The sequence below is a fragment of the Oncorhynchus clarkii genome, chromosome 18 (assembly GCF_045791955.1).
Source record: "Oncorhynchus clarkii lewisi isolate Uvic-CL-2024 chromosome 18, UVic_Ocla_1.0, whole genome shotgun sequence".
Taxonomy (NCBI): domain Eukaryota; kingdom Metazoa; phylum Chordata; class Actinopteri; order Salmoniformes; family Salmonidae; genus Oncorhynchus; species Oncorhynchus clarkii.
Window position 1 is genome coordinate 60,435,397 of NC_092164.1, and position 142,776 is coordinate 60,578,172.

Sequence of the window (142,776 nt, forward strand, 5' to 3'; positions counted from 1 at the left end):
CTGCATCTAATGTGAATAAATCAAGATAATGGTGCAGTACAAATATTTAAAAACACTTAAAATTATAAAAAGGTACTACCATTATATCAATAGGTAAAATAAAAAAAAATTCTGGGGGGGGGGGGTTATTTTAACAAAAATATTGTTTTTTCCCAGAAACAGTAATGTACTGGATCTATGCCCTGTGTTACAACAATTATTTTGAATACTTCCACTTTTATTCATTAAAGAAACTTGGTGATCCCCATGCTTAAAACTTGACCCGGTAATGATGAATCTTTTAGGGAGTTTTATTTAAGGCCCGCCAATAAGACCACAGATAATTCAACCCTGGAAGTCATTTCCAAGAGCTGAACAAACCATTGCAGTAATTTAAATCGAACTTCTGTTTCGATTAATCTAAAGCAAAATTCTTTCACTAGGAAGTTTAAGCCTTGAAATGAATGAAGCTCAATAGCTCAGAGAATAGTGAAAAACCATCATTTGGATTCAACCGGGTTGATTTGTCATTATCTGCACATGAACACGACAAAATAAAAATTTAAACATACTAGTACATCCCTTTATAAAAAGTTTCTTCAGGATAATTTGGGCTTGTCTGGTGATGCTGTGTCAGAGGTGAGTGAGATGGTAGGTTCCTCTTCAGGGTCCTGGCTGAAATACAAGTCCCCCTCCAGCAGAGTGGGGAGGTCCGCCCCCCCGTTCTCATTGGTCAAAGGGTCAGTTAGTAGCATTGGCTGGTTGGTGTACTGGACAAGCTGCTTCCCTGTTTTAATCAACATATGAAAACACATGAGATCATTATTTTTTTGCATAGGAAAATAAGCATAATTAAATATAATGGCTGAGCATTGTATAATATAAATCAAGGTAAATTGGAAGCACAGTGTAGTTTATGTTATTGACTACTGGAGTTAACGTAATCCCTTGACAGTGATACGCTTGCTGGAGTTAGTGTTGATAAATGTACTCCTCTCAATCAACTCTAGTTAACTCCATAAGAGTAACCAGAGACAGGGAGAGATATCCATGGGGTGAGTATCCACAGCCCCTTTACACATCTTTGGAGAATACAGCAAGAAGTTTAAGCCGCACATTTTCAGAGTTGATTCAACCGTGTGAATTTTGGCAGTATGTAGTATGTGCGGAGTATGTTGCTTTTTGGGCGACCTGACCAAATTCAGATAGAAATGTGAGTTATACATCAGTCACTCATTTAAAGCAACTCGGAGAAGCGGCAGCTCCATTCTACACGCCCCGTTTGCCTGCTTCCCATTCTTAAGTTTCATTTTTCACAGCTGAAGGGTTTTTCCTCGGCTTCGAACAGCTGATAACCAAAAATATGGTATTATCGAAAACATATTTCACACTGGTTTAAATGATACAATGATTCTCTGCACTGCTTGTTCTGTCACAAACTTATTATCGAAAACATATTTCACACTGGTTTAAATGATACAATGATTCTCTGCACTGCTTGTTCTGTCACAAACTTATTATCGAAAACATATTTCACACTGGTTTAAATGATACAATGATTCTCTGCACTGCTTGTTCTGTCACAAACTTATTATCGAAAACATATTTCACAGTGGTTTAAATTATACAATGATTCTCTGCACTGCTTGTTCTGTCACAAACTTATTATCGAAAACATATTTCACAGTGGTTTAAATGATACAATGATTCTCTGCACTGCTTGTTCTGTCACAAACTTATTATCGAAAACATATTTCACACTGGTTTAAATGATACAATGATTCTCTGCACTGCTTGTTCTGTCACAAACTTATTATCGAAAACATATTTCACACTGGTTTAAATGATACAATGATTCTCTGCACTGCTTGTTCTGTCACAAACTTAAATTAGGCGAACAGTTGAGAATATTTAGCAACCAGGAAATGTTGGAGCAAATTCCCAGCATGCTCTTTTGCAGGAAGATTTTTTTGTTTGTTTTTGTTCATTGATCGTTGTTAACCTTATGGTATACAAAGATAAATACACATTTTTCTAAACTAACCCCATTTTTAAGTGGTTAGAATTATTGCAGCCGTTAGTATACCTGTTCTAGGTAGTCATTTAAAATGACACCTTTCAGTCTGGCAATCACTGACAGCCGGTTGTGGTGGATGTAAAGTTACGATTGTTGGATGTCTTTCTGGCTGGATTCCATAAGGAATTAGATGTCACAGTAATTGGTGGTAACCTGATCATTCATTCATTCAAATAGCAGTGGGAAATATGCTAATTAGGCTTTACTCCCTACAGTGTTAAAAAAGGTAATCTACTAAAGTGGAAATGTACTCCAATTGAGTTGATTATTCAAAACACAGAAAAATCTAAAATGACATGAGTTTATTAAAAACACAAAACTGAAACCAGAGTAGTTTTGACTCTAAAATGGGGGTGGGATCAAATGGTGTTGAATTTGACTCCATGATGGTAGCAGCAGCGGCGGTACTATCAGCGGCAGTAGAAGCGGCGGTACTATCAGCGGCAGCGTCGGTACTATCAGCGGCAGCGTCGGTACTATCAGCGGCAGCGGCGGTACTATCAGCGGCAGCGGCGGTACTATCAGCGGCAGCGGCGGTACTATCAGCGGCAGTAGAAGTGTCAGCGGCGGTACTATCAGCGGCAGTAGAAGTGTCAGCGGCGGTACTATCAGCGGCAGTAGAAGTGTCAGCGGCGGTACTATCAGCGGCAGTAGAAGTGTCAGCGGCGGTACTATCAGCGGCAGTAGAAGTGTCAGCGGCGGTACTATCAGCGGCAGTAGAAGTGTCAGCGGCGGTACTATCAGCGGCAGTAGAAGTGTCAGCGGCGGTAGAAGTGTCAGCGGCGGTACTATCAGCGGCAGTAGAAGTGTCAGCGGCGGTACTATCAGCGGCAGTAGAAGTGGCAGCGGCGGTACTATCAGCGGCAGTAGAAGTGGCAGCGGCGGTACTATCAGCGGCAGTAGAAGTGGCAGCGGCGGTACTATCAGCGGCAGTAGAAGTGGCAGCGGCGGTACTATCAGCAGCAGTAGAAGTGGCAGCGGCGGTACTATCAGCTGCAGTAGAAGTGGCAGCGGCGGTACTATCAGCAGCAGTAGAAGTGGCAGCGGCGGTACTATCAGCAGCAGTAGAAGTGGCAGCGGCGGTACTATCAGCAGCAGTAGAAGTGGCAGCGGCGGTACTATCAGCAGCAGTAGAAGTGGCAGCGGCGGTACTATCAGCAGCAGTAGAAGTGGCAGCGGCGGTACTAGCAGCAGCAGTAGAAGTGGCGGTACTATCAGCAGCAGTAGAAGTGGCAGCGGCGGTACTATCAGCAGCAGTAGAAGTGGCAGCGGTGGTACTATCAGCAGCAGTAGAAGTGGCAGCGGTGGTACTATCAGCAGCAGTAGAAGTGGCAGCGGCGGTACTATCAGCAGCAGTAGAAGTGGCAGCGGCGGTACTATCAGCAGCAGTAGAAGTGTCAGCGGCGGTACTATCAGCAGCAGTAGAAGTGGCAGCGGCGGTACTATCAGCAGCAGTAGAAGTGGCAGCGGCGGTACTAGCAGCAGCAGTAGAAGTGGCAGCGGCGGTACTAGCAGCAGCAGTAGAAGTGGCAGCGGCGGTACTAGCAGCAGCAGTAGAAGTGGCAGCGGTGGTACTATCAGCAGCAGTAGAAGTGGCAGCGGCGGTACTAGCAGCAGCAGTGGCAGCGGCGGTACTAGCAGCAGCAGTAGAAGTGGCAGCGGCGGTACTAGCAGCAGCAGTGGCAGCGGCGGTACTAGCAGCAGCAGTAGAAGTGGCAGCGGCGGTACTAGCAGCAGCAGTAGAAGTGGCAGCGGCGGTACTAGCAGCAGCAGTAGAAGTGGCAGCGGCGGTACTAGCAGCAGCAGTAGAAGTGGCAGCGGCGGTACTAGCAGCAGCAGTAGAAGTGGCAGCGGCGGTACTAGCAGCAGCAGTGGCAGCGGCGGTACTAGCAGCAGCAGTGGCAGCGGCGGTACTATCAGCACACGGTCACTCCCATAAAACATCACATAAAAATGAAATGGATATTCAGCATGATATACAGTATATTAGGAGTTCTTACCGGTGTAGTTGTCACTTCTCTCAGCCCCTTTAGGTGGATCCGATGAAAGCAAGTCCTGGATCTAGAACAACGGGGGCCACAGTGAGACTAACTTATTTCATGAACAAAACAAAAGCAGTAAACAGCTAAAGACACAATCATCTTACCCTGCCAAGGCAGAGGGTCTATATCCATACCTCTTCCACCCCCTCAGGTCAATCACAACCAAAACCTCCCACCACCTGAACAGGTTCTTCCCTTGTATAGTGGCCCTTACCAACCCGGCCACAGTGATCTTCTCATTCATGGACTACAGTTCACTATTCATCCACTGACTATGCATCCTGAGTAGCGCAGTGGTCTAAGGCACTGCATCTCAGTGCTAGAGGTGTCACTACAGACCCTGGTTCGATCCCGGGCTGTATCACATCTGGTTGTGATCAGGAGTCCCATAGGGCGGCGCACAATTGGCCCAGGGTTTGGCTGGGGTAACCAGTCATTGTAAATAAGAATTTGTTCTCAACTGACTTGTCTAGATAAATAAAAAGGTAAATAAAAAAATTCTAAAAAAAGTCTAAAGCATTCCACAGGGATGCTGGCTCATGTTGACTCCAATGCTTCTCATAGTTGTGTCAAGATGGCTGGAAGTCTTTTGGGTGGTGGACCATTCTTGATACACACAGGAAACTGTTGAGCGTGAAAAACCCAGCAGCATTGCAATTCTAAACACAAATCAGTGCGCCTGGCACCTACTACCATACCCCGTTCAAAGGCACGTAATTTGTCTTGCCCATTCACCCTCTGAATGGCACACATACACAATCCATGTCTCAGTTGTCTCAAGGCTAAAAAATCCATCTTCAACCTGTCTCCTCCCCTTCATCTACACTGATTGAAGTGACATCAATAAGGGATCATAGCTTTCACCTGGTCAGTCTGTCATGGAAAGAGCAGGTGGTCATAATGTTTTGTACACTGTGTATACATCTGTATGCGCAACTCATAATGCAGCTTATAGTGTTGTCTGTAGATTTTAGCCTGATGTTCATTGTGTACATAAAGTGGATTGTGTAAATTATGTCTGTATATCGTCTCTGTATATTCTGTTCATTGTCGCAGCACCATTTCACAGAGTCAAATTCCTGTACATGCAAATTTATTTGGCGAATAAAGGTGATTTTGATTCCGTCTAACTTACACTGTCAAGGCTCTCCAGGTCGAATTCAGAGCCAGGCAGGGAAGAACTGAAGAACTGAAAGACAAGTAGTGGTAGAAAACATTATTATCCCATGGGGTTCAGATGAAGCAGATTAACAAAAACAAGACACCGGAGGAATTAGAAAATAGACATGAACCATAACTAACTCTTGTTGGTTTCATCTGGTCATTGTCCTCACTCACACCAGGTTGACCACCTAGCATCATCCTTCACAAAGCCACCATCCCTTTAAAACACACCTAGAATTGCCCAGCAGCGACAAATCTCTAATCTGACCGGTTAGTGTTCCACATAGGAAACGCCCCAGCATACTGTTGTTGGGACAGAATATAGTAGATGTCAATCTGGTCCCACAAACAGATCCGGGATCAGGCTAATAAAAAGGCTAAACTTACTTCAAAGAAGGGTGAGGACTCAAAATTGATGGACTGTGCATTCAGGATAGTCTGGAGGTTTTCCAGGCCATTGTCGATGCTGTCCAAATGGTCACTGAGCTCACTCCTACACCAAAAAAAGAAAACAACATGGTTCATATTCATCTTTGAACATCTCCCTGACTAAGCACACGCATTAAAGCAAATTAGCTGCTTAAAACGAATGGTAATTAAATCAACCAACAACTCGTTTCACTTGAGCTGCAGAAGCCATTGGAAAAGCAATGAGTGGGACACACAATCACTGAGTTGTGAACCTGAAGCCCAGAAAGTGGAATGGTTTGCCTATAGTTCCCTGGGCCTGTCACGGCAGGGTAGCCTAGTGGTTAGAGCGTTGGACTAGTACCCGAAGGTTGCAAGTTCGAATCCCCGAGCTGACAAATCTGTCGTTCTGCCCCTGAACAGGCAGTTAACCCACTGTTCCTAGGCCGTCATTGTAAATAAGAATTTGTTCTTAACTGACTTGCCTAGTTAAATAAAGTTAAAATAAAATAAAAAATTAAAACCACTCACAGAATGATTGCCGTTTGACCAAAATGGAGGGTAAACTTTGCGGATGAGCCGTATGCAGTTAGATTAACATTTGGACAAACCATGCTAAAATCAGCCATTTTTTCAAGCCCATGTGTTCAAAACACTGTTAATAATCAACAATGACACAAGTTGGTGCCAAATACTGAGGAGCACAATCCGCTTGTAGACTCCAGGGATATGGTAAACTATTAGAAATGATACAAGCCTCAATAATGATTCAATATATATTTGCTCAATAGATACACAAATCACTTTGTTTATTTCTCTTACTACAGACCACACAGGCTTGACAGTTTGTTTTCTGGGCTTGTTGCTGGTGGCAATGCCAGGTACAGCAGCGTCAATCAAACATTCTGGGAGATGACAACAACAGTGTTTGTGGGCCAACTGAAATGCTAACCCTGGGATAGGTCTGAGGTGTAGAGACGAGGAGGGGCAGGGGAAGAGGCGGGAGACCTCTGACTTCTGTGTAGAACTGAAAAGATAAAAGAACAACAGCTGGAAAGAGGAGAGCAGACTACTACACACGGCACCCCATAGGTTGACTAAAGCCCAGGGGTGGGGATTACATAGGCTACGCGGCTTCTCATTGGCTGAAAATTAGAATAATGGGCATTGGGGGCACAGGAACAGAATTCGTAGCTGGTTTAAAAAGGAATCCTGTAATAAAAAATAAAAATGTACGGACAGTCTAGGATACATGTATTTTGTCAGAGTACGATTTCAATAAAACAAACACTTTCATTTCAGCACTGACATCGAAACTGTACAAGTCATTGACAGACAACACCCCCCCCCCCCCCCAAAAAAAAAAGAAGTAAAAAAAGGAGGATGTTTGAGTGAGAGATGAACAGCATCGCTAATATATCGTAAACCCATCTACATAAAGATAGAGTAGATTAAGATATACAGTATGCATTAGTTTGATTAAACATTGAGCAGCTTATTATGTACCGTTAGTAGCAACAGCCAGGATCCTACAACTAAAAAGCCAAGATGAAATGCAACAAATAAACAGAACTATGTCTAAAATGCCAAATAATCCATGTTTGGTTTGAAAGAATTAGCTAAGTCTTTGAAGTGTATACTTAGCAACACTCGGGACAAGCCAGTGGGTTTGTTTATGTAGAGCTTGTTGAACGACGGTGCTTATTAAACTAGCATAAAGTGCTAACAGCTGCCCTATTTATCAGTGGAGAGCTGCTTTGCGTCGCTAGCACATCCTCCTGATGCAATGTGATACACACAGAGATGGTGGCGCATGGGGAGAAACCTAGGGCATTAGGCTGGCTGCAGACGTCGACTGGCATAGGACAACAGAATATAAAAGATAATGAAAGGCTAGTGTGATGCAAGTGGATCGTAAGCGATGGACACACCCCGCGACGACCAACGGTTAAAAGCGTTGGGTGGAATTCCTATCACTTGCTGTTGCCGCAGTGTGTTGAGCAAATTTGAAATACAAGAGGTGAACAAAAAAAAACTTTTTAGGGTAGAGAACTAGGCTCGTTGTGGTAATCTGTTGCTAGGTGTTCGGTGGGAGGGGCTGAGGGACAGACTGGCAGTGGAACCTGGACACGGTGACATAATCTGGGGATTACTCACTTGTCTAGACAGGCGAGGCTGAGACACTTCTGCTCTGTAGGGGTCGTGGGGGTGGGGGCCGCATTAGGCTCGTTGCTCTCCTGCAGGATGGAGTTGATGAAGTTGATGGGGGACAGAGGCGTGTCAACCTGGACTCCTGCCCCCCCGATCACAACCTCAGCAGGACACACCTCTTCCAACACGTGACTGGACGGCTCCTCCTTTATGTGGACCAATGGGCTCGTGCTGAAGACAGGAAGAGAAATTGACATTTTTTAAATTAGTGTATATTTGGTATAGGGTCAGGAGTTGTTCCTGAATTTTAACAGTCACTAACCTTTCCTCCATCCACTCATTGGTGACCTCCACATGGCTGGCCTGAGCCAGGTCAGTGACATCTGAGATAATGGGGCCGTTGTTAAGTGACGACTCCGCCGTGAAGAGACCTGTACTGGTGAATGGGGAGCCCGAGGGCTGGGAGTAGGACACACGTTCACAAGAATACTAAATCTGCCCTGACATCCTAACAAGATCAGTTATGTAACACAGGCTTAAATAACATTACACCTTAGTGGTGCTCCAGCAACCACACCTCTCGGAATGCATTACCTCTGGCTGGTTAACAGCCTGAAAAAAAAGTGACTTACAGTAGCTACATTCTCATGTCTGAGATATGAGTTGTTCATCTTTCCTGGGGAGCGTCACACCTCTTGGTAACTTCACTAGCCTACATCAAAACATGCCTTGCAAATCCCTCAAATTGTAAAGTACAGCTGTATCAATAGCATAATTTGGCCTAAATATATTACTGTGAATTCAAATCAGGCCCCCCCCCCCCCTCCAAACTCACAATACAAGAAGAGTGCTTTCTATCTGATATTACTACAGTATTTCAAGAGTGCAGGCCTGTTCCATTTCTACCACTGGAAGGTGCCAATCTAGGCTAGGTTCCAGGAGAAGGTGAACTCACAGAGATAGAGGACGAGGCCTGAAGGTGTTCCAGAGAGTACTGCCTGCTGTACTTGGGCATGGAGTGGGCGGAGCTGCTGTCGTTCAGCATCAGGGGACTGTAGTACCATAGAGAGACCAGACAAGAGTCAGACATAAAAAAAACAGACCACTATTTGAGTGAATGAGAGGTTGCTATTCTAAATGACTTGCATCTTTCTCTTCATCCCCAGGACTCTGTTGGACTGCACCAGGGTCACTAGGAACTGGATGAGCTTGGGGAGACATTAGCACAGTAAGCAGTTGAACAGGGTGATATGGACAAAAAAAACATTTCACAATACATTTACTGGATTATCACAATAATGACAAATAGAATGTTAGGTTTATAACATGAATGTGAACTGAGTAGGCTACTTGTGTATATTACTGTACCCATAGTACTACCACCACCTTTGAATATGGTTGTTAAAACCTCTTTAGGCTAGGGGGCAGTATTTTGATGTTTGGATGAAAAACGTGCCCAAAGTAAACTGCCTATTTCTCCGACCCAGAAGCTAGAATATGCATATAATTGGCATATTAGGACAGAAAACTCTAAAGTTGACAAAACTGTCAAAATATTGTCTCTGAGTATAACAGAACTGATATGGCAGGCGAAAACCTGAGAAATCCATCCAGGAACTACACTTTTCCATTGCAAGCCTATCCTCCATTTAAAGGGATATCAACCAGATTCCTTTCCCTATGGCTTCCACAAGGTGTGAACAGTCTTTAGACAGTTTCAGGCCTTTATTCTGAAAAATGAGCGAGAATGATCACATCGCGTCAGTGGATAGTCAGATGTCCTCAGATTTGTGCATGCGTGCGCACCTGGAGCGAGGCCTTTTCTTTCTCTTCTATTGAAAAGGCTACCGTCCGGTTGAAATATTATAAATTATTTATTGTAAAAACAACCTGAGGATTGATTATAAAAAAAAATGGACATGTTTCTATGAACTTTACGGATAGTATTTGGAATTTTCGTCTGCCCGTCATGACCGCACAAGCCTGTGGATTACTGAACAAAACACGCTAACCAAATGGAGGTTTTTGGATATAAAGAGAATCTTTATCGAATAAAACAAACATTTATTGTGCAACTGGGAGTCTCGTGAGTGCAAACATACGAAGATCAAAAGGTAAGTGATTAATTTTATTGCTTTTCTGACCAATCTACTTTGCTGCTAGCTGTTTGTAATGTTTTGTCTGCTGAGAGCTGTCCTCACATAATCACATGGTTTGCTATCACCGTAAAGCCTTTTTGAAATCTGACACGCCGGCTGGATTAACAACAAGTTAAACTGTGTTTTGGTATATTGTACTTGTGATTTCCTGAACATTAAATATTTTTAGTATTTTTTTTATTTTTACATTTCTATTATTCAAGCTGTCACTTTCCATTACTACATGCCTTTAGAAACACAAGACCGGCTGCTCGCTTTTTAGTCAGACAGCCAGCAAGCTGTTCCTTTGTGTCTGACCACAGAATCTGTTTGATTATCTGTGTTTGAATTAGTTCATCGATGGTGCTAATCTCAAGACGAAGTCGCTTCTCTGTGACAGACTTGGTTGACTTGACAGCATCAACTAGGGAGAGTAGTAAGTTGCCAGTGACAAACTACAGTTGAGAACAGATGTTTCAAAAAGACGGCATAGCCAATTCCATCCGCAAGAACAAGGGTTTTTCCAGCAAGTGTGCTTCGGACAACCCTTCTGTTCCGTTTTGACTGCTAACAGATAGGTGAGAAACTTCCTCCTTCACCCATTAACACGATTATATGTCCACCTTGTGTGCCTCCATCTGTAAGGTTCCCTAGGGAAGCATCACTAAAGACAACTCGTTTCAGAGTCATCTTTTCCAACATGCTGAAACTTCAGTCACTTGTTGTGATTTCAGTTTACGAACAACTTTGTTTGCCCCATGGATGGTTTGTACAGTGGCGTGTTGTGTTGGCTGCCAAGTTGCAGTCAAACAATACATGAGATCTACTCTGTCTAGCAACCCATAGAATTTGACCTCAATTGATCAGCTTCAATTCCACAGAGAGGGGAATTCCTTTGTACGGCTCTTGAATTATCCATGTGGATGGGTTGAAGATTCTTGACAGAGCTTTCCTGTTGCATCAGTATAGTTTAGTCAACTGTAATAAACTCTATGCCAACATAAAAACTATGATGATCCTCACAGCCGACCTAGAAAACAGCTTTGAGGTGTGGAATCACAGTTGTAGCAAAGGTCTGTTGAGCCACCCCAGATGAAGTCATCAACATGATCTGCAAATACTTCAGTCACATTGCAGTCTTGATCAAGCCAATAGAAGACTGCAGGATCCACCTGTGGCATTTTCCCACCTGTACTCAGCCTTGTTGCCTTGACTTTGTTGTACCAGTAGAGTGATTCATCTGCCAGGCCCCACACACACACTTTTTTCGTTTCCACAGTGTTCCTCCGCACTTAGCTTCAGGCGGAAGTTAATGTGAATTTCCCTTGAATTTCCCTTGAATTTCCCATGTCAGTGAGTCTTTTGGGAGTCCATTAGCAGCCAGCGCCTCAAAACCTCTAGCCACTAGACATGGTTTTGGCACAATTCCAGTCAAGGATTCTTTAAGGGTACAAGCCCACCTTGTTGAGACACATTTTTGGCCAATGTCTGACTTCCACAAACACTAAATTTTTCCTCCAATTACTGAGTCTATCTAGTTTAGTGGAGTCAAATGACACGTCCTTGGTTTCAAGTATATCATTTTGAATGTCATTCTACTTTTCTCGACCTTCCATTGGTTTAATTCTGAGATGGTCTACAAGTGACAGGTCAGCTGACCCCGTTGTATCAGAAAGTGTAGCTGGTTCAGAGTACTGCAAGCTGTACCAGTTCCGGTGTTTTCCTTTGGATTTTCCTGCTCGTCCAATGACTGAATACCACTTTCTCTGTCCATGTATTTTACAGTTTGTCCAGTTTTTAGAGTGGAACAACCATGTAACTGTTGAACGTTTTCCTAATTTGAATCCTCAACAATATTACCTGTTTCATGGTTGAAGGTCTCTGCTCCATTTCCTGTGTCAGTTTCCATATAATTGGATGCGACATCTGATAGGTTTGTGTCTGATAATGTGTCGTTGTCATTTTCAGTAGGAGGCGGAATCTCAGCAACAGCAATCGTGAGTGATGCACCAGGACACTGGTGCCTCACAAATATCACCACACCACCTTGGTGACTCTGGGTCCTTTCCACTCTTGACAGTCAACTCGTTTGTTGTACACTTTGTTTCCAGTCTCGTACTTCTTATCTGTGGATCGAAGCAGTTGACGCGGAGCCCTGTGAATTCTCTGAACACACTGCTTCAGTGAATGCTTTTGTCACTGCATGTAGTTCTGAAAAGGTGCTGTCCCATCCATGCACTCACACTGGTCCCTTCTAGTGGTGGTAGCTTGTCAACCAGTACAGAGGGAAGATTAGGGTTCTGCCCGAACACTAGTTGGTATGGGCTGTAACTATGAACATTGAGTTTATGGCCATCAAAGCCCAATGTAGGACGGTTTTCCAGTCACACCCATTGTCTTGCTTCACTTTAAGCATGATCTCTGTGAGTGTTTGATTATGTCTCTCCACAAGTCCATTGCTCCATGGACTATATGTGGCAGTTGTCTTTACTTCCATGTTGAATTTCTCAGCCATTTCTCTTATTTCATTATTATTGAATTCTCCATGGTCACTGTACAATTTCTGGGGTGGGCCATGCACACATATCCAGGAATGAATGAAGTGCTTGAAGATTTCACTGGGTTTCTTTTTATTCACAATGCTTCCAGCGCTGAAGCATGTGAAGTGGTTTATTCACAATGCTCCCAGCGCTGAAGCGTGTGAAGTGGTTGATTATGTGAAGGTTCCACACACTTGGTCCCAACTCATGTAGATCTACAGCCACTGGTTCATTGTATTTGGAAGCCAGTGGCAAACCAACAGCTGGTCTGGGCTTAGGTTTGCTGTATTTCTGGCATGTCTCAAAACGGTTAACTATCTGCCATAGAATGGAAGTACTCTCATCATCATTATTCCCAAAACTGCTGAGTAACTTCTGAAGTCTGTCAACTGTAGCATGTCCAAACTGTTTGTGAAGTTAACAATACTTTGTTTTTCTTCTGTGGCCATATGCTCCGTGTCCCTCAGAATCTCCGTGTCCCTCAGAATCTCCATGTGCGCCGTGTCCCTCAGAATCTCCATGTGCTCCGTGTCCCTCAGAATCTCCATGTGCTCCGTGTTCCTCAGAATCTCCATGTGCTCCGTGTTCCTCAGAATCTCCATGTGCCCCGTCAGAATCTTATTCTTACACGGACTCCCCCATCTCCAAATATGAAAGCTCTGTTGTGTCAATTATATTTTGTACTTCATATTGAGTTCACTGACATAACTATCAAGACATTTTGCACCACACACTGTGTACATACAGTATCAATAACAGCAGATCATAAGGATTCAACTATAAAGATCACAGTATCAGAAACAGATTCATTTGAAAAACAGTGTAATGTTACACTGCTCCGTTACTGCTCCATCTGTGTTCACATTTCCTGTTAGTTTAACCTGTTCATTTTTACAAGGACAGTCTTTAACCCAATGGTAAGTGCTTTGACAAATACCACATTTTGATCTCCTTCCATACCTGTCCAGTGGATTTGTGGTGGGCAATGGCTCGCTCGTCTGGTTGTCTTGCGAACGTTTTAATGTCTTTTCTCTGCTGCTCAGAGTAATATGCCGCGTCACTCGCATTCCATCAGTTATTGGCGTGACAAGTCTTCTCAACAAAAATCATTTTTAGTGCTGACTTGAATGACGCAAGTCAGCACAGTACAAGCAGTCAAAGACAACTGTTTCTCGCTCCCATCCAGACAGGCAGAATATAGCAACTTGAAAGCTAACACGGCATCCGGGAGAACCATGTCGTACTTGCGCATCCTATTGCTCAAGTACAAAATAAATGACGTAGTCCATTCGAAATCCATTATGTAGTCTGTCATTGCAAACACAGAATCCAGTGCCTTGATCAAAGTTATCACACCGTCATCCTTGTTCAAATCCTCCACCGATATTTCCAGCGCTGTATGTCTTACTCTTCCCTCAAGTGATAATACCACTGCAAGTGCTTGCTTTCTCTCATCCAGATTAGTAACCTGTGTCCAGATTCCAAGTAAATTTTTCTAACTTTCATACGACCTCTTCTCATCGAAGCGAGGAGGCACATTGTAGTTATTAGCCATCCTCTGCTACCAATGTTAACTCAAAATGACACAACAACTAGGTTCCAGTTTAATAATGTTTACTTCACCATAGTACATAGTTGCCATCACACTCAGGCCAGGTCCATCTAGTCAGACTACTGGGCAGGCGTACTAATATCAGAGTGATAGCACCATAATAACAGAACTATAGGGATACTTAAAACATGAACTTAACAGTTGTTACTATCACATTTCTCTAGTACAGGCTACTTATCGTGATTTCCGATGTCAATAAAACGGACTCGATAATTGGTTGGTATGGTCTGTGTTGATAATGTTCAGTTTATGGTCCCAGCTCTAGTTAACAGGAAAATATTTGTTGATTTACACTGAACAAAAATATAAAAAACACAACAAGTGTTGGTCCCATGTTTTATGAGAAGAAATAAATAAATCCTTATTCCCATAGTGAACGTCATTCCAAGAGTTATCACATGAACTACTATGTTAAACATAGAAGAGTCTACTTGTTCTGGGTGGTCAGAGAAGAGGCAGGTAACGCAGGTTTACCTTGTTGACGACTTTCTGTTGCTGGACGTGTTTCTGTCGGAGGCTGGCCACCTCTCTCCACAGAGTTTCATTCTCACTGGAAAGACAAAGGGGATACTCGTTTACAGATAAATAAACCACACATAACAAATCCATTGAACTTTAAATGGAATACAGGGACAGTACATTTCCCTTCCATTCCCAATCCCATGACCTCCTCTAAGGGTATGTCAGGGATGCTTGCTGTAATGACAGCAGTCCTTGACATTGTGATGTTGTTTCCTACGTCAAAGTTGAATAGCCTAATAACCTGTTGCAAAGCATATTTGAAATAAATCAGAAAGTAAAAATCTCAGAACAACAAGTCATCCCTAACGGACCTAACGGACCTCTCCACAGTACATGTAGCCAAGATTTTTTTTGGGGGGGGGCTTAGGCTCTCATCTTTAAGACCCACCCATACTGTGGAACACCTATCAAGGCACAGCAGATTTTTTACTGCGCTGGTAAAGATTTGAGGAATAGTTGAGGCAGTTTATTTTGTTAAGTTAATGGCTATTGAAAGATCTTAGCGCGATGTGTTTATTCAGCTTTTTTAGTACAGTCTATAAAGACCCTGCCCCTCCACCTGGCTCTTAAAGCCTGGCCCCTCAGACTCTGGTTCAGATACTTTGTAGGTGTGCTCATGGGCCTGATTCATCCATACACATGTATCACATTAAATTACATGCCCTGGACTCGGACAACACCTAGCCCAGTCCCACATCTATTTGTGCTGTCCTGCAATCTCCTATGGTCTCAGTCCCACTGGAGTTATCAGAGTAAGCAGTTCTAGAACCAGGCCAGAACCAGGCTAGACAATACCTTGGTGAAATATGTCAGATCGAGTCTTCTGGCTCCATCATAAAATATTTAAGAATCAAAATCTTTATTTGCAAAGTACATCAACATGTACCAAGAATTTGACCTGGTGAAATGGTGCTGCCACAATAAAGAGAATACACATTTTTAGATATTTCAGAGTTTGTTTAGCATTTTAGTCTTATGTCTTTATTAAGGCTACTCTCAGATTCTGCAAATGAAACTATTCTAGACCCCCCCCCCAAAATAAAAATATAAAACAAACATTAGGCCTAGCTTCGAGGACAAAATGAAAAATAAATTTGCTGATAATCAAAGCTTAGGCCTTACATCCTGGCATTGTTACAGAGTAACGCATGTTAACCTTAAGAACCTCCAGCACACTGATGTGATATTAAAACCGCGACCAAACCAGGGTTGAAGGACATGAGTACTGGGGTGCCATCGGAGTGCTACAGGGCCCCCATACTTCCAGTGTGGGAAAGAGAGGTCCTTTATCAGTGGTCTCTGTTGCCTTGTAAACCCACTCTGCCCTGTAAAAGCCCACCATCGGTGCTGACCTCCCTGTGGGGCAGACGAACAGGGATTTATAGGGTCAGGTGTGGATTCCTCACCATAGGGCCCAACCCAGAACACCATTCTAACCAATACTGAGGGATTATTTGACATGTGAACGGGATCAGATAATTGGAAACATACCTATTACTTTTTGGCGCGTCAGATTTGTTCAAGGGTCAGAGGGGAGGTGGAATGTGGTAATAGAGAACAATACAGTTTTTTTTCTCCCTAAGAAAGCGTGAGAGCCACCCACCTCGGGTGATGGACAGCCATCATTCTTGAGTAACATATCTTAATCAAATAGGCAAATTGGATAAAACAGATGATATAATACAAGGTAAATAATCCCATCTATTCTAAGACATGGTGAGAGACTGTCATGCTGTGCCGATGGACACGATGAATGAGGTCACAATAAAATCTGCTGTGTGTATTGCATCATGGTACCATGCAGAAAAAGTCTGGTTTATTAACCTGTTTGGGACAGGCGAGAAAGCCCTCGGTGGCAATGAAGAGTTCAAGGGTGAGGTCCAGCTGGAGAACCCAAGCGCGCCTGTGTGCGCGTGTAGGAAGGATTGTAATAATGATGTAGGTTCTGACATGCACCCGGACGGGCTACAGGCAGCTGGTGAACAGCACACCCACATCATCCCAGCTGCATGAGAAGAACCTCATGCTTTTAGAATGGCAACGTGGTGTCCTGAAAGATGAGCCACCATTATATTGTCCCAGAGTGGGGCACACTGACACAACCCAATGGGTTATCCCACATAACTGCTACAAAATGGGAACTCTCCACTTTGAAACCACATCTGATGAAGACATTATAACCAATAACTAACCAGGCTGAGTTATGTCAGTCTCCACATCATTACTGCTACAAAACATGGAACTCAGTCTGATCAAGTCCTCCAGAAAAAGACCACACAAAACAAACCCTGGACCTAATTCAAACCAAACCTGGACACACACTTGATCACAACATGGAAACAGACCAGGTCCAACTCTCAATTGAATGTTTTTTGTTTTATAGATTAAATAAGTAATTTAGCATTTTTAAAAATATTGGTTTTAGGTTCTACCACCATAAGAATGTATATCAATAGACATACTCTATTAATAATTGTTTAAAGCTGGTGAAAAATGTTTTGAAAGCTATAATTTATGATAGCTCTGTAGATTTAAACAGCACACGGACATAGTCAGGTGCCAGCATTAGTGGATTCGGCTATTACAGCAGAAAATCGAGGACATAGCCATGCAATCTCTATAGACAAACATTGGCAGTAGAATGGCCTTACTGAAGAGCTCAATTACTTTGTGACGTAGAAGTCCGTCCCTGGCCGCGGGCAGCATTTGGTTCTTTAATGCACGCACACATTCATCACTCCTCCCTGCTCCGTTATCAGATAAGGTCACAATGTGGGTCGACACACAAGTTAACTTCTCTGTCTTAGTACATACATTTCACACTTACGTCAGTGTTCATATTTAATATAAGCAATATGTATTATACTTATCGATGTTGTGGATGAGCGCTTTGTTTGTTTGTTCTGTTCCTCTCTATCTCCATCTCTGTAGCTTCCGTGTATGCTGGATAAGGACCCGAGCAGAGGGAATTGGGCTGACTTTGTAGTGCCTGTCCCAAATGCCTCATTAATGTAAATGGGCATATTGAAAGACACTGTCAGTAGTAATGTAATTTTATAACTGTTATGTTGTGATAGTTTCATAAACATGTTGCAATGTATATACTTTAGTATGTTTAGTTAATAGAAAATGTAGGTTTGACGAGTTAATTGCTTAATTAATTGGTGTTAATTGTTCTGAGGGGAGGGGCTAGCCCTACAAAAGGAGCCGCTCTTTCAGTTCATGGAGAGGCCATTTTGGATTGAGCTGTGAAGGGGGCAGCATTGTGTTTAGCTGTCCCATAAGGTATACATTTGATGGCAGTACTGTTGTTTTTGTTTCAGAATCACTATGTAAATAAACACCCTGAAGCACAGAAGAACATTTGCGGCTCCGCCATCTTTTTATTTTGACAGAGGTTAGGTTTTCCAGTATAGCTTTCTGGCCTACTCTACGTGACAGACTTTCAATGTGGCATTATGAGATGCAAGTCAGTTCATCAAATTTCTGCCCTGGTTAACTAAGTGCTGTTATTGTCAAGTGGAACCGTTTAGGAGCAACAACAGCTCAGCCGTGAAGCGGTAGGCCACACAAGCTCACAGAACCGGACCGCCGAGTGCTGAAATGCTTAGCGCATAAAATTGTCTGTCCTCGGTTGCAACACTCACCACCGAGTTCCAATCTGCATCTGGAAGCAACGTCAGCACAAACACTGTTCTGCAACTCCACATTAATGCCCATGATTTTGTAATGAGATGTTGGACGAGCAGGTGTCCACATACTTTTTGTAACGTAGTGTGTATATACAGTACTTCAGCCTATGACAGGCCTTTCGGAATCCTGCCTCATGCAGCCTAATCATCAGCTTTAAATAAACTGGCTTACACCGCCTTAATGCAGCATGGTAGGCTACTGCAGCACTATAGGGACACACAGTATGCATACTTGCTAATATATCAACACAGCAGCAAGGGGGTGGGGGGGATGGGAGAATATCTAATTGTGTGGAACTTAAAGGGTAAGCTGGTGAAGAGCGTTTTTGCATCATTCAAGGGGCAGTCAATTCTGAAACTGTTTTTGAATCTTGCATCTATGTGGAGTTGTGGACTTGGGGGTTTGTACGTTGTACTATGGTTTGTTAGACATTCTGTTTGATTTAGTTCCCTTCAATGTATTAGTTAAGCTGAGTCGACCATCTAACATGCATGAGATTGAATCAGAATATACCTCTCAACGTTTCACTTACTGCTTCATGGCAATGATTTGGGAGTCTATGGTCTCCTGCTTGCCTTTAATGTTCTGCACGTTGGTCAGGATTTTCGAGACATCGTCTGAGCTCATCTTGAGGTCTTCATGTTTAACATTGGACACCTGAAAGGGAGAGAGAACATGACGAAATGGTTAAAGCAAAGAAAACTGCTAAAGCAAAAGAAAAGTATTAAAGTGAGGAGGGAAAGAGATAAAAACGAGCCTTCAGTGTAGGCCTTGGCCCCGACTGCAACCCTGAGGGATAGACAATGGAAACACAATGAAAAGAGTATGATTTGGTTATCAGTTTTTAGCCTGAACTGATCAGTTGGCCCGAGGCAGACTATATCAAGGTGCAGATGGAAGCGGCTGTAAATAAACAGACTGAGTAGAGTAGAAAGTGGCTGTGTCAGGCAACATCAGATTACCATCTCCCTGGCCTGCCTTCTCTAATCCTCCCATCCTCAGCTGTCTGGCTCCACAGAGGCCCCTAGATCAGCTCAATCTGGCCTGGGAGGAGAGCAGAAGAGCAGGCCAAGAACTTGGAGCACATGCTGTCTGACATGCTGTCTGTCTGAAGAGCCTGACTATACATTTTATATATTGGTAATACTGTCTAGGCTATGTCAAGCCCAGTATGAAGAAAGGTTTGATAGGTGATTCAAGACACATGTCACATGATGCCATCTCATCGTTTTGCACTTACATTGGTAACTTTCCGTTTTATATTTTCAAGTAGAGGCTCCTGTCCGCGGATGAAGTAGGGATGCTGGAATTCCATGTCATCCTTCTCAGGCTTCACCAGACCGCCCTGCTCAATGTGGACTACTTTGCGGAAGCCGTCTGTAGAAAGTTATAACAACAACTTACAGTTGACTATGGCACTACTATTCAATTTCTAGATACGTGGCAATTACCGTGTCTGTATTTACTGTTTCTAAAATGTGCCTGGTTTCTAGGTCATTGCATGCAATTATATCTTCCTCTTCCAATTCTTCTCAGTTTTAATAAATAACGTAAGTGGATTATATAACCAATTATAAATTAGGTGGTTCGTGCCTTGAATGCTAATTGGCTGAAAGCCGTGATATATCAGACCGTATACCACGGGTATGACAAAACATGTATTTTTATTGCTCTAATTACATTGATAACCAGTTTATAATAGCAATAAGGTGCAAGGGGGTGTGGTATAGGGCAAATATATCACTGCTAAATGCTGTATCCAGGCACTCCGCGTTGCGTCATGTATAAGAACAGCCCTTAGTTGTGGTATATTGGCCATATACCACACCCCCCGAGCCTTATTGCTTAAAGACACAAACAAAAATCACAAGGCTTTCACAGTATAAGAAATACATTTTAACATCTACCTCAACTTCAAAGATATAGCATATATTAAAAAAGGTCCTCCGTTGAGTCTAATTAAAGCAGGGACCAGCGGGCCGGATACCGCCCGAGAAGTGGTCTAATACGGCCGATGGGAAGTTTGAGTAAAAACAGACTCAATATACACTGCTCCAAAAAATAAAGAGAACACTTATACAACACAATGTAACTCCAAGTCAATCACACTTCTGTGAAATCAAACTGTCCACTTAGGAAGCAACACTGATTGACAATAAATTTCACATGCTGTTGTGCAAATGGAATAGACAACAGGTGGAAATTATAGGCAATTAGCAAGACACCCCCAATAAAGGAGTGGTTCTGCAGGTGGGGACCACAGACCACTTCTCAGTTCCTATGCTTCCTGGCTGATGTTTTGGTCACTTTTGAATGCTGGCGGTGCGTTCTCTCTAGTGGTAGCATGAGACGGAGTCTACAACCCACACAAGTGGCTCAGGTAGTGCAGCTCATCCAGGATGGCACATCAATGCGAGCTGTACCTAGAAGGTTTGCTGTGTCTGTCAGCGTAGTGTCCAGAGCATGGAGGCGCTACCAGGAGACAGGCCAGTACATCAGGTAACGTGGAGGAGGCCGTAGGAGGGCAACAACCCAGCAGCAGGACCGCTACCTCCGCCTTTGTGCAAGAAGGAGCAGGAGGAGCACTGCCAGAGCCCTGCAAAATGACCTCCAGCAGGCCACAAATGTGCATGTGTCTGCTCAAATGGTCAGAAACAGACTCCATGAGGGTGGTATGAGGGCCCGACGTCCACAGGTGGGGGTTGTGCTTACAGCCCAACACCGTGCAGGACGTTTTTCATTTGCCAGAGAACACCAAGATTGGCAAATTCGCCACTGGCGCCCTGTGCTCTTCACAGATGAAAGCAGGTTCACACTGAGCACATGTGACAGTCTGGAGACGCCGTGGAGAACGTTCTGCTGCCTGCAACATCCTCCAGCATGACCGGTTTGGCGGTGGGTCAGTCATGTTGTGGGGTGGCATTTCTTTGGGGGGCCGCACAGCCCTCCATGTGCTCGCCAGAGGTAGCCTGACTGCCATTAGGTACCGTGATGAGATCCTCAGACCACTTGTGAGACCATATGCTGGTGTGGTTGGCCCTGGGTTCCTCCTAATGCAAGACAATGCTAGACCTCATGTGGCTAGAGTGTGTCAGCAGTTCCTGCAAGAGGAAGGCATTGATGCTATGGACTGGACCGCCCGTTCCCCAGACCTGAATCCAATTGAGCACATCTGGGACATCATGTCTCGCTCCATCCACCAACGCCACGTTGCACCACAGACTATCCAGGAGTTGGCGGATGCTTTAGTCCAGGTCTGGGAGGAGATCCCTCAGGAGACCATCCGCCACCTCATCAGGAGCATGCCCAGGCGTTATAGGGAGGTCATACAGGCACGTGGAGGCCACACACACACTACTGAGCCTCATTTTGACTTGTTTTAAGGACATTACATCAAAGTTGGATCAGCCTGTAGTGTGGTTTTCCACTTTAATTTTGAGTGTGACTCCAAATCCAGACCTCCATGGGTTGATAAATTTGATTTCCATTGATAATTTGTGTGATTTTGTTGTCAGCACATTCAACTATGTAAAGAAAAAATAATTTAAGAAAATAATTTAAGAAGAATATTTCATTCATTCAGATCTAGGATGTGTTATTTTAGTGTTCCCTTTATTTTTTTGAGCAGTGTACATCAAAATTACTTAAACCAAATGGAAACTGTGGAGTAAGGATAATGGACCTATAGTCATATAGTTTTTAAATCACTACAGTTAGGGAGCACCGGAAATTAAAACAATTACGGATAGAGGACTTTTCCCCTCTAACTTTGACTGCAAGGAAACATAACCAATTTTTGGTGCGGCCCTCGTTGAAGACCGAATGCAGCCCCTGGGGCAAAATTAGTTTGACACTGCTGGTTTAAAGGCTCATCATAATATAAGCAAATAATTAGGTAGAATCTACCAAAACACCCAGAACCAATCAGTGTAGATGCTGGAGGCAAATGTAAATGTATACGTGTGGATTTACATGAGTGAAATCTCTCTTCAACATAAGATTTGCTACTTTTCGGTTTACACTATACTTACTTTAGCCTTGTGTGGGATGTGGCAATTACTACGTCATGTGTCATACCGTAAATACCATAGTATATAGACAAACAAAATAAGGACAGCAATTCAAACTATACAGGAGCCTCTCATATAAACGATATTGCATATAACATGATTATGACGGCACATTTTAATTCCATGGCATTGCCATGCCTAACATGTTAAATACATGAATGACAACTCACACATATTGAGCTGGCGTACAAAGCTGGTCATGTTATTGTGTTTGAAATACTTGGGAAGCACGTCCTTGGAGAATTGGCCCTGATCAAACACATGGAAGCTGTTGCCATTCTGTAAAGGAAGAGAAAGAACAATAAATTATTTTGGCATAAAGACCTTTATCTACTGTATCCCTTTAAATAAATAGTGCACAACCCGTTTACCTTGGCTATGCCTATAATTATAACCACGGCTCATTTGTAAAAGAGACATTGGTCTCAACATGACTCCCTGGCAAAATAAAAATGGACTAAAGTAAGAATCAAGTTAAGCTGCTTTGGATGGCCTACGACAAAGCTAAACTAATTCACTACTTTGGGTCTGATAAAGGCTCTACTTACACTGATTATGGAAGGTAGAGAATGGTGTGAAGTCTAAGGCAATGGACAAGTTGGATCATGACGCAAGAATTTACTGATTATGTAGGTTAAAGAGAAAACAATGACGCCGGCCGCTAATGGCAATGCATCCTAAAAACTTCATCAAATCAGTTAAGAAAATGTCCTAATTAGTAGATTTGCTTGTACATAATCTCAATATTCTGGGGTTAGTTCACATACACAAAACCTCCTACAACTTCACCATTGTGAAGCAATTCCTGTGCAATGACGGCTGAAATGATCCAGTGTCAAAGCGCAATAGAAGTGTTTTGTCTGAATGTTTGTCAGTTATTTTGCTATTTATTCACTTCCGGGGAAATGGATGCACAGATAGAAGTCCGCTGTTTGGACCAGAGTCCATAAACAGAGGATGCCCTTGGATAGACAGCGTATCAACACACACAGGATTGTCTCCTACCCAGTAGTAAGAGAAAACATAATTATGACTGTCTATGCTTTCACCCTCAGGGTCAACGAGTGCAAAAGGTAGAGGCCAGATAATTCCTTATTAGTCAGCAACATCATTTGACATTTAATAAAATAAGAATAATAAATTGGCAGGTAGCCTAGCTGTTTGAGCGTTGGGCCATTAACCAACAAGGTAAAACAACATTTGTCGATGTGCCCTTGAGCAAGGCACTTAATCCTAATTTGTTCCACAAAACACATTTCACAGCACCTATCCGGTGTATGACATACCCTCCTTTGACACATCACATATGCTGCTTCAACGGTTTATTGTCTATCGTGTTGCCAAGTCACTTAATCCCTACCTACAGTGCCTTCGGAAAGTATTCAGACCCCTTGACTTTCCCCCCCATTTTTTTACGGTACAGCCTTATTCTAAAATTGATTAAATTGATTTGTTTCCTCAATCTATACACAACAGCCCATAATGACAAGGCAAAAATAGGTTTAGAAATGTTTGCAAATGTATTCTAAATAAAGAAACAGAAATAGTGTATTTACAAAAGTATTCAGACCCTTTGCTATGAGACTCAAAATTGAGCTCAGGTGCATCCTGTTTCTACAACTTGATTGGAGTTCACCTGTGTTAAATTCAATTGATTGGACATGATTTGGAAAGGCAAACACCTGTCTATATAAAGGTCCCACAGTTGACAGTGAATGTCAGAGCAAAAGCCAAGCCACGAAGTCAACGGAATTGTCCGTAAAGCGCAGACAGGATTGTCAAATCACAGACCTGGGGATGGGTAAACAAAAATGTCTGCACCATTGAAGATCCCCAAGAACACAGTGGCCGCCATCATTCTTAAAATGGCAGAAGTTTGGAACCACCAAGACTCTCTTCCTAGAGCTGGCTGCCTGGGCCAAACTGAGCAATCAGGAGAGAAAAACCTTGGTTTTTGGTCACCTCCCTGACCAAACGGTCACTCTGACAGAGCTCCTCTATGGAGATGGTTGTCCTTCTGGAAGGTTCTCCCATCTCTGCAGTACTCCACCAATCACTCTCAGACCATGAGAAACAAGACTCGAGTGTCTGATGAAACCAAGATTGAACTCTTTGGCCTGAATGCCAAGTGTCACATCTGGAAAAAACCTGGCACCATCTCTATGGTGAAGCATGGTGGTGGCAGAATCATGCTGTGGGGATGTTTTTCAGCGGCAGGGAGTGGGAGACTTGTCAGGATCAAGGGAAAGAGGAGCTGAGCAAAATACAGAGAGATCCTTGATGAAAACATGCTCCTGAGTGCTCAGAACCTCTGGGGCGAAGGTTCACCTTCCAACAGGACACTGACCCTAAGCACACAACCAAGACAACACAGGAGTGGATTCGGGACAAGACTGAATGTCCTCGAGTTGCCCAGCCAGCACACCGACTCGAACCCAATCAAAAATCTCTGGAGAGACCTGAAAATAGTTGTGCAGCAACCCATCCAACCTGGCAGAGCTTGAGATGATTGGCAGAGAATGGTACAAGCTCCCCAAATAGACGTGTCAAGCTTGTAGCATCATACCCAAGAAGACTCAAGGCTGTAATCACTGCCAAAGGTGCTTCAACAAAGTCCTGAGTAAAGGGTCTGAATACTTATGTAAATTTGATATTTCCATTTATTTTTTTAAACTGGCAAATTTCAAACCTTTCCTTTTTCTTCTTTGTTGTGTGTTGATGGGGGATGGGTTGAACAATTTAAGGGGTCTGAATTCTTTCCAAATGCATTGTACATACATGTCTACCTCAATTACCTCGTACGCCTGCACATCGACACGATACTGGTACCAAGTTATCGTTACTCATTGTGTATTTATTCCTCGTGTTATTCATATTTTTTCTATTCATTGTTGGGAAGAGCCGGAAAGTATTTAACTGTTAGTCTACAGCTGTGGTTTATGAAGCATGTGACAAAAAATGGATTTGTGAATATAAATTATAAGATTTGTTTTTAGACATAATGACCCGGCGTTAGCTGTACAACTTAGAGTAACATCAATTTATTGGCTAATGAGAATTCCAACATTGCGGCTAGCAAAGGGAAAAGGCTGTCAAATTGTTTACACAGCCACACACCCCTTTTCACACACCCCCTTTTCTCATTACAATGCTGTAGCTAACGTTAGCGAGTTTCAATTTGTTTTTTTTTGCATGGCTTTTTGGACACACAGACAGCTACATACTGTCTACACTCACAGTTAACCAAATTAAGTAGTTAGCTGCAGACAGGTGGCTTGCTAACATAGCTAGAAAATGATCATTGACACCCAGGAACAGCTGACGCGTGGACTAACAAAACCTTCCGCCACGAAGCTCCCCGGCCCTTGGCCTAGTTTTTTTTCGCTGATTAATTGCAGCAAATAAATGTATCACCTTCACGTTTGACCAAATTAGCTAAATTGTCTAGTTAGTCAGCTGGATAGCTAACCTAGCTACATGGTTAGGAAGTTAGCTAACGCTAGATAATCTAGTTAACGTTAGTTCACTGTATGTTTTATCATATAACTAAAGTTATATATATATATATATATATATATATATATATATATATATATATATATATATATAAAAAAAGTGATGCCCCGCTAACATCACATATGAAATGTGAAACCATCTTGATTGACAAACTATCTATAAAGCGAACCAAGTCTATGTTAATTTACTTAGATGTCCAGCAGCTAGCTAGCAGGTTAGATAACTAGTTTGCTAGCTACTAATGCTAACTCACTGGGCTCCAGCAGATCAGAGGATCGGTGTCCGGATCCTCAATAAGAGTCCAAAGTTTCGTAAGAAATGCAGGTACGTTACTGCCACTGACCACGACCCCACCAGACCCACCACCGTGGAACTCCATATCAACGAAAAATACTAACTTCAAAAGTTGATCAACTTCAAAAAATAGCACAAGGGAAAGAAGTCCAGTGCTCTTGACAGTTCGATATTTGCTGTAACAATTCTATAATTCCGTTTGGCAATGACGCAGTATTCGCCTAAATGATTTTTTTTTCTAAAACGAGTATATATATGACTTATAATTGAGAAACTATTATGAACGGAAATTTCCATCAACAAGACACAGCTACAAAGTGCGTAGAAAAAGGCCATTGCACAGGCGCATGGTGGTCGCCATTTTGTGACGTCATCAAGGGAAAGAACAATATTAATATATCCACAAGTCACAACTAAAATGTCATGAATTAAATGCCAAAATATTATATAGTTAACTTATAGTATTTATAAAAGAATATAACACAAGATGCAACGATAAAATATAAAATACACCAAAACTATTTTAAAAATGTTTTACTTTGACCTAAATTAACAATTTGCAACGTATTTAGGCTGAATCACTTTAGGTATCAAATTATGTTGTTATGTACAAAAAAAATCATATAATCTATATTTTTATAATCGTTCTAGGAAACCGCAGTTTTAAAACAGACGTTCAACTTTCAACTTTGACCTCTTACCGGAGTCCCACATGTTCGGCTGTTGACGTTAAAGAAGCATGCGTACGGTGAATCTTGAATCACAGAAAAACGGCACCATGAGTAAAGCTAAGGAAAAGAGTGCGAAGAAAAGAGTTGTTGAAGAGGACGATGACCAGGTACGAAAGTATTTTGAAATGTATATGCGGTAAAAGGGTAACGTTAGCTAAAACATGTCATTCGGAGCTAACCAGCTAGCTAGGCTAACACGTTGGCTATGCAAGAAAATATGTATGTGCAGACTAAAACACTGCCGTTGTTTTTCTAACTAACTTTTATGTGTTAATCACAGCCCCCTGATGTATTTGGTAATAAAATAAGTACGGATGTTTTTGTATAAATAGTAACTAGCTAATTGTCTGTCTCACCTTGATCAGCTAGCAAGCATCCCTGTGCTATTGCCAATGTATCACTTCGGTCAGGTAACTAGCTAACGTTCGAAGATTCTATATTAATTTTGTGTCCGTTAAAGTGCTTACTCATTAATGTTTCGCCCATCAAATCTGTATGTGTTTGTTTTTCTCTCATATTTCAGCTTCCCATATTTGACAAAGATGTCACTGAGAAGAAGGCTGGGGAGGAGGACGATGCAGACCTCTCAGATAGCGAGGAGAGTGTGTTCTCTGGACTGGAAGACTCTGGGAGTGACAGCCACGATGAAGAAGAGGATGCTGAAGAAGGGGATGATGAAGAAGATGATGATGATGCTGTAATTCTTGATGAGATTCTGACGAAGAGTAGAGGTGTTGAAACAGCTACTGAACCGCCTGCAACAGATAAGAATACACCTACGGTGAATATGGGAGTCTTATTTCTTTTACAGAAGCAATATAGTAGGGTCCAGAGTTTTTCCTGCCCACGTGACCTCGCCAGGAAAAACATGAGGCTAGTTAAAGGCAGTTTGATTGAGTGCAAACGTTTTGACCTAAAGGTCTTGACTTTATCAGACCTTGCACTCAATAAACTGTGATAGCATTCAACAGTGTGCAGGAATCTATTTAATTTTGTGACTTTACTTTTTGTACCTTGGCTGCTCAGGACTCAACAAGGTGACATATTTGTGTGCTTGCAAAATACATCTACACTGAACAAAAATATAAACGCAACAAGTGTTGGTCCCATGTTTCATGAGCTGAAATAAAAGATCCCAGAAATTTTACATATGCATAAAAAGCTTCTCTTAAATATTGTGCTCAAATTTGTCTACATCTCAGTGAGCATTTCTCCGTTGCCAAGATAATCCATCCACCTGACTGGTGTGGCATATCAAGAAGCTGATTAAACAGTGTGATCATTACACAGGTCAAAAGGCCACTCTAAAATGTGCTGTTTTGTCACACAACAATGCCGCAGGTGTCTCAAGTTTTGAGGGAATGTGCATTTGGCATGCTGACTGCAGGAATGTCCACCAGGGCTTTTGCTTGTGAATTTAATGTTAATTTCTCTACCATAAGCCACCTCCAATGTCGTTTTAGAGAATTTGGCAGTATATCCACAGACCATGTGTAATCACGCCAGCCCAGGACCTCCAAATCAGTCTTCTTCACCTGCGGGATTGTCTGAGACCAGCCACCCGGACAGCTGATCAAACTGTGGGTTTGTACAACCGAAGAGTTTCTGCACAAACTGTCAGAAACCATCTCAGGGAAGCTCATCTGCGTGCTTGTCGTCCTCACCAGGGTTGTAACCGACTTCAGTGGGCAAATGCTCACCGTCGATGGCCGCTGGCACGCTGGAGTAGTGGGCTGGTTTCAACTGTACCGGGCAGATGGCAGACAGTGTGTGTATGGTGGGTGAGCGAGTGGTTTGCTGAGGTCGACGTTGTGAACAGTGCGCCATGGTGGGGTTATTGTATGGGCAGGCATAAACTACGGACAACAAACACAGTTGCATTTTTATCAATGGATATTTGAATGCACAGAAATACCGTGATGAGATCCTGAGGCCCATTATTGTGCCATTTATCCGCCACCAACACATGTTTCAGCATGATAATGCACGGCCCCGTGTTGCAAGAATCTGTACACAATTCCTAGAAGCTGAAAATGTCCCACTTCTTCCATGGCCTGCATTCTGACTAGGCATGTTTGGTATGCTCTGGATCGACGTGTACGACAGCATGTTCCAGTTCCCGCCAATATCCAGCAGTTTCGCACAGCCATTGAGGAGCAGTGGGACACCATTCCACAGACAACAATCAACATCTTGGTCAACTCTGTGAAGGAGATGTCGTGCTGCATGAGGCAAATGGTGGTCACACCAGATACTGACTGGTTTTCTTATATTTGACCCTACCTTTTTATTTATTTAAGGTATCTCTGACCAACCAATGCATATCTGTATTCCCAGTAATGAAATCCATAGATTAGGGGCTAAGGAATTTATTTAAATCGACTGATTTCCTTACATGAACTAACCTGGTAAAATCTTTGAAATTGTTCTATGTTGTGTTTTTATTTTTGTTCAGTGTATACATTCTTTATTACAGCAGTAAATGGCTATTCATTAATTGCAGTGTTGGTGGATGGGTGAAGTGAGTTGTGTGATTACAAGCTGGGTAATATCAGACTGCTGGTTTGCAAATTTGTTTTCTCTCCGCGTGCTCAGTGCACAATGGACATTCTGGCCGAAATGGTGGATTTCGGAGTGTTTTGATTTCTCCAATGTAAGGAAGAAGCACTACAGTATGCTACTTCCTTATATCAGCTTTTCGTAAAGTATGGGTCGTGGACATGTCAGAGTAAAATTGTAATATTGTTTTCTTGGAAATCCGTCGGGGTCTTAACTCACTGTTGAGAGTTAAAACAGTAGAATACACAAGGTGCAATATAGTAATGTGGTTCTTTATCAGCAGTTTTTCTTCTGTCAGTCGTTGATAGTCACTCAATTAGCCATATCAGCCAAACATTTTAGATTGGTAAGTTAGGCTTGCCAGCTATCTAAACTTGCCAGTTGTCTAAACTATCTAATACTGACCTGGTCCATGTCCAGGGGCCCTGACTTCCAGGGGGCCCCCCATTTGATTTTGTTAGTCACTCTCACTCAGATATCATATTAACATGGCAGAAGTTATAGAATTGCAGGAAAATAGCTTGAAAACCAGAAAGATTTCTCTCCACCCCATGGCAAGATGTGTAGGATTGCAGGAAATGTACTGTAAAATTGAGATGTTCTCCACCCTAATACTTGAGTTATCAAGGAATGGTAGCCATTTCGTGTGACATTTTCCACCCAGGCATACATATCTTTGTCTGATAAATGTGTGTGGATATCATATCAATGCTAGAAATACATTCAGAACATTTTGACCCACAGTCAACCACCCTTGGGTTACTACAGAAACATAATATCCAGTGACATGTACCCTCAGGGGGGGGGACGTGTCACTTCATTTTGAGCTGACAGACGATCTGCTGCAGAAGTAGAGCTCGTCATATGCTCTACTGACATCCCTGAGAATTTTTATTTGCCAGGTATAACGATATGGAAAATCTAAATGACCTTATATTTGTTAATAGATATTTTTAAAGTGTTATTTATAACACATTATGCTAGATGGATGGGGGCAATCTGTCTTAAAGCTAAAACATTTACCTTCGTCTTGAGTTCCACTCTTCGAGGTAAATTTGGGTGACACCAATGTTTTTTTATTTTCAGTTAAAAATGTCGGCAGGAACACGCAGGACAATTCAGGGAGTGGTTTCGATCATATTTCAGAGACTTCTGAGTATAGTGACACTGACGTTGCACCCTTGCAGGCTCTCTCTGAATGGGGGCGAGAAGAGTGGAGGACTGGGGTCAAAGGCCATCGGAGCAATAAAGGCTTGCAGCTGAGAAGCATGGTGATGAAACACCATATCTGGACAGAAATGGCACAGTGTGGAGGACAAAGGTGTGCAGCAGCAGAGGACTGTCTACATCAACCAGATATTACAAAGCAGTTGAAGAATTTGTTTCTGACCTTAGAGATGATTGACACGATTGCGCTTGAAACAAACGGAAGCTAAATAAAGAATACATGAACTGAATAAGTGCCATCCCTGAGAAAAAAATCGACATCTACATTTTATTTAACTAGGCAAGTCCGTTAAGAACATTGTTATTTACAATGACAGCCTATTAGTCTTTTGATTATAGCAGGATTGTTCGTAAATGAGACTCAAACTTCCCTCTGGTCAGAAGCTGACGGCAGACCAGTGTTTACTGCAACTATGTCCTGGAAAGATTCCAACACATTATGAAATACATGAGGTTTGACGACAGAGCAACGAGGCATGAACAAATTGCAGCAGACAAGCTTGCCCCTTTCATGGATATCTAGAGCATGTTTGTAGCCCAGCTACCAAATATATCTTATTCCTTGCACAGATCTGTGTGGATAAGCAGCTCTTTATTTTCGGAGGTTGATATAGTTTCCGACAAAGCATCCAATTGAAGCCTGACAAATGTGATAAAGATCTGGTGGAACTGCGACGGAGATCAGCTTCCCCAGGCCTGAGCTACCCTCAAAGTAGAGGCATACCTCGGCAAACCACATGGAAAGACACACATTTGCTCTAAGTAAGTTTTCAAGGGCTTGTGGCTCCTTGGCGCAAAAGTGAAATATCACCACAGAGAACTATACATCTGTACCATTATCTGAAAAGCTTAACTTCTTGATGCACCCATCCCGTTAGCGGGATCATTTTCGTCAACCACCGCTGAATTGCAGAGCGCCAAATTAAATTACAAAAAATATGTAATTTTCATGAAATCACAAGTGCAATATAGCAAAACACAGCTTAGCTTGTTGTTAATGTCAGATTTCAAAAAAGCTTTTCGGCGAAAGCATACCAAGCGTTTATGTAAGGACATCTCTCTCAGTAGACAAAATATTACAAACAGCTAGCAGCCAAGTAGATTGGTCACGAAAGTCAGAAAAGCAATAAATTAAATCGCTTACCTTTGATCTTCAGCTGTTTGCACTCACAAGACTCCCAGTTACACAATACATGTTCCTTTTGTTCCATAAAGATTATTTTTATATCCATTTGGTTGGCGCGTTATGTTCAGAAATCCACAGTCACGACATCGCAGACAAATTCCAAATAGTATCCGTAATGTTCGTAGAAACATTTCAAATGTTTTTTTTATAATCAATCCTCAGGTTGTTTTTACAATATATAATCGATAATATATCAACCGGGAACTTGGCTTCTTTAATAGTGCATACAAAACGCTGCTGGCACCCAGCCATACAATGACGCAATGTGATCTTTCTTGCTCATTTTTCAAAATAAAAGCTTGAAACTATGTCTAAAGACTGTTCACACCATGGGGAAGCCATAGGAAATGGAATCTGGTTGATATCCCTTTAAATCAAATCAAATGTATTTATATAGCCCTTCGTACATCAGCTGATATCTCAAAGTGCTGTACAGAAACCCAGCCTAAAACCCCAAAAAGCAAGCAATGCAGGTGTAGAAGCACGGTGGCTAGGAAAAACTCCCTAGAAAGGTCAAAACCTAGGAAGAAACCTAGAGAGGAACCAGGCTATGAGGGGTGGCCAGTCCTCATCTGGCTGTACCGGGTGGAGTTTATAACAGAACATGAACCAAGATGTTCAAATGTTCATAAATGACCAGCATGGTCAAATAATAATAATAATCACAGTAGTTGTCGAGGATGCAACAGGTCAGCACATCAGGAGTAAATGTCAGTTGGCTCTTCATAGCCGATCATTAAAAGTATCTATACCACTCCTGCTCTCTCTAGAGAGTTGAAAACAGCAGGTCTGGGACAGGTAGCACGTCCGGTGAACAGGTCAGGGTTCCATAGCCGCAGGCAGAACAGTTGAAACTGGAGCAGCAGCACGGCCAGGTGGACTGGGGACAGCAAGGAGTCATCATGCCAGGTAGTCCTGAGGCATGGTCCTAGGGCTCAGGTCCTCCTCAGAGAGAGAGGGAGAGAGCATACTTAAATTCACCCAGGACACCGGATAAGACAGGAGACGTACTCAAGATATAACAAACTCGACACACAAACTACTGCAGCATAAATACTGGAGGCTGAGACAGGAGGGGTCAGGAGACACTGTGGCCCCATCCGATGATACCCCCGGACAGGGCCAAACAAGAAGGATATAACCCCACCCACTTTGCCAAAGCACACCACTAGAGGGATATCTTCAACCACCAACTTACCATCCTGAGACAAGGCCGAGTATAGCCCACATAGATCTCTGCCGTGGTACAACCCAAGGGGGGGGCACAACCCAGACAGGAAGATCACGTCAGTGACTCAACCCACTCAAGTGACGCACCCCTCCTAGGGACGGCATGGAAGAGCACCAGTAAGCCAGTGACTCAGCCCCTGTAATAGGGTTAGAGGCAGAGAATCCCAGTGGAGAGGGGGGAACCGGCCAGGCAGAGACAGCAAGGACGGTTCGTTGCTCCAGAGTCTTTCCGTTCAACTTCACACTCCTGGGCCAGACTACACTCAATCATATGACCCACTGAAGAGATGAGTCTTCAGTAAAGACTTAAAGGTTGTGACCGAGTTTGCGTCTCTCACATGGGTAGGCAGACCATTCCATAAAAATGGAGCTCTATAGGAGAAAGCCCTGCCTCCAGCTGTTTGCTTAGTAATTCTAGGGACAATTAGGAGGCCTGCATCTTGTGACCGTAGCGTACGTGTAGGCATGTATGGCAGGACCAAATCAGAACGATAGGTAATGTAATGCTTTGTAGGTTAGCAGTAAACCTTAAAATCAGCCCTTGCCTTGACAGGAAGCCAGTGTAGGGAGGCTAGCACTGGAGCAATATGATCAAATTGTTTGGTTCTAGTCAGGATTCTAGCAGCCGTATTTAGCACTAACTAAAGTTTATTTAGTGCTTTATCCGGGTAGCCGGAAAGTAGAGCATTGCAGTAGTCTAACCTAGAAGTAACAAAAGCATGGATTAATTTTTCTGCATCGTTTTTGGACAGAAAGTTTCTGATATTTGCAATGTTACGTAGATGGAAAAAAGCTGTCCTTGAAACAGTCGTGATATGTTCGTCAAAAGAGAGATCAGGGTCCAGAGTAACGCCGAGGTCCTTCAGTTTTATTTGAGACGACTGTACAACCATTAAGATTAATTGTCAGATTCAACAGAAGATCTCTTTGTTTCTTGGGACCTACAACAAGCATCTCTGTTTTGTCCGAGTTTAAAAGTAGAAAGTTTGCAGCCATCCACTTCCTTATGTCTGAAACACAGGCTTCTAGCGAGGGCAATTTTGGGGCTTCACCATGTTTCATTGAAATGTACAGCTGTGTGTCATCCTCATAGTAGTGAAAGTTAACATTATGTTTCCGAATGACATCACCAAGAGGTAAAATATATAGTGAAAACAATAGTGGTCCTAAAACGGAACCTTGAGGAACACCGAAATTTACAGTTGATTTGTCAGAGGACAAACCATTCACAGAGACAAACATATCTTTCCGACAGATAAGATCTAAACCAGGCCAGAACTTGTCCGTGTAGACCAATTTGGGTTTCCAATCTCTCCAAAAGAATGTGGTGATCAATGGTATCAAAAGCAGCACTAAGGTCTAGGAGCACGAGGACAGATGCAGAGCCTCGGTCCGATGCCATTAAAAGGTCATTTACCACCTTCACAAGTGCAGTCTCAGTGCTATGATGGGGTCTAAAACCAGACTGAAGCATTTCGTATACATTGTTTGTCTTCAGGAAGGCAGTGAGTTGCTGCGCAAGCAGGTGTCCACATACTTTTGGTCATGTAATGTGTATGTGTACAGATCTACCGTGGGGCAAAACAGTATTTAGTCAGCCACCAATTGTGCAAGTTCTCCCACTTAAAAAGATGAGAGGCCTGTAATTTTAATCAGGTACACTTCAACTATGACAGACAAAATGAGAGAAAGAAAATCACATTGTAGTATTTTTTAATGAATTTTTTTAATGACTTTTTTTGCAAATTATGGTGGAAAATAAGTATTTGGTCAACTACAAACAAGCAAGATTTCTGGCTCTCACAGACTTGTAACTTCTTCTCTAAGAGGCTCCTCTGTCCTCCACTCGTTACCTGTATTAATGGCACCTGTTTGAACTTGTTCAGTATAAAAGACACCTGTCCACAACCTCAAACAGTCACATTCCAAACTCCACTATGGCCAAGACCAAAGAGCTGTCAAAGGACACCAGAAACAAAATTGTAGACCTGCACCAGGCTGGGAAGACTGAATCTGCAATAGGTAAGCAGCTTGGTTTGAAGAAATCAACTGTGGGAGCAATTATTAGGAAATGGAAGACATACAAGACCACTGATAATATCCCTCAATCTGGGGCTCAACGCAAGATCTCACCCCGTGGGGTCAAAATGATCACAAGAATGGTGTGCAAAAATCCCAGAACCACACGGGGGGACCTAGTGAATGACCTGCAGAGAGCTGGGACCAAAGTAACAAAGCCTACCATCAGTAACACACTACGCCGCCAGGGACTCAAATCCTGCAGTGCCAGACGTGTCCCCCTGCTTAAGCCAGTACATGTCCAGGCCCGTCTGAAGTTTGCTAGAGAGCATTTGGATGATCCAAAAGAAGATTGGGAGAATGTCATATGGTCAGATGAAACCAAAATATAACTTTTTGGTAAAAACTCAACTCGTCGTGTTTGGAGGACAAAGAATGCTGAGTTGCATCCTACTGTGAAGCATGCGGGTGGAAACATCATGCTTTGGGGCTGTTTTTCTGCAAAGGGACCAGGATGACTGATCCGTGTAAAGGAAAGAATGAATGGGGCCATGTTTGTGAGATTTTGAGTGAAAACCTCCTTCCATCAGCAAGGGCATTGAAGATGAAACGTGGCTGGGTCTTTCAGCATGACAATGATCCCAAACACACCGCCTGGGCAACGGAGTGACTTCGTAAGAAGCATTTCAAGGTCCTGGAGTGGCCTAGCCAGTCTCCAGATCTGAACCCCATAGAAAATCTTTGGAGGGAGTTGAAAATCCGTGTTGCCCAGCAACAGCCCCAAAACATCACTGCTCTAGGGAAGGTCTGCATGGAGGAATGGGCCAAAATACCAGCAACAGTGTGTGAAAACCTTGTGAAGACTTACAGAAAACATTTGACCTCTGTCATTGCCAACAAAGGGTATGTAACAAAGTATTGAGAAACTTTTCTTATTGACCAAATACTTATTTTCCACCATACTTAGCAAATAAATTCATTAAAAATCCTACAATGTAATTTTCTGGATTTTTTTTTTTCTTATTTTGTCTGTCATAGTTGAAGTGTACCTATGATGGAAATTACAGGCCTCTCTCTCTCTTTTTGCCACACACACACACACACACATACATACATACATACATACATACATACATACATACATACATACATACATACATACAGTGGGGCAAAAAGAGAGAGAGAGGTGAGGATCTTCAGAATTTATACATTCCTGTTAAAAAAATGTAATCAACTTTATTTTACCAAAATGTGATTAATGTATTTTACTTTGGTTATTTGAAGTAGAAGCCATTTTCTTGTCTTAATAAAGAACTTGTGCTCTTGCAATAAATTCAAATTATTTTTTTCAAAGCTTTTCATGATCATCAACTCACACATTTGTCTACAACTCTAGATTAGTCTAGATAATAATATTCATCATCCTGTTATGCGCTGGATGAAAGATCTGTTTGTGTGGATTTAATAGATATTACTCTTTACTACCCCGTAGTGGAAGTTATCTTTATTACATTCTTTGGAATCAGGAACAGGCAAGTGTCTATTGGTCTCTATTCTCTTGCCAGTCTACAGTAAAGCCTGCCATAGTACCATCAACCCTCCTTCTGACTCCCATCTTCAAATGCAGAAAGTCCTCTGTCAGAAGTGGTTTGCAAATTGAGATGTAGCCACTCCAACTATGAGAGGGGAAATGGATAGGATTAATAGGTAGGTGGCAGGTGTCTGGTACTTCCTGGGATAGTTGCTATATTTATCAGCCAATGTTAAGCTCATTGTTCTGTCTGGTGGTGAGTTCAAAAATCTCCAACTGTCATGCAAACGGCTGGGAATGACATTGTATTACGTCAGCTTATCCTCTCCAACACCTTCATTGTATTACGGCAGCTTATCCTCCCCAACACCTTCATTGTATTACGTCAGCTTATCCTCTCCAACACCTTCATTGTATTACGTCAGCTTATTCCCTCCAACACCTTCATTGTATTACGGCAGCTTATCCTCTCCAACACCTTCATTGTATTACGGCGGCTTATCCTCCCCAACACCATTGTATTACGTCAGCTTATTCCCTCCAACACCTTCATTGTATTACGGCAGCTTATCCTCCCCAACACCTTCATTGTATTACGGCAGCTTATCCTCCCAACACTTTCATTGTATTACGGCAGCTTATCCTCCCCAACACCTTCATTGTATTACGTCAGCTTATCCTCTCCAACACCTTCATTGTATTACGTCAGCTTATTCCCTCCAACACCTTCATTGTATTACGGCAGCTTATCCTCTCCAACACCTTCATTGTATTACGGCAGCTTATCCTCCCCAACACCTTCATTGTATTACGGCAGCTTATCCTCCCCAACACCTTCATTGTATTACGTCAGCTTATCCTCTCCAACACCTTCATTGTATTACGTCAGCTTATCCTCTCCAACACCTTCATTGTATTACGGCAGCTTATCCTCCCCAACACCTTCATTGTATTACGGCAGCTTATCCTCCCCAACACCTTCATTGTATTACGGCAGCTTATCCTCCCCAACACCTTCATTGTATTACGGCAGCTTATCCTCTCCAACACCTTCATTGTATTACGGCAGTTTATCCTCCCCAACACCTTCATTGTATTACGGCAGCTTATCCTCCCAACACTTTCATTGTATTACGGCAGCTTATCCTCCCCAACACCTTCATTGTATTACGGCAGCTTATCCTCCCCAACACCTTCATTGTATTACGTCAGCTTATCCTCTCCAACACCTTCATTGTATTACGTCAGCTTATTCCCTCCAACACCTTCATTGTATTACGGCAGCTTATCCTCTCCAACACCTTCATTGTATTACGGCGGCTTATCCTCCCCAACACCATTGTATTACGTCAGCTTATTCCCTCCAACACCTTCATTGTATTACGGCAGCTTATCCTCCCCAACACCTTCATTGTATTACGGCAGCTTATCCTCCCAACACTTTCATTGTATTACGGCAGCTTATCCTCCCCAACACCTTCATTGTATTACGTCAGCTTATCCTCTCCAACACCTTCATTGTATTACGTCAGCTTATTCCCTCCAACACCTTCATTGTATTACGGCAGCTTATCCTCTCCAACACCTTCATTGTATTACGGCAGCTTATCCTCCCCAACACCTTCATTGTATTACGGCAGCTTATCCTCCCCAACACCTTCATTGTATTACGTCAGCTTATCCTCTCCAACACCTTCATTGTATTACGTCAGCTTATCCTCTCCAACACCTTCATTGTATTACGGCAGCTTATCCTCCCCAACACCTTCATTGTATTACGGCAGCTTATCCTCCCCAACACCTTCATTGTATTACGGCAGCTTATCCTCCCCAACACCTTCATTGTATTACGGCAGCTTATCCTCTCCAACACCTTCATTGTATTACGGCAGTTTATCCTCCCCAACACCTTCATTGTATTACGGCAGCTTATCCTCCCCAACACCTTCATTGTATTACGGCAGCTTATCCTCCCCAACACCTTCATTGTATTACGGCAGCTTATCCTCCCAACACTTTCATTGTATTACGGCAGCTTATCCTCCCCAACACCTTCATTGTATTACGGCAGCTTATCCTCCCCAACACCTTCATTGTATTACGGCAGCTTATCCTCCCCAACACCTTCATTGTATTACGGCAGCTTATCCTCCCCAACACCTTCATTGTATTACGGCAGCTTATCCTCCCCAACACCTTCATTGTATTACGGCAGCTTATCCTCCCCAACACCTTCATTGTATTACGGCAGCTTATCCTCCCCAACACCTTCATTGTATTACGGCAGCTTATCCTCCCCAACACCTTCATTGTATTACGGCAGCTTATCCTCCCCAACACCTTCATTGTATTACGGCAGCTTATCCTCCCCAACACCTTCATTGTATTACGTCAGCTTATTCCCTCCAACACCTTCATTGTATTACGGCAGCTTATCCTCCCAACACTTTCATTGTATTACGGCAGCTTATCCCCTCCAACACCTTCATTGTCTCTTCATTGTAGAATTGAGACGGGTCACAAAGTTACGTTTATTGTCCCCCCGCAATGAAATCCGGGAGGGGACTGGATCCGTCTCCGTTCATTCTTCAGTCTCCGACAGCACTGGCCTGGTTTTGCCAACTTGGGTGAATGATGCATCTTTCCATAGAGATCAATTACACTGATTGGCGAGCTGGTGGCGCTATAACAAGAGTTTGTATTTTCAAACTTTGAAAGGTCATGTCCCTCACCCCATTTGACCTAAGTCATGAAATTCGGGACATAGGTCCCCCTCCTCACAAGGAACAAATTTGCCTCCGGGACTCAAAGTCTGCTATGATGGATTTTCCACCATTTTAGAAGTTTGTGAGAAACACAACGCTGCTCTACTGGCACCGACTGACCGATCTGCACCAAACTTGATGTGGAATTTTGGTTCAAAGTTGTCAGACTCGTACCTAAAACAACATGGCTACTGTTGATCAATAAGTATTCACGTAGGTGTGGTCTGGCAAATCAATCACACGAAGATATTCGTATTTGAACAATTTTGTTGCAAACGCTGTCGAGACTTAACATATGCCAGAGCATTCATATCAACCACATGGTGGCGCTATAATGGGTGGATGTTTATATATCTTGCTCCGTTTGCCTCAGTGCTGAAATTTTGCACACATGCTCAGAGATATGAGTCTAACCCGCGGCGATATCTGACACCACTGGCTCAATTTTGACAACTTGGGTGAATGGTACATCTTGCAAAAGAGAGCCACCATTTTACAAAATAACAATGATTGGTACGAGGGGCCTTGCATCATTCATCAGGGACAACATGTTTACTGTTGTCTTTTTTATTTCATTACTGCCATGTGGATTTTAGCACCACACGCATCACTCAAATCAAACACTGGTCTTGGCTGTTTTTAAGTGTGCAGTCCTTCAAGTAAGTTTGGCAATGCCAAGAGATGCAAACAAAGGACAAAGTTTAAGCAAAAAAAGAATTGTATTATGTTATTGCAGAGGCAATTTTGCGAATTTGAAACCTTGAAATCATCATGTGCTGTTGTCTGGTAGCGGGAGGCACATCTGTTCGCCACTGCAGCTTTCTAATCCATCCAGACTCATTGTTTTTTCTCTTTTCTCCTCCCTGTTCTTGTGAATAAAGAATCTGGGCCTTCAACACACCAGGCAGAAGTTAATGTGGCTGCTGGAGGCTTTATGGTCCCTGGGAGAGTCCCCTGGTGCAACGGCCGGCTGCGGCCAGCTCACTTCGATCGGGCCAGCCAGCTCTGCCGTTGGCCGGCCAGCCGATCCGCTCTCTCGGCGTGTGAGTGGGTGGGAGATGCCGATTAGAGTGGGGGAGGAAAGGGTAGACTTTGACTGGGGGGGGCTCATCTTACAGTAACCAGGAAGGCTTTGCTCCTAATGCACCCACGCAGGAGCTCTGGTCTTCAGACGTGTCTGGGCCACTTCCACCGTGGGTTACACATGTCTCCTCCATCCACCAGCCGTTAAAGTTTTGGAGAGGTGGAGGGATGTGAGGACAGGGGTCAAAATGATGGTGGACATGGGGGAATGGTATCCCAGACAACAAGACAAAGTGCATCCCCTTTGTTTACTTGATTTTAGTCCCTTAAAACACTTAACTCCCACCCCCGCTAATACAACTCCCACCCCCGCTAATACAACTCCCACCCCGCTAAGTTTTTAAACTTTTCCCTGGGCCCTGTGTGAGGGTTGTGTAGCAGAGTTCACCCCAGGATGACCCCTCTCTCTAGATGGAGGTGCTGTAGCAGGCCAAACCAGGGACCGGGAGCCTAAGGCTTATCGTTTGGGTTTTGCTCCCAATTAAGTGGAAGTGTGAATGCAACGTGAAGTCCTTCTGATGGATCCATTCAGGCTTCACCCTGTAACTCAAAGGATGCAGCATGGTATTGGGGAACCTGGGGCCTGCTTGCGTCCGCTTTGGAGCATTAAAAACAAGTTGTTGGCCAATGTGTGGAGAGTGTGTGTGTTTGAACCACTGTGTGTTGGCTTACACGTGGGTGTGTGCGGCCCGCGTGTGTGAATGTGCTCGGAACCAAAAGGCCTGCAGGCGGTTCAAGCCAGAAATGATTAATTTCACAGATTTTGTACATTACCAGCTATAACCCTGGTAATGGATGTATATTTGGCTCTATACGCCAATATATTTTGAGTATCAAGACGTTCATTTGAATGTCCCTACTAAGAGCATTAATTATGGGGAAAAATAATGGCCTTAGCAAATGGCTTCTCCTAAATGACTCTGTGCAGTGCCTTCTAGTCCTCAGCCTCTCTCTCTCTCTCCTGACTGACTCTGTGCAGTGTCTTCTAGTCCTCAGCCTCTCTCTCTCCTGACTGACTCTATACAGTGCCTTCCCAGCCTCTCTCTCCTGACTGAGTCTGTGCAGTGCCTTCCAGTCCTCAGCCTCTCTCTCTCTCTCCTGACTGACTCTGTGCAGTGTCTTACAGTCCTCAGCCTCTCTCTCTCCTGACTGACTCTGTGCAGTGTCTTCCAGCCCTCAGCCCCTCGCTCTCTCTCTCTCGACTGACTCTGTACAGTGCCTTCCCAGCCTCAGCCCCTCTCTCTCTCGACTGACTCTGTACAGTGCCTTCCCAGCCTCAGCCCCTCTCTCTCCTGACTGACTCTGTGCAGTGTCTTCCAGTCCTCAGCCTCTCTCTCTCTCTCTCTCTCCTGACTGACTCTGTGCAGTAACTTCCCAGCCTCTCCCTCTCCTGACTGACTCTGTGCAGTGCCTTCCCGTCCTCAGCCTCTCTCTCTCCTGACTGACTCTATACAGTGCCTTCCCAGCCTCTCTCTCCTGACTGACTCTGTGCAGTGCCTTCCCAGCCTCTCTCCTGACTGACTCTGTGCAGTGCCTTCCCAGCCTCTCTCCTGACTGACTCTGTGCAGTGCCTTCCCAGCCTCTCTCCTGACTGACTCTGTGCAGTGCCTTCCAGTCCTCTCTCCTGACTGACTCTCTCCTGACTGACTCTGTGCAGTGCCTTCCCGTCCTCTCTCCTGACTGACTCTGTGCAGTGCCTTCCCGTCCTCAGCCTCTCTCTCTCCTGACAAGACTCTGCAGTGCCTTCCCAGCCTCTCTCCTGACTGACTCTGTGCAGTGCCTTCCCGTCCACAGCCTCTCTCTGACATTTTATCCTCGTCGGCGGTTGTGGTCATATGGGCTCCGGGCCAAGCTCAGCTGGAAGTCCAGCCCACTGCGTGTTTTCAAGCTGTATGATCCACTCTGCGAGCCCTTCTCTTTTGGCTGATCTGTTGCACATCATCTGGACAAGTCGTCTGTCGTGGTCTCACTCTCTCCCTCCACCCCTGCCCCGCAATCTCCTCATCCCTGTAACAGTAAACAGATTAGCTTGGCCATCCTCCATCAGACTTGTAGCGTAGCCAGGAAGACCCACTCTTCTATCTGGTCTGCTATTTTACAAGCGTTGGCTTCTGTGTTGTGAAGTAAACAAGGTTCTCTCTTGGCTTTATTAAACAGCCTCCTACTCAAACCCCACTTTACCTTGTTTGTTCAGTTCAAGAGGAGGCCATAGCAGAGCGAAACTCAGGTCTGACTGAAATCCCCTGGGTGTAAAAATGCATTTAGTATTAAAACTGGGCCCAGGCAGCTCTGTCTTGATGGGGATTTAACTAGGCATCAGGGAGGAAGTGTTTCACTTAGAGCTGCAGGCCAAAAGATACCGGGACCCATAGGAGGCATAAATCATAGCAGGTTACTCACCTGCCTGTCACTGCCTCTAGGGAAATGAGACTGCAACCTCAAAGAACTTCTCTCTCTCCCTCCCTCTATACCTCTATCTCCTTGTCTCAAAGCAGTTCATTCCCCCTTCCTCCCTCCATGCATCCATCCCCCCTCCACCCCCTCCCCCTCCTCCATGCATCCATCCCGCCCTCCCTTACATCCCTCTATCCCTTCATTCCTGTTAAGAGAGCCTTTGACGGCTCTGCGTCTGTGTGACTGATGGCTCACAGTAAAGCACGTCTAGTGGTGGGTCCTTGGATCCTTTCATCCTCGCTGGCCTTCCACTCACACAGGATGTGCCTTTCTGGTGACTGCTCCTCGTGTGTGAGTGTGAGAGAATCATGCAAAGGAAGCTGTGTAAATAAATGGGAATCCTAAAACATGGAAACTGTCATTGAGCCATTTAAGGGCATCAAATAATCAGTTGTCTCTTCAAGCCTGCAGGAAGTTTTATTTCCTAAAACTGCTTCTATTTTACTTACAGGTCTGACCGAGTTGATTGGCTTAGATAATTAGACAAAAATGCCTTTAACAGCACCAAGCAGGGAAGTAATTCCCCCCTAAGCTTAAAAAATGTACCAGAACTTGTTAGCATAGCAACCGGTTGCTATGAACTCTAAATGTCAATCCTTGGTGTCTTGTTTTCATAGCAGCCAGACGTTAAAACTACACCAAAGCAGAAGAGGAAGATGAAAAAAGGCGAGGGAGTCGCCATGGACGACGGAGGAGAGAAGGGCCTGATCACCACCCGGCTTGGGGACGAGTATGAACACGACACCTCCGATGAAGAGGTAAGGTCATTGTTTTAACATCAGTCAACTTGATATCATGAAATCAATCGTGAAAATGCTGCTGAGACAAACCCTGCATTTGTCACTCAATTTGTTTTCTTCCACTGGGCCTCCTTTTTATTTGAGTAGTCATTTGACTAGCATTTCTAGATGTATTTGGATGCTTTTAGACGTCGGGTTTGATACGAAAGCTTATTTTAGTAAGAATACTTGTTTACGTTACATTTAACAACAATTGTTTTGGTACAGAGCAATGCAGGTAAGATGCTGTTGGAAAGTCAGCCACAATCACTAGCACCTGCACATAATTGGCGCGTTATCACTCATTCCTCTCGCAAGGCATTCTGGGACTTGCAGTCAAAAAGCGTAATTCAACACAACCCAATACAATTACATATGCAAATAAATCTAAAGAAATATCTTTAGATACAGCTCAAAGAATAAACTTAAACATTAACTCTGTAACACATTAAAGTTACAACAGATGCCTAACATATTGGGGATTTAGTGTACAAATAAGCTGATAATTTACACTGAAGGCCATGAACTGCTGTTCTTTACCTACCCAGAACAGAGTTCGTTGGAGTAATGTGCTTTTTCAGAACCATCACATATAAATTGTCCTCAAAGTTTGTACGGATATTTGGTCCATGGAATGTCCACCAGTGAGACCACACACACACACACATTTTCTAAATAAGATGCATTCTGTCTGAGGCTCAAACAGAATAGAAAAGAACAAGGGACAATTTCATTGATTTGAATGAATAGATTTAGCAGATTGTAGTGAAACACACTAACCACCATGCATTGTTGTTTCATCACCTTGTACTATAGCAACATCTCATGTGTTCCTGCTGTAGTGCTTCCTAATACACTGCTGTTCTGATCCCTGCAGTCTGGTGAACATGTCCTCCAGTCTGTCTGTAGTCAGAGACTCAACAGATTGGCTTCCACTCGTTTCTCATTATTGGGTTAAACAGACACACGCTACTTTTTATGGTGTTGCTTTTCAAGTGAGCTCAGAAGCAGCGCATGATGATGTAGTCGTGTGCTTCATGCCACCGCAACCAAGCAGGAGACCTGCAGGAAGGAGATTTTTTTCCTTATTTGCATGTTGGCCTATTAAAGCCTTATTTTTGTACTCTGCTATTTAATTTACAGGGTCCGTTGAGAAGCGTTGAACCCTGTGGTTTAGATCATTTGCCAGGCCATACAACCTTGAAACTGTCAGCCATCCAACACTGTTTCTGGCACTTGGCTCTGGGATGAGGAATGTGTTGTAGCTAGTGAAGGGGCCATATTGTTCTTGGGAAGGGCTTTGCTTTTAAAAGAGAGTGAGGTGGGTTTAATGCCCTGTGAAATAATATAGGACACAACTGGAATCAAAACTGCTTACTTGATTTAGTTTCTAAAGAGACTTCAGCAGAGCTTTTGAAAGCTGAGGGCTTTTTAAGAGACCCGGGGCTTGTTTAAACAGAGGTGTTTCAGATTCAAGTCACTTTGTCCATAGTGGGGGGGCATCATGTGTGCGAGCCGGAGCCCACAGGTGTCTGTGGTACTATGACTCAGGGGTCGGGGGTGGGGCGGTGTGTGTGGAGAGGAAGGGGGGGTCGGGGGTGAAGAGGAGGGGGAGAGAGTGTAATGGGTGAGGGAGTCAAGAATAGGTGTTCCAGAGGGGCAGAAACTCATCCCACCCTAAACCTGATCCTTCCACTGATGGCATTATCCTCCCCTACACAGTCTAACAGTGTCAGAATAGTCCTCTATGGCGAGATGGAATGAGTCTCTTATTTCATTAAAACAGATGTTCCATGTGTTCCCCTCCCTCAACTTAAGTTCCCCTTATTTAAGGTTCTACTGTCTTCAACCCTTGTTAGAGTTTAGGGTTAACGGACCGTCCGACGAGAGGACAGAGGAAATGGAAAACATCACTGGTTCCATCTTGTCATTCTGATCATTTCCTCCAGTAGCCGGCCTGACCCTAGACTGACCCTAGACTGACCCTAGACTGACCCTAGACTGGCCGGCCTGACCCTAGACTGACCCTAGACTGGCCCTAGACTGGCCCTAGACTGGCCGGCCTGACCCTAGACTGACCCTAGACTGGCCCTAGACTGGCCCTAGACTGGCCGGCCTGACCCTAGACTGGCCCTAGACTGGCCGGCCTGACCCTAGACTGGCCCTAGACTGACCCTAGACTGACCGGCCTGACCCTAGACTGGCCCTAGACTGACCCTAGACTGACCCTAGACTGACCCTAGACTGACCCTAGACTGGCCCTAGACTGGCCGGCCTGACCCTAGACTGACCCTAGACTGACCCTAGACTGACCCTAGACTGGCCGGCCTGACCCTAGACTGACCCTAGACTGGCCGGCCTGACCCTAGACTGACCCTAGACTGGCCGGACTGACCCTAGACTGGCCGGCCTGACCCTAGACTGGCCCTAGACTGGCCGGCCTGACCCTGGTCGGTGTGGTCACTGTGTTGCTGCTGCCCCACATGAGTGGAACCACGGTGGTCCTGGTCCATTTGGCCTGCGTTAAGTTAGTCCCCTGCCTGGGAACAGGAGATGGGATTCCTCCTCGCCGTCCTGTTGCAGGTAGCCTGTCGGCGCACAAGTTATCTACAAACAAACCTGCGGTCAAAAATGTTGCTAGTTTATTCTTCTTCTCCTTCCTTTTGTAATAAAGGGCTATTTCCTGTTTCGCGGAATGAAGGGGGAATATGTGAGACTGCAGCAGGGCCTGTCCGAGGCCTCCTCGCCCGGCAGGAAGGGGCTTTTTCTCCCGCAATTGCTTTTCCATGTGCTCTTTGAGATGAATGAAGACACATTGTGGAATGGAGGGGGGGAAGAGAGGGAGAGAGAACCCTGGATCCCCACTACGCCTCCTTCTTCCTGCCTCTGCATAGCTACTGCTCAACGGGACCTGTGCACAATGCAGGAGAACTCAATTCGGTAGCACACTAGACCGGGAAGGGTGTGCATGTGCGAGTGAGTGAGGGACAGGGAGCTCAGGGGGAAATTCTCAATTGGGAGATTGGCAAACAGAGTTGGCAGGGCTGCCAAAGCTCTTAACAGGCTGGGAGTGTTAGTGAGTGCATGTGTGCCCCCTGCCTTGTGCATGTGGCTGTGCTCACTGTGTAGTAGGCTTGTGGCTGTGCTCACTGCGTAGTAGGCTTGTGGCTGTTCTCACTGTGTAGTAGGCTTGTGACTGTTCTCACTGTGTAGTAGGCTTGTGACTGTTCTCACTGTATAGTAGGCTTGTGGCTGTGCTCACTGTGTAGTAGGCTTGTGGATGTGCTCACTGTGTAGTAGGCTTGTGGCTGTGCTCACTGCGTAGTAGGCTTGTGCGGTATCCAGATGGTCATACCTTCATACCGACCTTGTGCCATAACGGGATATTCGGTAATACCGGCACTGAACACAAGGGACGCTGTTTTCAAACTCCACTAATACTCAGTAAATCGAAGGTTAGCAGTCCTAATAAGTACATGTAAAATCCGAATAAGGAATGCTAACTAAATGCTAAAGAGCGCATTGCGAACATATTTTAAACAGTCTCGGACCTAAACTACACAAACCAAATATCAAACAGCAAGGCTCTTGATCCAGGAGGGAATTCTCTACTGTTACCAAGTGAATGGTTGATTTTGGAAGAAGTAACTTGCTACTAAATTAGCGAACCAAATGCACAGCTGCAGAGCATTTATCACATTTTAGACTGGTACCTTAATAGTTAGAACATATCTAGCAGGCAAACATGTAATTGTTAATTCCATACTGTAACTAGGTCACCTGGTGAATGCTGCATGACAGTGAGTGACTCACAAGGCTCCCGTCTCTCCTCTGTCTGCTTGTAAACAAACACCATGTGACTGGGGACTACCAATAAGCTTCATAATGACAAATTGTGAAAGTTGAAATGAAGAACGCCATCTTCTTTATCTCTTAACCTATTGAATATGTTGACTGCAGGTCTTCACTACAAATATTGACATTTGATTAAAAATTGTATTGTTTTGATGGTATTGAAAAACCATCCTGTGTCTTTTTCTAAATACCCATAACCGCCCAAGCGTACTGCGTAGCCACCTGGTTGGTTGTTCTTGTGGCTGTGCTCACAGCGTAGCCTCCAGGTTGGTTGGTTGTTCTTGTGGCTGTGCTCACAGCGTAGCCTCCTGGTTGGTTGGCTGTTCTTTTTAAGCTCGGCACGGGAAGTTAGAGCTCTTTCGAACGACAAGGCACTCACCCGGGAAATTGGTGGACCACAGACAAACCTAAAATATGTGGGTCCTTAGGAAGACACTTTAACGGCTCTCTTGAAGGCTGCATTGATATTTAGGACATCCATGATGTAGGCCCCCACCTCTACACTCCCCATCCCAGATCCTGTCTACTTAGTTTGGGTACCCCTGCCAAGCTTCCCCTATGATGAAAACTCCAGCATGGTGGGCCTCTTGCATACCTGAGCTCTTGTGGTGCTAGTAGTAGACTGTAGACATGATGAAATCAGTATTATTATTTTTGGTTTCTCTCTGTAAAGCTGTTTTTGTGAGACTACGGCTCAAGGGTACATTTACATCACAACATTTCCGTGTTTGGTGCACTCAACTCTTTGACATGGCATAATATCAATTTTAGTGTGCGCATTACTGACGGAGCGGACAGGGGAGATGGAGATGCATACTTGGCAGCCATTTTAAACTCTCCGCCTGACAACCTTAGATTACCCTGCAAGGCTGTGCTGCCTGACTTACCAGCAGGTCCACAGGAACAGAACACAGTTCAGCCAGGCTTTTGAGTGCACCATTCGGTGTAGAAGCAACATCCATGCCAAGACGTGAGTTTCCTGAGAGTGAATTCGTATCAACATGCACGGCACACCATCATGTGTGCTGTGCTGGGAATAAAAAAAGAATAATACTTCATCATTGTTGAAAAGTTTCCTCAAAATGTTTTGGTTAAATCAAACCTTTTTTCACAACCTCAAGATAGAAGTTCCTTGAATCGCCAGCCTACGTCTAACGTCTAGGATATGTTAGTTATCTTCCTCTGGCATCTCCGGCATGTGCTGAGACGGTCTACCTTTAAAAAAATTTTTTTTCCTAAAGCCCTTGACACCCCCCTCCTGTTATTTCAGCCTAATCAACGATAGGATGATTCAGATGTGGACTGGCTTTAATTGTGTGATCCTATCTGTTTCAGGAAGGCTATTCCTCTGTCAGAACTCTCAGGTGCTCAGTAGCAAGCAGCCTGTAGGAGGAGGCTTATTTTCATTTCATTACCAACCATAACAAATAGGCTCTCTACGTTGTGACGTGTTGGGTGTCCCGTTTAACCATGAGCTAAGAGACCAGACTCGTATTCTCCTCCACGTCCTCCTCTACCCTCCTCTCGAAAATCTGATGAAACCAGATTTTGAAAAGGGGGTTGGAAATAGAGGTACTCATGTCTGGAAGTCAGGGTTTTTTTCTTCCGCAAAATGTTAGTAATCCCAAAGTTTAATTTTGTGATTGGGATGTCTCCAGGTGGTGGTTTCTAATGCCTTCCAGATGGTATCCACCACAATCCCAGTCCAATTCGTGATGGCAGTTAATTTCTTTTAAAGCAGGGATTTTCAGACTTTCTTTCGGACTGGGACTGGCGGCTCTCTGACTGGATGAGGGGAGACCAGACCACAGCGTCCTCCTCTCTGTTTTTATTAGCACCTCTGATTGACAGCAGACAGGGAGAGAGTGGTTCTATTTCCAGTGTTGACATCTGGGCCCAGCTCGAGAGGACAGGACACGGTGTGATCTGGACCCAGTGTCCCTTTGACTGAGGAGGTCAAACTCTCTCCTTTGTCTCTCTCCGCTTTTCCCTCTCTGTCACTCTGTCTCCATCTCTCCTCCCTCTCACTTTATCACTCCCTCGCTCTTTTCTTCCCTCCCTCTGTCCTCCGTGCTCAGCCACAATGCGCTGATTGAGCCAGAGTCTCATTGGGAACAGCTTGTTACCTAAAGCAGTCAAAATAAATGTATTCAGGTTCCTCCTGGGTGTAGTAGCTGTGGTAAAACGTAACAAAAACCTGCCTGTGTGGATTAGGAAAAAGAGAACCGGATATCAACTCTGATTTCAGGAGAGGCTCAGAGGCATGTTTAGCTATCAGTGCTTCAGCAGAGTTTGCTGGCTGTTTGTATTGGCTAAACTGAGGCCATGGGCATTGGTCTTAGTCCCTCCATAGCTTCTCCCAGGTCCTTCTTCCCCATTATTGAGTTAAAAGCAGTCATGGAGGGCGGTCCATGGTTTCCTCTGGTCGTGTTGCTGCGTTCCAGCCATGAAATTGAATCGATTAAGGGAACGTGGACTAGGGGGGTCTATTTCAACACAACCTTAGCCCAGGAAAGGGCCTTAGGAGCGGGCCCCTCCTCCAGTACATCTACTGGGAGTCTACTTCTATTATCTGTCCTAAATGTTCCTGAAGACCAGCACCTATAGCCAGGGTGTGAGTGCGGCCTTTTTAATTGGGAAAGCAGAGGGCCCATACATGTGTGAGACTGGAGAACATGTTTCATCTATGTATGTATGCATGTATGGAGAGGTTGTTTCAACGCTGGTCTGGTCATGCCGTGGTTAAACGGATAGCCCCATGCCCTGTACAGACTTCTAGTCTACAGCGTTGAACTATGATTTTTTTACCCCCACTCCTGTTCATTCAATTAATTTCACTCCAACCAACCTCCCTCCCTCCTCAAATATGAAGTATTTTTATATTTTTACAAGCAGTAATGTCCATGTTGCCGCAAAGGAGTTATGGCCAAACACCGCCAGCCAGGTACATCAGCAGCGGTCGGAGAATGGGGCCTTGCGTTCGACGGCTGAAATGAAATAACCATTGCCAGCCCTCAGCGGCCACTAAAACTTCCTTTATGGAAGTCGATGTAGCCGACAGGAATGGTGGAAGTGCCGTTGGTTGGTTACGCCTTAACCCAAAGACATAATCAACCCTACTTTTCCAATATCTGCGTCTGATTTCAACTGAAACCCACCGCTTATTCGCTTAGTGGATTATTCCCTTGTTTTTTCTTCTCATTTTATTAGAGGAACAACCAGACCTGACATTTAAATAGAGTATAGGATCTTTTGTTTCGCTTTTTTGTCCCTCAGCCATTTGGATGACATTTTCGTGGGAGAGAAACAAATGAGGAATATATTTTGTGCTTCGGCAGACACGGCCATGGTTTTTATGAAATGTCTGCTGTGGCGCTAGAGTGGTTTTGTTCTAGAATCCATTCTTAAAGATTTATCAAATTGAACCTAATAGATCTGTTTAACAGCATTAGACAGTAGGATATTGATAAGGAGCCATATAGACTCCTCTGACTACCTCTCTCATACTGTTGCCATCCAGATGGATGTCATAACCAATATTTCTCTCTTTTTGAGGGTGTTAATCTTAATATATTATGAAGCCAACTATACTGAAGTAGAGTAGTTTTTCCAATCCAACCCATTGGAGGATTGTTACCTGGGTAAAGAATCTTCCATACCTATATGTGACCGAGAGATTTCCACTTGGTACAACTAATTTTTGACAAATTTTTGTCATGGGCTCAAATGGCTTCCCGTCCATAGACTTGTTGGAAATGATCTGAAGTCTAGACCTCCTCCCAGCCACTTGGTCTCATTTTACCTCCTACAATAGTTAGCCCATACCCAGTCAGTATGGAATTTATGTCCATCCACTATTAGTCAAGTCAGTTGACGGCCTACCCCGGCCAAACCCTAACCCGGACGACGCTGGGCCAATTGTGCGCCACCCTATGAGATACCCAATCACGGCCAGTTGTGATACAGCCTGGAATCAAACCAGGGTCTGTAGTGATGCCTCTAGCACTGAGATGCAGTGCCTTAGACCACCTTGCCACTCGGGAGACTCAGTGTGGTCATCTGAATGCGGCTAGCCCTACGGTTGGTGCTGACGTGTTTTGATATGAACCCTGAAACAATGTCATGATTGATGGAGTCACCTTAGCAGGTTACCTAGAAGATACATTCGGTGTCTCCTCAAACAGTCTAATATTGTTCAGTGAACGCTGTGCTGCCCCCGGGCCAAACAAAGGGCCGTGAGAGGTCTCCGAGGAGAGGACCAGGTCTGCCATTTGTATTGGCCCAGGATAAACTACTTACCAAACCGTTCCTGTCCTAGGGACACAAAGATTTGCATTCAAGCTCCACTACACTGCTGAAATCAATATGGTGATAAAATGAACAGACAGGTAGTAAATGATGTGTAATCTTGGCCTGTCACTGCACTGTCAGCAGGAAATCTATTTTTAATAGTCTATTTAAGGAGACGCAGGGTTGTGTTTTTCTAAGTCAAAGGCGGGGATGTTGATCCAGAGTCTGGGTGGATGGGGGGGGGGTCTTGAGAAGTGGCTGGGTGAATCGCGTGCTGCTCTGAGTCTAAACCTGGGCCGTGGCGCGTCGGACCCTTGCAGGTGCGCGGAGGTGGGGGGGTGTGTGAGTGTGGGGCTGCCAGAGCAGCCACCTGTCGTTCCGTAGTTTTTAGGACTTCCTTTTCATCCGGTCTTCAGCACGGCTCCCAGTTGGCCCAGTGTGTGTCCTGTTGCCAGAAGGCCTGATTGAAACCAACTGCCAGTGGGGGCTGCCATGTGTTTCAGTTCGAAGGGGGAAGTTCCGAGATGGAGGGGTGGGATTGTGAGGCGAAACCCTGGAGTGGGAAGCGGGGGACGGGGTTTGAGTGAAGAGGGAGTGGGAGGGGAGGGGGGCAAGCTGAAAGCTTGAAGCTCTCATCTTCTGCACAGCTGAGAGATGAGCTGTCTAGACTGCTTTATTTTTCATTTACACCATGTTGGCTCCCCCCCTCTCAGAGCTGCAGAGTTTCTACACAGAGACTGGGGTTGTAAAAATCTATTACGGCGGCTCTGGGTGAGGAAGAGCGTAGTGTGGCTGAAAAGCTGTCCTCACCTCGACTCCCTTCTGTCTTTATCCCATCTCCCTCTTTTCCTCTCGTATAAAAGTCTTCCCTCTATCTATGTACTCTGGCAACGGCCCTCATTTTTACCTGAAAATATGCGTTTGTGCCATTGAAACCTATGGTGGTGGCTGCCGTGGCGAAAGTGAATGGAATTGACATCACTGGGATATTGGAGTTTATGGTTAGTTGGGAAATCTGCGTTCTCAGAGGCAAGCAAGCGAGGGATCGCCTGGTTCTCTTTTTACCCAATGTTTTTCTCTTCTGTCATAACTGCAAGCTTTAGCAGAGTGGAGGGGAAAGGGAAGCTTCAGGGCATCATTAGATATTTAATTCCCAATAAATAACTACTTTCTCTGAATGATGTACCGGACGCTTTCACCCAGGTGGAAAAACCATTTTCAAATAAACCTGGACGGGCTCAGTCGGAATGCAAAGTTTCCACATGCCGTACACACTCCAAGGTTAAACGGCGTGTACGAGGATCCTCCAGAGTGTTTATCAAGTCAGCGTGTCGTGTGGTCCTCACAGTGGCCTCGGCAAGCAGCGACTAGACTCAGCCTCACTATGAATAATGAGTGCCTGACCTCGCCGTGACCTCTGAAATTGTGGTTTTGCTATTTTGCGAAATAATGAACAGATACATTTTTATAGGCCCCGGTTCCAACAGTACAACCGTATAGTATAAGACGTTGGAAATGAAAAGTTGGAGGAGGAGGTTGGGACTCCTGGTCTCCAGCTGCAGTGACAGATGAGGGATTTGTCTGGCGGAGCTAAGGGCCTTCTGCGTCGCTAAGTCTGGGTTCCTACACCCCCCCGTGGTTATCCCTAGCCCTGTGTAGGGTAAGTCTGGGTTTCTACACCCCCCCTGTGGTTATCCCTAGCCCTGTGTAGGGTAAGTCTGGGTTCCTAAACCCCCCTGTGGTTATCCATAGCCCTGTGTAGGGTAAGTCTGGGTTCCTACACCCCCCTGTGGTTATCCCTAGCCCTGTGTAGGGTAAGTCTGGGTTCCTACACCCCCCTGTGGTTATCCCTAGCCCTGTGTAGGGTAAGCCTCCACCCCTGGCCTCTCTCACGGTCATCCTCTCAGTGGGCTTTGGCTGGAGAGGAGCCGGCTGATGTTGAACAGAGCTTCTACAGTCTTTAGACATGAGTCTCAATGGGCTGGCTGCTAACTGCTAACCATTCCCTATGCCAGATTGGGACGCATGGGGACTTAGAAGAGACAGACCAACCAACAGCACCATTTCCAACCCCATATGTTGAAATAGAGTAAGCTTCCTAACTGTCATCAACGCCATGCAGAGACAGTACTCTGGTGTTCATCTGTCGGGGGGGGGGGGCTTCACTTGTTGTCTGATTACTCCTGTCCTGTACTCCGTCTCTTTGAAGCGTCTCTACACCAGGAGGCAGAGGAACAGGAGAACAGACAGTATTTTACCACAGATTATTTAGTCTTTCTGTCTCTATAGCAGGAGACTGAGGAACAGGAGAACAGACAGTATTTTACCACAGATTATTTAGTCTTTCTGTCTCTATAGCAGGAGACTGAGGAACAGGAGAACAGACAGTATTTTACCACAGATTATTTAGTCTTTCTGTCTCTATAGCAGGAGACTGAGGAACAGGAGAACAGACAGTATTTTACCACAGATTATTTAGTCTTTCTGTCTCTACACCAGGAGGCAGAGGAACAGGAGAACAGACAGTATTTTACCACAGATTATTTAGTCTTTCTGTCTCTATAGCAGGAGACTGAGGAACAGGAGAACAGACAGTATTTTACCACAGATTATTTAGTCTTTCTGTCTCTATAGCAGGAGACTGAGGAACAGGAGAACAGACAGTATTTTACCACAGATTATTTTGTCTTTCTGTCTCTATAGCAGGAGACTGAGGAACAGGAGTAGCGTGTGTTTTACTAGGAAGTGTAACAGGTGAAACCCATGTACTTTAAACTTGAAGTAGTAAATTCCGCCACCCAGTACATTCACAATGGCTTCCCAGTGTTGGTGCCACAACGTGGGCTGAAGTGATCTCTAGATTGCTCTACACAAAGGAACAGTAGTAGGTTTCCATCCAATTGGCAACAGATTTTCATGCAAATATGAAAAAATATGCATCAAAACATTTTGTGCATTTCCATTGTTGTGGATAAAAACCAGTGCGTGATGATATGGTCCACACACGATGTACCATTCACTTCATTTTTGCATGTACCGAATGAAAATTCAAAGTTCATTGTGTTTCGAAATGATGGTTAGTATATCAATATTTGCGCATCATGTCGTTTCCACCACCATTTCTTGAATAAATCATTTTACAGACGCAAAGAGAGCCCACCATGGAAACGTGGTTAGTGTCATGTTCTTAATGTCAATTTCAGCTTTTAACGCAAATCCTGTATGCATCTTGGCAGCATCTGGGGCAGTAGGTATCCTAGCGATTAGAGAGGTGTGCCAGGAGCTGAAGGTTGCCAGTTCGAGTCCCGGGTCAACAGGAACAATTTGTTGGGAATTGAGCTGGCAAAGGGGGGGTTGCTGGTATCAAATCCTAGATGCCATTGCCTTCCGTTGTGCCCTTGAGCAAGGCACTTAACCCCCCACAACAACAACTCGCTGGGCGCCCAGAGTGGCAGCCCCCCCCCCCAGCACCTCCAATACGTATATGTGGTTGGACGTTGTGTTACGTTGACTAATAAAGTGAGAGGGCGAGGGAGAATTTTTGCAAAGATAAACTAAATCTCTGTTATTTTTTCTTCCTTTCCAACATAACATTTGAATCTATGGTCATAGTGTGCCTTTTAAACATTACTTTGCAAATATTTATTTTAGTTGCCATTAGAAAATGTGCACACGTACACAGAAGGTTAGTGGGCTCGTCCAGATTGTCATGAATGAACGGAAAAAGAGCAGCTAACCTGGCTCCCAGCGGTCGTGAACATTTCCACATTTAGTTTCCACCGCTGACTGTGACAGGGCTGATGGGTGAGAGTGACAGCAGGGGTCAACCAATAGGCCAGGCCCCAGCGGGTGGCAGCCCTGGTGGGGGAGAAAGACAGGAGGGAGCAGAGGGTGGCCTGGAGGTCAGGGAGTAGGGGACACACAGCTTTTTCTGGCGAGACTGACAGACTGAGAGAGACAGATTGGGAGACAACTTTTGGATTAGCTGGGGAGAAGGGGTGTTTTTTTTTAGGGGCGTGGAGACATTATGCGAAAGGAGAAGGAATTCCAGACGTGTGCAGGCTTCCTTTACAGACAGATGGCATGGTCTGTGCTGGGGGACAGTGTGGATGCCAGTGTTCATTTCATCAACAAAAATAGTGACTCAAATATTTAGTTTTTTTTTATTGATGAGACGATAAGTGACTAAATAGACCCATAAAAAAACTAACTAAATTAATTATTTTTAATTAAATTTTACTAAAATGAGATGAGACAAAATGATCTCTGTGACTAAAATCTGACTACTAAATGGACTAGACATTTTTGTAGAGATTGAGAGCTTTTCAGCGGCACAGATGCACAGCGCAGTTCTGTTCAGCAGTGGGAAGGACGTGTCCGGAGAACAGCCTACTCAGCTGGTGAGCTGTGAGGAAGTCATGAGTGTAGGCAGACCGGCTCTACCTCCAATTCTAGCCTACACATTCACCACCAGCCTTCTAGTTAGCAACCCTGGGCCTGGTTAAGAAACACGAGCTGCTTTACAAAAGTAAAAAACAATAGCAGCATTGAGTTTAATAGTAAAACAACAGTCTAGCTATGTTTTTATCTCCCTTGAGTAGACCATAGAAAAGTAAATCAAAAGTTTTGAATTTGTATTCTTGCACAACACTTCCATTTTTCCCCCCTGCATTTCATATACTGGTTCTGTAGCCAAGTCGCACTCTTTTCCTCAGAGGAAATGTCTTGATTGCACCGTTCAAAAGACATGACCTGTAATACCGACGCTACGTTTTGTTCTATCTTACATTGGCGGCTGCATTTTAAATTCCTGAAACGTATCACGGGCCGTTCTTAAAGTAGGCTACTTGTGGACCGGATCGGTAACCTTCTTCAATCATGTTACCTCATTATCTAGCTATAACTAACAACCAGGGGGCGCGTTCAGCAGGATGCATCGTTTTGGATCGTTCAGATAGGCATGTTTGTTCTACATAGAATATTTTTGTCTGAAATGGTGAGTATGGAATAAATTCATAGATATTCTATCTGCAACGTTCTGTGCAATGTTTTATAACTGAGCGTGGCCTGGTAACATTACCAGTAGCCTATATGCAAACACTTGGTGGCGCAGAAAGAAAGGAAAATGTATAGCCAACAATTTAACTAAATTCCCCTTGCCTCTACACTATATCTGACTCGGAAAATAGCTTTATTTTCAGTGGAACCAGTGACTCAGAGTTGAGCACTTGGACCAGGATTCCAGCAGAGTGACTCAGACTTCAGCCATAGGGACTCGGACTCAGGCGCAGGGACTTGGGACTCGATACGAGTTTTAGTGAATTGACTAAATCAATGGGCAAAGCAGTCTTTAGCTCCTGGTGAGCCATTAGCTCCTGGTGAGCCATTAGCTCCTGGTGAGCCATTTAGCTCCTGGTGAGCCATTTAGCTCGTGGTGAGCCATTTAGCTCACGTTGAGCCATTTAGCTCACGTGCCTACTTGTGGATGTAAATGTGGCTGCAGCGTCTGGGTAACGTAGATAACAATGGCAATGACACAACCGAGGGATGGAGGTGCAACCCATACTACTTAGCCAGTACTTTGCTGGTGATTGCTCTCTCGCACACTCTCGCTCTGCATGTTTGTTTTGTATGTGATGTGGGACAAAATTAGGGATTCACATGGCCAGATAATTCTCCTATAATATTCTTCCTACATGTTCCATTTCTGCTATTGGGAAGAATAGGATCTTATTCAGGAAAATATGTTGGTAGGACATATGTTGGTGCACATAAGTCTGTGATTTTATGTTTACTATAGGTTCATGAGGCAATACAAATGTGATGTGACTAAAATGAAAGGACATTGAAGACAGTGGGCCATGTGTGTCATCATTTTGCCAATAACTAGACTGTCATTGTTGAAATAGCAAAAATGTGACCTAAGACTTAATTGCATTTCAGTCAAAATGATTTAGACTAGAGTAAATCTTTTTTTTAAAGAGTGCCATAATGAACACTGGTGGGTGCAAGGGGGGAATGGGCTGGGGGAAAGTGTGGGGGCTGTGGCAAGCAGCCAGGACCCTGTACCTGCAGATCCAATCATCCCCCGCTAACCCACACAGCTGACCCTTAAAAGGCCCGAGCAACCGGTGCTGCAGCACCTCGCAGCCCTCCCTCCTTAGTGTGTTAGTCTGTAGAGACAGTAGCTTACTCCTTCCTGTCTCTACGGACTAAGAGAAGGCTGCACAAATCACCTGGCTGATTCAAAAAAACAAAAGTTCTGTTTGTTTCAGTTGTTGACGCCTTTACTGGCCAGTCTAGTTTTCAATAGTTGCAATATGATATTTTTGTTGAAGAAGCTAGATGTGGTCTTTAAAAAATCCCAGTCCCATTTCAGGTCTCTCTCCAGTATAATAAGGGCTTGAGTGAACAGCTGTGTGCGTGAGTAGTGAGGTGTGGGAAAGACCGTAATCTAGCTGGAGAGAGAAGAGAAGGTTGGGGTTCCTTCCTTATCACGTCACTGTTTTTATAGCTGTTTGTAGTGCTATAAGATCCTCTTGACCTGATTGGTGTTTGTTTTGACCCTTACTAGTGTTCCATACAGTACGTCGTCAAACACATCGGCAAAAAAGATTTATCACCCTAAGGGCCAGACTTCAAATATCTAGAAATGTCATTTTGAGTTTTGCAAAATAACAATAAAAATAAAGGAAACTTACATGTCTGAAATAAACATAATTAATTCATAAGCATATTTATTTATTAACATGAATTTGAACAAACATCATTGAACAGCATATGAAATAGCATCAAGCCGCTGCATGTTGTCCTATCTTCTTCAGGAGAAAGGCAGTTGTCCATGGGTGTAGAAACTCACTGTCCAGAACAAATATCAAGTGAAAGCTGTTGTTATATATTTGGCTTGTGGAACAGTTTGGTAATTTTTCAGAAAGTAACCTGATAGCCAATCATCAGTTCCTGTTTGGCCTGTCCTTGTCCTTGAAGTCCCTCCTTACCACACCTCTAAGTAACTGGCGCTTCTCAGAGTCCGTCTCATGCAGAGGCTGTTGTGGTTCTAAAGTTTCAGCATTATCAGTCTGCGTATGCAGACGTTCTCAGGTAAAGAGAAAATAAGACCTCTTTTTGGTGTTCTCTTCAAGTCTTTGTGAGGTCATGGAATCAGAAGTGTAGAAAGTTTTATTTTTAAATGATTCTTCATACTTCCTTTGAGTCAGGGCATGCTTCCACCGTCCAAGAAGTCCCACCGTCTCTTTCAATCAAACATGATTACCTCTTCAGAAACTAAACTTAGCAGTCCTGAATTATAATTTTTTTCTGTTTTTTGGGGGGCATATAATTAAATACTGATTTTGATATTTATGTACACCTTAAGTGTGTCAAGTTTTTTTTTTTTTTTTTGTCCACAGTTCTGGTCCATATTCTGTCGTCCTCCAGACATTAACTTCTTAGAGCAGTTTTTTGCCTGTCTTTGCTCTGAAAGGAAGAAGACAAACGGTTACAATTTCTCATTCGGCTCTTTATAGTCAACAATGCAAACACTGATGTGAAGAATACATTTCCTGGATTGATTCTAACTCCTAACAATTTTACAATACACTTATTGTTGAGGTAAGTAAAGAAAATAAATTGTTTAATTTATTTTGTATAAAGTCTGACGGTCCTTTGAGTGAGTGCACGGCTCGCTACTGTCAGTCTGGCCTAGTTCTAGTCTAACCCCCAATGTGTTTTTAAAAAAATGTTTTTATTTATTTGACCTTTTATTTAACTAGGCAAGTCAGTTAAGAACAAATTCTTATTTACAATGACGGCCAAACCCGGATGACGCTGAGCCAATTATGTGCCGCCCTATTGTACTCCCAATCACGACCGGATGTGATACAGCCTGGATAATGCCCACTGGTCCAGGCTGCTGTGGAGGCTGCCTGTGGGGCTGTGTGGACTGGGGATGGGTGTGTGGAGGCTGCCTGTAGGGCTGTGTGGACTGGGGATATTTGCTGGTCTGGGGCTGTAGCATTGCCATGGGGAGGTATGATGGCTGTGGGCTTAAGTATTGCCTTGGTTCATGTTTTCCTCCTCTCACCATATACTGAGTGGCAGCACTAGCATTAGCACACCTGGCTCACGGAGACCATGGAATGCAACCGTTTCCACGGCTACATCTGACGTAGGCGGGCCCGGGCACTCGCAGTCAACTATCGGATTGATGAGGTCAGGCATTTGAAGACAAACGAACCAGGAGTTTTTTTTTTCTCTATTTTATTTTTTAGTGCCACTTTAAAGTCGCAATTTAATTTCTTCAGCTCCAGGGATCACTTACACCCAACTAATAGGATTTTTGTTTAACATTTGTTTTTCATATCCTGTGTAACACATTGTAAAGATGTAAAGGGTTAATTCTGCCGCAGCAGCTGAAGCGTGAGGCTTTGTTGATTGAACTTGCAGCTTTTTCTCTCTCCTATTTTTAAAAGGCTTCCACTTTGTTTATACAGTATCTAATGGCATGGGAAGGTTTTGTTGTTTTCACGAATACAAGCAACACAACATATTACATTTCCACAGACACAGAAGCCGATCTGTTTTTTTCTCTCCTCAGTTGTCACCTCAGGCTTCATTCTTTAGGCAAATATTTGGTTTGGTCTCGGCCTGACGGGTAACGTTGGCAGATTGGTTCAAGATTACAATGGAGGCACTTGTCAGCTGCTCTCACTGCTGGCCTGCGTGTGGGTGTGTAGATTTTTAGACATGTAACTCAAGCCTTAACAGACCATTCATCTGTTTGGGTTATTAAACGCAGCCCCCTTCTGTTCATCCTAACTAACTGGGTTCTTTACACCCTCTGTTTGGTCTTTGGACAAAAGTTGGACGTGATATTGTGTGTTATTGAACAACTTGTTGGACAGGTGTTTGTGGGTGGGTGGGTGTGTGTGACAGAGTGAAAGTGTTATTTTACAGTTGGACCGGTAGATTGAAGATGAAATATTTAGTTTACACACTATTCAACTTCAAGTGCTCTTTTTTGTTCTGGCTTGCTCCTCAGTACACTGTTTGGTTCACACTGGGTAATTTCATAATGTGTTACATGTTCACACTGATTGGCTCCTGTTGCAGGGAGAAACGCTGCTCTAATAACTTCCATATGGCTGTAATGAAGGAACTCGAGATAATTACAGTACATATAAGCCTTGGGCTGCAAGGATAGCGCATCGCTTTGGGAGTGAACTCTGAGGCTGACTGACTATACTCAATTAGTAATCCATTGGGTTACCCCCAGTCCCAGTACACAGAGAGAACTCGCCAAGTCCTTTCCCCTGCACTCCTCGAAACCGTTCCTGCGCACGTACCGTCCATTTGACTAGGGTTTGTCTGCCCCTGTGTGTCCCGTTATGCAATCCCCTCGTCGTCCTTCATAACCCCTGTCTTCACCTGCTACAGCTATTAGGGAGAAGGAATGCTCCCTTTTTTCTAACGGACTGTGCTTTGCAGCCCCCAAAGAAAGAGGGGGTGGGGGAGAAACACAGCCTCAACTTTGGTGAATTTCTGACTGTCTACTTATGGGGGCTGTAGTTGAAATGTGCTTTTACACAATTAATTAGCTGTCAATAGAAATGGAAGATGTAAAATGTTTTGATGGTCTGACTCATTGTGTGTGTGTGTGTGTGTGTGTGTGTGTGTGTGTGTGTGTGTAAGCATAAGATATTTAGCTCATCTATGTTACATAAATTATATATTCCACTCAGTCCAAGCAAGTCAAATCTGTGCCAGATGGATAACATTTTGGACTGGAAAACATTTGTATCTGATAAGATCACAAACACACACATCTGTTAGCCACTAATTGATAACTCTGTGTGTGTGTGTGTTTTTACACATTTGCCTTTGACTTCAGGGGCAGGAAAAAGCTTCTGTCATTCAGTGTGAGCGTATGACTTTGTGTCTCTGATATAAAATGTTCGATATGACGGCTGATCCGAGGAGTAGATTACAAAAGACCACATTGGGAGCACGTTGAGTCCAAAACACTAACAGGTGATATCCGAACAGTATGCTCATTTATTAATGACGCATTTTAGCATCTTCTAGATCAGACAACAACTCTGGAGTGGTGTACTTTTTCACCATCCTGTCCTCAATTTGTTCTGTCAGAATTGAGAAACTGTTTTGGCAACATATCGTTCTGTCCATTTTAACGTGTTCTACTTTACCTCAATGGGTTCCTCTTTATTTTATTTTCATCTTTCTTTAGAAACTATAAAGACGTGTTGGCCGAGAAATGCCTTTCTGAGTAATGAGCGCTAAGTACGGGTAAAGAGCAATGCCTTTCACCGGGTAATGAGCACTAGGTACGGGTAAAGAGCAATGCCTTTCACCGGGTAATGAGCACTAAGTACGGGTAAAGAGCAATGCCTTTCACCGGGTAATGAGCGCTAAGTACGGGTAAAGAGCAATGCCTTTCACCGGGTAATGAGCGCTAAGTACGGGTAAAGAGCAATGCCTTTCACCGGGTAATGAGCGCTAAGTACGGGTAAAGAGCAATGCCTTTCACCGGGTAATGAGCGCTAAGTACGGGTAAAGAGCAATGTGTTTCACCGGGTAATGAGCGCTAAGTACGGGTAAAGACCAATGTGTTTCACCGGGTAATGAGCGCTAAGTACTGGTAAAGAGCAATGCCTTTCACCGGGTAATGAGCGCTAAGTACGGGTAAAGAGCAATGCCTTTCACCGGGTAATGAGCACTAAGTACTGGTAAAGAGCCATGCCTTTCACCGGGTAATGAGCACTAAGTACGGGTAAAGAGCAATGTGTTTCACTGGGTAATGAGTGCTAAGTATGGGTAAAGAGCAATGCCTTTCACCGGGTAATGAGTGCTAAGTACGGGTAAAGAGCAATGCCTTTCACCGGGTAATGAGCGCTAAGTACGGGTAAAGAGAGCAGTGCGGTTTGGAGCAGGTCGCTTCGATTCTTAAGCCTCAACTACAAATCTGAGGCCCAATCTGTTTCAAATATCGTCCCGGCTCAGCCCTCCTATAGACAGGCCTTTAATTCAGAAAACTCTTAAACTGCCATTATCTCATTTGCTGCTTTGTTCTGCCTCACTGAAATCAATGAAATGGAGGAATAGAATTGCTTCCAGTCAAGGCGAATGTTGTCCATTTAGTTTTTATTTTATTAATTGTGTGACTCTTGCATCTCTGCTTCCATGCTCTTTTTAAAGGCCTTTTATAGCAGTGAATAAACTGGAAGGAGTCTGCAAAGCATTACATTAATAGTTGGCTTTAACTTGAATTAGTTTGGATTGATTTATTATTCACTCCTTGGTGACACTAACTAGGTTGATCCAGATATGGTTCACGGTGGAGCAGGCTTGTGCTATTACACTTGTGATATACACTAGTGCTATTACACTTGTGATATACACTAGTGCTATTACACTTGTGATATACACTAGTGATATTACACTAGTGATATTACACTAGTGATATTACACTAGTGATATTACACTAGTGATATTACACTTGTGATATACACTTGTGATATACACTAGTGCTATTACACTTGTGATATTACACGTGTGATATTACACTTGTGATATACACTAGTGATATTACACTTGTGATATACACTAGTGCTATTACACTTGTGATATTACACTTGTGCTATTACACTTGTGATATTACACTTGTGATATTACACTTGTGATATACACTAGTGCTATTACACTTGTGATATTACACTTGTGGTATACACTAGTGCTATTTCACTTGTGATATACACTAGTGCTATTACACTAGTGCATAGTTTTTTTCTTAGATTTGTCAGGAGTTGTGACTTATCACTTTTTTTTCATCATAAAATAAATCGCAAATTTCCAGTACATTTCAATACACGAATCAGTGAAGAATACTGTAGGGTTCTGTGGATGTGCAAATGAACATCTCTAGTGAGTTGGTGGTGTTGTCCAGAATGACAAGTCATTATAGTCTTCATCATTATTTATTTAGGAAGCCGGAGGGGGGGGGGGGGTTGTTAACATTGTTATTAATTGGACACCTAAGAAGAGCCTTAGGTCAAAACAGGATGTGTGTATAAATCGCTCAGGATGGCTCACTGGCAGATTTGGGAATACAGCAGATGTTCCCAGAATGCTGTGGACCGGCGATCTACCTCTTGGTAAGCGCTTAACCATAATCTTATGTTGTGACTTTGCTCCACCAGGAGCCAAAAGGAATGTCAAGTGTCTTCTTTTTTAAGTTTAGGCTATTTGTCATTTTAGAGGCCTAACAAATCACTCAAACCACATCCAGCTCTAAATACATTGTGCACTCCAGGCATTTTCCTCTGTGCTTTTTTTCAACGAAATGGGTTTTGGACCTGCTTCAAGTTTGAGGGTAGAATACATATTGTGGTGGTTATATACCTAACCAAAAAATGTTCCAGTGTCATGGTTGACTCTAATTATTTTGGGCGTATGGTGTATTTCAAGTTTGAAAGCTGCTTTGCTCTTGTGAGTTGAAATGACAGTTTTCCCCTCTGTTTTTGGTTTTGGTTATTGCGTTTCCCATGCTGTGATTTAGGGTTTGATTTTGAATTCGGCGTGGTGTTGGCTTTATGAGCCAGAGTCTGCCCAGGCGAATGCTGAGGAAAAGAGATGGATGTGTTTGTGTTCAATGTGACAGTTCCTTGTTTCCCGTTAGCCTTGGTTCAGTCGGTCTCTCGCTACTCAGACCAAAGAGACAATGGGAAGTGCTACTGAATGCCGGCACCAAATTGAGATGTCTGGGAGAATTGTCTCGGAGTTGGGGATTAGGGTCTTACTGTTAGGAGGTTTAGTTGAAGCTTGCCTACTGAGCCTCCTCATCTCACTGTCTCGGAGTATTGAGGGGCTGTTCTCTTACCCTTTGGGACAGCAGAGACCATATGATACTCTATAAATTCACATTTTGAAAAAGTTTGTTTTTTTGTGGGTGGAATTTTCTAAAGGTTGCTTGTCTTCGAGTAAGTTTGAAAGCCATTTTTTAGTCTGAAATGTTTTTAAAGAATCAAATAGGAACAACCATTCACTAAACCATGAAGCGTCATAAGTAAAACTCCCACTTCCTGGATATTACTGCCCTGAAGAGATTGGAGTTGTGTGCTGTTATGTTGTCCTAGTTGTGACACGATGGCAAATGAATGGTAAGGACAGATGGGACATCTACAGCCAAACTCAACTCACCATTTTCCTCTGGTTGCTGAGGCAGAAGGTGCAGATCTGTTTGGGCTGGGAGTTCTCTGCGTCGCGGCCTGGCGATCCGTGGTGATTTAGGTAGTGAGCAGAGGAGGTTGTTCCACCGTGGCAGGGCTGCCCATCCCCACACATGTCCCCAACCAGCAGCACATTGCCCAGGTGGGAGATGTAGCTGGACGCCAGTCGCAGTGTCTCGATCTTGGACAGCTTCCTGTCGGCCGGTTCAGTGGGGATAAGGGTCCTCAGGGCAGTGAAGGCTGTGTTCACACTGTTGGTGCGGTCCCGCTCCCGAGCGTTAGCTGCGTTGCGTTGCCGTGGCAGCCCGCTCGTCGGAGAGATGGATCCGTCTGAGACCTGGAGGTGTGACATCTGGGGCGGGAGCTGGCCCCCTCCCAGACGGCCCCCTCCGATGCTTCCAGGCTTCCTTTTGCGCCCCCCGACCTTTATGTCATAACCTCTGGCGTCCAGCCGGAAGGAGCGTTCGTCGGAGCCCGAGCTCTCGTTGCCGTTCTCTTCGTCCTCGGACAGCATGGAGATGTCGGAGTACAGGTACCGGCTGGGCGCTGGCCGCACCATGGCGAAGGACATCGTCAACGTTACCGTGCTCTGCTGTTCCACCAATTAGCTAACTCTGCTCTGGGCTTTGTTTACTACTGTGACACCTGGACTCCCCACTGCTGCTCACACATGCATGGATAGTTAAATGATAACACAGTTTTACCTCAGTATACTTTTCTAAGTCCTTAGCTGCCAGTGCACTACAGTCCAGTATCACAGGCTCCTCTGTCATTAAAGTTCCATGTAGAGTTTGGACTTTTCCTTTGGTGGGAAAAACGAAATCAAATGGCTGAATGGCAGGTTCCACTGTGTCTTTCTCAGGTCCTCTTAGGATATGGTTGGTCTTTCTTTATTTCTCTCTTGCTCTCTCCTCTCAGATCGTCTGTCTCCCTCAACTCAGTTCCACATCTGTCCCTCGCGCTTTCTCTCTTACCCTCCCTCCTGCTCGCTCTCCCAGTGCTCAGATCCACGTGTGGTTTCTGTCTGAGCGTTTCAGTATGGTTGGGCTTTATAGCCAGTGGGAGTGTCTGTCTCCCCCTTCCCTCTTTCTCTCCCTCCTTCACTCCGTATGCAAATGTCCCAGCTGGCTGTGGGAGCTTTGGGAGGGAGTCCAGCACAGTGTGGATCTACTATCTGCAACTTTCTGCTTCCTTATTTAACCCTTCCAATACTGGGTCTTCCATATTTAAAGGCGTAAATGCAGAAATCGCTCCACCAAATTCAAAAATTTTGCCTAATTTCAGTTTGTGACAGAACAAGAAATGTAGAGAATTGTTTTACCACTGTGTGATATCATTTCAATAACCAAAAATATTTTCAGCTGTTTGAAGCTGGTGTACAACACTGAATGGAAAAGACATACAAATGAAACTTAAGAATGGGGAAGCATAGAAATAGCACTCACACAAAATATTTACCACTTCTTAGACTTGATTTCAATGACAGATACAATAGGTATTCAACCCCTTTGTTGTGGCAAGCCTAAATAATTCAGGAGTAAAAACTATTTGCATGGACTCTCACTCGGTGTTGATTTTTGTATTACTACCTCCATCTCTGTACCCCACACATGCAATTATCTGTAAGGTCCCTCAGTTGAGCAGTATATTTTAAACAAAGATTGACCACAAAGACCAGGGAGGTTTCCAATGCCTCACAAAGGGCACTTATTGGTAGATGTGTAAAAATGACACTGATGTATCAATACACCCAGTTACTACAAAGATACAGGCATCCTTCTTAACTCCATTGCTGGAGATGAAAGGAAACTGCTCAGGAATTTCACCATGTTACCAATGGTGACTTTAAAACCTGTGATAGGAGAAAACTGAGGATGGATCAACAACATTGTAGTTACTCCACAATACTAACCTAAATGACAGTGTGAAAAGAAGGAAGCCTGTACAGAATAAAACATATTCTAAAACATGCATCTTGTTTGCAATAAGGCACTAAAGTAAAACTGAAAAAAATGTGTCAAAGTAATTTACTATGTCCTGAATACAAAGCATTATGTTTGGGGCAAATCCAACACATCACGAAGTACCACTCTTCATATTTTTAAGCACGGTGGTTGCTGCATCATGTTATGTGTATGCTTGTCATCGGCAAGGACTAGGTATGGCAAGGATAAAAAATAAACGTAATACAGCTAAGCATAGGCAAAATCAGGAAAACCTGGTTGTCTGCTTTCCAATAGACACTGGGAGACAAATTCACCTTTCATCAGGACAATAACTTAAAACACAAGGCCAAATATACACTGGAGTTGCTTACCAAGGCAACATTGAATGTTCCTGAGTGGCCTAGTTACAGTTTTGACTTAAATCGCCTTGAAAATCTATGGCAAGACTTGAACATGGCTGTCTAGCAATAATGTGCAAATACTGTACCATCTTGGTGTGGAAAGCTCTTAGAGCCTTACCCAAAAAGACTCACAGCTGTAATCGCTGCTAAAGGTGATTCTAACATGTATTGACTCCGGGTTGCGAATACTTAAGTAAATGAGATATTTATGCATTTCATTTTCAATACATTTTCTTAAATTTAGAAAAACAAGTTTTCACTTTGTCGTTATGGGTATAGATGGGTGAGAGCGAGAAATCAATTGAATCCATTTTGAATTCATACTGTAACACAACAAAATGTGGAATAAGTCAAGGGGTATGGATACTTTCTGATATCACATTTCTATGTGAATTTGGTCAGGTTGCCCAAAATGTTACATAATGCAGCTTTGAACCCTTACAATACTGGATCTTCCTGATTGAACCCTTACAATACTGGATCTTCCTGATTGAACCCTTACAATACTGGATCTTCCTGATTGAACCCTTACAATACTGGATCTTCCTGATTGAACCCTTACAATACTGGATCTTCCTGATTGAACCCTTACAATACTGGATCTTCCTGATTGAACCCTTACAATACTGGATCTTCCTGATTGAACCCTTACAATACTGGATCTTCCTGATTGAACCCTTACAATACTGGATCTTCCTGATTGAACCCTTACAATACTGGATCTTCCTGATTGAACCCTTACAATACTGGATCTTCTTGGGAAACGCCCTGTTTAAAAAAAAAAAGAAATGAATACAAATAAATCTTCCTGAAACCAGTGCTTGAACGAGGGCGTCAGGTTGTTTTGTTGAGGAACGGCTGCTCTGGGCTTTCTCTGTTACTGACAGATTGTGTGTGAGAGCTGGACACACACCGGGTGTCTCATAAGAAGCCCATAAAAATCCTGCAAAGTTCAAGATGGATTAAATGTCAGCGGTTCAAAGTGGGAACCCCTTTCCTCATCTTTTTTTCTTTCCCTAAATTTGGGGCATAGCCCCTAAATTACCCCCAATGCAGTCAAGCCGGGAGTTGAAACCTCTTACTTAGCTAGACAATGTGTCATCATTCAACTCCATCTCTTCCTCCATCAATGTTTTCCTCCCTATGACAGAGTGATTTGTTTTGGTGTTTTATTTAGGTAGTGAAAGGACTTTACTCCCACTGTAAAGACCTGATGCTGTCACCGTGTCTACACAGCTCCTCTAGTTTAGGTCCAACCCCCACAAGACTGATGCTGTTACTGTGTCTATACTGGTTCCACCACACTGGGGTGGGAGTGAGTTGTTTCTCATTTATGAGTTCCTCCGTTAACTCGGACTGGATCCATTTAGTCATGCTGCTTGAAGCAAAAATATACAATCTGGTCCAGAGGGACTATAGGTCAGGTAGTTTGTCTAGCACACCTGTTTGTCACTGAATCATCCCGTAGCAGAAAGACGAATGGAATAACCGTTTTAAAGACTCATTGTTAGGTTTGCACAAATACAGTGCATTCGGAAAGTATTCAGACCCCTTGACTTTCAATACTTTGTTACATTACAGCTGTAATCTAAAATTGATTTTTTTTAATATATATTGTTTTTAGACAGGTTTTTAGATAAAAAAAAATTGTAAATGTGATTTCAGGTTTTTATTTTGAATACAGTATTCAGACCCTTTACTCTGTACTTTGTTGAAGCACCTTTGGCAGCGAATGAAGCCTAAAGTCTTCTTGGGTATAATGCTGCAAGCTTGGCACACCAGTAATTGAGGAGTTTCCCATTATTCTCTGCAGATCCTTTCAAGCTCTGTCAGGTTGGATGGGGAGCGTCGCTGCACAGCTATTTTCAGGTCTTCCCAGAGTTGTTCGATCGGATTCAAGTCCGAGCTTGGGCTGGGCCACTCAAGGACATTCAGAGACTTGACAGTGCACACTCTGCCATATTGTCAACTGTGGGACCTTATATAGACAGGTGTGTGCCTTTCCAAATCCTGTCCAATCAATTGAATTCACCACAGATGGACTCCAAGTTGTAGAAACATCTCAAGGATGATCAATGGAAACAGGATGCACCTGAGCTCAATTTGAGTCTCATAGCAAAGGGTCTGATTACTAAGGTAAACAAGGTATTTCTGTGTTTTATTTTTAATACATTTGCAAAAATGTCTAAAAAGCTGTTTTCACTTGTCATTATGGGGTATTGTGTATAGATATTTTATTTAACAAGGCTGTAACAATTTTAGAATAAGACTATAACATAACAAACTGTGGAAGAAGTTGAGGGGTCTTGAATACTTTCCGAATCTACTGTGTATGACAGATGTCGGCCCTGCTGTTTGTGTGATTGGACGTTGAAACATTGAGGATGGTTATGTTTCCTCATTACTGAAAGCAATTTGAACTCATGTAGACTAAGTCTTAATGTTCCAGAAGCCCCAGAGATATTTTCCTGTTGCCTGACACCAGACGGGCATTAAACAGATTGTTCTTGTAGCGTGAAAATTCTCAATTACTCACAGTACTATACGTAATGTTTACACACAGACTGGGACAGATTGTAAGGGTTGACGGGGTCATTCTCATAGGGTTACGAAATGTTTGGTAACAAACATTAACTTCGGATGTGCCCAGTACTTTCTAACTCTTTCACAGGGGTATCATCCAACTGCTTTCAATTGTGTCAGTTGAAAGAATATAAAATTAATTTCACTGGTCAAATTATTAAGGAAGTCCTTCAAGTGACAAAACCAAACATTCTAATCTTGTCTGAATATTCTAATCCTGTCTGAATATTCTAAAGTTTGACCAGCCCTCTCCCCTCTTTGTCCTTATAATTCATATCCCTTATCCGTCGGTTCAGGGCTAGACGACTAGTCTGACTAGTCCTATTTAATGATGTGGTGTCTCCTTCGTCTGTCTTGAACAATTCTTCACAAATTGATGGCTTTGATATTCAATTTAATAATGGTGATTCAAAAAAAACCTTAAACCCAAAGCCATTCTGGTTTTGGGATTGCCGTAAATCCACTTAAATGGCAAGTCTGGTTCCCCCTTGGTCTGAGCCGACCGAGCCTGTGCCGTCAGCCTCTTCCTGGTGTGACTTGGAGTCTAACCGGGCTGCTGGCCTATAGAGGACAGGTCATTTCCAGGAAGGATGGTGACGCTCCTTTTGTCTGATTCTTTGTATCTAGTTCTACCAGGGACAATCCCTTTCTGGCTTCTCCTACTGGACATACAATGTAGCCTGCTGTCCACTTGAAGTCCTATTTTCTACATTTCATTAGCACTTTAGGTAAGATGTTTATCGTTTTGTCAATGTCACTGCTAAGTGAACTTGTTTTAACAAGGTTGGGACATAAAAATGGCATTTCAAGATTTCATGGAACAAGGTGGGCTAACCGGGGGACATATTTGGAACCAGGTGGGCTAACCGGAGGACATGTTTGGAACCAGGTGGGCTAACCGGAGGACATGTTTGGAACAAGGTGGGCTAACCGGAGGACATGTTTGGAACCAGGTGGGCTAACCGGAGGACATGTTTGGAACAAGGTGGGCTAACCGGAGGACATGTTTGGAACCAGGTGGGCTAACCTAACCGGAGGACATGTTTGGAACAAGGTGGGCTAACCTAACCGGAGGACATGTTTGGAACAAGGTGGGCTAACCTAACCGGAGGACATGTTTGGAACAAGGTGGGCTAACCTAACCGGAGGACATGTTTGGAACAAGGTGGGCTAACCGGAGGACATGTTTGGAACAAGGTGGGCTAACCGGAGGACATGTTTGGAACCAGGTGGGCTAACCGGAGGACATGTTTGGAACCAGGTGGGCTAACCAGAGGACATGTTTGGAACCAGGTGGGCTAACCGGAGGACATGTTTGGAACCAGGTGGGCTAACCGGAGGACATGTTTGGAACCAGGTGGGCTAACCGGAGGACATGTTTGGAACCAGGTGGGCTAACCGGAGGACATGTTTGGAACCAGGTGGGCTAACCGGAGGACATGTTTGGAACAAGGTGGGCTAACCGGAGGACATGTTTGGAACAAGGTGGGCTAACCGGAGGACATGTTTGGAACAAGGTGGGCTAACCGGAGGACATGTTTGGAACAAGGTGGGCTAACCGGAGGACATGTTTGGAACAAGGTGGGCTAACCGGAGGACATGTTTGGAACAAGGTGGGCTAACCGGAGGACATGTTTGGAACAAGGTGGGCTAACCGGAGGACATGTTTGGAACAAGGTGGGCTAACCGGAGGACATGTTTGGAACAAGGTGGGCTAACCGGAGGACATGTTTGGAACAAGGTGGGCTAACCGGAGGACATGTTTGGAACCAGGTGGGCTAACCGGAGGACATATTTGGAACAAGGTGGGCTAACCGGAGGACATGTTTGGAACAAGGTGGGCTAACCGGAGGACATGTTTGGAACAAGGTGGGCTAACCGGAGGACATGTTTGGAACAAGGTGGGCTAACCGGAGGACATCTTGTTCCAAATACACGGTTCCTTTTTTCTTTTTTTTTTCAGTCAAAGCAATTGGAATAGAATCTTGAGTTGTCTGATTTCGTTTTTTATTTCCCTGTAAAACCAATTTTGAAATAGAATGGATTTAACAGTCAACGTTTTATAATGCTCTCCGCAGACTAAAAAGTATCAATTTGCCCTCATAGGCTGAAATACAGTATTAGTCTTATTCCATGAAGTTAAGTAGGCTATAAGTCAATGACAATTGAGGTATTTTTATATACTTATTTGTCCCTTGTTCGTTGCAATTTATTTTGACAGAGATATGTCTAACAGTGGGTCCCCAAACAAGCAAGGTCGTAAATCGTGAATGTTTTTCACTCCAAATTTTCAGCACTAAATATTTATGATCGTTTTTACAGTAAAGAGAAATGGGCACCATTTATTGAGAATGCTGAATGCATCTTTTAATCCTCTTGATGGATTCATAGTGCTTGAAATTGGCAATCGATGACCAACATCAGATCAAATGCATGTGGTCTGACTGCAGTCATATGTAGCATATGATTCGGTTCGAGTAACTAAGTTCAGAAGTTTCTCATTTGACCAATACAATCCATGATCTCTTTTTAGGGTTGAGCTAATGCTCCCCCCCCCGTCTTGCTGTCACAGACAGAGGGCCATTTATCTGGCAGCACTCAATTAACAAGGGAAGGAATCGTCTCATAACGTGACGGCATTCATTGAGGCTCTGCAGCCCTACTTAGGTCCTCTTCTTCAGATGTCTCGTTTTGTTACCTCATAAATGCTGACATGCGGAGTAACAAATGACAATGCTTATTATCTCCCTGTCACAGAGCGGCCCTCCCACTCTTTCCTTCCCCCTTAAAGGGGAAATGCAGTCAGTCTGCCATCTGACAGTCATTAGCTCCATAACCTCCTCTTCCACGGTGCGACATCTAATCCAGTCCCCCATCTGTTGAAAGCACTCTCAACCTCCTCCATTCCCCCTGCCACAGACCCCCCCTTCCTCCCTCCCTCTAGCCAGACACCAGCCCCCTCGCGTGGGTTTGTCTCAGGCCAGAGTCCTGTCAGGAGTCGGATACGACTCCCACTCTCCCCCGTGCCTGACCACAGCTGGCCCCAAACGGCCCATCAGAGAGGAGGCTTAGGCTGCTGCCCGGTGCGACGTGCTGTCTCTTTCCTCTATCGCTCTCTTGTGGGCTGCTGGACCTGTGGGTGTCTGTCTGGTCTGGACGGGCCAGAGCCGAGTAAAGGGCCTGTATCACATTCAGCCTCAGTACTGCTCCTAATGTAACCCAGACGACATAGCGGCGAGAGCAGCTGCGCTTATAAAATAAAGTACAGAGTGGGACGGCAGAGGACCTGTTAGGGTCACAACAAACCATGACTTCAATTAATTTATTCAATGGGGACGAGGTAAGTTCAAACCCCTGGAAAAAAAAGTTGCTTAAAAAATGCAATTAGGTCGGACCTTTTGTTCTCGAGTTTGAAATGGTTCTTACTCCTTCTTTTCCGTCGTTAAAGTGTTCTCTTCTGACCCTTTTTGTTTTATGGCGTGTTTTCTCTCGGGTACATTTACAATCCATTAAGCATATAAACAGGCTGGAAATACAAGGGAACCAGAGCAATTCTGCTCAATTCTGTTGGTCCAAAGGTCTAGTAATAATGAGAGATGGAGAGCTGGAGAAGAGGGGACCACATTTGGACCTAATCGTCTTGATGTGTTCTGTCCAGTCACCCATGGATCACTCTACCCTGTTACAGTTTAATGATCAAGAGTGTATCTTTTTAACCTTAGGTTGGCTTTATTTAGTTAACATGTATTTATGAGATATCATACTGAGGAATTACATTTATTCAATTAAGATCAGGCTAATAAGTGTAACACATTTTTATAGCGCCTTTTCAGGGACCCAAAGTCAAAATTCATTAATTTTCCTCTGCAAAATATATTGTGGAGATCTCAAAGAGTAAATTGAAACTAACTCTCAAAGCACAGCTGAACGTCTCAGTCGTTGATATGAACTATGGTGGAGGTTTTCATATTTCAGTGATGCATGTAGGTAGCATCACTGTTCTTCTGTCTAAACTGCAGCAGCATATCTCTTACCAGAAGGATCTTGCTTGCTGCAAGCAACAGACCCTTAAATGGACCTGAAGTAGTAGTAATGTGAATCTTTTCCCCCTGGAGTGTTCTAGGCCCGTGTTGATTTTCACGTATTATTCATGCATACTTCTTGGGTTTTGGATATTATTCCATGGTCATTTTCCAGTTTCATTTTTCCAGAGGCTGTTAGTGGTGGCTGTAAGCGACAACTCTAATGGGCTGCGTGCTGCTGCCACTCACAGAAGCCACACACACGCTCGCTCGCTCGCTCGCTCACTCACTCACATGCAACACACACTCTCGCACTCTATAACACACATCGCACAGGCGCACTCCACACACATTATAATACACACAGCCACATCTTACACACCAGCAATACACACACACAGTAACACGCGTTTGCACATGTTCTTTCAGCAGGCGCATCCTCCTGTTCTGGATGGGCTGAGTGGAAAGTGTAGGGGTGGTTAGATTCCTTTAGTAGAGATTACTGGGATTATAAATGATCCCATTAGAGGGAAATGCAAACCTACATTTGTGGAGGGAGGAGGAGGCTGAGGCAGGCTGCTGTGTCTGCACATGCCTGTTCCCAGTGACTAGATCTAGCTATACGCTGAAGAATGGGTTTCAGAAAGCGTCCATCTAAAGTAGCCAGGCTCCAACTGCTACCCATTTTTAAGTGAACTTTTTAATGGAGCTTTTCCATTTGCTTTTCAGGCCAAGACTAGGCTCAATCTGCGTCCAGGCAGAAAACCAGCCATATCTCCGAGTAGCTAAACCAAGTAACCATGAATGTACATCATCTTCAGCTTCAATGCATTTCCATAGATGGCTACTGTATGTGTGACGTCAATTGAACTGACCAAAGAGGAACCTGCCCAAACCAACCAGCCTGGCAGTGCCCGTATAATTAGGCCCATTTCAGCAACTGGGAAGGGGAAAAAAACATGGAGGCCGCAGACACAATTATAAATCATATCTGAAAATGTCAGGACTTTAAGTTTTCTAACACTTTGCAAACTTTAAAGCTCTGTACTCTCATATTGCTTATACAATATAATTTGCCCCAATAAATCATCAAATGTAGTTCATTTCATTTAACTCGTTTTTTTTGTGTGAACAAGATGGCCAACCGCTCCAAGCAAGCGGAGCAATTTTTCAAAGTTCAAACCCCCTCACTAGTTACGCTCTAATCCATCCAATCCCAACTTAAATTTGCTCATACAGGGCTTTCTTTATATTACAGACACTGCAGTCAGAGAAAACTGTTGCATGTGACTGTGCAGCCTAGCCTACTGGCTGTTATTCACAATAGGCAATACAAGTTTAAATGTGTCATGGTCATGGCAACCTCAAATCTTTGGTTGTTTAAGAAGCAAAAGCATATTAATGACAGAACGCACAGGCAGATCAGGAGACTAAAAATGCATAGAGACCATATTCAAGGTCATTCCGGTTAATCCTGAATGCTTGGATAACATGGTCACGGGTGCAGTCGAGGTGGAGACGGATGGTCATGGTTCTCATCAGAAGGCCACAGAAGCGTGATCGGAAGACTAAAGAGGAATGCATGCGATGATGTCCCTTTTTTAAAACTTTTTTTTTTTTAATGACTTTCCAGTTAAAACACAAATAAAAGGGGACATTTGTGACCATTTGAAACAGTGGCTTTGAATAAACAAATCCTCCCCATCTAATAAAGTTGTCTGTCATTGAAAAGAAAATGAGCAGAAATGTGTGGTTGGTTTTACATCAGGCCAGCGTAGCATTGCGGAGCGGGGACTTTCATTATTGTTTGATCAGTTGGAGATGGGGGGGGGGGCAAGGAAAACTTTTTATTTTAAGAGTCCTTAATATACCATTTTATATGACATTTATAAATTGTTTTCATCATTTATTAATCATCATTCCCATGTTTATGAACCATTTACTAATCATTAATGTATTTTTGCTGTCCCTAATCTTTAGTGAGCGTTTGTTTATTAATACTTTATAAATGTTTTCAGGGTAATTGCTCACAAAAAGATTGCCTCACTGATTTTTACAGGTTTAGGGCTTAATGTAACATTCCTACAGTACTAGACTAGTAGTTTCTTCTAAATTATTGCTTTTTGTCTTTAAAAAAAAAAACACCACTAATGTCTTAGTAGGATAATGTGGATATGATTTAATGCTGTTGACTTGCTTTTCTCTATGGCTGTCTGTCTTCTATAGTAACTGTCTGTCACTTGACAACCAGTAAGACAGCAGCTCTGTCTGTTCCCCGGAGGGTCTGTTCTCCTCTGTTCCCCGGAGGGTCTTGTTCTCCTCAGCCTCAGAGACCGACATAAACGTCTGAAATATCAAACACACTTTGCTAATAGACTTCTGTGGTTGTGCAGGGCCCAGGGAACCCGGACCACAAAACCTGCAACACAAACCGGCACATCCACCCTCTCGTCAGCTGGTGAAAGCATTAGCTGGCTAGGGGTCTGGTCCTGATTCCTGTTGTCTTTCATATGGGCCCCCTCCACCCTATCTGTCCCTTCTTTTTTCTTTTTTTACGTGTTAAATCAGGAAAGCAGCTTAGTTTTACATGGGGGAAAAGATGGATGTTCTGAGAACTAAATTATCTCGGTTATCATGAAGTGCCCCTGTCGTTATTGGGGAACCATGACGTCAGTTGGTCCAGAACCACGACGTCAGTTGGTCCAGAACCACGACGCCAGTTGGTCCAGAACCACGACGTCAGTTGGTCCAGAACCACGACGCCAGTTGGTCCAGAACCACGACGCCAGTTGGTCCAGAACCACGACGCCAATTGGTCCAGAACTTTTTTCTAGTGCAGAAACACTGACCAGTGGGTTGGACTTGAGAAACTGTCTGCAGGATCAGTTGAGTTCCATGGTAGTTAAAGTCGGCATAACAATTTGTTCGCTGAACCAGAACGAAGTTTCGTCAATTTAATGTTTTATGAATGGATCCCCTAGACTAATGGATCATCAACTAAATTCAGCTGCAGGACCATTTTTTTAATTGAGAGGATGGTATATTTATCTATACTTGCCAATTGATGTTCGTTTTTGTATTGTGCAGGGCTCGCTTGCAAAATAGACCGACTTTAGTCTCTGACATCCCTGTTGAAATAAAGGTTTTTAAAAAATGTCCTAAACTTGGGGAACCAATGGATCCACTTGCTGAGTGTTGTTTTTATTGCGAATAAGTAATCTGGGCAGTGTCACTGGGTTGCACAATGACTTTGAGGCGGGTCTGAAATCACTTAGTGGAGAGAGAAATCAAACAGACCTGTTACAGTGAAGTAGCAGTGGGCGGCCATGTTCAGACGTGTTTCTGACTGCGACGGACAGACAGCGGTCCAGAGGGCTGTGACAATGGCAGAGGGAACGTCTTGGAGCAGAGCAAAGCGTAAACCTGCTTCGGCTACACAACTACATCCTCTTAGGGGAGAGACTTGGGAAGGGGTGGAGAGATGGGAGGGAATGGGACACCCCCGGGAGAATCCTTAGACTTTTCTCTAGGGACCAGCAGAAGCATCTCTCATAGGCAGAGCCACTCGTCTAAAATCCAGGCTCCTCTACTCTGCTATACTCAGCAGGTCTGGCTACAGCCTACAGGATCCAAAAGGAGAAATGGACTTTTACTTGGGGGAGTTGTTGGGAAGAAGTGATGTCAAGCGGGAACTATTGTGCCCATCCAGAGTTTGTTCACCAGTTTGTCTCAGTTACCTACAGTCCAGTCACTTTATTTTTAGGGAAGCTATTTTCGAGAATTCTCAACCAAAAAAATTCAGCTTCCAGGATTTAGCCTTGCCGAAGAGCTGGGAATGCTGCACGTGTTCCAGGAATGTGGCTCATGGTCCAAAAACAACTTCCAGACTAGTGGTCCCAAGTGACAGGAGCCTGGCGAGGGAGGGAGAGGAGGGTAGCTAAAGAGGTTTGTTGGTTTCGGGTCATACGGTAAAGGGAATTTTCTTCTGTCTAGTGATGTGGCTCTGTTGCAGACAGAAACACTATCCCTCTGACCTCCGTCTCATTGATAGACATAGACCTTTGTTCTTCACTAGACATAGTATGTAGGCTAGAGGTAGAGTTCAACATTTATTCCAAAATTACAAGATTTTCATGAAATCCTGGCCTTAGGATTCCTGGAATCAGGGGGGATTCAGTGTGAAATCAGGAAACCTCTAGCCAGAATTGTGCAACCCGAGCTAGACTGAACAGTAATGTTGACTGAGTCTTCAGACTGAGATATTTCTAACGGACAGTCACATACATGTGTTGATGATTTGCTGGTTCCACTGAGTCATTGGGTACGGGGCTGATTCATTCCCTATGACACACAGTGGACTGACTGGACTGAGACATCACCCATCCCTGTGACCTTAGATTGTCATTCCTTCTTTCAGACGAGTGATAAGCTAGTGTCTTTCCATCGCAGAGAGAGAACCAGGGAAGGTGAGAGTAATAGGCTAGTATTTTTGTATTTATTAGGGTTCGCCATTAGCTGCGGCCAAGGCAGAAGTTACTCTTCCTGGGGCCCTAACACATGAAGGCACTTAGATTACACATAAAACAAAAAGAAAACAGTACATCATATAACATGTATTACACCACAACATATCTACAATACAAAATGTATAATACCACCCACCATACAACAATATTACAATGTACGTACGTGTGTGTGTGTAGAGTGTCTTACCATCGCAGAGATAAATGAGAGCCTAAAGGTCATGACCCCCTCTGACAGACATCAAATTCACCTCTGTCTGATTCAGGATGGCACCACTGACCACTTCAGTTCCCACTAAGGATCAATACAGTTAAATGTAATTGTTTACACGATAGAACAGATAATCACGTTGGTCTACTAGTCTGTATCTGCTCTACTAGCCAGAAGGTTGATGCTTTTGATTGTGATAACACTATAAACTACACTGAACAAAAATATACACACAACGTGTAGTGTTGGTCCCGTGTTTTCATGAGCTGAAATAAAAAAATCCCAGAAATTTTACATATGCACAAAAATGTTATTTCTCTAAAATGTTGTGCACAAATGTGTTTACCTCCCTGTTAGTGAGCATTTCTCCTTTGCCAAGATAATCCATCCACCTGACTGGTGTGGCATATCAAGAAGCTGATTTAAACATCATGATCATTACACAGGTGCACCTTGTGCTGGGGACAATAAAAGGCCACTCTAAAATGTGCAGTTTTGTCACACAACAGAATGCTACAGCGGTCTTAAGTTTTGAGAGAGCGTGCAATTGGCATGCTGACTGCAGGAATGTCCACCAGAGAATTGAATGTTCATTTATTTTCCACAAGCCGCCTCCAAAAGTTGTTTTAGAGAATTTGGCAGTGCGTCCAACCAGACTTGTAACCGCAGACCACGTGTGTGGTGTCATGTGGGCAAGTGGTTTACTGATGTCAACATTGTGAACAGAGTACGGTGGTGATGGGGTTATTGAATGGGCAGGCATAAGCTACGGGCAATGAACACAATTGCATTTTATTGACAGCAATTTCGATTTCAGATACCGTGATGAGATCCTGGCCCATTTTCCTGCCATTCATCTGCCGCCATCGCCTCATGTTTCAGCATAATACTGCACTGCCCCATCTCGCAAGGATATGTACACAATTCCTGGAAGCTGAAAAATGGCCCAGTTCTTCCATGGCCTGCATACTCACCAGACATGTCACCCATTGAGCGTGTTTGGCATGCTTTGGATCGACTGCGTGTTCCATTTCCCGCCTAAATCCAGCAACTTCACACAGCCATTGAAGAGTGGGACAACATTCCACAAGCCAAAATAAACAGCCTGATCAGCTCTATGCTAAGGAGATGTCACGCTGCATGAGGCAAATGGTGGTCACACCAGATACTGACTGGTTTTCTGATCCACACCCATACTTAAATTTTTTAAAATGTATCTGTGACCAACAGATACATATCTGTATTCCCTGTCATGTGAAATCCATAGATTAGGTCCTAATGAATTTATTTCAATTGACGGATTTCCTTATATGAACTGTAACTCGGTAAAAACTTAAATTGTTGCAGTTATGCTTTTGTTCAGTATATGTAAAAGTTGCTATAGCTGTTTTTGTTTTTCAAAGGGCCCTTCAGCTTCACTCTGGCTTGGAGCTGTGCTCACTCTGGAAAGCACTAGTAGGCGTGAAGAGAGGCTCATTGGAGCACTTTGAAGCATTTGGTAGCAGTGAGCCAGTCTGCTTCCCCCTCTGTCTAGACATACTCAGGTTATAGTCCATTTAAATAAGTGGTTGTGAGTGAGCAATATGGAGTTTTTTTCTCCCTCTGCCTAGTGGAATAATGGGTACATTAGTGATGTCATTTCTGTCTGACTAGAGGAAAGGAACCCTGGGATTTAGTCAAGAATGCACAGAAAAGTCTCCTCGTCATCTGGTGTAATCTAAATCACACACACACACACTCTGCTTCTCTAGTGTCTAAATCAGACACACGCATCTTCTCCTACTGTAAATCCTAAATCAATCACCCCACACCCACTCTCCTTAGCAAATATGATTGACATTTTAACTCTGCGTTATAGGGAAGGGGCATGTAAGTAAGCATTTTATGTTCGTCTACACCTGTTGTATTCGGTGACCAATAAAATGTGATTTGATTCTCTAGTGTTAATCTATACTGAACAACAATATAAACGCAACATGTTTCATGAGCTGAAATAAAAGATCCCAGAAATGTTTCATATGCACAAAAAACATTTTTCTCAAATTATGTGCAAACATTTGTTTCCATCCCTGTTAGTGAGCATTTCTCCTTTGCCAAGATAATCTATCCACTTGGCAGGTGTGGCATATCAAGAAGCTGATCATTACACAGCTGCACCTTGTGCTAGGGACAATAAAAGGCCACTCTAAAATGTGCAGTTTGGTCACACAACACAATTCCACAGATGTCTCAAGTTGACGGAGCATGCAATTGGCATGCTGACTGCAGGAATGTCCACCAGAACTGTTGACAGAGAATTGCATGTTCATTTGTCTACCATAAGCTGCCACCAATGACATTTTAGGGAATTTGGCAGTATGTCCAACCAGCATCACAACCGCAGACCACATGTAACCAGCCCAGGACCTCCATGTCTGGCTTCTTCACCTGCAGGATTGTCTGAGACCAGTCCCCCGGACAGCTGAGAAATACTCCTCAGTTTCATGTCTGTAATAAAGCCCCTTTGTGGAGGAAACCCATTCTGATTGGCTGGGCCCCAGTGGGTGGGCCTATGCCCACCCATGGCTGCGCCCCTGCCCAGTCATGTGAAATCCATGGATGAGGGCCTAATGAATTTATTTCAATTGACTGATTTCCTTATATGAAATGTAACTCAGTAACACAGTTGAAATTTTTTCAATTGACTGATTTCCTTATATGAAATGTAACTCAGTAACACAGTTGAAATTTTTTCAATTGACTGATTTCCTTATATGAAATGTAACTCAGTAACACAGTTGAAATTGTTTCATGTTGCATTTTATATTTTTGTTCAGTATAAGTTGTCATCTTTTTGTTTTTGGTAATGAGCCCTCATTAAGTCGTCAAAAGGGATACAAACCAAATGTGTTCTTGTTTATCAGCAAGACAGACTGGGAGGAAGTCTGGGTACTGTTATATAAATTGTCCCATCATGTTGGTCCTCATACTTTGTATTCTGTTTGTTCAGATGCCCCATTTCTAATTTTTCTAAGAACTCCCTAGGCCCCTGTTCCATCCACACCCCTTATAAAATGGTAGCTCTATGTGCCCACCTTTTCTATTTGTGACCCACCTACTGGATTCGGTCCTATGTAGCAAAATTTGAAATATTATTTTTTACATTGTATAAAAGTAGAGACCCTGAGCTATAGATGGTATATCATACACTGCAGGTGAGGAACAATGCGAAAGTAATTATTGCCCCCTTGAATGTTTTGGTATACCTACTAAAGAGCTCTTTGTCTACACCCATTCCGTGTAGTTCACACCCTCTTAAGCCCCACCCATCTCTTTAAGGATTCACATGTGAGGCCTTGTGCTAAACAGAGTGAACAGAGTGTAGTAAACAACCAAAGGTTTCAAGACAAAGTGGTAAAAGTAGTAGTCTATAATAAAAATACACTGTATCTAGTCCTTGGCCTATATCCTAATCTGACTTTGGTGCAGGTCATGTCGTTGTTCACATTACCATCTCTGGTAAACACACACTAGAGGGGCGGAGGGATATGCCTTATGATTAACGAGACGCGGTGTGATCATAACAACATACAGGAACTCATGTCCTTCTGTTCACCTGACTTAGAATTCCTCACAATCAAATGTCGACCGCATTATCTACCAAGAGAATTCTCTTCGATTATAATCACAGCCGTATATATTCCCCCCAAAGCAGACACATCGATGGCCCTGAACTAATTTTATTTGACTGTATGTAAACTGGAAACCACATATCCTGAGGCTGCATTCATTGTAGCTGGGGATTTTAACAAGGCTAATCTGAAAACAAGACTCCCTAAGTTCTATCTGTATATCAATTGTGCTACCAGGGCTGGTAAAAACCCTGGATCATTGTTATTCTAACTTCCGCGACGCATATAAGGCCCACCCTCCTTTCGGAAAAGCTGACCACGACTCCATTTTGTTGCTCCCTGCCTATTGACAGAGACTCAAACAGGAAGCTCCCTCGCTCAGGCCATGTTTCCGTGAAGCAAAGAACGTTAGTCTCTGATGTCTCTCTGGAATGCTACCCTTGCTCAGATTTCATCAACCTTGTTGTCAAGAGACTGGACATTGGCGAGTAGTATGCTAGGGAATGGTGAGGTATGTGGCAGGGTCTACTGTCAATCACGGATTACAAAAAGAAAACCAGCCCCGTCGCGGACCTGGTTCCTGGTTCAAATTCCTTTATATTAAGCAAACCATATTTGTATTTACGGAAAGCCAGGGACTTTTGATTTGACGCACTCCAACACTCAGACGTAATTTACAAACGAAGCATGTGTGTTTAGTGAGCCTGGCAGATCGGAGGCAGTAGAGATGACCAGGGATGGTCGATTGATACGTGTGTGAATTTGCTAATCATTCAAAATTTAACGAGTACTTTTGGGTGTTAAGGAAAGTATATGGAGTAAAAAGTAAAATATTTTCTTAAGGAATATTGTGAAGTAAAAGTAGTCAAAAATATATAAATAGGTAAGTACAGATACCCCAAAAATACTACTTAAGTAAAAAATACTTTCAAGTACTACTTAAGTACTTTACACCACTGATGGTAGCAATATCAAAAATTGAACGTGTTCAGATAAATATTTTATTATTATTAGATGATGCTTACCCAGACAATTGTTTTTAAATTGATGGGTTATGTGAAATAAATGTCATAATCAACCCCTAGCCACATCACTATTGTCTCTGACAACCCCTAGCCACATCTAGCTAAATGGATGGGTCACTATTGTCTCTAGACAACCTCTAGCCACATCTAGCTAAATGGATGGGTCACTATTGTCTCTAGACATTCATGTTCATGACATACAATAGATGGCTGTAATCACCTCCAGACACACCTCGCTAACTTGATGTAATCATCCGGGGAAGTGGAGTCTCTTGTTTAGACATGTAGCTATCTTGCTAAACAATGAACCAGAATAATCCCAACTCCTACTACTACCAATACAAACATTGTCATACCTGCAGATTCGTACTGCAGCTATCTAAAAATAAGCACCTACATTCAATGTTATCTAGTGAACATTAGGCTATAACTAGCAATGCAAATGGCTGTCTGATTCAAATCATATCACAACATAGCTCATACATGTAACCTTAGTTAGCAAGCCAGAAAGCTAACGTTCGCTAGCTACGCTTTAACTTGCCATGAAAACAACTTTCTGACAAAATTAGAAACTTTTACTATCTGAAAATGTAGCTAGCCTCTTACCCGTTTTCATGGATGAACGCTTCACGGCAGACTGGAACCATTTAACACTGCGTTGTTTGTAGCTGCATCTTGTTGGGCCAGTGTTGTCAAGTCACTCCAGTTCACACTGACCGTGGGGTGTGGAGAAAGCAGCCCATCACAACTTTTCCAACTGATCTGTTGATAGCACCTGCTAAATTCAGAGCATTCATGTTTTTGAGAAAAGTAGCTTTAGTAGTTCTCAATGGCTAACGTTATATCTTTAAAAAAACGCTGCAGTAGAATGGACTATCAACACGTACTGAGCAGCTCACATGATAGACAGAAGCATGCTACATGGCAGTCTAATCGAAACTCCTCTCCCGGCATTCCCAGCCATTATCTCAATCATGGCTAGGTTCCTGTCTTTTTCTGTGGCTAAACCAACTAGGCTCGTAATTCAACATATCATTTGTATTTACAGATGGAATACAAGTGCAAAGTGTGCATGTCCCAGAAGACATTTCTGCCATTTTGATTAAAACATTTTTTTTCCCAAATGCCTCTCCTGTGAAGTAGTGACATATGCCTAGCTTCCTGAAATGGGTCATATTAGACTATTCCAATATTGGTGGACTGTATAGTGATTTTGCTTTGCCTTCCAGCTTTCACTTTCAATTGCTTTTTGGCCATTCTGTGTCCACATTTGTGTTGATCTGTAGAGCACTGTCAATCAGTGACCTTCAAATGCACACTGACTGCGCTACACTATGTCACCACTGGGATAACAAGCAACAGTGAGGGAAGATTAATTATCTTAGGTGCCTTGACCATCAAAAAATACCTGAAGGCATATCTTTCTATTTGTAATGAAGGAGGAAGTCATGCTCTTACCCACATTGCATGCTGCAATCCCCCTGTTATTCCTGCAGCCAAGGAATTCCAGCCACTGTGAGGAGGAAGAGGTCAGCAGCACAAAGGAGTGGAAAAAGTGAAACTCGCTCCCTCCTTCGTTATGGAGAGAGAGAGAGAGAGAGAGACAGACCTGGATTTTCCTCCACCAACCGCAGCTGGTCTTCTCTCTGACAGCAGCACCAGTTTACCCCTCCAAAGCTGCAGGCTGGGGGCCCTAACCAAAGCTGCAGGCTCGGGGCCCTAACCAAAGCTGCAGGCTGGGGGCCCTAATTAAAGCTGCAGGCTGGGGGGAACAGATTAGGGGACTCGGTGTATTGAATGATTATCATTTCTTTCTCTTTAATTCTCTCCCTCTTTCAGTGTCTTCTCTTTCTTTGTTTCAGTCTCTTTTCCCTTTCCCTCTTTATCTTTATTTCTCTCTTCCTTTTCTCTTTCTCTTTATGTGATGGTTGAGGTTTTGGGACCTAGTAGTAGAGGTCGACGATTATGATTTTTCAACGCCGATACAGAGAGAAAAAAAGGACCAAAAAAAGCCGATACCGATTAATCGGCCAAATTTTTAAAATTGTATTTATTTTTAATAATGACAATTACAACAATACTGAATGAACACTTATTTTAACTTAATATAATACATCAATAAAATCAATTTAGCCTCAAATAAATAATGAAACATGTTCAATTTGGTTTAAATAATGCAAAAACTAAGTGTTGAAGAAGAAAGTAAAAGTGCAATATGTGCCATGTAAGAAAGCTAACGTTTAAGTTCCTTGCTCTGAAAATGAGAACATATGAAAGCTGGTGGTTCCTTTTTAACATGAGTCTTCAATATTCCCAGGTAAGAAGTTTTAGTTGTAGTTATTATAGGAATCATAGGACTCTTTCTCTCTATACCATTTGTATTTCATTAAACTTTGACTATTGGATGTTCTTATAGGCACTTTAGTATTGCCAGTGTAACAGTATAGCTTCCGTCCCTCTCCTCGCTCCTACCTGGACTCGAATCAGGAACACATCGACAACAGCCACCCTCGAAGCAGCGTTACCCATGCAGAGCAAGGGGAACAACTACTCCAAGTCTCAGAGCGAGTGACGTTTGAAACGCTATTAGCACGCACCCCACTAACTTGCTAGCCATTTCACATCGATTACACCAGACTAATCTCGGGAGTTGATAGGCTTGAAGTCATAAACAGCTCAATGCTTGAAGCATTGCGAAGAGCTGCTGGCAAAACGCACGAAAGTGCTGTTTTGAATGAATGCTTACGAGCCTGCTGGTGCCTACCACCGCTCAGTCAGACTGCTCTATCAAATCATAGACTTAATTATAACATAATAACACACAGAAATATGAGCCTGCTGCTGCCTACCATCGCTCAGTCAGACTGCTCTATCAAATCATAGACTTAATTATAACATAACACACAGAAATATGAGCCTGCTGGTGCCTACCACCGCTCAGTCAGACTGCTCTATCAAATCATAGACTTAATTATAACATAATAACACACAGAAATACAAGCCTTTGGTCATTAATATGGTCGAATCTGGAAACGATCATTTCGAAAACAAAATGTTTATTATTTCAGTGAAATACGGAACCGTTCCGTATTTTATCTAACGGGTGGCATCCCTAAGTCTAAATATTGCTGTTACATTGCACAACCTTCAATGTTATGTCATAATTACGTAAAATTCTGGCAAATTAGTTCGCAATGAGCCAGGCGGCCCAAACTGTTGCATATACCCTGACTCTGCATGCAATGAACGCGAGAGAAGTGGCACAATTTCACCTGGTTAATATTCCCTGCTAACCTTTCTTCTAGCTAAATATGCAGGTTTAAAAATGTATACTTCTGTGTATTGATTTTAAGAAAGGCATTGATGTTTATGGTTAGGTACACGTTGGAGCAAAGACAGTTCTTTTTCGCGAATGCGCACCGCATCGATTATATGCAATGCAGGACACGCTAGATAAACTAGTAACATCAACCATGTGTGGTTATAACTAGTGATTATGATTGATTTATTGTTTTTTATAAGATAAGTTTAACGCGTAACAGGCAGGCTCCTCGTGAGGCAGGTGGTTAGAGCGTTGGACTAGTTAACCGTAAGGTTGCAAGATTGAATCCCCGAGCTGACAAGGTAAAAATCTGTCGTTCTGCCCCTGACAAAGGCAGTTAACCCACCTTTCCTAGGCCGTCATTGAAAGTAAGAATGAGTTCTTAACTGACTTGCCTCGTTAAATAAAGTTGTAAAGAAATATATATTTAAATCGGCAAAATCGGCTTCCAAAAATAACGTTTTCCGATTTGTTATGAAAAATTTAAATCGGCCCTAATTAATCGGCCATTCCGATTAATCGGTCAACCTCTACCTAGTAGAGTCTGTTGGCCTGTCTATGGCAGGCTTTGTCTCACCATGTCACCCATGAGCCCTGGCGGCCTGGCATCATGGTCTGCATAATCGGCGCTGTGGATGAAGGCACGCCTACAATGCTATTCTTATGGGAAATGCTGTCCCATTCAAGTTGTTGGCCGTTGTTATTCTAAACCCAGGTTGAGTTAAGTTGGATGTTTGTTTGGTTCACGATTTTCCTTTGCTTCCTGAGACAAGTTTCAAACCAAAACACATACAACAAGTACACCGCTGGGTGGTAGTGCTGCATTCCTCAGACATATTGCTGTCATTGAAAACCATTGGTTTAGCTGAGTTTTGGATGCATCAGTTTGTCTGGAAGCACCCTATACCATTACTGGGAGCTGAACCAAGTACCATAGAAGTCATGATTCAGTTATGATTGGCCCGTTGGTCCTATCTTATTTCAAGTTGTCATCACCCATCCTCATGTTGTGTCTCTCCCCATAGGCCTGTGAGAAGTGTTGGCATCATGTTTTTACGGATTGAGGTGGCTAAACATTCTCTGTTCTCGTTTGGTAGATGACTTGATAATAGTAATGATTGTACAGTGATCAGGCTGGGTGACTTAACCAGTGTTGTGGTAGAAATGGTGTGGCCCTAGTCTTGAGGGAGGTGGTCACGCAAATGCGCATACACACACACGGATACACCCTGGAAGGGGGTCAGAAGGACCTCTTTAAGAGCAGGTCTTACTGAAAACAAGGGGTGTCAAGTTGCACCCAATTTGTAAGATCTGTGAGAACGCTGAGGTGTCTGTTTTGATGTTGTCGTCTCATTAAGACACTGGTTTGGCTGGGCTGGCTATGACACACTAGCTGAAACATTGTAAAGAATAAATCAACCTGAGAGGAAATTTGTAAAGTTTTAATACAGTGAGCTCCAACAGTATTGGGACAGTGACACGTTTGTTGTTTTGGCTCCGTACTCCAGCACTTTGGATTTGAAATGATACAATGAATAGGTAAAGTGCCAACTGTCGGGTGAACCGTTTTGAAAGTAGTGTGTGTATGCATGCATGCATACATACATACATGCATACATACATACATACAGTTGAAGTCAGAAGCTTAGCCAAATACATTTAAACTGAGTTTTTTTTAATTTTTTTTTTACGATTCCTGACATTAAATTGTTGTAAGAATTCCCTATCTTAGGTCAGGTAGGATCACCACTTTATTTTCTGACTGTGGAATGTCAGAATAATAGTAGAGAGAATGATTTATTTCAGCTTTTATTTCTTTCATCACATTCCCAGTGGGTCAGAAGTTTACATACACTCAATTAGTATTTGGTAGCATTGCTTTTAAATTGTTTAATTTGGGTCAAACGTTTCGGGTAGCCTTCCACAAGCTTCCCACAATAAGTTGGGTGAATTTTGGCCCACTCCTGACAGCTGGTGTAACTGAGTCAGGTTTGTAGGCCTCCTTGCTCCATGTGCTTTTTCAGTTCTGCCCACAAATTTTCTGTAGGATTGAGGTCAGGGCTTTGTGATGGCCACTCCAACACCTTGACTTTGTTGTCCTTAAGTCATTTGGAAGTATGGTGGGTGGAGTACAGGGCCTGGCCTGGTGGGTGGAGTACAGGGCCTGGCCTGGTGGGTGGAGTACAGGGCCTGGCCTGGTGGGTGGAGTACAGGGCCTGGCCTGGTGGGTGGAGTACAGATGAACGTGGTACCTTCTAGCGTTTGGAAATTACTCCCAAGGATGAACCAGCTTTTTTCAACTTTTTTCTGAGGTCTTGGCTGATTTCTTTTGATTTTCCCATGATGTCAAGCAGAGGCACTGCGTTTGAAGGTAGGCCTTGAAATACATCCACAAGTACACCTCCAATTGACTCAAATTATGTCAATTAGCCTATCAGAAGCTTCTAAAGCCATGACATCATTTTCTGGAATTTTCCAAGCTGTTTAAAGGCACAGTCAACTTCATTTCTGACCCACTTGAATTGTGACACATTGAATTATAAGTAAAATAATCTGTCTCTAAACAATTGTTGGAAAAATTCCTTGTGTCGTGCACAAAGTAGATGTCCTAATCGACTTGCCAAAACTGTAGTTTGTTAACAAGAAATTTGTGGAATGGTTGAAAAATTTGTTTTAATGACTACAACTTAAGTGTGGGTAAACTTCCAACTTCAACTGTACATACATACATACATACACACACACACTGTCCAGCTGTGACAGTCAAAGTCCTCTCAGGCCCACAGCAGTGACCAGTCCAGCAGTGACCAGTCCAGCAGTTACTCCCATCAGCACAGTCTGACACTCAGTCCTGAAATCCCGTCCTAACAGGCCAGCCAGGCAACAACCGGCAGCCTTTTGTAAGTGCTAAAAAAAACAGCGCTGAGTCAAGCCAGCTAATAACCTGGGCGGTCAATATAAGAATAGTTCTTGGCGACATGACTGTGTGAGGGTAGAGTGTGTCATCTCAGTTCTTCTGTGTTTTTTGTTGATTCTCGTTGCTTGTTGGCGTACTGACTCCTTGTCTCTTGTCAACCCCGGGATCAAATCATTTTGTTCTAAGTCTATTTAAAATCTTATTTCCAGCTGAATCCTATTGGGTTGTCATGTTTGTTTTTCTTTGTCCCTGTAGTGTTATATCAATGTATTGGAGTCATCCTTACCATAGTAAAATAAACGGTTGTGTTTGAAAGTTGAGGTTAAGAAAACAGGAGTTAACATTCTGGCAACACGTCGGAAACAATGATGCATAAATCACGAATCTAACCCATCTTGTTGAATCTCATTTGCTTCGCTGGCTTCCTCTCGGTGCATTGGAGGAGGTGAGAGCCCACTCTTTGGTGAAACTCGATCCCCCGGACCGAAACACTGTCTCTCGTGCCCAGAAGTCGTCTGTGTGATTCTGGAGCTCGTCAAATGGAACATTTTGTCTGTCGTTGACCCCGTTACACTCTCTCTTTCCTCCAGTCTTCCAGGCCCCAGTGAAGCAGGGAGGCATTGGTGACAGTGACACAGGCCAGGGGGACTGGGGTTGGTTGGAGTTGACCATCGGGCTGTGACTGGGGCTTGCTGACTGGTCCTTCTCTCATTCGCTGCTCCTCAGTTTAGTAGCTTAAAGTGGAGGGTCTGGGCCTCGTACAGTTTAGCATGTTGACTGTAGCTTAAAGTGGAGGGTCTGGGCCTCGTACAGTTTAGAATGTTGACTGTAGCTTAAAGTGGAGGGTCTGGGCCTCGTACAGTTTAGAATGTTGACTGTAGCTTAAAGTGGAGGGTCTGGGCCTCGTACAGTTTAGAATGTTGACTGTAGCTTAAAGTGGAGGGTCTGGGCCTCGTGCAGTTTAGCATGTTGACTGTAGCTTACAGTGGAGGGTCTGGGCCTCGTGCAGTTTAGCATGTTGTGAATGGTCCACTAACTTAGTACTACAAGTTCAGGTTAAGTGCTAACCAGGCTACATCAATGTGAGGGATGCAGTTAGATGTGGATGTTCGACCGGCAGTTTTGAAAGTTATGGTTAGGCATAGATATTGAAACTGATCCAGGCTAGGGTTGGGGAGATAGACAGTGAATATACAAAACATTAGGAACAACTTCCTAATATTGAGAAGCTGTTGCACGTGACAAACCCAGCAGCGTTGTTGCAGTTGTAGACACAGATCCAGTGCACCTGGCCTCTACTACCATACCCTGTTCAAAGACACTTCACTCTATAAATAGCAGACGTACGGGCCTCCCGGGTGGCGCAGTGGGCTAGGGCACTGCATCGCAGTGCTAGCTGTGCCACCAGAGACTCTGTGTTCGCGCCCAGGCTCTGTCGCAGCCGGCCGCGACCGGGAGGTCCTAAAGATCCTTCTTTAATGTGTCTCCTCCCCTTTCATCTACACTGATTTGAAGTGGGTTTAACAAGTGACATCTATAAGGGATCTTTCACCTGAATAGTGTACAGTGTACAGAATGACATGGGAAGAGCAGGTATTCTTAATGTTTTGTGCACACAGTATATCAAGTATATTTATCAGATGCACAGGACACAGCAGGTGTAAACAGTACAGTGAAATGCTGACTTGCAAGCTCTTTCCCAACAATGCAGTATTTCATATCAAAGACTGCCAGCATACACATTTTAAAAATATAAAAAATGTTTGACCTATATTTAACTAGGCAAGTCAGTTAGGAACAAATTCTTATTTAAAATGACAACCTACCCCGGCCAAACCCTAACCCGGACGACACTGGGCCAATTGTGTGCTGCCCTATGGAACTCCCAATCACGGCCGGTTGTGATACAGCCTGGAATTGAACCAGGGTCTGTAGTGATGCCTCTAGCACTGAGATGCATCACCTTAGACCGCTGCGCCTCTCGGGAGCCCATACGAAGTGCAGCAGTGTATATGGAGAATGTGTGTGCATGTTTGAGTGTGGAGTTTTGTGTGTGTGTGAGACGAGGCTAGGTGAAGGGCTAAGGTCAGGCATACAGTCAGTGAACCACCACACGGAATCATTCTACATGTTTTGTTTTTGCAGTAGCATGTAGTTCTGTCTCCAGAGGTGGCGTGATAGCTCTCTAGAGGTCTGGACTTAGCAAGGCAGGGTGACCTTTTATAGAGGTCACCCATTAACAACCAGCCAGTTAGATTGTGTTTCCAGACAGGAAGTATCACAATAGTATTTATTCTGTTTCTGCTTCCTGACTGTCACGTTTCTGTAGTCGCAACAACACAACCTTCTCAACCTCTCAAGGGTCACCTGGAGCTAGAGTTGGTGCCAATGCCCATTCTCTGTGTGTGTGTGTGTGTGTGTGTGTTTGTTGAGTGGGGCTTTGAGGATGGACAGTGTGTGTGTGTGGGAGGGTCTCCCCAGCTGGCTGTGAGAAAAAGCGTGCCACCTCTGCCCAATCCCTTCTAATTGGATCTGGTGTTTTTATTGAAATCACTCACAGGTGCAGGCTCCACATTAAAGAGTGGCTCACTACTTCTGAGAACTTTCAGCTGTGTGTGCGAGCGTGTGTGTGCGAGCGCGTGTGTGCGAGCGCGTGTGGGTGTGCGAGCGTGTGTGGGTGTGCGAGCGTGTGGGTGTGTAATGTGTGTGTCATTCCTCATACAAAGGAATCTCTATTTTCAGACTGTACTCATTTGGTTTAATAACTCCGATCGTCGTATAATGAGGTTGTGGAATGAGCTGAGTTATTTTACCTGCTGGATTTCTCACCAGGCCAGGCTCTGTACTCCACCCACCAGGCTCTGTACTCCACCCACCAGGCTCTGTACTCCACCCACCAGGCTCTGTACTCCACCCACCAGGCTCTGTACTCCACCCACCAGGCTCTGTACTCCACCCACCAGGCTCTGTACTCCACCCACCAGGCTCTGTACTCCACCCACCAGGCTCTGTACTCCACCCACCAGGCCAGGCCCTGCTCTGTACTCCACCCACCAGGCCCTGCTCTGCTCTGTACTTCACCCACCAGGCCAGGCCCTGCTCTGTACTCCACCCACCAGGCCAGGCCCTGCTCTGTACTCCACCCACCAGGCCAGGCCCTGCTCTGTACTCCACCCACCAGGCCAGGCCCTGCTCTGTACTCCACCCACCAGGCCAGGCCCTGTACTCCACCCACCAGACCAGGCTCTGTACTCCACCCACCAGGCCAGGCCCTGTACTCCACCCACCTTACCGTCCCAGGCCTCATCCAGCCAATAGCATTCATAGAATGGAGGAAAAGGATGATGAGGGTGAGAGTGTTTGCAGGCCAGTCCAGCCTGAGGGTCTATTCATGAGGGTAAAGAAAAACTCTATTCCCAGAGTACAAATATCCACTCTGTATTCCACTAGGCCAGAGGGGTTCTATGAAAAGTGATATGAAGGACTGTAACAGCCCTTGTGCAAGCTTGTCTAATGCTAAGACAAACATTTAGTCCTCAAGTGTTTTTCGACACGGTTATTGACACGGTTCTCTCTGTCTCCCTACTTTCTCTCCCAGGACATTCGTAACACGGTGGGCAACATTCCCATGGAGTGGTACCAGGACTACCCTCACATCGGCTATAACCTGGACGGGAAGAAGATCTTTAAGCCCATCAGGAACAAAGACGAGCTGGATGAGTTCCTGGACAAGATGGAGAACCCAGACTACTGGTGAGATGAGGAGGAGGAGAGGATGAAGATGAGCTCTCTCTCTCTCTCTTGTATGTGTATACCTGTTTTCTGACCTGGCTTCTCTCTCTTTCTCCCTCGCTCCCTCCCTCTCTCCCTCCCTCCCTCTCTCCCTCCCTCCATCTCCGCCAGGCGTACGGTCCATGACAAGACGACAGCCTCAGACATCCGTCTGTCAGACGAGCAGGTGGACCTGGTGCACCGTCTTCAGAAGGGCCAGTTCGGCGACGTCAACTTCAATGAGTACGAGGTAAAGACTCGGGTCATGTTATGACTGCTCTCAAGTCTGCTCGGCACCAAGGTCCTATTCATCAGGGCCAAACGTAGCAAAACGTTTTGCAACGGCAAAAAAATTCCCTCCCTGTTTCAGTTCGTCCGTCCCCTGTTTGGTGTGTAGGGAATATGACCCAGTTTTGACTTGACGCGTCAGCGGCTGGTGGCTCTGTTCAATGACTGAGCAGATAATGACTACAGCATACCCGCCATTAGAGAGGGCAAACTAGACCTCAGTCCATTAACCACTTATGTTCCTAACGTAACCCAAACCTCGTCTGCACTCCCTGCTCTCTTCACCACTTAGAACAAGTCCTTCGAACGCAGACATGGGTTCAAATACAATTTGAATACATTTCAGGTACTTTAGCTGTGACTGAATGAGCTTGCTTGTTGCAATGGAACCAATTCAAGTGTCCCACAATTGTAAACCCTGTCCACCTGGCACTGCAGGCACACTGGCGCAAATGCTCGAGTCTGTTAAAGAATTTAAGTAGTATTTGCACCCACAACTGGAGAGGGAAGAGTTGTCCTGTACTGCAATAAGCAGGGTTTGCTGAAGAGGTTTTAATTGGGTTAGACGCATGCACACACACACACTGAATTGTTAAGGCCCTGCTGTAGTGTCTGGAACCTAGATGGTGTCATGGATGTAATGCCTCAGCTCTCTGTCTCGTGTTAATGCCAGTGGGATTACAGAAGCATGTAAACTAAACCAATCACTGCAAAGCAAGCGACAGATGAGTCACTTGGTCCCGTGTGTCTGTTGGTAGAGCGTGGCACTTCGGGAGACCTGTACAAACATATATGAAAATGTATGCACTCAGTACTGTAAGTCGCTCTGTATAAGAGCGTTTGCAAAATAACTCAAATGTTAATTATATTTTTTAACTTTTAACACCAGAACTGTAAAATAAAGAAAAATCCCAGGCTGTCAGTCAGTCATGTCGTCATCAGCTGCTACCTGTCTTGAACCTTTGGTGGTCCAATGATTCTAGTTCAGTCAATTGGGCTGTCTATTAAACTTCCCACAGCTTGTGATATACACTGCTCAAAGAAATAAAGGGAACACTAAAATAACACATCCTAGATCTGAATGAATGAAATATTCTTATTAAATACTTTTTACTTTACATAGTTGAATGTGCTGACAACAAAATCACACAAAAATTATCAATGGAAATCAAATTTATCAACCCATGGAGGTCTGGATTTGGAGTCACACAAAAAATTAAAGTGGAAAACCACACTACAGGCTGATCCAACTGATGTAATGTCCTTAAAACAAGTCAAAATGAGGCTCAGTAGTGTGTGTGGCCTCCATGTGCCTGAATGACTTCCCAACAACGCCTGGGCATGCTCCTGATGAGGTGGCGGATGGTCTCCTGAGGGATCTCCTCCCAGACCTGGACTAAAGCATCCGCCAACTCCTGGACAGTCTGTGGTGCAACGTGGCGTTGGTGGATGGAGCGAGACATGATGTCCCGGATGTGCTCAATTGGATTCAGGTCTGGAGAACGGGCGGGCCAGTCCATAGCATCAATGCCTTCCTCTTGCAGGAACTGCTGACACACTCCAGCCACATGAGCATTGTCTTGCATTAGGAGGAACCCAGGGCCAACCGCACCAGCATATGGTCTCACAAGGGGTCTGAGGATCTCGGTACCTAATGGCAGTCAGGCTACCTCTGGCGAGCACATGGAGGGCTGTGCGGCCCCCCAAAGAAATGCCACCCCACACCATGACTGACCCACCGCCAAACCGGTCATGCTGGAGGATGTTGCAGGCAGCAGAACGTTCTCCACGGCGTCTCCAGACTCTGTCACGTCTGTCACGTGCTCAGTGTGAACCTGCTTTCATCTGTGAAGAGCACAGGGCGCCAGTGGCGAATTTGCCAATCTTGGTGTTCTCTGGCAAATGCCAAACATCCTGCACGGTGTTGGGCTGTAAGCACAACCCCCACCTGTGGACTTCGGGCCCTCATACCACCCTCATGGAGTCTGTTTCTGACCGTTTGAGCAGACACATGCACATTTGTGGCCTGCTGGAGGTCATTTTGCAGTGCTCCTCCTTGCACAAAGGCGGAGGTAGCGGTCCTGCTGCTGGGTTGTTGCCCTCCTACGGCCTCCTCCACGTCTCCTGATGTACTGGCCTGTCTCCTGGTAGCGCCTCCATGCTCTGGACACTACACTGACAGACACAGCAAACTTTCTTGCCACAGCTCGCATTGATGTGCCATCCTGGATGAGCTGCACTACCTGAGCCACTTGTGTGGGTTGTAGACTCCGTCTCATGCTACCACTAGAGTGAAAGCACCGCCAGCATTCAAAAGTGACCAAAACATCAGCCAGGAAGCACAGGAACTGAGAAGCGGTCTGTGGTCGCCACCTGCTGAACCACTCCTTTATTGGGGGTGTCTTGCTAATTGCCTATAATTTCCACCTGTTGTCTATTCCATTTGCACAACAGCATGTGAAATTTATTGTCATTCAGTGTAGCTTCCTAAGTTGACAGTTTGATTTCACAGAAGTGTGATTGACTTGGAAGTTACATTGTGTTGTTTAAGTGTTCCCTTTATTTTTTTGAGCAGTGTATATCTCTCTCCTTTTCACTCTCATAAACTCTGTTTTTCTTTTAGCCGTCAGTGGACTTCTTCACCAACGAGGTCATGATCCATCCGGTGACCAACAGGCCCCAGGACAAACGCAGCTTCATCCCCTCGCTCATAGAGAAGGAGAAGGTTCTCTCTCGCTCTCTCTCGTTCTCTTTCTCTCCTCTCCCTCGTTCTCTCTCTTGTTCTCTCTCCTCTCCCTCGTTCTCTCTCTTGTTCTCTCTCCTCTCCCTCGTTCTCTCTCTTGTTCTCTCTCCTCTCCCTCGTTCTCTCTCGCTCTCTCATTCTCTCTCGCTCTCTTGTTCTCTCTCGCTCTCTTGTTCTCTCTCGCTCTCTTGTTCTCTCTCGCTCTCTTGTTCTCTCTCGCTCTCTTGTTCTCTCTCTCTCTCTTGTTCTCTCTCTCTGTGTCTGTGTCTATCTGTGCCCCCTCTCTCCCCCCCTCAATACCCCTCTGTTCTTCTCTCTCTGCTCACTCAACATCTTTGTTTTATGCTGTAAATCTGTATTTATATTAACAGTAAATAGTGGGATTAAAATGAAAATGCTCACATTACCTCCAGCATTGTAATGTAATGATCCCCTCATAGTTGAAGTGCAAGCAAAGGTGACATTTAGTTAAAATGGGGATTCTGAAATTGGAGGCTTACAGACCCCCCGCTTGCATTATAAACCGTAGCATTATTAACCCACCAATACCATTAGAGACACCCCTTGCATTATAAACCGTAGCATTATTAACCCACCAATACCATTAGCGACTCCCCTTGCATTATAAACCGTAGCATTATTAACCCACCAGTACCATTAGAGACTCCCCTTGCATTATAAACCGTAGCATTATTAACCCACCAGTACCATTAGAGACTCCCCTTGCATTATAAACCGTAGCATTATTAACCCACCAGTACCATTAGAGACCCCCCTTGCATTATAAACCGTAGCATTATTAACCCACCAGTACCATTAAAGACTCCCCTTGCATTATAAACCGTAGCATTATTAACCCACCAGTACCATTAGAGACTCCCCTTGCATTATAAACCGTAGCATTATTAACCCACCAGTACCATTAGAGACTCCCCTTGCATTATTAACCCACCAGTACCATTAGACTCCCCTTGCATTATAAACCGTAGCATTATTAACCCACCAGTACCATTAGACTCCCCTTGCATTATAAACCGTAGCATTATTAACCCACCAGTACCATTAGACTCCCCTTGCATTATAAACCGTAGCATTATTAACCCACCAGTACCATTAGAGACTTCCCTTGCATTATAAACAGTAGCATTATTAACCAACCAATACCATTAAAGACTCCCCTTGCATTATAAACCGTAGCATTATTAACCAACCAATACCATTAGACCCCCCCCCCCCCCCTGTTTGCATTATAAACTGTCTCTTTATTAACCAAATACCTTCGATACCTTCTATTCATTTTTTGACATTATTATTATTATTTGTGGGAACACACACACACACTTAAGTTTCACCACTACTGTTGTCCCCTCTCTCCCAGGTTTCGAAGCTGGTCCATGCCATAAAGATGGGTTGGATCAAGCCCCGTAAGCCCAAAGAGACCACCCCTCAGTACTACGACCTGTGGGCCAAGGAGGACCCCAACGCCATCCTGGGGCGCCACAAGATGCACGTCCCCGCCCCCAAGATGAGGCTGCCCGGACACGAGGAGTCCTACAACCCTCCACCTGAGTACCTGCTCACAGAGGAAGAGGTAAATAGTTCATTATGCCTAATTATGAAATTATTTGCTGCACACACATACTTGGACAGATATTTGTTTTGCAACATCATGAATGACCTCATTCTCTTAGTAATTTGGCTAAAATTGTACTGCAGCAGATCAATTGGTAGCATAGAACAACTGTAGCATTTTGGTCCTTAGTTCCCTCCTTGTAACTACAGTCACAGTACACAGACCAATCATTAACCAGTGTACAAGCCAGTCATTAGTATACTCACCCACCATTGGTTCTTTATCCCCATGTCAGAGAATGGCGTGGGAACAGCAGGATGCAGAGGACAGGAAGCTCCCGTTCCTCCCCCAGAAACACTCCTGTCTGAGGGCCGTGCCCGCCTTCTCCCGCTTCATCCACGAGCGATTTGAACGCTGCCTCGACCTCTACCTGTGTCCACGCCAACGCAAGATGAGGGTGAGACTACAGACCCTGCCTTTAATGTCTGGATAAATAGGACATTGATTTGAAGATGCTCATAAAGAAAAGCAGCTCATTTTGAAGGACCCATCTTATGGTCAGTTGGTTCTCAACACGTTCCTCAACTCTATTCATCTCACTTGGTCTCCACAGGTGAATGTGAATCCAGAAGATCTGATCCCCAAGCTGCCCAAACCCAAGGACCTGCAGCCCTTCCCCACCACCATGTCCCTGGTAGGTCAACCACTGGAACTGCTGGGAATATATTTTGTCCTGTATTTTGCGCAATCATGTGACATGCCTGGATCTGAACCTTTTTTGTTTTAAAGCTTTTTCATCAACTTGTCCCCTTCTTTATGTCAAATGATCCAGCACCATTCTCAGAAAATTGCTTTACATGTTTGGTCTAATTGTCATTTCTGGATAAGCCTTAAAATACAGGATCATTTATTATTTTATTAGAATCCCCATTAGCTGTTGCCAAGGCCGCAGCTCCTCTTCCTGGGATCCAAACAGGAAACTACATCAAACAAAACAATGTGCATTATACAAATGTACATTTCTCCACTATTACATTACGCAATTACAATACTACATTACTAAGAGTAGTGTGTGTGTGTGTCTTTTCACAGTCCTCTTTGAGATGTTGTTTTATGTTTTTTAAATCTGATTTTACTGCTAGCTTGAGTTACCTGAGATGGAAGACTTCCATGTATTTGTTAGAAAATCTTGCTATGTCACATGGTGGGGTGATGATCCGAAATAAGTAAGTTAAGTCAGTACCAATCATAATGATGTGTCCTCTCAACAGGTGTACATTGGCCACAGCAGTCTGGTGCGTTCCATCAGTGCGTCTCCCACTGGCCAATGGCTGGTCTCAGGTCAGTGTTAACTCCCTATTCATCTTTCATGTGATGTAGTAACATCTCTGACTCAGCTGCTGCTTGGCTAGCTCATCAGTTTGCCTGTTTCTTAGTCAGTAGCAAACTGTCTTGCTGGCACTCTATTTCTTTATTATGCCTGTTTCTGAGTCAGTAGTTAACTGACCGCTTAAATCTTCCTGAAAGTGTGAGCCATGATGTCACACAGCAATGACTGTGTGTTCCAGGAAGTGTCAGTGAGTGAGTGAGGGAGGGAGGGAGAGAGAGGGGCAGGCCATACTTACTTTCTGGCACACATCTAGAAGGATAAATCAATCACAGATAGCTTCCTATAGCCGGTCTCCTTTTCCCCTCATCCATCTTAGACTTAAATAGTCTTTGTCTTTTCTAACTTCTGGCTAGCTGGCTGTTCTCCACGGTCAGTCAGAAAACAGTAGGCTAATACTTTACTTGGGTTGTGAATGTTAGTACTATGTAGAGCTGGGATCATCAACTAGATTCAACCGCGGGTTGATTTTTTTTCTTCAGCGGGTGGTCGGGGGGGGTTGGAGGTGGAACATAATTACAAATCATTTCTAGAAGGCAAATTGACTGCAAGAAGCCCAAACGGATATAATATTTTACTAAAACATAATCTTTTGTCATACCTTGGTTACATTTGTATACGATCACTTCTCTCTATTATCCATGGGATTACTTGGGAAGTGTTCCTAAATTAAAATCACTTATAGCTGATTTCACAGTCTCTTATGTATTGTCTCTGAAAACCAGGCTGGCCCACGGGCTGCCAGTTGAGGATCCCTGATGTAGAAAGTCATCCCTAATTGTTCTCCTTTTGGTGATGAAGAGTAGCCGTTAGAAGTAGATGTAATTATACACATTGACTACAGATTCTTACCAGGAAAACAACGTACGATTTCAAAGCAGTAACACTTGATAGACATGGATGTGAATTTAATAACATGGAGGTGAGGGAAGGAGGGTCTGTAGATTACTCACTCAGTGTTGGCTAGTTTCCCTCACTTTAATATGTTCTGAGCCTGGGGGACACTGTCAGATATGAAGTAAGGGCCCCAGCCATATAAAAAGAAGGTGGCTTTGTCTTTCCACAGTCATGAGGTATTGCTAACTGGAGATTTGAACTCGTTACTCAGCACCAGGACAAAGGCCAGTGTAACTTGGTCTGAATAGGTAAATTATTGTAGTAACTGTACAGTATGAAAAGTTTAGGACGTATTGAGAAAAATATACATTTATGAAATACACTGAACAAATATATAAACGCAACAATTTCAAAGATTTTACTGAGTTACAGTTCATTGTGTGTGTGTGTGTGTGTGTGTGTGTGTGTGTGTGTGTGTGTGTGTGTGTGTGTGTGTGTGTGTGTGTGTGTGTGTGTGTGTGTGTGTGTGTGTGTGTGTGTGTGTGTGTGTGTGTGTGTGTGTGTGTAAATATATATATTATTTTTTTCACATGACTTGGAATACAGATATACATCTGTTGGTCACAGATACCTTTAAAAAGAAAAGGTAGGTGTGTGGATCAGAAAACCAGTCAGTATCTGGTGTGACCAATACCCTCCTGCAGCGCAACACATCTCCTTCGCGGATAAATGGCACGACAATGGGCCTCAGGATCTCGTCACGGTATCTCTGTGCATTCAAATTGTCAGCAATAAAATACAATTGAGTTCCTTGTCAGCTTATGCCTGCCCATAACATAACCCCACCGCCACCATGGGGCACTCTGTTCACAACATTGACATCAGAAAACCGCTCACCCATACAACGCCATACACGTGGTCTGTGGTTGTGAGGCCGGTTGGACGTACTGCCGAATTCTCTAAAATGACGGAGGCGGCTTATGGTAGAGAAATTAACATTCAATTCTTTGGCAACAGCTCTGGTGGACATTCCTGCACTTGCAATTGCATGCTCCTTCAACTTGAGACATCTGTGGCATTGTGCAGTTTTGTCACACAACACATTTTAGAGTGGCCTTTTATTGTCCCCATCACAAAGTGCAGCTGTGTAATGATCATGCTGTTTAATCAGCTTCTTGATATGCCACACCTGTCAGGTGGATGGATTATCTTGGCAAAGGAGAAATGCTCACTAACAGGGATGTAAACAGATTTGTGCACAGAATGAGAGAAATAATACGCTTTTTGTGCTTATGAAACATTTCTGGGATCTTTTATTTCAGCTCATGAAACAAGGGACCGACACTACATGTTGTTTAAGAACTTTATTCCCTGGCCTTACTCTTCTATGACAGCCATGGAAATCTCTATTCCCCAAGCCATAGTCATACTGTAGGGATGTTTTACTGTATGGTATGTAGTTTAATATCAGCACTGAATTGACGGGTCAGTCGCCTACAGGGACGACCACAAAATGGAGGCAATAGCACCTGTTTTGATTACGTTTCCGTTCACACTAGTACCAGGCCCTCCAAGTCGAGGAAGGAGTGGGAGAGGGGTGACGTGGGCTAGTCAGAGAAAGACTGGAGAGGGAGGTGAAGAAGGAAGGATAGAGTGAGTGAGCGAGGCTGCCTGGCAGCAATTTAGTGGCAATATCTGTTAAGCCGTCCATAATAAAGGATTCATAAAGACCCATATGCAAAACCACTACAGTCAGCGGCACTCTTTTGTATTGCTGTAAAATATATTAAACCAGTCGTAAAACCCTCTTTCCCACAGTAAAAATGGCAGTTGACAACCTCCCAGGAATTGCAGCTCTCCCCTTCTTCAATTTGTTTTCCTATTGTGTGAGGGTTGACAGATAATTCATTCCATATCAGTGTGTGGTGATTTTTAATGATGGCTGTTTCTTCGACCCACCCTGTCTCCAAATAGGGGACTGTCTGGCGTAGTGCTAGCTAGCGCAGGGGGCTAACGCCAACCCCACCAAGCCTGTACTCACTGCTCACTAACTCAACCACGATAAAGTTGGAAAATGTTATTACGAAGAAGCTACCAAGGCCAACAGCAGTAAAAACACAGCCAGACAATGTCCCCATGTAAAAAAATATATAAAAAAATCAACAAAAAAACCCCCACTTGTAACAGGAAACCAAAGTAATGCTGTGAAATCATTTGTCGGTTGTGTCATACATTCTTCTGGAGACGTCCAAAACTGTAAAACATGACGATGACCTACCCCACACCCAGCATGCCCTCTCTTCTTTCAGGACTGGAGTGACTTTTATACACTTTATAAGTATGCCAATTGTTTTTTAACTGTTGTTAGAGGCATTCCGAACCTCTTTCAACCGTTATAGTCTCAGTCCCAAGTGGAATCCTCTTCCCTATATAGTGTACTACATTTTACCAGGGCCCATAGGTACCAACCACAGGGCTTTGGTCAAAAGTAGTGCACTGTGTAGGGCACTGTTTCCCAACACTGGTCCTTGAGTACCCTCAACAGTACACATTTTTATTGTAACCCTGGACAAGCACACTTGATTGAACTTGTCAACTAATGATCAAGCCTTCAGTGAGTTGAATGAGGTGTGTTTGTCAAGGGGTACAACGAAACTGTGCAGTGTTGGGGGTACTGGAGGACCAGGGTTGGAAAACACTGATGGAGGAAATAGAGTGTTATGAGACACAGACGTGGGACATTGTACTGATCATCCTGGGTTGGACTCGGGCTTGACTCTGTGTACTGTATATTCACACCCACACTCCCAGCAGTAAACAAACTGGGGTTCTGGTGTTCCCAGCTCCACATTCCATACTAATGATGTGGCCACAATGGGTAACTTGGTGTGGTGGCAGCTCCTCCAGCTCCAGCCCTGCGGGTGGTGTTCCCTCTGAACTCTGGATAGGGCTGAACACTCAACCTTCAACCCTTCCTTGGTGGTTATGACCGGGAAGGACGGAATGCCTTCCTCCACACGCCGGTCGAGTTGGGATTAGAATGTCACTGGCTTTTTATGGAACTACGGAATCCTATGTATGGAACAGGTTTGTCTCATAGAAATGTAGCCTGCCTTTCACTAACCACATCTGGTTGGGCCAGAGCTGGCCCCTCACATTTTGTTTTGAAGGACCTGTGCCATCATAGACACTAAGGTTAGGTTAACTCCCCTAGTTAATCCCCTTCTCTCTCTTTCTCCTATCCACAACATCAAACCCAGCTGAATATAGCTAGTCATTCTTGTAAAAGAACACACAAGTGTTGCTTTGGAACATAACTGCAAATTATCTGGGCTGGTTGTGGACATGTGAGTGGTCCGTCCCAGGCGGGCAGCCCAGGGACAGAGGCCTCTGTGAGGTCACAACAGGAAGAACACAGCCCTGAGAACCAGAGGGAAATGACACCCACCAGCGGCACCACTACCAAGATGGTACCATAACAAACTGATTGTCATGTTTTTGTGAGTTAGTTGACTGTTTCTGTGAGGGTCCTTGTCAGAGATGTACAAAACATTAAGAACACTTGCACTTTCTATGACAGACTGACCATGTGAATGCTATGATCCCTTATGTCACTTGATAAATCCACTCAAATCCGTGTAGATGAAGGGGAGGAGAGAGGTTAATAAAATATTTTTATGCCTTGAGACATGAAGGGTGAATGGGCAAGACAAATGTATTTAAGTACCTTTGAATGGGGTATGGTAGTAGGTGCCAGGCGAACCGGTTTGTGTCAAGAACTGCAACGCTACTGGGTTTTTCATGTCTGTCAAGAATGGTCCACCACCCAAAGGAACCTGCCTACACATGGTTGGAAGTACAATATACCAACATAGCTACTGTGGGTCAAAGCTGTGTCTTTGAAAACTTTTCGTAGCACATGGGTGGTGCTCATGTAAAATGTCCTTTTTATTTTTCAGCTTCAGACCAATGCCTACTTCTGTTTTTAATGTCCATGGTTTTTACATTGGAAGGTGATGATACCAGGGATTTGTCTGCCAAATAAACCATTGGGCTGCCCGCCTAAGCCGACATTGTTATGGAAAAACACTTTCAGTGTAAACTTAAGACAAAAAAACAAAAGTATGTAGAAAAGAAAATGGACCTATATATTGTTTTATAAGATTCACCAAAATAAAAGCTAAACAATCAGAGGAATTACATTTAAAAAACAATTAATTTAACCGTGTTGATTTTTACGTTTCAGCAAAAGAACACCGCATTAGCCATGGGAAAATGCATAGAATTGCGGCTACGTGGTAGAACGTGTAGAATGTCAGGAAATGTACTATAAAACTGATAAAGGCTTCTTTTTTTTAAAAATATGGGTGGCCTCTAAAATGTTGGAAAAGTTCTGCTGCACCCACTGCCACCGCCCACCACCTAAGGCCCTTTTTGATCCTGAAAAACACTGGATTATACAACAAATGGCAACAGAAATAATGTAGTTATATGTATTTATTTCATTAACTACTGATTTTAAAGGTAAACAAAAAAAACTAAAAAAAATGTAAGCCAATCAGTAAATGACAAAGCGAAAACAGATTTTAGCAAATTTATTAAAAACAAGAAAAATACCTTATTTACATAAGTATTCAGGCCCTTTGCTATGAGACTTGAAATTGTGCTCAGGTGCATCCTATTTCCATTGATCATCCTTGATGTTTCTACAACTTGATTGGAGTCCACCTGTGGTAAATTCAATTGATTGGACATGATTTGGAAAGGCACACACCTGTCTATATAAAGATCCCTCAGTTGACAGTGCATGTCATAGCAAAAACCAAGACATGAGGTCGAAGGAATTGTCCGTAGAGCTCCGTGACAGGATTGCGTCAAGGCACAGATCTGGGGAAAGGTACCAAGCACATTTCTGCAGCATTGAAGGTCCCCAAGCACACAGTGGTCTCCATCATTCTTAAATGGAAGAAGTTTGGAATCACCAAGACTCTTCTTAGAGCTGGCCAAACTGAACAATCGGGGGAGAAGAGCCTTTGGTCAGGGAGGTGACCAAGAACCCGATGGTCACTCTGACAGAGCTCCAGAGTTCCTCTGTGGAGATAGGAGAACCTTCCAGAAGGACAAGAATCTCTGCAGCACTTCACCGATTAGGCCTTTATTGTAGAGTGGCCAGACGGAAGCCACTCATCAGTAAAAGGCACATGACAGCACACCGAGTTTGCCAAAAGGCACCTAAAGGGTCTCAGACCATGAGAAACAAGATTCTCTGGTCTGATGAAACCAAGATTGAACTCTTTGGCCTGAACGCACAGCATCACGTCTGGAGGAAACCTGGCACCATCCCTACGGTGAAACATGGAGGTGGCAGCATCATGCTGTGGGGATGTTTTTCTGCAGCAGGGACTGGGAGACTAGTCGGGATCAAGGGAAAGATGAACGGAGCAAAGTATAGCGACATCCTTGATGAAAACCCGCTCCAGATTTCTCAGGACCTCAGACTGGGGCGAAGGTTCACCTTCCAACAGAACAACGACCCTAAGCACACAGCCAACACAACAACGCAGGAATGGCTTCGGGGCAAGTCTCTGAATGTCCTTGAGTGGCTCAGCCAGAGCCCGGACTTAAACCCGATCGAACATCTCTGGAGAGACCTGAAACTAGCTGTGCAGAGATGCTCTCCATCCAACCTGGGTGTTTGAGAGGATCTGCAGAGAAGAATGGGAGAAACTCCCCAAATACAGCTTTACAAGCTTGTAAAGTCATACCCAAGAAGACTTAAGGTTGTAATCGCTGCCAAGGTACTGAGTAAAGGGTCTGAATACTAATGTAAGTGTGAGATTTCAGTGCTACATTTTTTTTAAATTGTTTTTATGGGGTATTGTGAAGATTTGAGGGGTAAAAAACGATGTACTACATTTTAGAATAAAGCTGTAATGTCACAATGTGGAAAAAGTCAAAGGGTCTGAATACTTTCCGACGGCACTGTACAATTCAGGGATGGTCTCCATGAACAGCCGAGGTCTCGGTGAACAGCCGAGGTCTCGGTGAACAGCCGAGGTCTCGGTGAACAGCCGAGGTCTCGGTGAACAGCCGAGGTCTCGGTGAACAGCCGAGGTCTCGGTGAACAGCCGAGTAGTAGAATCAGGTGTGGTAGCACTGGGCTTGAACAAAAAATCCTGCATAAACCTGTGGCTCATCAATAGCAATTTTGGTAACTCCTGACACACTAATAAAGTCATTAGACAAGTACAAAACAATACACATTTACAAAATTGATAATGGATAGGTGTTGTAAATCCTTTATCTACAAACGTGCTTAGTAATGCTGTACACAGTGGCAGGTAGCCTGGCGGGTAGGAGCATAGGGTCAGTAACAGTACAAATATGTTATGTCCCTGAGCAAGGCAGATAACCCAGTGTTCCCTGGGCGTGGATGTTGATTAAGGCAGCCCCCCCCCCCCCCCCCCCCCCCCCCCCGCACCTCTCTGATTCAGAGGAGTTGGGTTAAATGCGGAAGACACATTTCAGTTGAATGCATTCAGTTTTACAACTGACTAAGTCTCCCCCTTTCCACAGCTGTCCAACTCCACTAAAAGAGCACAAATTCCCAAATGGCAGTACAAATATGAAAACAGATGGGAGTACTCACAGATTTGGAACAGACCATACATACTGATAGTGTGCAACGTACTGTGTGCTTATTAATAAGCATAGGTCGTTTGTCAGCTCCACTTGGGCCATCTTGACACGTTTCTTAGCTTCTCAAATGACAGAAAGTGGCGCCTGAAAAGGATTGTTTACAACCTGTGCAATTTATCTCGTGCATTTGTACCGTAGGGATGGTGTGTATCTGACGGATGAGTACAACGTCTTCCTTGAGCGTTTGAGAGCTAGTGTCCACTGTTCTGTCCTCCGTAGTAGCAAGACGTGCGTACTAGTACACATCACACTTTTAAGAGACACATAGTAAATTAAAATAAGCGCAGACCGTTTATTTTTTGCATGTGCCCGCCTGTGTGTGTCGGGAACGGGGGTCAAAATAGCCAGGTTAACGAACCCACGGTGGTGATGCTCACCGTTACAAACCATGTTATGGCTACGTCTACTTTTAACACTATTTAAATGGACAGTCCGGTGATGACAAAGTGTTTGTTCATTCACTCAGTACTGATTGAACGTTTATTTCTCTTGCTTGGTAAAAAAAAAAAAAAAAACCGGCAACCAGTTGATTTGTTGAAAACGGTTTCATTTTATCACATAGCTAATCAAGTTAGCAAGCATGCCGTTTTTTTGGGGGGGGGGGGCGCTACAGGTCGCGCAAGCAAGCAATTATCATTGATGTTTTACCTGGATGCTTTTTGTGTAACCTGCTACTTTTTACTTGTGGAAAGTGACTAAGTTACAGGTTTTCATGGAACACATTGAAAAGTAACTTGATACTGTTGGTAAGTCTGCTAATTTGAAATATAGTGACAACAAGAAAATGTAATTGACAGAGGGATCATACTGAATCAATGGATCTTCAAACAGCGACACGTCTGTTCTGGTGTGTAAATGTATTATAAATTAGCAGCATGTCAGTTTTCCAAACCTTTGGTGTTTCTAACTGGCTATAATGTCAGCCAATGACGTTCACTAGCTTATTTGTTTGTGCTTTGATTTAAACCTACTATAGCCATATAACGTTATATATAACTACTAGCTAGCCTTCTAACGTATTACTTACTACCCAGCTGCTACTGTTGCGCTTAAGATTCGTCTGTGAAGATGTTAGCGTTGTCAGCACATCGTGTAGTGAGAGTGATGCATTGTGAATTGAATACATTTTTGCCCCTACAAATGCATTCAGTCCAAATGAGCCTAATTGTCACACTGTAGCCTCGTTTTAATCTGATATCAAGAATTTGAGTTAGGTTTGGGCAACAACAAAAAATCTGACGCCCCAATGCTAACGACCCTGTCAAAAATCCGCTATATTGATTCTCGGTAGAAGAATAATGCTGTTGCTACATGGCTTTCAAGCCAAGGTGCCCTAGAAAGTCCTCCGTCCGTCATTCCCACCGCCTGGAGTCAGTTGATCGTCTCCTGTCTGTTGACTTACATTGTGGTTTGCACTCGTCCACTGTGCCTTGAACTGTGCTCTGATGTTACAAACCACCATATGTTTTAGTTTTATTATCTAATTTTGCTAAATGTTCTTAACCTGCCCAGTGACACAGCCTTGTATTTATGTCAGATTGATTGATGTCCATAGCCCCCCCCCCCCCCCCCCCCCCCAAATAAAAAATATCCTTGTCGTATTCTCAAGTAGGTGAGTAAGCGCACTCCAAACTCTTGGATCTGCCCCAGTTATGTTTTTCAAAGTAAACCATTGACATTGATCTATAATTGAAGGAAGTCCCCTCAATAGAAAAGAAGAGGAGCCTTCTTAACCCAGTTTTACAGCCTTAGACCTCTCCCTCTCCTCAAACACAAGTGTTGAGTTTCCAATGTGTCCACATGCGACTCCCTTCGGCCAATTCGGCCAATCCACCGGCTGAACCACAGCTATGCGCTGCCAGACGACTGGTCTTGCGCTCATACTCTCTCTCTCTAAACCTCAAGCTGGACACAACCTCACCGCCGGGCCGGTTCGGGCCTGTCCCTCCAGTTCTATAACTGTCGCTGCCGCAGGGCTCAGTACTTAAAAAGTGATTATGGTTTTTCGAGTTATTACACTCCACCCTCCGGTCTGGAGCCCCCCCCCCCCCCCTTGTTTATGGAGCATGCAGGTATAAAAGTAAAAATAAGACATTTTATTTGACTCATACTGCCTCCTGCTCATATGTTGGAGTAGCATAGCGTCTGTGGTGTTTTCGAAGGTGGTTGGTTTGCGTAGTGCCTGCGGGTTCACAGTTTTCCTTATTGTGTGCCAGCAGTAAGGAGAGATGTGGTATTGATTGGGACCTCTCTTTTTTCACTCTTTCTCAACAAACCCCCTAACAGGAAAAGGGAGACAAACATAAGCAGGGGTTCATTCATGCCAAAGTATTGTCCAAAGAAAAGGTATATTAGAACTGTCAGTGCTCCGTTGGCTCCTAACAGAGGTGTGGTGGCAAACCAAACAGCAAAAGCAGACCAGTACAGGAGGTTGCCAAAGATTCTAGAAAGATCTATTTGAATATGACTGCTCCATGGCTAGTAGACACATTATGACAAAGAAAAACATGTCAACCTGAATGCAAATTATCTTTTGGCAGTGCTCTCCAGTGATACTGCATACACTCCCAGAAGGCATTAGTCCCAAATGGCATCCTATTCCCTACATAGTGCACACATTTTTACCAGAGCAGCCCATACGATACGATGTAGGGAATTGGAGCGCGGCCTTAGTGGGTCCAGATCGGCCAATGATGTGTCAGGCAGCGGCGGTGGTTTCACAGGCAGTTGGAGAGGAGAGGCAGAGCGAGGGAGCGAGAGCTGCGTTCAGGAAGAGCGTCTGTTTTCACTCTGATGAGCAGCGGGCAGCCCAGGAAATCTGTACCGTCCCTCTGTATGGCTGCTTATAAACAGACACACACACACACACACGGATCACTTTTGAACGCATGTGAACCACACACAAACATACAACTTTACAGACACACACACACACACACAGTTAATTGATAATGTATTTAAGAGGCGTACGTTCTATTTTTGCTATATAAAGATGAGCTACATTACCCTGAGGTAATGTCTGAACTTCTCCTACTATTACTGTGTATCACATTATTATTATTAATCAACACAGGCTGCTTCCCAAATGGCACCCTATTCTCTATATAGGGAACTATTGTTGACCAGGGCCCATAGGGTCTGAAGTAGTACCCTACGTATGGAACAGGATACCAGTTAGGACGCGTGTGCAGTCTCCCATAAACTAACCCCTGTCTAAGCTGTGACACAAACCAGGTCCAATCCCCCTCTACCCCTGTGCCATTAGTTTGTGATCCCCTCTCATATAGGTTAGTCAGCCTGCTAGCCTCTGAGCTCTCCCGGTTTATTTATAGGCTACTTTAACACTTTCACGCTGTGGTAACTCAACGAGGCCTGGTGTCCAGAGACCACACTTTCTGCCAGGGCACACACGGTCACACACACTGCTGTTATGGGCCCCCTGTTGTCTCTGGTGGTCTGACCTTTGACCCCTCTCTCTCCCTCCAGGCTCAGACGACTGTACGGTGCGCTTCTGGGAGGTCAACACGGGGCGATGCATGAAGACGCTGGAAGTGGGCGGAGCTGTGAAGAGCGTGGCGTGGAACCCCAACCCGGCCGTCTGCCTGGTGGCTGTGTGCTTGTAAGTCTCCTCCTCCAACAGTCTCTTTCCTCCTAATGGTTGCTCCACTCTTTCCTATGTCCTGAGTTCTCCTCTGTGTCTTCATCACTGAACATACAGTATACTTTGTATGTGTTCACAGACCGAATGATTTCATAGTGTAGTTTCAGAGGTTAACCAATAACCACTGCAACCAGTTTATAATTGTTAGTATGTGGTACTACTGATGCCCCTGTCAACAAACATTGAGAGAACTTTTCCTCTTTACTGCTGTGACTTTAGCAACCTAACTTCTAGATAACCCTGTAGGGTCCTATAGTCCACTGTCACTCTGACTCTTTCTCTCTTGGTCTCTTTCTCCCTTGGTCTCTTTCTCCCTATCACTCCCTCCCCCCTCTCTCCCTCAGTGAGAGTACAGTGCTGCTGTTGAACCCAGGTCTGGGAGACAGGCTGGTGGTGAGCTCCACAGACCAGCTGATTACCTCCTATGAGCCCCCAGAGGAGGACAAGGAGCAGGCTGTTACGTGGGCTCTTTCTGAGGGCCCGGAGCACGACAATGGCCAACGCCTCACCCTCACCCACCCCAAGGTAAGAGTCCTGAACCTACCCTCACAGACTAACACTCACCCCACCCCAAGGTAAGAGTCCTGAACCTACCCTCACAGACTAACCCTCACCCCACATTTCCTATGTGCAGTGGTTGTATGAATTTTGGATCTGAGTCAGTTTTTTTCCTGTAGACCCCAAAAAAGGACGACTGGACACCATTAATTCTGAGCCCAGGAGGGAATTATGTTATAAAGATATTAAAATAATTTTGGTTGTAAATGTTTCAATATTTTATAGGCTGCCCAACCATCCTCTAGGAGAGCCTTATTAAAGGGGCAGTGTTGTATTTTGAGGCAGGCTTGAATATGCAAAGATCCTAAAGGCAGAGTTTAGCCTACATTTTGTCTTATTCTTTATGTTATAAAATATAGTAATGCATTTTAAGGGGTTCATTGCATCATACAATGATGTGAAAATGGTGTTACTTGAGCTTTTGGGGACAAGTAAAAAATCTGTCCTCATTGTCTGAAGGAAAGCCCTGCCTCACCCACCCCAAAGTAAGACCCTGAAACACTTCCAATCCATGTTAAGTCCCTACCTAACCCAACTCATTCACTCATTCACTCCCACCCAACCCTCATCACTTTAAAGTTAGTACCCTTCCCTAACCTTCCTCAAGGTAAAGGCTATCCTTAGCACCTCCCTAGGAACCTGTCCAAGGTTTATCTAGTACCTCCCTAGGAACCTGCCCAAGGTGTATCTAGTACCTCCCTAGGAACCTGCCCACAGTTTATCTAGTACCTCCCTAGGAACCTGCCCAAGGTTTATCCTTAGTACCTCCCTAGGAACCTGCCCAAGGTTTATCTAGTACCTCCCTAGGAACCTTCCCAAGGTTTATCTAGTACTTCCCTGGGAACCTGCCCAAGGTTTATTTAGTACCTCCCTAGGAACCTGCCCAAGGTGTATCTAGTACCTCCCTAGGAACCTGCCCAAGGTTTATCCTTAGTACCTCCCTAGGAACCTGACCAAGGTTTATCCTTAGTACCTCCCTAGGAACCTGCCCAAGGTTTATCCTTAGCACCTTCCTAGGAACCTGACCAAGGTTTATCCTTAGTACCTCCCTAGTAACCTGCCCAAGGTGTAAGTCACAGGGACCTCCGAATACCAGATAGAAACATATTCCAATGGAGATACTGGGAACCCCTGTGATGACGATCAGACATAGGTTTACTGGGGTAAAGACACAAACGTTCTAACATGTGAGCTGTAGCTTGGATGCCTTTCAGGATTGGCAAAAATGTAGTAGATTGTGGTTAACCTTTTTCCTCAAGTAAATGGAAAGAAATATAAGAGTTTTTTTTCCTCAATTAAAACAAATATGTATTTTATTGTCACAGAATGCTTATGGCATTTGGAAAGCCTACAATACTAATAGAAGCTAAAATAACTGCAGGGAGATTTTCAAGTGTCTGGAGAGGTTATCATTGGATTAATGTACCTTAGATGTAGTCCTAGATGCACTATAAAACATATATTATAATGTGTAACTATAATAGTGTATAGTAAGTAGTAATATCTCCTCCTGCTTTCTCTTTTTATCCCTCTCTCCCACTCCCTGCTTCCTTCCTTTTCTCCTCCCTGCTTCCTTCCTTTTCTCTCCCTCCCTGCTTCCTTCCTTTTCTCTCCCTCCCCTCCCTGCTTCCTTCCTTTTCTCCCTCCCCTCCCTGCTTCCTTCCTTTTCTCCCTCCCCTCCCTGCTTCCTTCCTTTTCTCCCCTCCCCTTGCTTCCTTCCTTCCTTTTCTCTCTCTCCTTCTCCCTCTCCTCTCTCTCCTTCTCCCTCTCGCTCGCTCCTCCCTCCCTCTCGCTCTCTCCTTTTTCCTCTCTCCTCCAGGCAGTGAAGCAGGTAGTTTGGCACGGTAAGGGTGACTACCTGGCCAGCGTCATGCCTGACAACAGCAGCAACCTGCAGGTGCTCATCCACCAGGTGAGCAAGCGGCGGACGCAGAACCCCTTCCGCAAGAACAAGGGCCTGGTGCAGTGCGTCTCCTTCCACCCGCTGCGGCCCTACTTCTTCGTGGCCACGCAGCGCTACGTGCGCGTCTACAACCTCATCAAGCAAGAGCTGACCAAGAAGCTGATGACCAACTGCAAGTGGATCTCCAGCATGGCCATTCACCCTGGAGGTTAGTGCCGCGCCAGAGGTCACAGGTCACCCTCAGAGAAGAATTATGTTGTACTGTAAAGGGTGTGGAGTGAAGGTGAAATGCACTTTCAATAAAGTTTGATTTGAAGTTCATTCTCAAGAATTCAAAGTGTTAATATAATCGATAGAGAAGTCTGAGATGAGTGGAATATCTGGACCACCGTCATATTGGATCAAATTGTTTAAATATGTTTTGATCTACGGCTACTTAGAGAATCCAGGATATTGAGTTGTTCTGACCCATCTCTATATTTCCCTGCTTAATCTTCCTGGTCAGGTGATAACCTGATCTGTGGCAGCTATGACTGCAGACTGGCCTGGTTTGATCTGGACCTCTCCACCAAACCCTACAAGATGCTGCGGTGAGTTAACACCATCCATTCACTTAGTCATTTGGAATTATTGGCAATGAATCATATTTTCTGATCATGGGTTTTTGTTAAATGATGGTTATTCGTAAGATCTGTGTTTTAGTGGTTCTGAAGTTTTTTTTGTCTGTTTTGTCCCAGGCACCACAAGAAGGCTTTGAGGGGCGTGGCCTATCACAAACACTACCCCCTATTCGCCTCTGGTGCTGATGATGGCAGTGTGATCATCTGTCACGGCATGGTCTACAAGTGAGTCATCACACCTACTGTACAATACAATATTACCTCTTCTCTCTCTCTTTAATCTTCCTCACTTCTCTCTTCTGTTTGTCTCTCAAGTCTCGCTCTCTCTCTCAATGTCTCTGAACCCATTTTTGGCTGTCCTCCATCACATATCCACAACCATAGAGCCAGTTAGGTCATAAACATCTATTTTAGTAAGGGTAATGTAGCGTGTAGCGTAAGGGCAACACATCTCTCCATCCAACCCCTTCACCAGTCTCCCTCTAATTAGTTCCCTTAAATTACAACCAAAGATGGAATGGGTTTTTTGGCCCGTTTCCAACTCGCCGAAATGTCGATGCCTATTGTACAGACTGTTTCCTGTATTCTACCTTTTTATTTAGACAGTATAACCCACAACGGCTGTGTTCCATCTTCTGCAGTGTTCTGATGTCATAACTCATCTCTCTATCTATCCATCTATCTTTCTTTCGTTATCTCTCCCTCTTCCCTATACCTCTCTCTTTCTCTCACAGTGACCTGCTCCAGAACCCTCTCATTGTTCCAGTCAAGGTACTCAAGGGTCACCAGATCACCCACGACCTGGGGGTCCTAGACGTGACCTTCCACCCCACCCAGCCCTGGGTGTTCTCCTCAGGGGCTGACGCCACCATCCGCCTCTTCACCTAAACCATCTCTACTGTCACCTTGGTTACGTCAAATTACTCCATATTCCCTAAATAGTGACAAAAGCTGTGCACTATATAGGAAATAGGGATACCTCCGGTTACATCTCAAATGGCACCCTATTCCCGAGACGGTGCACTACTTTTGAACAGGGCCCCTATGTGGGTGGAGCACTATGTAGGGAACATGGTGTTACTTGAGCCAGACCACATTGAAGTACCTGACCGCAGCTTGTTTTAACCTGCAGCCTCACCTGAAAACAAATGACCAACAGAGGCTGATTTTGAGATATGTGTGTATTTAAGATGCTTCCCAGACTCCTCCCCTGTCCTCTGATAGCTATCCTTGAGGGAAGAATCAATCAAGTGCCTGATTTCATGCATATTATCCACATGTTTAGTAGCCATGTTAGTATTTGTCCAAGCTAAGAGAACACCAACCACACAGCCATAATCTCTCTCTCTCTCTCTGTGAAACTGAGACCGTAAAATCATGTCATCTGGACTGGGCAGGAAAGCCCATTTCCGTCTCTGTAGCTGTTCTGTACAGCTGCCTCATAGCAGCGCATAAGAGTGGAACCACTAATGCTTGGACACTTCAGACATCCCATGTGACAAAATATACTGTATATCCAGAGAAGGAACTTGCCAATAGAAACAACTATGGAGAACAAAGCTGTTGTGGGCCCCCAGAAGGACCCTGTCCTATAAGTATATGTGTAAATCTCTCTGAGTGTTCGCAGTGAATGTCCTGTTGAGGTTCCGGAGGACTACTGTCAATGACATCAGACTAGTGTTACGATATATGAGACTTTTTTTTAACCTCGTTTGAATTGTAAAACCTTCTGACTGCTTTTCACAACAACTTTGTCTGCTACAAGTATTTCTTTATAATTAAAAGTGGTGTTCCCTGAGGCGTCTGAAGTGTGTTTTGTTTGAGTCTCGCTCTTCATTCTCTTTAGCATCGCCGGGACAGGGAGGGTGAACTCAAAACCTCTGAAATAAATGCAACCAGGGATGTGGGTTTTCCTGCTCATCTCGGCCCCAGACGAGAGCCATCACAAAGTGGTGGATTATAGATCAGTCTCTGTCAGGGCCGTGCTGTGCTACACTGCACACCTGTGTTTCTATCACACACTCTCACACAGCGCTCTATCAGAGCCTTTGCCTGAAATTACACCCTATTCCCTATGTAGTGCACTACTTTTGGCCAGGGCCCATAGGTCTCTTAAGCACTACATTTGACAAATGGGCTCTGGTCAAAAGTATTGCACTATATAGGCAATAGGGTGCCATTTGGGTCTCAGCCCAGTCCAGTGGATACAGTGTACTGCACTGCTGTCTGAGCTGGTTAAACATTCATGGCTTCACTCTACATGGTCACAGAAGGTTTCTGGCTCAGAAACGGTCATTGTTTTAGCTATGGTTGGACTCTGAAAGCATTGTGAATGAAATGTGATTTGAGAAGAGTTGACATTGTCTTCAAAGCAATGCTGTATGCGATGTTCTAGATTACAATACGAACAATGACAACCGCGACTGTGGGGGAACAGAAGTAGACAGTACAGCTGAGTGATACGCATGTTCTAGATAATGTCTGGGTATGTTCTAGCCTGGGCCCTAGATATTTGTACCTCAGCTGTTGGAGTCATCTCAGCTGTTGAAGTGTTATGTTGTTTATCACAATGTATGGCCATGAATCAAATGCCAGGTCATTTAATAAACCGTCTAGCATTTCTAGCCGTTAACCGTACATTTCCTCTTACACCTAATCAGTTGGTTTTTGGAATATTCTCTCTTCCTGGTTTGTGGGTTAGGTTTGCTCTCGTGGATTGATTTGGCCGATATTGTGCCAGGATTTGTATTGAAATCACTAACACTCATACTAGTCATTGGCCAATATTATGCTAATATTCAAAGAGTTGATTGATCCGTAAGGCTTTTAACACACTTGGCATGTTCACAATGGGGAGGAGGCTTTTAATGGGTTTGGGGAATACAATGCAATTGGTTCACTTCAAACCACTTATCTACAGCAGCTCTGACAGATGGCAGTTTGTTTCTTCACTGAACACCATATATACATGTAGAATGACTCGGGTGGTCTTGAAATCAACTCTCAAATAGAAATAAATAAAAGCCAACTACTTTAAACCACAAAACTGTTTGACAGGACAAATATAAGGTTGTTTTTCTAGTGTTAGTTTAGATGAAGTTTCTTCATTCCCTTTGTCCTGGAAAGCATGCTAGAGCTAAAGAGATGGAAAACTTTAGCCGTTGCCACGAAAGCCCATTCAGAGGGCAGTGACATTAGTTTCCCCCGAAGCTTCTTGTTGCTGACGGGGAACAAAAAATTAGAAGATCCATTTAAGGAGCAGTCCGAGTAAGTATGGAAGGGCTTTGATATTGCACACATGCATGAGATTGGTGAACAACTCCAATGCCTTAAAGTGTATTTCAGTCTCTCCCCCACCATTTAATCTGTTTCCACTCTTGAATTTCCACTTTAAAAAAAAGAGCAAAGCAGGAAAATGTTGGCCTACGTTCGTTTTACCACATTTATCAATTAACACTGGCAGTAGCCTGGGAAACCATCATATTGATTGCAGCTGCCCCCGTTTTGAAGTCCTGTTTTTCCCAGGTCTCCCAAGTCGTACCGGGACAGAGGAAATGGACACGCATAAAAATAAATATCAACGCAAAGGGATTGGTCCCATACACGGCATAAGAAAATCGGAGGGTTTCACAAGGCCATGTGGGCTCAGTCAGAGCATGTTATTAGCTGACGGGTAGGGCCTCCTGAGTGGCACAGCGGTCTAAGGCACTGTAGACGGTGCACATTTAGCCCAGCGTCATCCAGGTTAGGGGAGGCTTTGACCGGCCAGGATTTCCTTATCCCATTGCGCTCTAGCGACTCCTTGTGGTGGGCAGGGGGCCTGCAAGCTGACTCGGTCGCCAGCTGGATGGTGTTCCCCCCAACACATTGGTGCGGCTGGCTTCCGGGTTAAGCCGAGCAGTGTGTCAAGAAGCAGTGAGGCTTGGCTCTCGACCTTCGCCTCTCCCGAGTCCATAGGGAGTTGCTGCGATGGGACAAGACTGTAACTACCAATTGGATACCATAAAATTGGAGAGAAAAAGCGGTAAAAAAAAAATTCTAATAATTTGCTGGTCGGTTACCAGTACAGGTGAAACTCTGTAAGAACATCAGACCAGGCAGGGCCTCAAGGCTGAGACTCGGTTCGGCGGGAGGCACCTCCTCGACCTACATCAAAACTGAAAATGGCACGAGACAAATTCCAAAGGGAAAACCTCTGTCTGAAACTCTGAGATGACGTCAGACTTAAGACTTGATGACCTTTTAATGACTTTCTGCTCTGTTCCTCTGACTCACCACTGCCACACCACTTTGAGCCCTGCCCAGGGTCCCCATCGTTACACTCACACATACTCTGAGCAGGGGCCCCACTGCCACGGAACTTTGAACCTAGCCCTGCCTGCATGGTGGCCCCACCAAGAGCCTCCATTGTAAATGTGTTGTCATGGCCCATTATTATGTGTATGTTTTGTGTTGTATGTGGGTTCCTATGTAAGATAAATGCCCCTGTGTGTCTCTGTAGTTCTGTCATTACGGTTCTCCTCCGTTTCTGTGGAAGACTAGACGGGCACTGAAGCAGTCTGAAAAGCACAGACTCTTTGGAGAGGCCTTGGATGTCTGTTACTGTGTGTCTCACCCACAACACTGAGCTGTGTGTGTGTGTACCTGTGGTTTTCCTGTCAGTGAAACCCAATAACACTCCCATTGCATCACTCTGAATAGTTTTAAAATAAATTGCTGCAGTTCTGGCAGACGGCAAGTGTTTCCATCGCTCTTTCTTGCCTTCTCTTCCTCCTTTTCTGTTTTTTTCACCCTAAGGGAGCGTGATCAAAACAAACAGCAAATATGCGGTCGGTGTAGAGAAACTGGGCTTGGGGAAGGTCACATTCCAGGATAAGTGGAAAAAATTTGAGCCCCATTCTCTCCTGCCTGTGTTCTGAGGCTCCTTGAGATCTCGCTTCCACAAAGTTAATTTGGGAACCTAGTAGCTCTGGGGATTGGTTTCCCCAATGAGTTCTCTGGGTTTTTTGTGATTGTCAGCAGCTTTGGACGAGGCTGCCCATGTGGGTATTCCATTGCTGGCTACCATTCAGACTAACTATGGAACACTGGTGTGTTATTACAGTGTCATAATGAACTAGTTTTGGAATTCACGTCTTCACTGCAAAGTGGTCTACACTGAACAGGCAAGATTTGTACCGTCTGTGTAATGATGTTGAACAATGTGGTGATTTGTAGTTATTGGGGTGTTTTTAGTGGCTTCGTCCTCTCTCTGAGGTAGCCAGCAACGATGAGGGATGAACGTACATGACAGGAAGAGAAATATGAGCTAAAGATGCAGAAAAGAGAGAGAGAATGCAAAAAGAGGGTTGAAATCCAGATTTTTAAGGGCCTTTGCTATTCAAACATTGAGTCACTCCAAACGGTAGCAGCCAAACAAATTACTGACATTATGAGGGCACATTAATATGTTCCTCGCATTTGAAGTTTGTGGCCCTGTTTTTTACTTCATCAAGACCACCGCTAAGAGATGAGGTTTTCCTTTTGGAATCTCTAGGATTGGAACTATGAGCCACTTTTGGTTTTGAATGGTTTTTGGTGAGCCTCACATTTCTTCCTTTCTTCCTCTCTGAGTTAATTTTTTATCATAGGTCTGCGATGACATACACCACACTCAGCTAGCCCTATTGGTACAATATGTATGAACAATACAGGGTCCTGCAGAGACCTTTATTATAGCACCCACTCACCTCAATAAAATAAGTATTTAGCTACTATACCAGCGACTAAGTTTTGTTAACTTCGACGGGCACATTTGATCACAGATTCTGCCCCAAACACACACACACAGGTTGATCTGGTCTTTCCCAGAGGCTTGGTGACACAATAGTCAACAGACAGACAGACAGTGAGAGGCACACAGAGCTCTGAGGCCCAGGCCAGTGTACAGTAGGCCAGGCCAAGGCGTTCTCTTTCACAGGTCTTCAATCTTGTTTCGTCTGTCTGCTTTCCCTCGCTGACAATGGAGCCCTTCTTCCACTTTGAAGACTTTGGCAGATGTAGCGTGAAAAACATTCCTGTGCTATTTTCTTTCTCTCTCCTTAGGGCGGGAGGGGTTACTAAAAAACATGCGAGGAACCAAAGCCCCCACAGGCAGTTGAAACGGGTTATCTTTCATCGAAAGAGAGAGAGTGGCCAGATTTGATACTCCTTGACCCCAATTTGCGGCACCTGCAAAATCCAAACTTTTGGGAGTTTACAGTCTTTAATTGGAGAGAAAACAGCTCTGTGAACTCTTGGCAGTCAGCTTAATTTAGATCTGTTATAAATTACCCCTAAATAGGGCTAACCTTTTTTTTGTGCTCTGCCTGCCTGCACATGTCCTTACTACAGCCCAGGCCCGATGACATCATGGTGCTCCAGCCGTGCAGACGGTGGTGGAAGTAAACCACAGTGAAATTTAGTTGCCTGAGCTCATCTAAAGAAAAGTAAGAGGCCACTCTCTGGTTACTTTAAGCACCACATTTGATATGGAGGAAGGGCAGGTCAGGCCCAAGCTGATGCAGCAGTCTCCTGCCCTCCGCGTGCCAGTTACGAGGGCTGGCGGCACCCAGCAGCAGTCTCCTGCCCTCCGCGTGCCAGTTACGAGGGCTGGCTGCACCCAGCAGCAGTCTCCTGCCCTCCGCGTGCTAGTAACGAGGGCTGGCTGCACCCAGCAGCAGTCTCCTGCCCTCCGCGTGCCAGTTACGAGGGCTGGCTGCACCCAGCATCAGTCTCCTGCCCTCCGCGTGCCAGTAACGAGGGCTGGCTGCACCCAGCAGCAGTCTCCTGCCCTCCCCGTGCCAGTAACGAGGGCTGGCTGCACCCAGCAGCAGTCTCCTGCCCTCCGCGTGCCAGTTACGAGGGCTGGCGGCACCCAGCAGCAGTCTCCTGCCCTCCGCGTGCTAGTAACGAGGGCTGGCTGCACCCAGCAGCAGTCTCCTGCCCTCCGCGTGCCAGTAACGAGGGCTGGCTGCACCCAGCAGCAGTCTCCTGCCCTCCGCGTGCCAGTAACGAGGGCTGGCTGCACCCAGCAGCAGTCTCCTGCCCTCCGCGTGCCAGTAACGAGGGCTGGCTGCACCCAGCAGCAGTCTCCTGCCCTCCGCGTGCCATTAACGAGGGCTGGCTGCACCCAGCAGCAGTCTCCTGCCCTCCGCGTGCCAGTAACGAGGGCTGGCTGCACCCAGCAGCAGTCTTTTATTATCTGGACACAGAGGACTTCCTCCAGTGGGGAGAGGGGGAGTGCAGCCGAGGTGTGGTGAACAGAAAGAGAGGGAGAAATGGGGAGGCAGCTTGGGAGACATTCACACCTACACTGGCATCCGTCAGGCTGGTTTTGTGTGTGTGTGTGTGTGTGTATAACTCAACTGGGTTTCAGATCGCTTTTAAGTGTTTCCTACAGTGCCTTGCGAAAGTATTCGGCCCCCTTGAACTTTGTGACCTTTTGCCACATTTCAGGTTTCAAACATAAAGATATAAAACTGTATTTTTTTGTGAAGAATCAACAACAAGTGGGACACAATCATGAAGTGGAACGACATTTATTGGATATTTCAAACTTTTTTAACAAATCAAAAACGTAAAAATTGGGCGTGCAAAATTATTCAGCCCCCGTAAGTTAATACTTTGTAGCGCCACCTTTTGCTGCGATTACAGCTGTAAGTCGCTTGGGGTATGTCTCTATCAGTTTTGCACATCGGGAGACTGAAATTTTTTCCCATTCCTCCTTGCAAAACAGCTCGAGCTCAGTGAGGTTGGATGGAGAGCATTTGTGAACAGCAGTTTTCAGTTCTTTCCACAGATTCTCGATTGGATTCAGGTCTGGACTTTGACTTGGCCATTCTAACACATGGATATGTTTATTTTTTAACCATTCCATTGTAGATTTTGCTTTATGTTTTGGATCATTGTCTTGTTGGAAGACAAATCTCCGTCCCAGTCTCAGGTCTTTTGCAGACTCCATCAGGTTTTCTTCCAGAATGGTCCTGTATTTGGCTCCATCCATCTTCCCATCAATTTTAACCATCTTCCCTGTCCCTGCTGAAGAAAAGCAGGCCCAAACCATGATGCTGCCACCACCATGTTTGACAGTGGGGATGGTGTGTTCAGCTGTGTTGCTTTTACGCCAAACATAACGTTTTGCATTGTTGCCAAAAAGTTCAATTTTGGTTTCATCTGACCAGAGCACCTTCTTCCACATGTTTGGTGTGTCTCCCAGGTGGCTTGTGGCAAACTTTAAACAACACTTTTTATGGATATCTTTAAGAAATGGCATTCTTCTTGCCACTCTTCCATAAAGGCCAGATTTGTGCAATATACGACTGATTGTTGTCCTTTGGACAGAGTCTCCCACCTCAGCTGTAGATCTCTGCAGTTCATCCAGTGATCATGGGCCTCTTGGCTGCATCTCTGATCAGTCTTCTCCTTGTATGAGCTGAAAGTTTAGAGGGACGGCCAGGTCTTGGTAGATTTGCAGTGGTCTGATAGTCCTTCCATTTCAATATTATCACTTGCACAGTGCTCCTTGGGATGTTTAAAGCTTGGGAAATCTTTTTGTATCCAAATCCGGCTTTAAACTTCTTCACAACAGTATCTCGGACCTGCCTGGTGTGTTCCTTGTTCTTCATGATGCTCTCTGCGCTTTTAACGGACCTCTGAGACTATCACAGTGCAGGTATGGAGACTTGATTACACACAGGTGGATTGTATTTATCATCATTAGTCATTTAGGTCAACATTGGATCATTCAGAGATCCTCACTGAACTTCTGGAGAGAGTTTGCTGCACTGAAAGTAAAGGGGCTGAATAATTTTGCACGCCCAATTTTTCAGTTTTTGATTTGTTAAAAAAGTTTGAAATATCCAATAAATGTCGTTCCACTTCATGATTGTGTCCCACTTGTTGTTGATTCTTCACAAAAAAAATACAGTTTTAAATCTTTATGTTTGAAGCCTGAAATGTGGCAAAAGGTCGCAAAGTTCAAGGGGGCCGAATACTTTCGCAAGGCACTGTATATGGTAGCAAATCTGTTATTGTACTGTAGGCCTATACTGTACCATATGTACATACTGTATCAAAAGTGTATTTTGTTCATTAAAAAAAAGATGGAACCACACTTTAACTTTCATTTTTACAATGTCAAATTGTCTCCCCCTTACCCAAAATATGGAACTGTCTCTAGTTCCTTTCTATGGTGCTGTTTTGAATCCATGATTGTATTTCTCTCATACCAGTGAAATGATGTAACTTTGAGGAATAACCTGATTGTCACAGATTGATAATACATGTGGACTAGCTAGTCAAATTAAAAAAGGTAGAGTACAGTTCACCTCTTCTAGGTCTTTCATCATATCTTGAAGGCAGGAACAGGGAGGGCTGTTACAGTCTGGGTTGTGGCTTTAGGGGAGTATTAGGAGTTAGCTGGAGTATTAGCCAACCGACAACCATAAAAATACCTCGGTACCCACTACTGGGCACGATCCCTCTATGACGGCCATGATTCTTCCGTAAATTGACATCGGCATCTCTCTCAAAACAGGATGTGGGTAACTAGCTTAGCTATAGCACTCGAATCCAGCAGATGACCAGTTTTCACCAGGCAGCTCTTATATGGCTCTGTGTATATCAGAAGCCTGCAGCCTGTTTGGGTCCCATTCATGTTGTCCCAGGCTGCATCCTAATTCTCCACCCTTCACCCTTCTCTCCTCTCTTAGATGTCAAAGCATTGGATTGGTGTAATAATTGTCTGGAAGGGGTTTCTAATTCACAAGAAGTGCACAAGTGCACACGTTGGGAAGAAGGTGGAAAATCAGGACGAAGCCCCAAATTACATCCCAAATGGCTCCCTATTCCCTATATAGTGCACTACTTTGGACCATTTGGGGCCGCCACATCAAATCAAATTGTATTAGTCACATGCGCCGAATACAACAGGTGCAGACCTTACAGTGAAATGCTTACTGACGAGCCCCAAACCGACAGTGCAGTTTCAAAAATACAGATAAGAATAAAAGTAACAAGTAATTAAAATAACAATAAATACAGGGGGTGCTGGTACAGAGTCAATGTGCGAGGGCACCGGTTATTGAGGTAATATGTACATGTAGGTAGAGTTAATTAAAGTGACTATGCATAGATGACAACAGAGAGTGGCAGTGGTGTGGAGAGGGGGGGGGGGGGCAATGCAAATAGTCTGGGTAGCCATTTGATGAGCTGTTCAGGGGTCTTATGGCTTGGGGGTAGAAGCTGTTTAGAAGCCTCTGGTGGGCCTCCCGGGTGGCGCAGTGGTTAAGGGCGCTGTACTGCAGCGGTTACGACAGAGCCTGGGCGCGAACCCAGAGTCTCTGGTGGCGCAGCTGACGCTGCAGTACAGTACCCTTAACCACTGCGCCACCAGAGACTCTGGGTTCACGCCCAGGCTCTGTCGTAACCGGACGCGACCGGGAGGTCCGTGGGGCGACGCACAATTGGCCTAGCGTCGTCCGGGTTAGGGAGGGTTTGGCTGATAGGGAAATCCTTGTCTCATCGCGCACCAGCGACTCCTGTGGCGGGCCAAGCGCAGTGCGCGCTAACCGAGGTTGCCAGGTGCGCAGTGTTTCCTCCGACACATTGGTGCGGTTGGCTTCCGGGTTGGATGGCGCTGTGTTAAGAAGCAGTGTGGCTTGGTTGGGTTGTGTATCGGAGGACGCATGACTTTCAACCTTCGTCTCTCCCGAGCCCGTACGGGAGTTGTAGCGATGAGACAAGATAGTAGCTACTACAACAATTGGATACCACGAAATTGGGGAGAAAAAGGGGTAAAATTCACAAAAAAAAAAAAAAAAAAAAAAAAAAGAAGCCTCTAGGACCTAGACTTGGCGCTCCGGTACCGCTTGCCGTGTGGTAGCAGAGAGAACAGTCTATGACAAGGGTGGCTGGAGTCTTTGACAATTTTCAGGGCCTTCCTCTGACACCGCCTGGTATAGAGGTCCTGGATGGCAGGAAGCTTGTTGTGCCTGCTTCACGACTGTCATGGTGTGCTGGACCATGTTAGTCTATTGGTGATGTGGACACCAAGGAACTTGAAGCTCTCAACCTGCTCCACTGCAGCCCCGTCGATGAGAATGGTGGCGTGCTCGGTCCTCTTTTTCCTATAGTCCACAATCATCTCCTTTGTCTTGATCACATTGGGGGAGAGGTTGTTGTCCTGGCACCACACGGCCAGGTCTCTGACCTCCTCCCTATAGGCTGTCTCGTTGTTGTTGGTGATCAGGCCTACCACTGTTGTGTCATCTGCAAATTTAATGATGGTGTTGGAGTCGTGCCTGGCCGTGCAGTCATGAGTGAACATTTCAGACCAGACCTGGGCAGAAAATAGTTGTATTTTGTAGTTTATTTGAAAATAACAACTTTTCCAATACTCAAGGTAGTCTAATATGGTTTATGTAGAGCTCCAATTAAAAGGCAACTATTTTCTCTGATATTGAAATACAAGTCTCAGAGAAGGGTATTTTGAATACCTCTCAGACACCCGTATAATATTTGAAGGTAACAGATCAGGTGGACCTTCACGCTTCAGGAGGAATGCACAACAACAATGACAAAAAAAATCATGAGAAGGACTTACCAAGAAAAAAACTTCCAAGAGGACTAATTTGAGGCAGAAAGGAGTTGGAGCCCTCCACAAAAAAAAAGTCAGAGATTGATTTATTTTAGCTCGCTTTAATCCATTGTACAGGACGAGAACAGATGTCTGACGTTTCGATGTCAATCTGACTGCTTTCTGCCTCCAATTTGTCCTTTTTTAAGTTTATCTTGGAAAGCCATTCTCAATATTTGAAGGTGTTTTCAGAAAGTATTCATACCCCTTGACTTATTCCACATTTTGTTGTGCTACAGTCTGAATTCAAAATGTATAAAATATTATTTTTTTCTCACCAATTTACACACAATGACAAACTGAAAACGGTAGATTTTTTTTGTGCACATTTATTGAAAATGAAATACAGAAATATATCATTTACATAAGTATTCAAAGCCCTAAGTCAATACTTTGTAGAAGCACTTTTGGCAGTGATTACAACTGTGAGTCTTTCTGGGTAAGTCTCTAAGAGCTTTCTACACCTGGATTGAGCAACATTTGCCCATTATTCTTATAAAAATGTCAAGCTCTGTCAAATTGGTCGTTGATCGTTGCTAGACAACCATTTTCAGGTCTTGCCATTGATTTTCAAGTAGATTTAACTCGGCCACTCAGGAACATTCACTGTCTTCTTGGTAAGCAACTCCAGTGATAGATTTGGCCTTGTGTTTTATGTTATTGTCCTGTTGAAAGGTGAATTCATCTCCCAGTGACTGTTGGAAATCAGACTGAACCAGGTTTTCCTCTAGGATTTTGCCTGTGCTTAACTCTATTCCGTTTCTTTTTATCCTTGCCATCCCTAGTTTTTGCCAATGACAAGCATACCCATAACATGATGCGGCAACCACCATGCTTGAACATTTGAAGAGTGTTACTTCGTGATGTGTTGTATTGGATTTGCCCCAAACATAACATCAAATCAAAGTTTATTTGTCACGTGCGCCGAAAACAACAGTGAAATGCTTACTTACAGACTCTAACCAATAGTGCAAAAAAGGTATTAGGTGAACAATAGGTAAGTAAAGAAATAAAACAAAAGTAAAAAGACAGGCTATATACAGTAGTGAGGCTATAAAAGTAGCGAGGCTCATACAGACACCGGTTAGTCAGGCTGATCGAGGTAGTTCATTGAGGGGGAAAAGTATTTGATCCCCTGCTGATTTTGTATGTTTGCCAACTGACAAATAAATGATCCGTCTATAATTTTAATGGTAGGTTTATTTGAACAGTGAGAGACAGAATAACAACAAAAAAGTCCAGAAAAACACATGTCAAAAATGTTATAAATTGATTTGCATTTTAATGAGGGAAATAAGTATTTGACCCCTCTGCACAACATGACTTAGTACTTGGTGGCAAAACCCTTGTTGGCAATCACAGAGGTCAGACGTTTCACCAGGTTTGCACACATCTCAGGAGGGATTTTGTCCCACTCCTCTTTGCAGATCTTCTCCAAGTCATTAAGGTTTCGAGGCTGACGTTTGGCAACTCGAACCTTCAGCTCCCTCCACAGATTTTCTATGGGATTAAGGTCTGGAGACTGGCTAGGCCACTCCAGGACCTTAATGTGCTTCTTCTTGAGCCACTCCTTTGTTGCCTTGGCCGTGTGTTTTGGGTCATTGTCATGCTAGAATACCCATCCCCGACCCATTTTCAATGCCCTGGCTGAGGGAAGGAGGTTCTCACCCAAGATTTGACGGTACATGGCCCCGTCCATCGTCCCTTTGATGGGGTGAAGTTGTCCTGTCCCCTTAGCAGAAAAACACCCCCAAACCATAATGTTTCCACCTCCATGTTTGACGGTGGGGATGGTGTTCTTGGGGTCATAGGCAGCATTCCTCCTCCTCCAAACACGGCGAGTTGAGTTGATGCCAAAGAGCTCCATTTTGGTCTCATCTGACCACCAACACTTTCACCCAGTTGTCCTCTGAATCATTCAGATGTTCATTGGCAAACTTCAGACGGGCATGTATATGTGCTTTCTTGAGCAGGGGGACCTTGCGGGCGCTGCAGGATTTCAGTCCTTCACCAATTGTTTTCTTTGTGACTATGGTCCCAGCTGCCTTGAGATCATTGACAAGATCCTCCCATGTATTTCTGGGCTGATTCCTCACCGTTCTCATGGTCATTGCAACTCCACGAGGTGAGATCTTGCAGGGATCCCCAGGCCGAGGGAGATTGACAGTTCTTTTGTGTTTCTTCCATTTGCGAATAATCGCACCAGCTGTTGTCACCTTCTCACCAAGCTGCTTGGCGATGGTCTTGTAGCCCATTCCAGCCTTGTGTAGGTCTACAATCTTGTCCCTGACATCCTTGGAGAGCTCTTTGGTCTTGGCCATGGTGAGAGTTTGGAATCTGATTGAATGATTGCTTCTGTGGACAGGTGTCTTTTATACAGGTAACAAACTGAGATTAGGAGCACTCCCTTTAAGAGTGTGTATAAAAGACACCTAGGAGCCAGAAATCTTTCTGATTGAGAGGGGGTCAAATACTTATTTCCCTCATTAAAATGCAAATCAATTTATAAAATTTTTGACATGCGTTTTTCTTGATTTTTTATAGAATTATAGACTGATAATTTCTTTGTCAGTGGGCAAACAAACAAAATCAGCAGGGGATCAAATACTTTTTTCCCTCACTGTATGTACATGTAGATATGGTTAAAGTGACTAAGCATATATGATGAACAGAGAGTAGCAGTAGCGTAAAAGAGGGGTTGGCGGGTGGGACACAATGCAGATAGCCCGGTTAGCCAATGTGCGGGAGCACTGGTTGGTCGGCCCAATTGAGGTAGTATGTACATGAATGTATAGTTAAAGACACTATGCATATATAAGAAACAGAGAGTAGCAGCAGCGTAAAAATAAGGGTTGGGCGGGTTGGGAGGGGCACACAATGCAAATAGTCCGGATAGCCATTTGATTACCTGTTCAGGAGTCTTATGGCTTGGGGGGTAAAAACTGTTGAGAAGCCTTTTTGTCCTAGACTTGGCACTCCGGTACCGCTTGCCATGCGGTAGTAGAGAGAACAGTCTATGACTGGGGTGGCTGGGGTCTTTGACAATTTTTAGGGCCTTCCTCTGACACCGCCTGGTGTAGAGGTCCTGGATGGCAGGCAGCTTAGCCCCAGTGATGTACTGGGCCGTACGCACTACCCTCTGTAGTGTCTTGCGGTCAGAGGCCGAGCAACTGCCGTACCAGGCAGTGATGCAACCAGTCAGGATACTCTCGATGTTGCAGCTGTAGAACATTTTGAGGATCTCAGGACCCATGCCAAATCTTTTTAGGTTCCTGAGGGGGAATAGGCTTTGTCGTGCCCTCTTCACGACGGTCTTGGTGTGTTTGGACCATTCTAGTTTGTTGTTGATGTGAGCAGCCAATACAATAGTTTCTGAAAAGTAGTCACTTCCTTGTTTTTAAGTTGTTGCTTTCTCAGATCTGTATTCAAATAGTTTTTAAAAAGAGTTACTTTATGAGGTCTGTATTCAAAAGGTTTTGAAAAGTTGTCATTTTTTCACCATCGAAAGTAACAATTTGTTCCCCTGGAAGTAGCATAGTTAAAACTATCATCATCTATCTCTGTTTGAAAAGCAGTTCTAGTCATATTGTCCCTGGGCCTGCGGCTGGTTTGGGGATCAGCCTTCCCTCCCCGCGGTGTGCAACATCACTCACTCTCTGTCGGAGACTCAACACGTTTAAGTACGTGTGTGTGTGTGTGTGTGTGTGGGTGTGTGTGTGTGGGTGGCTCTAGGCCACAGTTTTGGTTTGAAACCCTGACCTTGACTGTTTGAGTTTGTTGTCTTTTTACACAAAAAAAAGATGAATGAACAAGGGGTTCGAAATAACAGAGAAAACCCCTGTAGGGCTTTATTCAACTCTCTGATTGTAGGTTTTAACCCTGGTCAATTCTCTCTTACTCTCTTGTCCTCTCATCCCTTCCCTTCCTCTCATCATCCCCTCCTTGAGTTTTGAACTAAAGTCCCTGATTTATCCCCCCCCACCATTCCCAAACCTTCCTTCCCCAGCCCTGGGTCTAATCCCCAACCCAGCTGTGGGGTCCCCCCGGGGCCTTAAATCAGAGACCCTAAATCCTTACCTGGACAGCCCCCTGAAAGTGCTCTCCCCTCAGGCAGGATTCAGGAAGACTGGGGGTGGCTAGGGTGGAAGTGGGAGATGGAGCCTGAGCTAGCCCTTTGAATGAATCACACCATCAGAGAGCGAGAGAGAGAGAGAGAGAGAGAGAGAGAGAGCTAGTTCCCCTGTCCTCTTAAACACACAATGCATCTTTCATACCCAGGAAAGCAGACAGACTCAGTCTGTCTGAACTCTTTTAAGGTGTCTTCTTTGTGGAGCTATGTTCTCAGTTAGGTGATGCTAGCTAACTGCACTCTGCGCTGGGCTAGCCGGTCCAAGTCCCTGCAGGGTAAGTGAGCTCCCTATTGCTCTGCTGGTCTAGATTCTTAATGTTTTGTGAGGAGATGCTTACAGGAACAGGAAGCAGGTTCTCTGTTTGTTTGTTTTTGTTTGTCCAGCGCTCCCTCCCGCTGCTCGTCCTGGGATCAGGGCCCAGGGTTGGTGCACAGGGAGGGGAGAGAGGGGGGCGGGAAGAGGGAGGTCTGGAGCTGGGTGTCAATTACCAGTGAGTGCCCACGCGACCTGTAGCGGATCACTGAAAATGAAGCATGTGTTTGTTGGGCAGCAGCTCTTTTGCTGGTATGAAATTAAGTGAATGTGAGCATGGAGCAGGACAATTCTTCTGTTTAGCTAGCTAGCACCAGACTAAGTCACACAGTACTGAACTGTCCCATACCAGAGCAGGTGTTACACTTGTAGCCAGCGCAAGACTGAGGATGTGTCTGAAATGGCACCCTATTCGCTATATATAGCACTTCTTCTGCAAAAGTAGTGCACTATATAGGGTGCCATTTCAGACACAGCTTTAGGTGGGCTCTACTTTAGGTGAGGCAGAAGGATCATGCCTACCGTTGGTTCTTCTATCCTTGTGGGGATCTGAAATCCCTCAAAGCCCCAACAAGGATAGTGAAACAAGGACCATTATATTTTAAGCTAGGTATGGGTAAGGTTACAATTAGGGTTAGGGGTTAGGGTTTAGATTTTGAATTGAAATCAATTTTTAGGTCCCCACGAGGATAGAAAAATATGTGTTCATGTGTGTGTGCATGTGTGTGCGTGTGCGTGTGTGTGATGTGTGTGTGTATGTGACCCCACACAGCTTTAGAGGACTCAGGCTGATCCCTCCAATAAAGAGGGACGGGTTAACAGGGTAATGATGGGATACTCTTACATCCAATAACCCCTCATTTCTTCATTACTAGACTTCTCAATTACCCAGGGTTCTCATGAGAAAGCACTCTCCAGAGATTGTGTTACAGCATTTGTCATAAGATGATATTTCTTCAGTATGATTGAGTTTTACTGTCTTATCATGGTGAATGTTTATTCCATAAGAGGTTTGGCTGATTTACACTGAACTAAAATATAAACACAACATGTTGGTCCCATGTTTCATGAGCTGAAATAAAAGATCCCATAATGCTTCTTTCTCTCAAATGTTGTGCACAAATTTGTTTACATCCCTGTTTGTGAGTATTTCTCCTTTGTCAAGATACTCCAGTCACCTCACACGTGTGGCATATCAAGAAGCTGATTAAACAGCATGATCATTACACAGGTACACATCGTGCTGGGGACAATAAAAGGCCACTCTAAAATGTGCAATTTTGTCACACAACACAATGCCACAGATATCTCAAGTTTTTAGGGAGTGTGCAATTGGCATGCTGACCGCAGGAATGTCCACCAGAGCTGTTGCCAGAGAATTGAATGTTCATTTCTCTACCATAAGCCGCCTCCAACGCAATTATTCAATCAGATTCCAGCCGGCCTCATAACCGCAGACCATGTGTAACCACGCAAGCCCAGGACCTCCACATCCTGCTTCTTCACCTGTGGGATTGTCTGAGACCAGCTTCCCAGACAGCTAATGAAACTGTGGAGTATTTCTGTCTGTAATCAAGCCCTTTTGTGGGGATAAAATCATTATGATTGACACCCATGGCTGTTCCACTGCCCAGTCAAGTGAAATCCATGGATTAGGGCCTCATTTTTAAAATTTCAATTGACTGATTTACTGTAACTCAGTAACATTGTTGAAATTGTTGCATGTTGCGCTTATATTTTTGTTCAGTTTAAAAGATACCTCAACGGCTGTGTTTGAAGAAAAAAAGAATCTCAACAATTATATGCATTTACAATGGCTGTAAATCGAACACTTGATGTAGGGGCTAAGTGAAATACAATTCATATCGAATGCAATCAATCTGGCCACCATAAGATGTGGGTGCGATGGCGCTGAAGCGTGCCTGGTTCTAGGGGGTGGGGAGGGTGTTGGGGGGGGGGGGGGATTCCAGAGGGGCTGTTAATGGCCTGTATCATACTGGAGGAGGGAGACAGATGCTAAATGGGAGACAGATGCTGTCTTCCTCAGACTGGCCCTCTGAGTAGTCTACACAGTTATAGCAGGACCACAGGACATCATGATGAGAGGGCCCGCTCTGACAACATCAATATTGTCACTGGTATTGGTATTGTCACTGTTTCACTAATGTGAAATGGCATGTCATGAGAGAAAGTGCAGTTTGCTGAGTTTGAGTCTGTCATTGTGTATTTACTGTAAGAGAAAGTGCATGTCACATGTCTGGGATTGCCTTCAACAAGATCTGACAGTAACATGTTGCTTTACAGCAGTGGTTCCCAAACTAGAGGGTGTCGCGGAACACGTCGTGAAAACAAAGAGCCGAGCACAGAACTCAGAGATACACTGCAGCAGGTAACTTTGATTGTAAACTACATCAAATCACATCTACTGCGCGCGCCTTTTCACAAAACTATGTGGAGATACGGGATCAGAGCGCGCGCCTTTTCACAAAACTATGTGGAGATACGGGATCAGAGCGCGCGCCTTTTCACAAAACTATGTGGAGATACGGGATCAGAGCGTGCGCCTTTTCACAAAACTATGTGGAGATACGGGATCAGAGCGTGCGCCTTTTCACAAAACTATGTGGAGATACGGGATCAGAGCGTGCGCCTTTTCACAAAACTATGTGGAGATACGGGATCAGAGCGCGCGCCTGTTCACAAAACTATGTGGAGATACGGGATCAGAGCGTGCGCCTTTTCACAAAACTATGTGGAGATACGGGATCAGAGCGTGCGCCTTTTCACAAAACTATGTGGAGATACGGGATCAGAGCGTGCGCCTTTTCACAAAACTATGTGGAGATACGGGATCAGAGCGCGCGCCTGTTCACAAAACTATGTGGAGATACGGGATCAGAGCGTGCGCCTTTTCACAAAACTATGTGGAGATACGGGATCAGAGCGTGCGCCTTTTCACAAAACTATGTGGAGATACGGGATCAGAGCGCGCGCCTTTTCACAAAACTATGTGGAGATACGGGATCAGAGCGCGCGCCTGTTCACAAAACTATGTGGAGATACGGGATCAGAGCGTGCGCCTTTTCACAAAACTATGTGGAGATACGGGATCAGAGCGCGCGCCTGTTCACAAAACTATGTGGAGATACGGGATCAGAGCGTGCGCCTTTTCACAAAACTATGTGGAGATACGGGATCAGAGCGTGCGCCTGTTCACTAAACTATGTGGAGATACGGGATCAGAGCGTGCGCCTTTTCACAAAACTATGTGGAGATACGGGATCAGAGCGTGCGCCTGTTCACTAAACTATGTGGAGATACGGGATCAGAGCGCGCGCCTGTTCACAAAACTATGTGGAGATACGGGATCAGAGCGTGCGCCTGTTCACAAAACTATGTGGAGATACGGGATCAGAGCGTGCGCCTGTTCACAAAACTATGTGGAGATACGAGATCAGAGCGCGCGCCTGTTCACAAAACTATGTGGAGATACGGGATCAGAGCGCGCGCCTGTTCACAAAACTATGTGGAGATACGGGATCAGAGCGTGCGCCTTTTCACAAAACTATGTGGAGATACGGGATCAGAGCGCGCGCCTGTTCACAAAACTATGTGGAGATACGGGATCAGAGCGTGCGCCTTTTCACAAAACTATGTGGAGATACGGGATCAGAGCGTGCGCCTGTTCACTAAACTATGTGGAGATACGGGATCAGAGCGTGCGCCTTTTCACAAAACTATGTGGAGATACGGGATCAGAGCGTGCGCCTGTTCACTAAACTATGTGGAGATACGGGATCAGAGCGCGCGCCTTTTCACAAAACTATGTGGAGATACGGGATCAGAGCGCGCGCCTGTTCACAAAACTATGTGGAGATACGGGATCAGAGCGTGACAATGTTCTATTTCACACTAAGGCTTGGTGGTTATCGAGAGGGAGTGTTGGAAAGATTATTCACATTGATAGAGGAACTGTTGTCATTCACAATGGATGTAAAATGTGTGTCCTTGCCTTACGTAACAGACATATTTGGAAAACTGAACGAACACAAGCATACAGGGGAAATACAAAAACTATCTACAGATGAGTGACCGAATCAGTGGATTCTGAGGAAATCATTCTTATTGGAGAGAGAGTCATTCAAAAGCCAACCGTGTCCCCTTCCCTCGGCTGTGCATGTTTCTAACAGAAAACAGCATCAGTAAGAGTCCCACACGAGTGATGACTGCTCACCTCCAACGCTTGGAAGAGCACTTTGGGACCTATTTCCAATCCGTTTGAATGTGATCCTGGCTCAGTTGACATGACTGTAAGTGAAATCGAACAGCTGATCGAGCTGTCATGTGACCGAATACATTCATGCGTCACTACGGAGGAGTTTTGGTTCCTGACTCAAAGGGAATAAATACCATTCCCTCTCCCTCTGGGCATTAATGCCATGTTCAAGACAACTGGGAACTGGAAACTCAAAAATCTCAGTCTTCCGACATCAGTGTGTTCAAGACAATTGGGAACTGGAAACTCAAAAATCTCAGTCTTCCGACATCAGTGTGTTCAAGACAATTGGGAACTGGAAACTCAAAAATCTCAGTCTTCCGACATCAGTGTGTTCAAGACAATTGGGAACTGGAAACTCAAAAATCTCAGTCTTCCGACATCAGTGTGTTCAAGACAACTGGGAACTGGAAACTCAAAAATCTCAGTCTTCCGACATCAGTGTGTTCAAGACAACTGGGAACTGGAAACTCAAAAATCTCAGTCTTCCGACATCAGTGTGTTCAAGACAACTGGGAACTGGAAACTCAAAAATCTCAATCTTTACCGACATCAGTGTGTTCAAAACAACTGGGAACTGGAAACTCAAAAATCTCAGTCTTCCGACATCAGTGTGTTCAAGACAACTGGGAACTGGAAACTCAAAAATCTCAGTCTTCCGACATCAGTGTGTTCAAGACAACTGGGAACTGGAAACTCAAAAATCTCAATCTTTACCGACATCAGTGTGTTCAAAACAACTGGGAACTGGAAACTCAAAAATCTCAGTCTTCCGACATCAGTGTGTTCAAGACAACTGGGAACTGGAAACTCAAAAATCTCAGTCTTCCGACATCAGTGTGTTCAAGACAACTGGGAACTGGAAACTCAAAAATCTCAGTCTTCCGACATCAGTGTGTTCAAGACAACTGGGAACTGGAAACTCAAAAATCTCAGTCTTCCGACATCAGTGTGTTCAAGACAACTGGGAACTGGAAACTCAAAAATCTCAGTCTTCCGACATCAGTGTGTTCAAGACAACTGGGAACTGGAAACTCAAAAATCTCAGTCTTCCGACATCAGTGTGTTCAAGACAACTGGGAACTGGAAACTCAAAAATCTCAGTCTTCCGACATCAGTGTGTTCAAGACAACTGGGAACTGGAAACTCAAAAATCTCAGTCTTCCGACATCAGTGTGTTCAAAACAACTGGGAACTGGAAACTCAAAAATCTCAGTCTTCCGACATCAGTGTGTTCAAAACAACTGGGAACTGGAAACTCAAAAATCTCAGTCTTCCGACATCAGTGTGTTCAAAACAACTGGGAACTGGAAACTCAAAAATCTCAGTCTTCCGACATCAGTGTGTTCAAGACAATTGGGAACTGGAAACTCAAAAATCTCAGTCTTCCGACATCAGTGTGTTCAAGACAACTGGGAACTGGAAACTCAAAAATCTCAGTCTTCCGACATCAGTGTGTTCAAGACAACTGGGAACTGGAAACTCAAAAATCTCAGTCTTCCGACATCAGTGTGTTCAAGACAACTGGGAACTGGAAACTCAAAAATCTCAGTCTTCCGACATCAGTGTGTTCAAGACAACTGGGAACTGGAAACTCAAAAATCTCAGTCTTCCGACATCAGTGTGTTCAAGACAACTGGGAACTGGAAACTCAAAAATCTCAGTCTTCCGACATCAGTGTGTTCAAGACAACTGGGAACAATCAGAAAAAAAAATCAAAGTCGGGAACTCTTTCTAGAGCTCCGACTTTTTCTCCCCAGGCCCATCCTCTCCCCAGGCCCATCCTCTCCCAAGGCCCATCCTCTCCCAAGGCCCATCCTCTCCCAAGGCCCATCCTCTCTCCAGCCTCTCCCCGGGCCCAGCCTCTCCCCAGGCTTTCCCCAGCCTCTCCCCAGGCTTTCCCCAGCCTCTCCCCTTGCCAAGCCCCTCCCCAGCTTCCCTCCAGCCTCTCCTTGAAGTAATCAGATGGTGTTTGGAGCGGAAAACCAAAGCCACAGAGTCAAAGTTGCAGAACACTGTGTATCTTAATGTATCATAGAGGGAGCGTGCAGCAGAGTGCAGTGCACAGACCCTTCTAATCTATAGCACTTTGGGCCATAATAATGAGGGAATAACCCTGGCGCTGAACCTCCCTCCACTGTGGACCTTCTATCCATCTTGATCAGCCCTCTGTGACACAGTCCGTTCACAGCTCTACAGGATGTCGAACCTGAGACCTCGCCAAGCCAGGTAGCGGACCCCTCAGCTGTGTCACTGTCATTTACCCCTGGCGAAAGGCCAGCGAGAGCAGGCAGATCAGGAAGTGAACCTCGACAGAGCAGAGTGACTCAGGACTCAGACCTAATATGATGCTAATAAGCTACACATGTGGCTTTCATATGGCTCACCAATTCAGGCAGCAACAATAGGAATAACTTAGTGATAGGTAAATAAATAATGAATAAATAGATAAACGACCTGTCTGTCCAAACAACTGGATGGACGCAGGCCTCCTATGGCGTTTTCCGAATATTATTTTATGTTTAACAATGAAATCTAACTCCATCCAATGTTTTATAATGCAGTGATAGGTAAACAAATAATTCATATATAAACATCCTGTCTGTCCATACAGCTGGATAGACATGGGCCGAAGTAGCCTCTTATGGAGTTTGCCAGATATAATTTTATGTAAAACAATGAAATTAAAGACAAAGGTATCAGTAACAGTACATTTTAAGGGCCTTTAGTAACCAATATAAATATACTATTTTCCTCAAGTTAGGGGGAAGAATGAGTTATTGCTTTTGGAGATTCAACCTCTTAGATGTTAAGTCCCCTAAATGAAGGATTTTGAGTGTTTCTGGACTGGTTCCGACAGACATTTTGGTGTACAAAGAACTCTGTGAACGTTGTAGGGTCCCGTGCCTTTTAGTGCCACAAAGACCCATTTTGACCTGGCAATTAAGGGCTTGGTTATCCAAACACTATTACTCATCACAGCATGTTTCCTTCAGACTTTAGACAGGCCAGGATCAGACATCACTGGCGGATTGTGTCATTTATGGTTATAGTTTAGATGACACATTTAACCAGAGTGAGAACAGTGGCTCATTTGCAGCAAAGTATAACAAATATTTAAGATCAAATTCAGTGGTTTGGGAACTGGCAGGGATCACTTAGTGAGGCAACTGGGAGAGAACTGGGTCTGGGTGGGACCCCCGTTTTTCACCAAGTGTTGACGGTACTCCAGAGATAGCGAATTGTAGTTAACAGCTGTTTAAACACAAAGATACATTCTCTGTGGTCAATAAGAGAAAGCCCAATTAGGTAGTAAAATAGTGCAGTAAAAAAGGGTATCTAAGTCCCCGAACTAGTGGTGCAATGCACAGTGAGTTGGACAGAAAGTAGCCTTGAGTCGGTCTGGAGCCATTTGGCAAGGAAAGACACTGCCTGAGTTTCTAGGAGAAACAGGAGCTCTATAGGCAAGGCCCAAACACTGGTGTTCCTCAGATTTATGGAAGGACAGGGTTTATGATATGTCAAATTTAGTTCACAACTCATGAGAAGGTGAAGGAGAATTTCAGAAGTATATCACTCGTTGCCTCTGCTCAGTGTACGTTCACAGTTAGGGTGCTCAAATTGGACGGCACAGTTTTCCGAAGCATAACAATCAGTATTTGGGTCTTGGAGTCAATCAGACTTCGTTCAAACAGACCTGATGTAACCTTGCTGCTGGCTACTTTGTCAATGAGCTCTTTCTCTATTGCATACACCCTGTTTGCAGTGACGTGCGGTGAGGTCTGAGGCCTGGTGGGCCCTTTCTATGAGCCCTCCCGGTTCCCGTCTCTCACTCACACACACTCAAACATAAAGTGGATTTTTGTTACGCTGTTTATCGCTTTGTTTATCTTGAAGTATAAATATTTTGAGAGCGTCCCCTGAGCCATCCCCTGAGCTATGTTCTCCAGAGAAGCAATCTGGGTCACCCCCTCAGGGATGGTCCTGTGGCTGCAGCTGAAATGGCAATCCTATTCCCTATATAGTGCACTACTTTTGAAATGACAACTTTTGACCATACTCTGAAATGGAACTGAAATTGCATTTCTGAAATGAAAATGGTACTGAAATGGCATTTCAGAGGCAGCCCAGGTATCTCAGGGGAGGCAGCATCTCTTCCTGTGTGAGTGACTGATACCACCCGTCTTCAGGGAGGGAGGGAGGGAGGGAGGGAGGGAGAGAGAGAGAGAGAGAGGGAGGGAGAGAGAGAGAGAGAGAGAGAGAGAGAGAGAGAGAGAGAGAGAGAGAGAGAGAGAGAGAGGAGGGAGGGAGGGAGGGAGGGAGGGAGGGAGGGGGGGAGGGAGGGAGGGAGGGAGGGAGGGAGGGAGGGAGGGAGGGAGGGGCAGGGGGGGAGGGAGGGAGGGAGGGAGGGAGGGAGAGAGAGAGAGAGAGAGAGAGAGAGAGAGAGAGAGAGAGAGAGAGAGAGAGAGGAGAGAGAGAGAGAGAGCGAGAGAGAGAGAGAGGGAGGGAGGGAGGGAGGGAGGGAGGGAGGGAGGGAGGGGTACATACCAAAGGAAAACAGAAGTATCACAACCTACACCTCCATAACCCTCCTGAAAAAAAGAAAGAAGCTAAAAAAGCTAAACCTATCAGATGTTTACTTCAGCAGCTACCCGATTTTACTTACTTACTACTATGTCATTTGTCATTCTTCCTCGTTTACCCTGCCGCATGAATTGGAGGAGATTGTTTTTGGTGGCGTGTGTCCATCTGGTTTCCGACTTCTTTTTGGATAATACTCTTACCACCTGTTCCATCTCCACATTTGTTTGGTCTACGGCGCTGCTCTTTGCCTTAGCCCTATGTTGAGGAGAGTTGATCAAACTGCAATTTCACTGTAAAATATGGGGACTGCTCAAAATGGGTCCCTAGAAAAACCTAATAGTATTGATGATTTATATGCAAAACAAAGTTGTTTTTTTATCAGGGTGGAATCACAAATAATGGCAGGAATTTCTCCTGACTATGTGACCCGTCTTGACCCAGAAACACTCTGGGCCCCAGTTGTACACTGTTACTGAAAAACTCTGGACCCTAGGTGTAGCACAGTGGATCTGGCCGATTCTGGCTGGGAGTCGGGGCACTTGACCGAGAGTCAGACTCGCCCGACGTCATGTGGCCAGAGTCTGGCCCGCCTTTGGCACTATTACTTATGAGAAGGATGCGGGGATTGAGCTCGGGCCGATTCTGGTGTGAGTTATCTGGCCCAAATGTATTTATAACCCTCTCTATAATCTGTCCAGTGATGTTAGGCCAACCCCTCTCAATAATATGTCTACTGATGTTAAGCCGACCTGTCTCTAAAATCTGCCCAGTAATGTTATGCCTACTCCTCTCTATAATCTGTCCAGTAATGTTATGCCTACTCCTCTCTATAATCTGTCCAGTAATGTTATGCCTACTCCTCTCTATAATCTGTCCAGTAATGTTATGCCTACTCCTCTCTATAATCTGTCCAGTAATGTTATGCCTACTCCTCTCTATAATCTGTCCAGTAATGTTATGCCTACTCCTCTCTATAATCTGTCCAGTAATGTTATGCCTACTCCTCTCTATAATCTGTCCAGTAATGTTATGCCTACTCCTCTCTATAATCTGTCCAGTAATGTTATGCCTACTCCTCTCTATAATCTGTCCAGTAATGTTATGCCTACTCCTCTCTATAATCTGTCCAGTAATGTTATGCCTACTCCTCTCTATAATCTGTCCAGTAATGTTATGCCTACTCCCCTCTATAATCTGTCCAGTAATGTTATGCCTACTCCCCTCTATAATCTGTCCAGTAATGTTATGCCTACTCCTCTCTATAATCTGTCCAGTAATGTTATGCCTACTCCTCTCTATAATCTGTCCAGTAATGTTATGTCTACTCCCCTCTATAATCTGTCCAGTAATGTTATGCCTACTCCTCTCTATAATCTGTCCAGTAATGTTATGCCTACTCCTCTCTATAATCTGTCCAGTAATGTTATGCCTACTCCTCTCTATAATCTGTTCAGTGATTTTAGGCCTACTCCTCTCTATAATCTGTCCAGTGATTTTAGGCCTACTCCTCTCTATAATCAATGATGTTATACCTACCCCTCTCTATAATCTGTCCAGTGATGTTATACCTACCCCTCTCTATAATCAGTGATGTTATACCTACCCCTCTCTATAATCAGTGATGTTATACCTACCCCTCTCTATAATCTGTCCAGTGATGTTTTACCTACCCCTCTCTATAATCAGTGATGTTATACCTACCCCTCTCAATAATCTGTCCAGTGATGTTATACCTAACCCTCTCTATAATCTGTCCAGTGATTTTAGGCCTACCCCTCTCAATAATCTGTCCAGTATTTGGAGTTTCAAATTATTACTTTCAAATTATTCTATACACAGGACTTGTTGACTGTAACACCAGATAGGCCCACAGACTGCTAGCACAGATAAGTATATCATTCCCAAACCAGCTACACCTTTTTCTTCTATAAGGACATTAGCATGATACATATAGACTCAGGGCGCTCCATCCATACTACATACACGTAGTCACCAATAAAATGTCACCCCGCTTTCTGTTCACATGATGAACTCTTATGCCATCAAAACCAAACTCTCCAACTAGTCTCTCCCCTGGAACCCAGCCTCTCAGGGTTTCAAGTTCCTTCTGAGAGCGTTAATGTTCAGGTGATGGTAAATCTGCAGCTACTGATCAAAACCCGCCGTCGAACACAAACACCAAGATTTACTTCCTGGTCATCGGTTTCAACAATTAAGGCTCCAAGGTAAACCAGGGTATTATTAAGTACAGTAGAAAGTTTAATTTCCAGCTCCTGAAGGAGCCAAGAGAAATAGGATGTGTGGAGAGCAATAGTGAAAGTAGAGTAATGTGACGCAGGGCGCAACTTTCACTGGGGACCCCAACCCCACATTCTGAAATTGCATTTTTGACCCCCCTCCCCACAGTTTTAACATTGGAATGTGATACAAAAAGAGGCAACTGTGTGCTTTAGGACCATGCGGACGTCTCCAAGCGGTCGGGTAGGCTGTTTATCCGACTGGATAGAAAATACAATATTCATAATAATTATGCCCCACCCCCCACTTCTAAAACCAAAGTTGCGGTACTGATGTGACGTGTTGCGGCTCTACTTCCTTGTCCACTGGTACGTCTCAAATGGCACCCTATTCCCTATATAGCGCACCTCTTTTGACCAGGGTCCGTAAAATGTATATAGTATGAATAAGGTGGAAGTAGAAGCCTAAGAGTTGGTGTTTGTGAGTTTACTCCAATTAGGGGAGGGGTAATGGAAAAGAATAAAGGAAAATATATTTAAAACATATTTGTATATTTATATTTACAGTACCGGTCAAAAGTTTGGACACTCCTACTCATTCAAGGGTTTTTCTTTATTTTTACTATTTTCTATATTGTAGAATAATAGTGAAGACATCAAAACTATGAAATAACACATGTGGAATCATGTAGTAACCAAAAAGGTGTTAACTGTAAAAAATCGTTTTTCAAAGTAGCCACCCTTTGCCTTGATGACAGCTTTGCACACTCTTGGCATTCCCTCAACCAGCTTCAAATAGTAAAATATATATATATATATACACAGTTGAAGTCGGAAGTTTACATACACCTTAGCCAAAAACATTTAAACTCAGTTTTCACAATTTCTGACATTTAATCCTAGTAAAAATTAGTTAGGATCACCACTTTGTTTTAAGAATGTGAAATGTCAGAATAATAGTAGAGAGAATGATTTATTTCAGCTTTTATTTCTTTCATCACATTCCCAGTGGGTCAGAAGTTTACATACACTCAATTAGTATTTGGTAGCATTGCCTTTAAATTGTTTAACTTGGGTCAAACATTTCGGGTAGCCTCCCACAAGCTTCCCACAATAAGTTGGGGGAATTTTGAGCCATTCCTCCTGACAGAGCTGGTCTAACTGAGTCAGGTTTGTAGGCCTCCTTGCTCGCACACTCTTTTTCAGTTCTGCCCACAAATGTTCTATAGAATTGAGGTCAGGGCTTTGTGACGGCCACTCCAATACCTTGACTTTGTTGTCCTTAAGCCATTTTGCCACAACTTTGGAAGTATGCTTGGGGTCATTGTCCATTTGGAAGACCATTTGCGACCAAGCTTTAACTTCCTGACTGATGTCTTGAGATGTTGCCTCAATATATCCACATAATTTTCCTTGTTAATGATGCCATCTATTTTGTGAAGTGCACCAGTCCCTCCTGCAGCAAAACTCCTCCACAACCCCCGTGCTTCACAGTTGTGAAGGTGTTCTTCTGCTTGCAAGCCTCCCCCTTTTTCCTCCAAACATAACGATGGTCATTAAGGCCAAACACTTTCAACTGACCAGAGGACATTTCACCAAAAAGTACAATCTTTGTCCCCATGTGCAGTTGCAAACCGTAGTCTGGCTTTTTATGGCGGTTTTGGAGCAGTGGCTTCTTCCTTGCTGAACAGCCTCTCAGGTTATGTCGATATAGGACTCGTTTTACTGTGGATATAGATACTTTTGTACCTGTTTCCTCTAACATCTTTACAAGGTCCTTTGCTGTTTTTCTGGGATTGATTTGCCCTTTTCGCATCAAAG

At 44.2% G+C, this 142,776-nt stretch overlaps 3 protein-coding genes across 7 annotated transcripts; 1 reads left to right on the top strand and 2 right to left on the bottom strand.

Moving 5' to 3' along the window:
* Positions 1 to 274: 274 nt before the first annotated feature.
* LOC139373808 (heat shock factor protein 1-like) lies at positions 275 to 26,590 on the bottom strand. Of its 2 annotated transcripts, XM_071114823.1 has the most exons (14): positions 26,166 to 26,590; positions 22,567 to 22,675; positions 19,567 to 19,703; positions 18,859 to 18,983; positions 14,586 to 14,661; positions 8,968 to 9,029; positions 8,777 to 8,873; positions 8,144 to 8,280; positions 7,828 to 8,052; positions 6,623 to 6,697; positions 5,650 to 5,755; positions 5,234 to 5,287; positions 4,057 to 4,117; positions 275 to 766 (listed from the first exon to the last, which is right to left on the bottom strand). In XM_071114823.1, the coding sequence occupies exons 1-14, from the start codon at positions 26,289 to 26,291 to the stop codon at positions 579 to 581; spliced, it is 1,578 nt and encodes a 525-aa protein (XP_070970924.1). In that variant the 5' UTR covers positions 26,292 to 26,590; the 3' UTR covers positions 275 to 578. The 2 variants fall into 2 exon arrangements, with proteins under 2 accessions (XP_070970924.1, XP_070970925.1); XM_071114824.1 differs by lacking the exon at positions 6,623 to 6,697 and having other exon boundaries at positions 26,166 to 26,575.
* Positions 26,591 to 26,862: 272 nt separating this feature from the next.
* Positions 26,863 to 115,558, top strand: LOC139373806 (ribosome biogenesis protein bop1-like). Of its 4 annotated transcripts, none has more exons than XM_071114820.1 (17): positions 26,890 to 27,044; positions 27,303 to 27,347; positions 27,461 to 27,718; positions 43,612 to 43,749; positions 93,319 to 93,473; positions 93,624 to 93,741; positions 96,403 to 96,504; positions 97,901 to 98,113; positions 98,391 to 98,552; positions 98,709 to 98,789; positions 99,367 to 99,436; positions 110,505 to 110,637; positions 111,024 to 111,204; positions 113,057 to 113,348; positions 113,646 to 113,730; positions 113,878 to 113,985; positions 114,495 to 115,558. In XM_071114820.1, exons 1-17 carry the CDS (start codon positions 26,946 to 26,948, stop codon positions 114,646 to 114,648), a joined length of 2,394 nt encoding a protein of 797 aa, XP_070970921.1. In that variant the 5' UTR covers positions 26,890 to 26,945; the 3' UTR covers positions 114,649 to 115,558. The 4 variants fall into 4 exon arrangements, with proteins under 4 accessions (XP_070970922.1, XP_070970923.1, XP_070970921.1 ...); XM_071114819.1 differs by having other exon boundaries at positions 26,891 to 27,044; positions 43,609 to 43,749; XM_071114821.1 differs by lacking the exon at positions 27,303 to 27,347 and having other exon boundaries at positions 26,863 to 27,044; positions 43,609 to 43,749.
* On the bottom strand, positions 58,636 to 66,181 carry LOC139372748 (basic helix-loop-helix transcription factor scleraxis-like). The gene is made up of 2 exons (XM_071112545.1): positions 65,131 to 66,181; positions 58,636 to 59,391 (listed from the first exon to the last, which is right to left on the bottom strand). The coding sequence occupies exons 1-2, from the start codon at positions 65,728 to 65,730 to the stop codon at positions 59,356 to 59,358; spliced, it is 636 nt and encodes a 211-aa protein (XP_070968646.1). The 5' UTR covers positions 65,731 to 66,181; the 3' UTR covers positions 58,636 to 59,355.
* Positions 115,559 to 142,776: the final 27,218 nt, after the last annotated feature.

Excerpts from the sequence above, each read along its gene's own strand:
- LOC139373808 (XM_071114823.1), bottom strand. The coding sequence starts at position 26,291 with ATGGAGTTCCACGGTGGTGGGTCTGGTGGGGTCGTGGTCAGTGGCAGT. Across the intron at positions 18,984-19,566 it reads TAAAACGGAAAGTTACCAAT|GTGTCCAATGTTAAACATGA; the intron begins GTAAGTGCAAAA and ends TCTCCCTTTCAG. Across the intron at positions 8,053-8,143 it reads AATGAGTGGATGGAGGAAAG|CACGAGCCCATTGGTCCACA; the intron begins GTTAGTGACTGT and ends TCCTGTCTTCAG.
- LOC139373806 (XM_071114819.1), top strand. The coding sequence starts at position 26,946 with ATGCGTACGGTGAATCTTGAATCACAGAAAAACGGCACCATGAGTAAA. Across the intron at positions 98,114-98,390 it reads ACCTGCTCACAGAGGAAGAG|AGAATGGCGTGGGAACAGCA; the intron begins GTAAATAGTTCA and ends TCCCCATGTCAG. Across the intron at positions 113,986-114,494 it reads TGTCACGGCATGGTCTACAA|TGACCTGCTCCAGAACCCTC; the intron begins GTGAGTCATCAC and ends TTTCTCTCACAG.
- LOC139372748 (XM_071112545.1), bottom strand. The coding sequence starts at position 65,730 with ATGTCCTTCGCCATGGTGCGGCCAGCGCCCAGCCGGTACCTGTACTCC. Across the intron at positions 59,392-65,130 it reads TCAGCAACCAGAGGAAAATG|AGCAAAGACAGGCAAAAAAC; the intron begins GTGAGTTGAGTT and ends TCTTCCTTTCAG.